This window comes from Eretmochelys imbricata, chromosome 1 (assembly GCF_965152235.1).
Source record: "Eretmochelys imbricata isolate rEreImb1 chromosome 1, rEreImb1.hap1, whole genome shotgun sequence".
Classification (NCBI taxonomy): Eukaryota; Metazoa; Chordata; order Testudines; family Cheloniidae; genus Eretmochelys; species Eretmochelys imbricata.
The window spans coordinates 66,901,779-67,045,957 of NC_135572.1; positions in this window are offsets into that span (position 1 = coordinate 66,901,779).

Genomic DNA, 144,179 nt, shown 5'->3' on the forward strand with positions numbered 1-144,179 from the left:
CATATTATTGTATGAGCAAATTATAGTCATTTGCATTCTCAGTGAGCAGTGGTGTTAATTGACGTGAATTAGCAACAACAACAAAAAAAGTCGGTTCCATGGAGATTGTTTTTATGACACATCCCCCTCCTTTTGCTTTTCAGACATGCTGTACTCTGAACAGGACTCCTTGCATGTGACAGTCAAAATCATACCAAAAAGTTCAGGATTCTGTTTTATTAGTGATGGGCTAATGATTGTTAAAATTCTGGTACTGTATGCTTTTCTGGAATAAAATGACATACGCAGAATGGAACCCTCTTTCATTTCTGCATAGCTCATAGTAAGCCAATGTATAATTATTGTCATGGATTTTAGTTTGTCTGGAACATGGTTTCTTTTGTAGTCATTCAACTCTACATAGTCAAGAACAGCATCTTTCTCAGCAGCGTGAAGCCTGATTCATAACTCTAACTCATATAGTCATTTATACCTGTGTAGAGTGAGTGCTAAATGGGTGTAAAATGCCACCAAATCAAAATACACCCACTTTGCACTGATGGAAATTACTATACAGGGGCAAGGCAAAAAACAGACTTAAGGTCACCAGTCAAAATTTCATTTGATCAAATGTCAGCCTCCAGCCCAGTGTTTGGGTCAAGTACTGCAAGCTGCGCTGATCAAAACTTTTTTTTCTGATTCCTTTGGCCAGTGGCTGTTATCAGAAGCATTGCCAAATTACTGTATCTACAAAGCACTGGACTAACTGGGCATGATTATTTTTGGCGTATGACTTCATAGAATGTAACTTAATATCATGAATCCTAGCAGCCTGAACTGCACTGTTTACAGAGGTGATAATCTCTTGAGAAATGTTTTAGGCTCTGAATGCATGTAATTTACCATGAAAGTAAACTAGTAGCTCAGACTAATGCAGCCTCTCTCTTCTTCTTCTTCTTCTTCTTCTTCTTCTTCTTCTTCTTCTTCTTCTTCAGAAGCTAGTCCTGGTCTCTTAGCTTTTTATTTTTCCTCATCACACTTTGCTGCACAACTTAATAAGAAAGAATCAGATGAGTGTGCCCCTGCTAAGCTCCTAAACACTCCTAAGAACTCTGAAAAGAGTGTGAGGTAGCAACTGTGTAATAAGCATGAGTGACTGGGAAATTCACCAATCTCCTTTTATTGTATAGTTCTTTGATGGCACTCAAAAGAATATCTATTTTTTTCCCCACAAGGCATAGCAGACATGTCTATCTCACAGTGATTTTTATGAAATAGATGGCAGAGTGTGCATAATGATCATATAAAAGAATGAAATTAGTTTGCTCCACAGCACAGTTCTACAGTGTTACCAATTTGCTAACTCAAGACAGTAATTTCAACAATGTCAAACCTCTAATTTTGAGAACTCATTTAGAAACTGATGGGCAACTCTAGGCTATGACCCCATGATCTTTCCTATAACATCAGTGCAGAATTTATGAAAGAATTTCATTTCACACCAATTGCTATGTAAAATTCTAGCTAAAAGACGCATTTTGGATATTCATTCTTGTTAGGCCTTTGTATTTAGGTACTGTGCTCAAGTATGTCAAGGACAAGAGTTCTAGGCTGATGGATTTATCCAAATTGATCTTATTAATGCTTGGATTGTTTTTTCTGCATAGCAGAGCTGGTCAATTTTTTTTCAGCATAACAGTTCTCCACTGGAAAATGCAGTTTTGTCACAATCCAAATCATTGAAACATGTCAACTTGACTAGATTTTTGACAGAAATGTGTCAGAATGAATTGTTTCAACATTCTCATTTCATTTTGATAATGTCATAATGATTCATTTTGATAACGTAAAATATGTTTTGACTATGATTTCATTTTATTAAGAGTATTATATTGTATTATATTAACATGGAAATGAACCACTTTTTATTCCAATTTGGAACTAAAACAAATTTTGAAGTGTCAGAATTTCCCAAAGAACAGAAATTCCATTTTCCAACTAGGGCTACCTGATAGATACTAGAGCTTCTTCTCAATAAATATAGATATGACATAACTGTTAATTACAACTGGAAAATCATATTTTTATTTTATATAATGAATACCATGGGACAATGCACCAAATTCTTTTTTTTTTTGGTGTATTATTATTCCTTAGTATTTGTACTGCAGTACCACCTAGGAGCTCCTGTCATGGACCAGGGCCCCATTGTGTTAGACATTGTACAAACATAGAACAAGTACCTAGGATAATTTTGGGGTTTTACACAGAAATTTCCTCCCATGCATGAGAGAGGGTAGCATTGGAGAAACGTGAAAGTGTTTGTTTGAAAATTTAATAAGTGGGCAATGAATCTTGATGTCATTGGCAGAGTGGAGACAGCAGCCAACTTCTTAATATAATGTGAGATGATAGGTAAGCGGGAACGAGCCATGAAAGACCTGAAAAGTGAAAACAAAACATTTGTAGTTGACGTAATGGAGAAGAGGAAGCCAGTGGAGGGATGCAAACATTGGCGTGACATGGTCAAATTGATGAGTTAGGAAAATTATCTTTGCTGCAGTATTTTGAATGGATATAAGTGGGGCAAGTTTGCTTTTTTCTCCCAAGGTCAGAAATAGGATGTAGCAGTAGTTGAGATGTGAGATGAAGGACTCAATGAGAGTTTTAGGTGAGTGAATGCACAGGAAAGGCCATATTTTAGAGATGATATGCAGGTAGAATAAGCAAGATTTAGACACAGCCTGAATGTGAAGATCTAGAGAGAGGGCCTAGTGAATTGGCACCCAGATAACAGGACTGATTGGCAGGGATGATGGTGGTATAACTCCATTAAAGTTCTTAGAATTTAACCAGCGATTAATTTGGCCAACTATATCTACATATGTTTGCATTAATCTGTAATATGTGGCTCTGGATCCTGTAAACTTATATGCTTGTTTGGGGTCCCATTTGAGTCAACAGAGAATAAGGGAATGCCTGAAAACACGAGAATACACATGCAGGTCTAATTGCAGACTTGGAAAATTTGAAAATTGCAGGTCTAATTTCAGACTGGAAATCTGAAAATCTGTTTGCCCGGGATTATTACAACATAGAACACCTTTAAAACAAATATGCTGATCAAATTATCACAGACTCTTGAACACTTTAGGGTTATTTTCCTACTGTCCTGTTGACCAGCATTGAATCTGTTTGGCTCAGTCCATACTTGGTATAAATCTACTGCTTGACCTTGGAATAGAAGGCAAAAGCAAATAGTGATAGTATTTGAAGGAGGAAAAAGGTATGAATTGTGAGCAAGTAAGATGTTTTTAGCCACAGTTGTGAATGGACTGGAGGGGAGTAAGATGAGAATGGAGCAGCCACTCTTATGGAAATGACACATAGAACTGAACAGGGATTTAACCAATAGGATTCTTTAGACAGTCTGAAAACCTATAGTGTTTCATAAAAGTGTATATCCTCCCAACATTTTTGGCCATTTCATAATATGAACCATCAGAGAATTATTATTCTATTAAATGCTATAGGGATAGGGTTTTTTTAAAGCTCTACTGAATACACATAGTTTTTTATTAATTTCTCTAGGTCTTTCTGATAGGACAAGAAAGAAAGTTGCAGTAGTCAAGAAGTGAGATAACCAAGCTATAGCTTAGCATTTTACCTGTAAGCACATAGAAGGAGGGGTAGATTTCAATGTGTTGTGGAGAAAGAGCCAGTAAGATTTCATGATTCCCTAATTGTGCAAGGAGAAGAGTAGGGTAAAGTGGACAATAATCAGGCTAACATTGTGAGCCTTAGTGACAGGAAGAATGGTAGCTTGTTAACATCAGTAGAGCTGGAAGGAAAAAGAGAAGACTTGGGAGGAAAGAGAAGGAGCTTGGTTTTTTGCATATTGAGCTTTGGCTGATGGTAGTACATTCAAGATAATATGTCAGAAAGCAGTGGATGGAAGAGAAGTCATCAAGGTTGGAGAAGTAGATATATGAGTCATCATCACAAAAATGGTAGTTGAAACCAAATGAGTGAATCTGGTGATAAGCTGTACAGAGAAAAGGAGAAGGTAACATAGGATAGAGCTGTTAGCCACAAACACAGGCAAGTAGGAGAGAAAAGGAACTGCTAACGCATATTCTGAAGGAGCAGTTGGAGAAGTAGGTGGGAAAATCACAAGAGTATAAGGCAACAGAAGCCAATTAATCAATTCAGTGCTTTGCTAGAATTCTTGTGTTGGCTGGTTCATGATATTTCAGTGCAATCTGGCTCTAACAGCCTGGAAACAGAAGGCTTATCCAATTAATGGGTATTAATATTGACATAAATCTGGACAAGAAAAAACTATTGTCAAGGAAAGTTGAGTTGGCAAGCAGATAATAGCGGCTGCTTCTGCCCACTGACAAGGAATCTTTAGAATACTTGTTTTCCTTGGGTGTTTTGGTTTTTGTCCTCTCTCCCCACCCTCTGTTGCTGTTATCTGTTACTTTGACATATTCCTGTTCTTTGCTTGGTACATTTTCGAAGGATTGTTTACACAGACTCTTTTTTGTAGTTTAATGCCCAATGTTCTAGATTAGGACTCGAGAGACATGGGTTCTAGTGCTAGCTGGGCCACTAACTTGCTGTGTGAGCTTAGAAACTCACTTCACATTTCTTTTTCCTCCCCCACCCTTTATCTATTTTGTTTATTTAGAACATAAGCTCTTCAGGGAAGGGACTGTCTCACACTGAGTTTGCATTGTGTGTAGCACAATAGGGCCCCAAGCTTGTCCTTGTCCTTGTCTTGTCTTGTTAGGTGCTACTGTAACACAGACATAAAATAATAATAATGAGGTGACCTTGAAAAATAGCTGCCTAAGGAAAAGAAAGGCTGGTATTGCAAGCTGGGGCCAATCCACCATTCCCAAGTCACAGCCTCCAGGATTCTATAAACTTTGCATCACAGTAACAGAAACCATCCACAAGTGCCTGGAAAAACTCTCTCTCCCTTTTTTAGTGTAATTTGGGTGCATGGCTATTAGCAGTTGCGGGTCAGATTTAAGCTGCAACAAATTAGCTCTGCACCTATAAAATTCTGTTATAATCTGGGGCCCATTGAAACCTCTAGAATGAATTAGAGCAGCATGCAATCTATTGTCTAAAAGAGTTGCAGCAAAAAGGAGGGAAAATGGTCAGAGTGAGCACAAAACACTCACATAAAGAAAGGGATGTCAGTGTTGCAAATGGTACTGGGTGGTAGTAATCATCGGTTCACCTCACCTTCTCCACACCCACTCATTTGTAAGATTGGTCACAAATACAGACAATTATTGAAATAGAGGACAGGTGATAGGGCTGGTAGGGAAATATAAAGCATAGGAGCAGGTGTGAGAGTCACTATGGCTCAATAAAAAAAATGAGGAGTACTTCTGGCACCTTAGAGACTAACAAATTTATTTGGGCATAAGCTTTCGTGGGCTAAAACCCACTTTATCGGATGCATGCAGTGGGAAATACAGTAGGAAGATATATATCTTATATATACACAGTTTATATGAAAGTAGGAAAATATATATATATAGATATATATATACACACAGATTATATGAAAAAAAGGGATGGCCCATTTCAAACAGTTGACAAGAAGGTGTGAGTAATAGTAGTAAAATTAGCATGGGGAAATAGTTTTTACTTTGTGTAATGATCCATCCACTCCCAGTCTTTATTCAAGCCTAATTTAATGATGTCCAGTTTGCAAATTAATTCCAATTCTGCAGTTTCTCATTGGAGTCTGTTTTTGAAGTTTTTTTGTTGGAGAATTGCCACTTTTAGGTCTGAAATTGAGTGACCAGGGATGTTGAAGTGTACTCCGACTGGTTTTTGAATGTTATAATTCTTGATGTCTGATTTGTGTCCATTTATTCTTTTGCATAGAGATTGTCCGGTTTGGTCAATGTACATGGCAGAGGGGTATTGTTGGCACATGATGGCATATATCACATTGGTAGATATGCAAGTGAACGAGCCTCTTATGGTGTGGCTGATATGATTAGGTCCCATGATGGTGTCCCTTGAATAGATATTTTCCCCCTACTGTTACTCACACCTTCTTTGTCAACTGTTTGAAATGGGCCGTCCTGATTATCACTACAAAAGGTATTTTTTCTCCTGCCTGGCCCACCTTAATTAATTGGTCTTGTTACAGTTGGTCTGGCAACACACATTTTTTCATGTTCTTTGTGCATATATTTTCCTACTGTATTTTCCACTGCATGCATCCAATGAAGTGGGTTTTAGCCCACGGAAGTTTATGCCCAAATAAATTTGTTAGTCTCTAAGGTGCCACAAGCACTCCTCATTTTTTTTTAACTGATACAGACTAACACGGCTGCTACTCTGAAACCTATGGCTTAATAATTTAAAGTGAGATTTGGGGAGCTTTTAAAAAAATCTTAGATTTTAGAGTAGGGGGTTTGCCTTGAGAGACTATCACTTGTATGACTGGAATTGATTCTCTAAGGGCCAGGATGGCTGCTTATTGCCTCTTTTATGGGATACACCTAGGAAGCCCAGATGTCCATGCTGATAGGGGTGACACTATACAAATGAAGCCTGTGAGTGTGCTTGAGGAAGTTCTTATTCAAACAGGCACAGCTCTGTGTTAAGTGGCAGTTATAAGGAAAGATCAGATAGAGAAAAGCTTTGTTTTTGTGTGTGTGTATATGTGTGTGAGTGTGTATTTATACTTTCTTTAAAGTTCCCTTTATACTCTTGCTAAGTCTGTTTAAAGTTTAGATTATGCCCTTCTAAGATTTTTTTCCCCTTGCTGGAAAACTAAGGGGGATTTCTAAGATATTTCAGCCCTGTCTAATTCTGTTCTTCCTAAATTCAATGGGAACAGAGCTAAGCTAACAGTGAGCACTTCTAAAAATCTTCACATAAATTCCCATTTAAATTTAAAGTTATGTAGAGAAAGAGTTATCAGTGGACCTTAATGCCAACCATAAGAAGTACCATAGAACACATAGAAGAGGCTTGTGAAGATTACACAGAAGAACAGGGCTAAAGGCACAACACAGTGACCAGGGTTAAGCTAAAAAATGTTGTATCCTGTTGGATGGCCACTAACCCTTCTCTCTTTTTTTAGCCCTGCTCGCTTCTCTGCCACATCGACTTTTTCAATGTGATGTTGATTAGTACAGTCATTCCCTATATTCACCTGTGCATGCTTCACAGAGGCGGGGAGGTTTATTGCCACTTAGCAAGCTGCTTTACAAGACACTTATCTGAGAGACAAGGTGGGTGAGGAACCAACGTAAGTTGGTCCGATAAAATATATTACCTCACTCACCATGTCTCTCTAATACCCTGGGACCGACATGGCTACAACAACACTGCTTTACGCTTATCTGTCAGCCTAGGCAAGACATGAGCCAAGGGTGCTGAGGTGTAACCAAAACTCCTTCTCACTCCAGGCCACACAATTTTTGTTTATAATGCTTCCTTTTCAGTGTGCGCTCCTGTACAGAAAGAAGTAATAAACCATTGCCTGTACCTCACGTTTCCTTGGGAGAAGGTAACAGTTTGCCAGCATTGGGGTTTGGGTTTGGAAGATGCTCTACACTCTGAAGCCAATGGCACTACTTGTGTGTTTAAAGTTAAGCATGCACTTAAATCCATAGTCGATTTCAGGATTGAGCCCTTAATGCGAATTGCAACCTAAGAATGCACTTGCTCTCTACACTTTTTTTGTGAGTCACCATGGTTCACAACTAGAGGGACAGGAGGACCCAGGGCCGGGGCTGCATATTTTATTCTCCCAAAGTTTTAAAAGTTTTAATATCAGCTCAACTGAATTCAATACTTACACTGTTAATGGACACAAAAGGAAATAACTCATCTACTGTTTCATTAAAGAATTAACGTTTCCAATTAAAGTTTAGCTTTTTTAGTCAATTTACTTAGACATAATCCTAAAACAAATAGAAATACAGTTTCTCACCATTACAGCTTTCTGAATCATAATCATGATGAGCTTATCCAGTGTCATAGTTACTGAAGTATAGCTGGGAAAAAAAAACTTGATTAGACAGATTTAAGGGGAAAAAAAGGCCAACAATATTTATGTAACTCTAAATGACAGAACAATACCAATAATTGGAATTTTCCCCTTGTTGATAGCAGAAGTTGTGTATGTATAAATTATTTGACTTCTCCTAGACAGCGGCTCTCCCTCTCTCTCTCTTTAATAAACACACACTATATTCACTGTCTGGGAGAAGTCCTATCATATGTATCATCTTCACCTTGTCCCAGCACTTAAGGTCGGTGGCTCTTGTTCTTCATCTCCAAGCATTCGAGTCAAATATTCAAAGCTGACATCTGTCTTCTTCATATCCTCCTTCAGCATCTCAAACCACCTTTTCTAGGTCTTCCACATGGTCATAGTCCCGTGACTACTATTCTTGTACTCTTTGGCCAACATATCCCACATTTCCTTGTCTCACATGACTCAGTCATCTCAATCAGTATTTGTTTTTATATATTGTTTTGTGTATAGCTTTTACAAAAACAATATATATAATATATTATACTGAGGACTTGTACACTGTCAGTTCTGCTGATGAAACTAGCAGTGTGGGTGAAATGGATATATTTTCATATTTTTCCAATCATTTTATGAATGATTTATTTTTCTGCCACAAAACTTCACAGCATGATATCTTTACCTTACATAATCAATAATGCTAATAATGGATAAATGACTATAATCTGAACTATGGAGTTTTGACCAGTACCTCTCTAATAAACCACTAAATAAACAGGAGAAGTTAAATGCCACTTTAACTGACAGGCAATGGTGTAGATATGTACAATCTCATAAAACCGCAAAAAAAATCATTGTTTTTGGCACACGAGTAGAAGACAGTGTGACAGCAGATAATGCTGCTTTTGGAGAATCCTTGTAGGAACACCGAAAAGTTATTGCAGAAGTGCCCTATTATACAGCCCTTATAAATATAGATGACTAAATATAGATTTAGGAGCCTTACTGTAGGGACCCAAGTTTGAAGATATTGGCCCCAGATTATATAAATGCTGAATAATATATCAGGAATGTCAATCCCACAATTCTCTATGTTTATATTATTCTACAACTTTGTATAAATTGTAGGTCTGCAACATTTTGGGGGAAAGTAGCTAGCAATTGTGGTAATGAGGGTCAAGCATATATATATATATATATATATATATATATATATATATACACACTGTGGCTGAATGATGCAACAATTTGCTACCAGCATTGACAGATAGATGAATGTGGCAGATCTATTGAATCCTTATTTATGGGATTAATTGAAGGTGCTCTTGAATTATATAGGATGATGTTTGCAGTATCCAAGATAATGATTTAATATTTTGCTCAGTATGAAATTTTTAATTTGTTGGAAAAAGTTGAGTGACTGTCATTAAAGTCTCTGCAGATTATGTACCAAAGACTTGTTTTTCAGTTGTGACATTTTCCTTCCAGGTTCCATTCTAATATGCATTTGAAATTCCAGGCCATACTGTGTAAAAACACCAGAAGGTAGCATGATAGGTACAGTCCCTCAGTTCCTTCACTTTCTTGAGCTTCCACTATGTTCCTTTGAAGTCAGCACTTCAGAAGCCAAACACAGTAGATGAATGGCCTCCGTCACTCCCCTCTTCCCCCTAGGACACAACAGCTTGCCAAGCTCTGGACACTTTCTGCCTGATGACTCAGAACATACTCTGGATACTTCTGCAGCCCTTTCTCTCACTCTGCACATGAGCTACCATACAAATTCCTTTCAAAAGTCTGCTTTGTACTCAGAGGTTTTAGCAAGCATTACTACTAACTGGGCTTCAGTGCCCTCTGAGTGATTCAATACTCAAAATGAAAAACATAATAGCCCTCTCACAGCACATTTCATAAAGTTATTCCTCACCCTAGGACCAGCTGGATTTGGAGCAGACAGTGTTCTACTGTGTCTTTTACATTTTAATTGTTGTTTCAATATCTCATTTTCCCCCCACAACCACCTATGCATGCTATTGGCTTTGCAGGTTCTGTAGGTGTTTGGGACTTCATCGCAGGAGGTGGGAATTCAAACATAGTGGATCAATAGGAAGGCATTATTGCCTACTTTTCAGCTTGCACAAGGGAGGCAATTTGCATAGAGTAAACCTTTGTTGCCTTTCTCCCTAACCTCTTCCTCTACTTTGGAACATCTGAAAGTAGTCAATAGATCTGCAGTTACTTGGGCCTGGCAAGAAGTTTCAGTGGCTCATCTGCATACCACAAACACAGGTGAAATAGAAACTGTAGACTATATTCTTTTAATCTGGTGTTGGATTCAGCCTAGCTCTTATATCAGTATTCAGTGGAAGAGGGAGTTAGAATACCTCTCACATAGCCCATACAAGTGCTAAGCAAAATTCCAGCTCTTGTGATCAAGGAAGGGAATCTATGGTTTTAGTTCAAGTCTCAAACACAAAGTTCAGGTCTTGATCCGATCTTTCTTAAAGTTCAAGGAATTCAGACTCAAGGGTTTGTGATCTGTCTGATGTTGAATTATAATAATTTTGGGGAGTGAATAATTGTCTGTGCTGCATTACTAATTTAAATAATGTCCTTTTCTAGAATCTTCTGTAGTGTTGGGGCCAGATTCTCAGCTGGTGTGAAAATAGTGTCATTCCATGAACTTAACTTTCCAGGGGGTAAAAAGACATGGTATATGGGAAGGGGGACAGATGCTAGAAAGAGTCACAAGTGCAAACTCCCCCTCAGAGGGCAAAAATGGGCAAGACAAATCTTGTATATTATCTTCAGTTATGGAAAAGGGAATAACAAGAAATACCATTATGAAAGAGATTCAGGGAAGAAACTATTTAAATATTAGCTCAGCTTTGCCATTGTCCAGAGAGTTGGCAACACCTCCACACTAAGTTAATGGGATATTAGCACAAATACTCTACAGTGAGTGAATTCATTCCTTTATAAGCACTCAGATGTCAATGTGAGGGACACAGTATAAAAACCAGAATAGGATAAAATAGAAGCTCTTGAACTGTAGAGGGGTGGAGTACACAAAAAACCTCCCAACATAAAGCCCTGGTAACTGTCAGTTGTTACCATGACCAGTCAGCTGTGGATGATTCCCTCATTAGGAAAGAGCCTTGTGGAATGGTGTCTCATATTGGCAGCCCATTGAGTGTTGCTGCCAGCAGTCAATGTGCAACTATTTCCCAGAACATCTCTGTGATTTAAAGGGAAATAAAGTGAGTGGATGAAATCCTATTACTGACCTTTGCAGCTACAGGTGACATTAGCTTTATCAAGTAGTAGGCAAACTGCAGCAATTTGGATCAGCACCTCATAGATAATAAAAATAAAGCATTTCATTCAAGTTTCAAGCTTTCTCTCGTCTTCAATGACTTCCATAAATCTGTGCCCCCCCAAAAGTTGTTCAAGTATACCCTAACATTCCTGGGTAGCCCACTGCTTGTAGTCCCGTCTACACATTGTTAACTTAGGAGTTGAAGGTTTCAGGATAGATAGATAGATGATAGATATTATTTTATTAGGAGTAAAAAATGTCTTCACACTTTCTGTTAGGCTTTTGAGCCAGCTTTTCTGAAAATCCTGGTCTTTGAAACTTTCCTGGCAATGACCCAGTTGTGGCAGTTCACTGGTCCTATAAAATGATCACATTTGTGTTCATATTGCATCTATGAATTTAAGTTTATAATAGCAAGGAATAGATGCATACAGAGAATGAGAAAACTTCAGTTCTTCCAGCCACAATGGGACCCTGCAACAGTGGAGAGCACATGACTTAGAATACCTTTCTTACTGCATACTTTAAAGAGATTTTGGTGCAGGAATATGAGAAATAAAATGACCCTTAACTGACCCTTAACTAAATATCTTTGTGGGACTATCTATATATCTATTGTAGGTACTTATATGTCCCCCTTTCCTAAAGTATCTGAGCACCTCATAATCTTTAATGTATTTATCCTCAGAACACCTGGGTAAGGCAGGGAAGTGTTATTATTCCCAGTTAATAGATGGGTAAAGGAAGTGCAAAGAAACTAAATTACTTGTCCAAGGTCACTGAGAAATACTGTAACAGAGCAGAATATGGAATGCAAGATTTCTCAGTCTTAGCTAAGCACCTTCTCCATTGAGCCATTCTTCCTTCCAGGGAATAGTCCTGGTTTGTGAGAGCTCCTGCCACAATGACTTTCTTGGATTCTCAGTCCCATGGGATAAAAATAGCTGATACACATTTCCTGCAGACACATTGTGCAAGAAATTGTTTCATCTCAAGATCCACTGTTAAAACTACATGGCAAGTATATAATTCAATCAAAAAGGAAAATCTACCTGAATAATCAAAGCTAGTCACTAAAGTACTGTATTGTGGGATACTTTTGGCAGACTCCAAGAGCACCAGTGCAGTGGGACTTTGTCTATACTGCAAAGCAATAGGGCTTGAATGATGGGTCCTGCTTGGACCTTCCACCGCAGGGTGTGCTGGGACCGTGGGTTAGCTTTTAGTTAGCATGGTTTGTGTGTCGTCAAAAGGGGGGTTAGGCTTGAGCCTGAGTTTGAACACTGGGCTTACATTGGTGTGTAGACATAGCCTATGGCTTGTTTCAGTGCCCTCTGAAATCAATGGAAAGCCTCCCATTGACGTCAATGGGGTTTGAATCAGGACTCATGGTACTGGAACTACGGTGCATGCTCATTACTGGTACTGACACACTCACAACTGTTCAGGAGGTGCACAGAGTGATCAAGCACTTGATTACTACCTAGAAACTATTAGTGAACTTCAAACAGCTTGCAGCATCCAAACCATCAAAACTGGGTAACTTTAGCAACTTCAATGTGGATCTTATTGTATTTTTAATATTAGCCATTTTAAACCAAATATTAAAGGAATAATAATTCACAAATTGTTAAAGTGTTGATGTTGTTAGTTACCAGAAAGAAGCTGAGGGAATATATGTATGGTGTACTATGTGGGGAATGAGAAAAGAAATGAATAGAGCTGGTTGGGATTTTTTCAATGCTACTTTTTTGCAGAAAATTCTGATTCTCAAAAACTAAAAAATGTGTGGAAATATATTGGTTTCAAAGAACTTTCTATTAGGAAGGTTTCTTAGATCGAGGATGGAATTTCTGGTCTTAACCTTCTCTGATCATAACCTCCTCTTCCTACTTTGGTCAGGAATATAAGTAAATATGAGAGAGACGAGAGGCAGGAAATACTTGAAATCACAAAAGGAAGCCTCTGCTCTCAGTATTTGTGGGCCTCTTATATAAATAGAAGCAATTTGGATATGTTTCAGATAAGCAGACATATTTTGGGTGCTCATTAGAGCTTAGTGAATAATTTATAAATAATAATTTAGTTGATGAAATTCAACTCTCTTCGGCTCACAAATTGTCTATGAACAGATTGTGATTTTCGTAAATTAGTTCATTATTCACAATCATTCACTGAATAATTTCTGTGAATAATGCTAGCTCTGTAGCTTGTTTGTGGGAAATTGTTGTGAACATTTAAACTTTCAAGTTGTTTTGGTTTGCACATAAATCCCATAGAATATTTCTATTCCCTGAGTATAACTCTTGGAATCAAGTTTCCAGTAAAAACATCCCTGATATTTAATTATACATTCATTTACTATCTTAGGCTTCTCTATAGTATCTTATAAGGCTCCTATCCTGCAAACACAATTTGATTCCAATGGCATTAGGCATGGGTGAATGTTTATAGGATACCTGAGGTTTTTTTCTGTTAATATTCTTTAATAACTTGCTTTATGTTGTGAATATTTCTTTCATTATATTCACTTGCCAGCAAGAATATTCATGGGAAGTGAAAACCAAGAGAACTTGCCAGCAAGAATATTCATGCAAATTGGAAACAAAGAGAGTTTTAATAGAGTTGAAGTGAATTCTGCTGTGTTTTAAGCAGGCTGCAAGAATTTGATTTTTATTTTGTTATAGTTTCATGGATAATATTGATGTTTATTTTATTTTTTTTTATTGATTTAAATTTTCACAGTTGTGGGAGATTATGGGATGGGTCAAAAAAGGGGAGGGAGGGGTCTGTGGCACTCTGTACCTCAAAGCAGCACCCTGGTACCCCTATATCCACCCTGTCACATTCATAATTGATATGTGGGTGTGATATTTCATACAAAGCATGCCATGCAAGATATCATATGAAAGGTCATGATCTGCTGAAACCCGTTGTTCTGTCCAAATATGTATATCATTAATGTGCATAAAATTATGAGATTTTGCTATATGGTTGTTACTGAAATATGTCATAAGTTTGACAGTCTCTACTGCTAGGTGATGAACCACTCCCAGGAGGGTGGAAAATGACTCTTAATCAACTGGGGAGTTACAATTAAGGGATTTACAGTTCAATGACTGTTGCGCAAGCACCACACAATGGGGGCTGCTCAACTCTATGACTCAGTTGCACATGATCATCAGGGGGATTGCTCAACCCTGTGACTCAGCAAAGCCCACCAGGACATGTCTGGGCAAATGTATCCTCTGGCCTGAGGATATAAAATAGGAGACAGTGGCATCATGCTTTTGCCTTTCTCTTCCTCCACCTACCCTGGAAGCAACAAGAACACTGGAAAGATAGAAGACTTCAACTGATAAGCCTGTGTATTATGAACTGTAACATGCAGTGGGGTGAAAAAATTGCTTTCTAAATACTGCCTAGTGTAATAAGGTTTAAGGTTTAGATTGTGTGCTTATATTTTTATTTTCTTTGGTAACTATCTCTGACCTTCTATGCCTACCACTTATAATCACTTAAAATCTATCTTTGTGTAGTTAATATACTTGTGTTATATTTAACCTAAAACGGTGTATTTTGCTTGATATGCTCGAGAAATCTCAGCTCAGGTTACAAAATCTAGTGCATGTCCTCTCCACATTGAAAGAGAGGCAGACTGGATAATAAACGTACACTGGTCAGGCTTTTAACCAGGGCAAGACGGTACAGCTCTGGGGTGTAAAGCTGGGTAGCTGGACAGAATTGACTGGTGCCTTTCTCTGTGTGATTCGTGAGAGGCTCTGGGAGCATTCATCCAATCTTGCTGGATGTGGGGCTCCACATGTTTCATAGTTTCATAGATATTTAGGTCAGAAGGGACCATTATGACCATCTAGTCTGACCTCCTGCACAACGCAGGCCACAGAATTTCACCCACCACTCCTGCAAAAAACCTCACACCTATATCTGTGCTATTGAAGTCCTCAAATCGTAGTTTAAAGACTTCAAAGGAGCAGAGAATCCTCCAGCAAGTGACCCGTGCCCCATGCTACAGAGGAAGGCGAAAAACCTCCAAGGCCTCTTCCAATCTACCCTAGAGGAAAATTCCTTCCCGAGCCCAAATATAGCGATCAGCTAAACCCTGAGCATATGGGCAAGATTCATCAGCCAGATACTACAGAAAACATGCTGTTGTGCTTAGTGATAACAGCAACTGGAGGGATTTGCTGCTTGTCACTAGCAAAGCATTGTGAGAGACAGTCTAAGCTGGAGAGTTAAGGGGGCACAGTGGTACACTCCAGCAATCCCATCACAGGGTCAGACAATAATTATTTAGTGATAGTAGCTGCTGAGATTCAACAAGTTAAAACTTTATAACAATTAAAACATAAATTGTCAACATCACATGCCAAAATATACAATGTAAATATAGTTAAATCAAGCAGTAAGATATTATCAAGAAGTATTTTTCTTTGCCTATCTGAATATTTTTATTATCAATGGAAGTAGTGTTTCATCAGTTTGTGAGTGTATACTCAAATCAACATTTACCAACTTTTACTGATAAAAATCCAATTCTTTCAAGCTTACTTTTAAGGGATTATGGTGGATTTTTTTGGTGAGGGAGTGGGAAGGAGTGGTAGTATTTTCCAATCCCTGGGGCTAACATGAACAAAAGATTTTGAGGGTCACTTTTAATTTTATGGTTTATTATATAATGTGAGTAATTCATGATTAGCCCCTTTTTAGTCTTGAAATAAGGTTAATTATTTTGACTCAGGATGTAAATCGTCTTCTTTGGGCACAAAAAGAGGTGAGGCAGCTGTATATTTCAAAAGGGAAAATAGTGGCTCGATATGCACTCTTGCATTTAATAAATCTTAAGAATTTATTTAATTAAGTAATCTGACTTTCCAGAAACATTGCCATAGATATTTTATTATTTATTTAACAGAGGCATCTAAAAAACATTTTTGATTTTTTTTTTTTTCATTTTTGTAAACATTTTATAATATTTTGTATTTTCCAAGGGCCAAATCTTGCAGTTCATTGAAGTCAGTTGAAGTTTTGTCTGAATTATGGTTTGCAGGATTAAGTCCCAAGTTGCAGAAGCACATAAACAATCAACATTGTCAAGAAAACAATGTTTGATTTTTAATTTGCACAAATTCATTATTAACAGCTTCAAAGTTCATTGTGTGCATCAGCTCATGCTCAGTAGCCATCAGCTATAGAGAATTCAAGCAGTGCTGTGATATATACTGTCACTTCTTATTACCTCAAAGTAATAACTCGGTTTTCAGTGCAGAGCTTTTGCTATGTATAGTTTTCAGCATCTGACACTTCTACTGCTAGGGAGAATGTTCTAGAATGCATTATCACTTAGAAACTTTTACAAAGTTCTTGTAAAGTCTCATATAGCTTTAAAGAGGAAGTATTAGAAAAAGCATAAGGTATTCCAGTAAATCTAATTCAGAAAGGTTGTAAACTTTTAAGCCAACATTATGAATTTTCATACATTTCTGTGTTCAATTACCTTTGAAACAAGAGGCCTGAAAGACGAAGAACTGGGGATTTTTTTTTGTTTCTAATTATCTGTAATGTTTTCCATCCTACATATAACCCCGAGCTTTCTAAACCAAGCAAAAATATCCCAATCTCATTTATTTTCCAGTGGTGAGCTGAAGAACATACTGCAAACAGATCAGAAATCTTGGCCCAATCTTACAAATAATTACATATATATGGACCCCTAAAGCTGTGTGGAGGCCAGAAGAAGACAGTGGGCTTTTGCATGTTCCCATCAGTACATAGTAAAGAGAAGTACCAGGGCCTGAGGCCATGTCTACACGAGCACTTATGTCGGCAAAACTTGTCACTCACAGGTATGAAAAAAACTGTTTTGAGCTCTCTCCTGTTGGCATAACACAGCTACACAAACACTCTTAAAGTGGCATAGCTGTAATGGTACAACTGTGCCACTGTAAGCTTGTAAGTGTAGACATGACCTAAGTCTCCAGTTCTTCAACAGCAAACTCCTTTTAAAGGAAGACTTAAAAGAATCACCAAAGGACATCGAGGCATTATAGGTCTATTAATTAAAAAAAAATAATTATGTCTAGGATACTACCATCAGGCATTCCGACCATGTTTCCACCTTTCATATATTCTTTAATGGGCAACAAAATTATTTTAAAATATATATGAGAAAGAGGGAAGGATTGTGTTACTCAATATTATAACAATGCTCTTTAATGGCAATATGCATGTTATAAAAGATGTGGGTGTTTCCCTCACAACTAAGGATTATTATGCAAAAGAGCTTCCTGGTACATTTTCCCCATTTTAGCATCTATTTCTTTATGTTCTCTAAAAAACTTAGACATTATTTTTTTTTTTTATTTAGTTCTACTTTTGCCATAGGTCACAAGCTGCTGGCAGGGAGAGACTGAAATGATCTACACAGGGAGGTTATACCAGTGCAGTTTAATCTAGTATGTTATTTTAGTTAATCACAATAGTTCAAGCCCCACTTTACATTTGCAATGTTAGGGAAATGTCAGAAACCAGAATTTCTATTCTACAAGGAATTTGAAATTTCAAACTTTGTTTTCATTTTGAATCAGAATGAAAGTGTGAAATTTTGTATGAAAAGAAAATCCCCAAATTTCTATTTGGAATTAATGAATCATTTTGTTTTGATAATGTTATTATGCTTTAATGTAATATAAAACATAAAATATTATATTTAACATAAGCATAAATATAACAGAAAACCTTAAGCAAAATGAATTGAAACAATAAAGTAGGAATGAAACATTTCAACATTATAGAAATAAAACGGTTCGTCGGTATTGAAATGAAACCTGAAATTCAAAACTATTTGTTTAAACTTTTCCCCCTCAAACACTTAGCCAAACATGTTGAAAAATGTTCAAAAATTTCAACAAAACTGCATTTTCCAATGGAAAACTGTTCTACTGACAATTTTTTTTATAAGTTCTGTATATCTTAGGGATTTGCACCAGTGTAACTAACTCGAAGTAATTACACCAATGCAAATTTCTTTAATGACAATAAGGTCTTAAAGAGAATACAACATCATGTATTTAAATGCTCAAATATATAAGTTTATAGTGTTCTGCTGTTCTGTTTAGTTTATAAAACTGTGTCCACAGCTTCAGTAAAGATATAGTTTTTTATTATTTGTTTGTTTTTAATGCATTGAAAGGATGACAGAAAGTCAACGAGTTTTTAAGTAGTGTAGTTAAATAAGAATCTACACTCCCTGAAGTCAACAAATATTTCAACAATGAATGAGTGCGTATTCTTCTCTTGCCTCCTTGAGACAGGGAGAAAAAAAGGACCAAATAAGAAGAGGAAGAAAAATTAGTTGTTAGGTTAGCTCTCAGGGCATGGAAATCAATGATTTGTTTTGTGCCTCTGCCTTGAATCTTTTAACAGAAGTGCTTGAGTTCTCTCCATTTATCTGAGCTACCTAGTGTTATTGACACAGCCACACAAAGGCTGTAATTTGAAAATTGTATAATTCTTGGCAATGGGTTTATTTTGGGGATTTTTTAAATCTCAAGAAGGACATTTACATATTTTTGGGTTCAGACAGTTGATCAAGAAGTAAAAGGTTAGGAATTAGTTAATATACATATTTTATGACTGGACAGAATACTCAGGAACACACTATCTGCCTGTATTAGGTATGTGTATGGTTCACATTTTGGTAATATGAGAATCTCTCACATCTTCGACATATTTATCTTCATAAGACCCCTGTGAGTTTGGGAAGTGCTATTATCCCAGTTTCACTGATGGAACAAGTCTACCAGGTCCTAAGCTACTGCCCTAACAACTTAGGCCATCCTTCCTAGGAACGTTCTACTTTAGCAGCAGCCTAAGCAAGAAGCCAATTCAGTTTTCATCTACACGTTATATCTCCAAAACAACAGGCCTTTCCCTAATACCTGTGGACTACCCCCTGCCCCTTTTTTCCCTTGTGTTTGGGAGAAGACATCTCTTTTTTCATTAAAGGCCTGATTTAAAGCCCATTGAAGTAAATAGAAAGATTCCTGTTGATTTCTATAAGCATTGTTTCAAGCCCTAATGCAAAACAAGAGCTTTCCTTAGTGCTCCAGAAGGCATAGGACCTAGGGAAAGAATACCATCTTGGGCATCAGAGCCTCAAACAGGTGGCTTTCTGACTAGGTGGTATGGTGTCCAGCCAGTCTTTCTTTCCTTCTCCTCTACACTGCTAGCATACTTATTGCAGCCTGGAGGTATAGGGTACCTGGGTTGCTGGGTTTGCATGATTTTCAGGGCAGCAGAAAAGTGTGCCCAGCCACATGTCTCCTGGGCCTGCTCTTTGAAACTGTTCCCTGTCTGGCATGATTCCTGTATGACGGGCTGTATCTGCCAGAATCCCTGTTCCCCTAGCAGCACTATCCAGATCAGATGAAGTTCTGTTAACCTTCGATGATAACAGACCTACATTAATAAAGTATTTTAATTAGTTTGAGTGAAATGTTTTATTGACTACAATACTGCTTAGAAAGCTTGATAAAAGAAGAACTTGGTTTTCTATTCATCACATGAATGAATATGTTCTTAAAATTTGGTCGAAATACCTATTATTAGTGACCTACAAGTATTGAAAAGGGTGTCACTAAAGCTGAAGTAAGTCCACTGCTAATAGGGAATGACACCCCCTTTTGATTTTTGTTGTTCTATAAATCCACACATTAAGAAACCAAAAGGGAATTTTGTCCAGATGAGCCCCTAATTCATTCAACTAATGTAGCAAAAGATTGCTAGCCAGCTTGTAGCTATTTTAGAAATTCAGAAGTCTCCATAGGATTTACACGTCATTACTTAGTATGTTCTTCATATCTCTTCATTATGCAAAAATGCATGCTTGATTAGCTTCAGACAGTTGCAAAGCAGGGGGCATGTTTGGTTGCCATCAGGCACTGCAGGTACCAACATAATTGTCATCTACTGTGAAGCTAGAAGAAAGGTTTTATCACAGTACATTTCTCATGTGTTTGTTCGCTCTATTAAATTGTTGTCCCCTGTGATGTTTATCAAAACCTAAACACAAAGAGAGCATGCTAGTTGGGTGCAGAGGGGGGGGGGGGAAGGACAGAAGGGGAGGGATATGCATTTTTCATTCACTCTGCTCATGGAGGGTACATTGTCATGTAGACCCATACCACTGGGCTACTGTCTGAGTTGCACAACCTCATTATGAAGGTTACGTTGTGAACACTGCCAACAAGTGTCAGAAATTACAAGAAGTTATGGACAGGATAGAACCACAGAATAATCATATTGTCAGAGACAATAAGTTGTTGCACCATATAATTTCAGTTTTAATTCTTTTGGTTTGGTTTACAGTGTTGAGAGTACCCTACTCTTAAATAGATGTGGAACTTCATTAATCAGCAAAGACCAAAATTGTTGTTAGGATCTTTTTTTAAATCAAGGTCTACAATTTTAACAAGGGTCTTTACAATATGGGGAAGGGACACAGGACCCATTTTCCTGGAGATCCATTGGGCTTTAGTGTCATCCAAGAAAACTGTGGGACTGTTATAAAAGAAGAAGGCTCCAGTTCTAAGAAAAGTCTAAGAAGAGGCCAGGATCCTTGGGGAGGAAGAGGCGTCATCAGATTGCTGTAAACCTCAAAGAAAGAAGGGGATTAAAGAGCAATAGGTATCAACAAGACATCTAATCCTTTTGGAATTTATCCATCAAGGATACTCATCACCCATCTATATTTGTTTGATTTCTTTACTTAACTGTAGATGAACTGCATGTGTTTTCCTTTCATTTTCATGTTATCTTTCTACTATAGACACAGGACAAAAACTTGGAAGGTATTTTTTGTGGTGCTTATCAGCAGATACCACCATTTGCTGACCTTAAAATCTGTGATGTTTAAACACATTCTGGCTTTGTAATACAAAAATTCTGGAGTTGGCTGAAACTTCTTTTTTAACAAAGAAAAGTGTGTGAGTTGTGTTTGTTTTTCCCCATCAAAACAGATATGTCCATGGGAAATATCTATTTTCAACAATTCATTTCATGTTTTTGTTGGAAAAAAAATCAACCAAAAATTGAAACAGGCAGGCTCTTATTGGCTACATGGCTGCTTTGAATCAGCCTATGACCCCCTGCTGCAGTGTATTCTACAAGTTGAATACATGCTTTGTAAGAAAGCACAATGGAACTAATTTATACAGAACTCACTTGTAAAAAAAAGTCCCAGTTAGTTTCAGTGTATGCCTATAGCAGTGGTTCCCAAACTTGTTCCACCGCTTGTGCAGGGAAAGCCCCTGCCGGCCAGGCCAATTTGTTTACCTGCCAGGTCCGCAGGTTCGGCCGATCGCGGCTCCCAGTGGCCGCGGTTCGCTGCTCCAGGCCAATGGGAGCTGCTGGAAGCAGCGGCCAGTAAGTCCCTTGGCCCGCACCATTTCCAGCAGCTCCCATTGGCCTGGAGCAGCGAACCGTGGCCACTGGGAGCTGCGATTGGCCGAACCTGTTGACGTGGCAGATAAACAAACCACCCCAGCTTGCCAGAGGCTTTCCCTGCACAAGTGGCAGAACAAGTTTTGCAACCACTGGCCTATGGTGTTTGGCCCCATTTGTAATGAAGAATATCTCTGGATGTGATTCATTTGGGGTAGCTAATACATCAATTTTATTTTTGGGTCCTTCAATGACTGAAGAGAGAATGGAACCAAACCGCCTCTCTGCTGGTGCTGGTCCCTTAGTTCCTGGAGAGTAAAGATGATCAATACATTCTAGTTGCCATGGTTTTAGCTAATGATTTTTAACTTTAATGGAATCACCTTGCAACATTCAAATAAGCAAACAATTTAGGACTCAAGTGCGAGCCAGTGAACATGCCCACACGGGGTAGAAAGTAGTTTAAATTGCCCCCTAGCTGACCTGCACAGGCTACCATCATTGCTAGTCTGTGCTCAGGAAAAAAGGCAGCCTCTAGGGAACTGTTAATCCCACCCCCATGGAGGTGGGTGTGAAGTGGGCAGAGCCTTCATCCCACAAAGCCCCAGGCAGCACAATTGAACGGGCCTGGAGGGGAAAATAAGTTGTGTAAGGTTTAGAATTGGCATAGCTTAATTCTTCACAACCCCCTCTGTAGTTACACTTGCTTGGTTCCTGGTCTACTCCTGGGACAGCACAGCTACACACCATCCCTTACTGAGGGCTCATGGTGATTCTACAATCTATCCCTTTATGATTTCTGATGCCTCAGTGATTGTATCCTTCTGTAAAGGCCAGAGATGTACTGAAATTATCTAATTATGTATCTAAGTAAGGAAAGAATAAGGACTTCTGGATTTGACCCATAGCGAATTCAACATGTGAAAAAAATGTCTTTTTTTATGTCACAGTTCCACTATTTTTATTTTCATTTTTTTCCTAAATTAATCTGCCACCATTGTTATCCTTTATTTTTGTGTCCACCCGTGTTCTTGTTCTTCATCTTGTTACAAACAAGTTAAAAGCCAATCTATTGCTGAGTTAATTTTTGTACAAGTTCAGGAATAATAGGGGTTTCCTGTTACTAGGAAATGGAGTTCAAAAAATTAGAATTTCTTCTTCCTTTTTTTGACGAGAAAAATCATTTTATTTTAATGCTTTGGGTTTTTTTAAAAGCCATTTTATTAAAAAATGTTTCAGTTAAAACCTTTTTGATAAGCTCTGCATTCATATTCTTAATTGGAGTACTCCACATAGGCCCCTTCTAACCCTTTCCCCCTCTATAATAACTAATCCTAATTATTATAACCTCTCTCCTCATACCTCTAGTCCTTCTCCAGTGGATAGTAATTTTTCTAATGACCATTAGTTTTGGAGTGAGACCATCACTCATTTTGCATAGGTCAGTGAAAAATCATCAAACAATAAAAATTTTCAATCATTGCAGACCTGGGCAAGGTTCATACCTGCTAACCCAGAAATGAAAGTCCCTGTATCCGATTAACAAATCCCTGAAACATTCAGTCCCTATTAAATAAATGCAAATGTATTTGTCAATTGGACTCCCATCTTCCAATTCTAATTTTCCATATTGGAAGCTTCTGGACCAAAAATAAGAAAGTATTTACATCTATCAGCTATTTCCCCCCTCCAGCTGCAAAATTATACTAATATGTCCACAGTTAATGGTCAGTTAAGTTTTCTACTGCAAACGAATGTTTACAGGATTCATATCTTCCTTATTTTATTGTTTTAAAATTTCAAATTATTTCCAGGTTTGATATTTATTTTATAAGAAAACATTTGTTTGTTACAAAAACAAAGCAAAAAACAGACAAAAAAATTGACATCATCTAGCGAGAATCAATAGTAATACTGATCCAAACTAATTACAGTTAAGGGTCATCTGAGCTTTCTTTTGTAAATTTCCTATTTCAAGAATATAACTCAGCTGTTCTAATTAGTATTAGGCTGAAATTTGGCAGAGAAGTTGTTAGCTAGATGTGTTCGCTTTTCTTAGCGAACAACAAAAAAGGCTTAAATTATTTAAGCCATTGTTTAATGCCTATATAACCGCAAAATAATTATCTAGTTATTTTTCCATCTAAATTAAAAGGCTTATTACAGGATATGAAAGCAAGTTATAAGGTAATTACTTTTGAACTATAGTACTTGGTAACGTCAAGTATAATTACTAAGTAATTTTCAAAATATGTAATTACAATGGGCCACATATTCCCATGGCTTGTGAGCTGCACAATGAGGAAGTGTGTCACAAAAGAGACTCAGAATGCCTTAAACGGGATATAAGTGTCTCAGGATTCATGCTATAACAATTCAGACATCTTAAATGTAACAGCACACATAATTCTCAATACTTCTGTTGAAGAGTGAAGTGAGAGCGTGGTTATGGGAAGATGGGAGGAGTCAGCTGAGAAATACTTTGTACCATATGTCTGCCTCACCAATGAAACATCAGGAAAGCATTGCAAGTTAACACGGCCTGAGACAGTACAATGCACTGACAACACAGATTGCAGATGGCCAAATTACCACTACAAACACCTTCTGGCATCTGACAGCTTACCAGATGCTAGGGAATGTCATTTGCGACTTAATCATTTACCTGAACAGAGATTAGGGAGTTCCTATCCTGGATTCCACAATGTTCATATTAGTACATTGTCTACATCTCTACTGAAGGAATTGTGAGGAAGGCCAGGTCCAGTAGTGTAATGGATGTATCTAGACATTATGATGGAGATGGTACAGTCTTACTACAGTAGAGATGGTATACTTCCTTGGATAGATTCACTAGTAAACTGTGGCTACTTTGTACCACTATGACAGCACAAAGACCATGTGTATACGAGGAGCAGTAGAATACTGATATACTATAACGGTAAAGCACTCCTAGTGTGGATACAGCTATACCAGCAAAGCTGCGCTTTATATCAGTATAGTAAAACTAGCCTTCATGAGCAAAACAAGTTATACCTGCAAAAGGGCATCTTTTGCTACTACAGCTGTTTCTACACTAGGGGCTTTCGGTGACACAGCTTTTTCAATCAGGGATCACACCCAACATAGCCAAAACTGTTGTAAAACTAACTTACATGACTAGGTTAAGATGAGTTAATGGCTGCCTTGAGAGACTGGAAAGATGTAGAGCTGCTGGAGAATTCTCCCTCTTTTTTATGACACATGGTTACTTGCATATAAATAATAGTATGCCCGATTAACAGATGCTGCCCCAGCTTCCTGTGCAAGCTTTGTCATGCTTTACACACTTTTTTTCCTTTTACCAGAAGTCCCTATGTATTTGCATAAGACTTTCCATTTAATTAGAATTGTTTGTTGATAAAATTCTGTCTACTGAGTTATTCTTCTTCTAGAAAAATGATAATCAAAATATGCCAAAGCAGCTTGGAAATTATATTAATTCATTTCTCCCCAATTTTAAAAAATTGTCCAGCCTTTTAAAAGGGCTTAATCCTGTCTCCCAGTTGTGATCTTAATCAGGGTTTTATTTGCCTTTTGCCATAAGAAAAAGAAGAAGAAAAAAAAGCTGCAGACATCACAGAAACCAAATTGCAGAGCAACAGGCTTTCCATAGGCCTAAAAACTTCAATATGTTTTCTGTACTCACTTTATTTCATAGATATTTGCATGGAAAATTTTAATACATGACTTCAGAAGTGTTCTCCAGTTTTCTGCATTAAGTACTAAACAAATAAGCATGTGCACTTAAGAATATGGATTTTATATTTCAACCCACAGGTCTGTTGGTTTGTTTTTCTTTTCCTGGTATTCAAAGCACTTAAGCAGGTTCTATCCTGGTTGCATTTATTAAACACTGGATGTTGCTAAGAAAACAGTGCACCTAACTTAACAGCAGAGTAAATTACATGAGGGGAGTAAATTTGGCTTAATTATAGGTGGCTGGTGATGGTAGGCAAGTTATTTAAACCATCATTTTCACAGGTAGTCACTAATTATATTTTTCATATTACTGGGTGTCAGACTTGATATCCTAGGGTCTGATTTGCAGGCCTTGTCTAGAATACAGGCTAAATCGGTGCCACTGTGATTGATGTAGCATCATTGATTTAGCTGGTCTAGTGAAAATACGGTAAGTCGACGGGAGAGCTCTTTCCCATTGACTTAATTAATCCACCTCAATGAGAGGCGGAAGCCATGTCTATGTAAACTATGTCAATTTCAGTTATGTTACTTACATAAAGTAACTTACATAACATAGCTTACGCCCAAATATATCTGTTAGTCTTTAAGGTACCACCAGACTCCTCGTTGTTTTTACTTACATAACGTAACTAGCGTAACTTACATCTACTTAGAGCGCTAATGTAGACTAGGCCGCAGAAGTGCAGAGCACTCATAGCTCCAACTGAAGTCGAGGAGAGCTATGCTTTGAACATATAAAGTTCTATATAATGCTAAATACCATGAAAGATCATGTCCTAGATGTTTCAAACCGGGTACTCAAAATTAGTGGAAGCTTTTTGACCTTAATCTCTTTGGGTCTCAACTTGCACAGGCAATTTTAATTCTGGTATTTCCTAACTTGTGAGTACTTGACTTTGCAACTTTAAAGATGCTCTTTTATTGTAGTATATTTGTGTATAATAGGAATAAGAAGGTGTAAGACAAAGTGTGTGGAAGGAAAAGGTGACTTCTTAACCTGCAATCACTTAAACCCTAGTGTTAGTTGTTTTTCCTGCTACTCCCTGCCTGCCTCTTCACACTATAAATTATTCATTTTGCAGAGTCGCTGAATAGCAATTTGCTACACGTTACACAACTTTACCACTTATATCTCTTTTAATACCAGTTCATGGGATGTTCAGTTCAAATGTTTGCTCTTCATTGTTTGTGGTGTATGACTGGATTATTAAAGTCACATGGTAATATTTCTTCTTCTTGAAGGATGTCTGAAATGTTTTAAAGAGGAGAACACTTAATAAAGACTATAAAATAATGTGTCCTCTTGTTCATAATGAATGCCCTCATTGATATTTGTATATTGGCAGTCAAACAAAGAACAGCCATTCCCTAAATATTCACGTGAACAAAAATACGTTCACATGAACGCTGATAAATAGTTAATAACAAAGGAGCATATACATGGGAGAACTGAACAATGTCCAGTTTGTAGATTGATAAATATCAAGGCCCAAAGGATCATTTGATAATGAACTCTGATATCCTGTAAAACACAAGCCACAGTTACCTCTTCACCTTCTTGTTAAACAAAATGACTGAGCTCCTGGAGTCTCTCACTTTAAGGCATATTTTCCATGTTTTCTTTCTAGTTTGGACACAAGAAAAGGAGGCGGTATTCCAGCAGCAGTTGCACAGTGTCAAAGACAGAGGTAATATAACTGCCCTACTCCTACTTAACTCAGTCCAAGAAACAGCTGGCTTGGAGATTCTATGGACACTCCACTCTGTCAGGTGATCTCTTATCTAGGTCTTGTGAAGGCAGAGTAAAAAAGTTCCCGTTCCCCTGAAGGACAAATCTGGCAAGAGCCTCAGCCCTGCACTGAATCTTAAGAGACTTTAGCTTTCCTGCTCTATTGACATCAGAGCCTTTGTTCTATCATGTCAACAGAATTCTAGAGAACACTGGACTAACTCCCTCAGCAACAGCCAGCAACCAGTGGACTTTGACCCCCACCATTCTCCTTGGCCTTACCATACCTTTCACCCTTATTTTATACTTACCTGTTCCTTCTGCCCTGTCCATCCCCTTCCTCTCCTTTCCCTCTACATCGGCTTATCCCCATCTCCTTATTCGCCTCTTCTAGCTACCTCATTTCCACTCCCTGCCAAAAAAGTATTTGTGTATACTTATCAGTGTGACTTTGAGATGTGCACATGAAACAACTAGGTAACCACATAACTGTATTCAGAGTAGCAGCTGTGTTAGTCTGCATCTGCAAAAAGAACAGGAGGACTTGTGGCACCTCAGAGACTAACAAAGTTATTTGAGCATAAGCTTTCATGAGCTACAGCTCACTTCATCGGATGCATACAGTGGAAAATACAGTAGAGGGATTTTATCGACACAGAGAACATGAAACAACGGGTGTTACCATACACACTGTAATGAGAGTGATCAGGTAAGGTGAGCTATTGCCAGCAGGAGAGAAAAAAAACCTTTTGTAGTGATAATCAAGGTGGGCCATTTCCAGCAGTTGACAAGAACATGTGAGGAACAGTGGGGGGGGGGGAGGGGGAATAAACATGGGGAAATAGTTTAGATTCATAACCCTTGGGCTCATTCCCCCCACCTCATACTATTTTTTCTGTCACTGTTTTTTGTGGGTTTTTTTAATGTTTTAATCTCTCAGTGAGGAATGTGGTTTTTTTTTTTTTTTTAATTAGGGAAGCTTTTGTTACAATATAAGGATGAATAGACACTCAAAATAAAGGACTGAGAGTAGCAGAGTACTGTATCTGATCTGAATACAAATGATGAGTTATATAGTATAGGTACCCTTAGATCTTACCATTTCAATGAGCTAGCTAAAGATTCTAATAATGGTTCTTCTCACACCGGCTTCTCACTTTCTGTCTCAGAATGTGCATGTCCAAAACTCTCACTTTTAGGTGGTGAGGTCCAGTGTCTTACTGGAAGTCACCAACGCACAGAAGGAAGATGAGAAAAAGCCATACAAATCAGCAAATACTGTAGATGACACAGGGGCAAAAAGGTCTGAGGTTAGGAGCGGGTTGGAGAGAGAGAAAGTACTGGGGAGGTCTGAATGAATAGCTGGAAGGACAGACAGGCTATGAAAGAGATCTCTGAATTCAGAATCAAAACCAAATAGAAAGAGTTCCATTTGGAAGCCTTGGGCCTTTGAATACCTCTGGTACCCAAAATCTGACCTGCTGTGACTCTTACTATTTACCTGTCACAAATAAGTCAATTTAAGTTATCAGTGGGCATAAGTTGTCACAGTTTAAGTGTTAACTGAACCTTTGACCTCCCTCCTGGTCATCCTCAAAGGTCTTCCAGTTTCTCGCTCCCAACCATCACCTCTCTCAGGCAGAGACCCCCATCTTTCTCTCTCCAGACCAGGGGTTTATGCTGACAGTCACTCTGCATCTCAGTGTGGTTTCCTCAGCAAGTCTGACCAGGGTCCAGTACCAGTGGTTTATCTCTCTCCAGGGGCTTTAATTGTGTACAACCAACAAGCCTTCACAAAGCAATCTGCATTTATTCTTCAGTTAAAAGAATTACAGAGAAAATATATAAAAACAATAAAAGATCGTACATGAAAGCTAAAAGCTTACAGAGGTCATCCCAACAGCAGCCTATGGCTCTTGTATGTGTCAGTTTTTCAAACCCCACAACTGGGTTTGTCCACTTAGTTACAAGTCCATGTCAGTTTTTAAATCAGGAACAAGAACCCTAACAGACAGTTCAGCTGTTTCTTTATACATCTTGGGTCTTTGATGTCTAGGAACAGGTCTATGGCCCGCTCCTCAGGGCATAGTTTCAAAAGGCTGGGTTTTTTTGGTTGTTTGTTTTGCATCAACCAATCCGCAGGGATTGCCTCACTTATCCCTTATTGTCAGAAAAGTCCGTTCTTATCTGGCACATTTCAATATGGTCTTTTGGACTCCGTCCACATCCCAGGACTCACATCTGACACACAGTAATATGGCAGGTGTTTAATTCACTACACCTCTCTTGTCAGTAACTGATTAATTCTCCTTTTCTGATTGTAAGAATATGATGCTTTTACTTTTACTCAAAGCTTCACTATTTGTATTTCTTCCATGGAAAAATTAGTATGCTTCTTTTTTCTCTCACGAAAGAGTTTGCATTTGATAAGACATAACCTCTGGTTTTGTTTCTGGACAGTTTGCCTCTTTTGGCAATGTCAACCTTCTTAACTTGTACTTGTGATTAGGATAGAAGTCTTACATTGTGCTCCAATTAAGCATATCTCATGAGAGTTATGTAGTGCATTAGTGGTCATCCCTCACCCTGTGACTTGGAGGGAGGCCATTCTGCCTCACTGCATCACTGTGGGGTCAACCCACTTGCAGGGGGAATTAGCGAATCAAAAGCTACAGTCTATGGGACCCTGGACCTCAAGCAGGGCAGAGCAGCAAAGAGCCTGTTCAGCCTAAGGTGGGGAGGCTGCCATCCTAGGGGTGGGGTTGGCGGTAGAGGGTACGGGGATCCTACTCCACCAGATCCTAGCCAACGGCCCTGAAAGTAGTCCACTACTGGGTCAGCGGGGATCCCACTAAAACGTTCCAACTTGAGCACTGACAGCAAAACTGGATTAAAGTCTGGTTTCCCTGGGCTACTTCCTACCATTATCCAGGGAGAGTCTCCAGCATCCAGGGGCCCTCCATCTCCTCAGGGTATTCAGCCACTGGCAATCCCAGGTGCTCCTTTCTGGGCTTGGTCTCCTCTGGATGGATAGTCATGGCCCAGTTCAGCTGCAAGGCCAGAGGCCTGAGTCAAGTAAGCAGCATCTGCCTCCTTCCTTGGCTCCTCACCAACTGAGCTGGAGGCCTCACCTCTGATACTTCCTGTCCCACCTCTCAATTTCCAGCATGAGGGCCAGGATGAGCCTGGCTCTGCCTACCCAGCCACAGAGAGTGCCCCCACCCTTCTGGCTCAGAGGGAGGCCACTCTGCCTCACTAGAGGTTATGCATTTTAATATATGTTTCCATCTCATTTTAATTGCTTTAGAGAATTACTGTGATTTTTTGCTGGTTGATTTTTCTGTATAGCTTTTGTCCTGAGTCAATTTCACAAGCAACAAGTGACATAGAGAACCTCCTCCACGAAATATATATATATATATATATATATATATATATATATATATATATATATATTCTACCATAGTATGATGTAATCTAGTGTTGTGTAAGATTTGCACTATTATCTATTGCAGTCCAATATTTAAAGAGTACTTATGGTGAGAAAAATGAATTTAAAATTATGCTTTCAAAATCTGCTCCCTGAGTGTATTCTGCATCACACCTGCTTACTTTACTGAGAAAACTACAATTTTGCTACCTTTATCCCCCTGTTAGCTCTGCAAGCCAGCATAAATAAAAGGGCACGAGCTAGATTCTGTGAGTATTATTTACCATCGCCTTAAGCCTGAAGTTCTAACTGCAGAATCTTTATTACTGGTGATAATGCACAAGCCAAAAAGGAAGCACCTTGGCACTTGTATGCCAAGTTGAGTTTGTAAATCTTGTAGTTTTCATTTGTAAACAAAGTAAATTTTTATCTGGAAGATAAAAATACAATAAACAATGACAGTCAAATTTTCAAACGTGGTCAGCACCAATTTAGAGACCAAAAATGAAGGTTCATGTAAGTGCTGAACTGACACTTCAATCTGATACCTAAAGGGAGGCTGAGGTCTTATGAAAAATCTAGTCCTGAACCCTGTTTTGCCATTTCAGAGTCAGTTTTCTGAGAAGAACCTCACTTTAAGACAGATTCTTTGGACATGATTTATGGGAAGGTGTGATGACAGAAGCTTGACAGAAAGATGAGCTGTGAAGTTAAACCATTAGTCTCAAATTTCATCCTTGTCACTCCTCACTCTAAAGAGCAATTTTCACTCTTCAAATAATATTTTTCAAAGATAATTCCATTTAGGTTTTCTTTGGTTTGGCATTTCAAACCAATAGCATGAAAATATTAATTTTGAAACATCATCTTTCTCCACTATGACTTATATCATTTTTCTTTATAAATATATATACACAAAATTATAATAAGCCTTGGAAATCAGAGACTCTTCCAGCAATAAAGGAATGGCTTATGTCTCTGACAGAGGCTGCCTCCTTTGAAAATATCTGCATACTTCAACATAAAGAGAGTCAGATTGTGAGCATCTGCAGTCCATTTTTAACACACATTAACAGCTAATCCTTGTTTGGTCTTTACACATTTCTCTATCTGTATTTCTCCCTTACTTAGACAAACCTCAAGGGTTTTAAAAACCTGAATTGTACTAATAATTGTTTGGCCTTACTTTTCTTTTTAGCAATGATATGGTCTTTTATTTACCCTTTAGCTCTCATGAATGAGCTAAGGACATTTTATACCTTTTAAAAATTCATTGACAAAAATTGTCATACTTTAATGGCTAAAGTTGGGTATTTCAATCCATATTTTGACACCATGTCAAGCTATATGGAGTGACTCAAGACCACGAGTGCCAACTTCAAGGCAGACTGTCAAGAAACAGGGCACAGACCCCAAACTGGTTGTGAGTTCTATACGTTGATTTCACCAACCAATACTACTCAAACTATATAACTGTTGGAAATGGGCCATCCTGATTATCACTATAAAAGTTTTTTTTTCTCCTGTTGATAATAGCTCATCTTAACTGATTACTCTCGTTATAGTTGGTATGGCAACACCCATTTTTTCATGTTCTCTGTGTATATATATATATATATCTTCCTACTGTATTTTCCACTGAATGAATCCAGTGAAGTGGGTTTTAGCCCACAAAAGCTTATGCTCAGAGAAATTTGTTAGTCTCTAAGGTGCCAGAAGTACGCCTCATTCTTTTTGCTGATACAGACTAACACGACTACCACTCTGAAACCTTAACATGGAGTCACAGACCATCCCCTTGAGTCCTCTGGTCTACCTTGCCTCCCAGACAAGCCTGCCTTTGTGATAAATGGTCCCTTATGCTAAAAATCACATCAGTATTTAGATTATTCTTTGTCCCATAGGACCAGTCACTTACCCCAGGTCAAGTGCACCCTAGATCTTTCACGAAAGACAATGCTTATAGCCAATCCTATAAAAAACCATCTTAAAGAACATTAATTAAGAAAAAGAATTAAGAGAGTTATTTACAAGGTTAAAGCAGGCAAACATTCACAAATGAAATAGTCTTAGGTCCAAAATCTAATAGTAGCTGCTATAATATGCAAGCCCTATATGTCCTTTATGGCTAACCCAAGCCAAGCAGCTAGGGATCCCTTGCCTATGCTTAGAAATATTGCCCTCTCTGAATTCCAAGCAGCATAGTGATGATAATTCCTCCTTGACAGAGATTTTTATGCCCTGGCCCCAGCGTTCAACCTGTGAGGGGATGAGGGCTTGTGCATGCACCCTCTTCATCGGTGTGGAAGCAATTAACAGAGTCTTTTTTTCCACTCATGGTCAACAATGGCTTGTCTGGTGTCTATAGGCCTTCTTTTGTAGGAAAGAAGATAACATTTCTTATGCTAAACTAGCATTTCATATTTAGTAATGCTTTTCTCCTGACTGTGGGGTTTTACAGTTTTAGCAAATACTTTTATAGTTACAGAACAAATACTTAAATATTATCTTATAAAATGGGATACCAATGTTACAAGTAAGTTTAATACATGCAGCAGCCTACAAACATTTAATACATTCTTATAACTCTAATATCTGTTTTAATGATACTAACACACAGGTGAGTCAAACTGGTTTCCAGCTATCCATTTGTCCGTGTTCAGTGAAGCCTAGGAACCTTGGCATAGGCTGGCACCTGGTCTGCCTAAATAAAAAAGGCCTGAATTTTTCAGACCTAAATTTAGGGATCCAAATATGAAAATGTTGGAATCTATACAGCACTTTGTGAAAATCAGCGGAGATCAGTAACAATCAATGAGACCCAATGCAGGACCACAAACCCCAGAAAATATAGAGTAAGATCATATTTCTAGATATATAACCTTCTTACACATATACTGACGGTCCTTAAACAATATTTTTCACTGTCCTGTCAACAACACTATAAGAGTGATGTTATCAATACAGACTGCTATTTTTAAAGCCTGAATAAACAATGAAAGAAAAGAGTTAAATCATATTTAGGCCATATCTTCTCACATCCAATTCCTCTTTGGTATTCATTAATCCTAAGCAATCCATTGCCTGGCAGCTGCTCTACATGGACTAGAGATGAAGGGTTGTCCAGGAGTTAGGACAATTGCCTAGGACACAGGAGATATTACTCCACCGCAGGTTTCCTGTGTGAATTTAGGCAAGTCACTTAGGTTGTAGAGTGATTCTCATTCTATTATTGATCCATTTAATACTCAATTATTTAATTAAATTGTCATAACTTCAATAGGAGAGATTGAGGGAGCCCCACATCAGAATATTCCATTGTCCAGTGCTTAGGACACTCACCTGAGAAATGGCAGATCCCTATTCAAATCCCTTCCCATCAAGCAGAAAGGGGGACTTAAATTGGTGGAGGGTCTCCCATACCCTGTGTTAGTACCCTAACCAAATGTTAAATGGGCTAAATGTTATAAGGGAATACTGCTATGTGTAGTTAAGTAGCCTCTGATTCAGATAGGTGCCTAACGGGCTTTTCAAAAGGGTCTATGGGTAATGGGAGTTAGATACCAAGGCACTATTGAAAATACCACTAGGTGCATCTCTCCATGTCTAAATACCTTTAAAAATCTGGACTCTAGTTTCTGCATCTCAGTTCCTCATCTGTACAATGGGGATAATAATACTTTCCTATCTCTCCAGTGGTGCTGTGAGGATAAATACTTTAAATTTTGTGAAGTGCTCAGATATTATGGTAATACGAGCCATAAATAAATTCACTGTCACCTGTTGTTTTGACCATATAGAATGAAGTAGTATGGTTCACTAATATGAGGGGGGATGAGTATATGATAATAGGTTTGTTTCTCATTTTGTCATTCTTTATGAATGCCTGTCATTTAGGAGACCTAAACAGCTTCTTCATGTTGGCCACTTTTCTTCTTGATAAAGTAGTAAGATCTGAGCTTGGAGAATACCCACAAAAAATCACTAGTTATTAATTTAAAATTGTAAATACATTTATTTGGCCTGATTTTGCACTTCTTAGGTGTTTGCTTACCACAGATATTTTAGCAAATAAACTAACTGGCAGAAATCTTCACTAAAACATTTAATTTTCAGGAAATACTTCTGACTGTCCATAGAAAATGAATATCAAACTCCAATATTCATGAGACTCTTAAATGTTCCAGTCAGGAACAAAACCCCCACTATGTGACACATTGGCATGATCCTGTTAGGCCTTGAGTACTTCCTGAAAGGTGCTGGTTATTCTCAGTTCCCAGGAGTTCAGTACCTGACAGGATTTGGGAAGGCTGACAAGAAATGATGTATGAAATTTACTTCTCCTGTAATAAAAACACATATAGGACCTGATTCTCATTTACAGCAAGGCCTCTTACACTGCCCTTAAAGAACATAAATTACTGTTATGTTCACTTTAAGGCTTGTTTACACTTCTAGACTCATGTAAAGGGACCTCAGTGTAAATGAGAGTCTGGTCACAATGTATACAATTTGAGGGAGTTCCTGAATTCTGCAAGGATGTGTGCTTGTGTGATGGAGGGAAGGAGGGGAAGGCGGTAAATGTTGGGGCTGTGCTTTCAAAAGCGTATCTCGAATATAAATTTTTTGGCACTCTCAGTCCTAGCAGCCAAATTATTTCCAGTGTATTCAAACTATGCTTTTCTGTTTTTGCTTACCCTGAGTGTGTTTAGTAAACAAGAGTCACTTGTGAATGATATGTATGGAAATCAAATTTAAGGGTAAACTTAATTATGTCCACAGATGGTGAAGCATAACTGATAACAGTAAGTCACTATAAACTGAAAGTAGCTGTGTCTAAAAACATATTATCACTAGCATCAACATAATGTTATAAATAGTCTAGGTAACTATTTTGTAAAAATGAGGCACTGGTTAATGTCAGTTCTTTACTGAATGTACTACTGTATGTCAACCATATTTGTTTATTCGAGTTTCTTTTCCAGTACATGTTACACATTCTGCCTTTATTACTGCTGCAAAGAATCAACAGGGGAACTATTTTCTTATGAATAGGAGAATATATAGACTATTCTTTTCATGAAAAAAATAATTGGGGCACAGCCACCTGAATTTCATGGGAATTAAGCAAGAAAAATAAGAGAACATGGATGATTTACTATTTCCAGCAATGAAAGTCCTTGCTGTTGTTGTTTCATTTGACATTTACATAAGACTGTAACTACAGAAAGATACCGTCCCCTCCAAAGGGGCAGGCAGCGTTTATTCATCATATGATCACAGCCCTTATGGAGGAAAGTAGCATTTCAAGGCTTTACAGAGTCTACATAATTACAAGGCTTGTGAATGTTTAAAGATGTCCCAGTATTTTTCTCTGCTGCAAGAGCAATAATTCTACTTTGCTACATTGACCAGCTAAGTCTATGCAAAACTGTAGCATTTCATGCCTCCAGTGATCAGCACTTGACTACCCGGAAATCTGTGGGAGGGGAGGATCTTGAGCAGCAGCTCTTCTTTCAACTCCACATGGTTAGTGATGTTGTGCTGGGCAGGGATCTTAACTTCTACTTTGGGTCAGATCTTCAGGAGCCACTTGAAGTTGGCTTAAGTGGTCAGCGTTACCCCCAAATTACTTCTCTCCACGCAAGAGGTGGCTCTTAAACATTGCTGGAAGGAAATAACCTCTCTCTTCTGCTTTCATGCCCTGATCTCAGCCTTGTACAGTGTTTGTACAAATTTAGCTGAAATGTAGAGAAAACACAGAGAAAATCTAATCCGCTCACATACACTGTTTCAGACTGATGCCCCTTATTCACATCTTCCCATCTGAATACCTAAACATGGAAGAGACCTCAGCTGTAATGAAGCCACACTAGGCAGGAAGCACAGCACCACTCATGTGGCATTGACTAGAGCACAAGAGGGGGGAAGCGGTGGCCTAGGGAAATACAAAGAAGGATGCTAGATGCTTGAATCTGTTAGATTCAACAAAGAAACTTAGGTATGGTGATGCTGAGCATTGCCACACCTAACTTGTAGGTGTTTAGAAAATCAGCACAGTAGGTGGCTCCCTGCCTATTGACTAATATATATTGGGCTAGCATATATAGCTAGATAAATCACACTACTCAATATATATTATCTGCATCATACACATATCAGTATGTATTAAGCATTATAGCAGCAATATAATAGCAGTAATATACTCTAAATTGGCCTATGATTTATATATAACCCTGCTCACTTATGCTAAGTAACCCATATCTCCTTGCATTCATTTATGCTTTGGCGTAAGCAACTAGGGAAGCTGTCAAGACCAGAGCAGGAGAGTGTTTCCCCAAAGCAACAGGAAGCAGACCAGCACTGAACTGTCCCAAGGAAAAGGGTAAGATATATGAATATTCTACCCTGATACAAACATAGGAGGTGCCTTCATGGCCCTTGGTACCTGGAATGCCTTTGTTTAGAACAAAGAGATAAGGGATATACCATGGTACCAGAACAAAAGCGTAGAAAGCTGAGTGGTTAAATCTAGTTTCAGATGATGTAAACAGTACCTTTTACTATTAAACAGATATGAAATAAAAATATGGCTTTAGGGGTAACTTTGGGAGCACATCTTCTGCGTAAGGTAAATGTAAAAAATATTGCATGAGACAGCTTCCCAGAGTCTGGTATCTTATCAAATCTTTTTCCTTTACTATATTATTATTGGCTTATAAAAATAAAACTGACTGATATTGGATATCTAGTCCCCTGAATATATTTCATAATAAACCAAAGTGTGGTCAAGCAATTGACTATACAATTTATCAACATGCCAAAGCTAGCCAGTGGGAAAGACCAAGACCAGGGATGTGTACTGAGCCCTGATCCTCTCAGGGAGTTCAACACATAGATACAAGCTGCAGGGAACCATCTCCTCTTGCTTGGGAATCTCAGCTGCAAACTAACTTTTAACCCAGTGGTTAGGGTACTCACCCGAGATGTGGGAGACACCCAGTTCAAGTCTCCCACCCCACTGCCTGACAGTGCTGCCAACTCTCAGGTGAGTGCTATAACATGGGGCTAAAAATTATGAAGGGGGTCCTCTTCCTCTCCATCCCCATGAGCCATTTTCTCTGAGCTCGTTCAGGGGTCCCCATTCTGGTAAGCAAGCTCTGAGCCCTCTTCATAGGATCAGGCCCTGCAAGCAAATTAGACAGAGGAATGCCTATCTTCCCCCAATTCATATCTCATCTGGGGTCATAGGTGTCTGGATGCTTAGGGAAAGGTTGCAGTATGCATGCACAAAGGTAGAAACATAGTCACCAAGAGAACTTTTACTGCAAAAATTTAACTATCAAGTGAGTCTGGGCGCCTACAGGGTTTGACCACAGCTGAGCGGGGGGTATTTGAATCCCAGGAGGCCCTGACTCTAGGATTTGGGACTTAAAAAGTCAATTAGACATCTTACCCTTTTCTGAATCTTTCCCCAAGCGTTTCCAGCACCCCACCCAATGCAGTCAGCCTGTGTACAGGAGAATGTGTGTCTTGAGCTTAATTTGCCTTTTCTGCATTTGGACCTCCTGCCAATGCTAGCATCCCTCCAACCCTTGTCCTTCAGGGGCTCATTTTAGTCCACTCATGAGTGAAGTAGAAAGGGATAGAATCATAGAATCATAGAAGATTAGGGTTGGAAGAGATCTCAGGAGGTCATCTAGTCCAATCCCCTGCTCAAAGCAGGACCAACCCCAACTAAATCATCCCAGCCAGGGCTTTGTCAAGCCGGGCCTTAAAAACCTCTAAGAATGGAGATTCCACCACCTCCCTAGGTAACCTAGTCCAAGGCTTCACCACCCTCCTAGTGAAAGAGTGTTTTCTAATATCCAACCTAGACCTCCCCCACTGCAACTTGAGATCATTGCTCCTTGTTCTGTCATCTGCCACCACTGAGAACAGCCTAGCTCCATCCTCTTTGGAACACCACTTCAGGTAGTTGAAGGCTGCTATCAAATCCCCGCTCACTCTTCTCTTCTGCAGACTAAATAAGCCCAGTTCTGTCAGCCTCTCCTCATAAGTCATGTGCCCCAAAACCCTGATCATTTTTCTTGCCCTCTGCTAGACTCTCTCCAATTTGTCACATCCTTTCTGTAGTGGGGGGCCCAAAACTGGACGAAATACTCCAGATGTAGCCTCAGCAGTGCCAATTAAAGGGGAATAATCACTTCCCTCGATCTGCTGGCGATCTCCTACTAATGCAGCCCAATATGCCGTTAGCCTTCTTGGCAACAAGGGCACACTGTTGACTCATAACCAGCTTCTCCTCCACTGTAATCTCCAGGTTCTTTTCTGCAGAACTGCTGCTTAGTCAGTCAGTCCCCAGCTTGTAGCAGTTCATGGGATTGTTCCATCCTAAGTGCAGGACTCTGCACTTGTCCTTGTTGAACCTCATTAGATTTCTTTTGGCCCAATCCTACAATTTGTCTAGGACCCTCTGTATCCTATCCCTACCCTCCAGTGTATATACCTCTCCCCCCAGCTTAGTGTCATCTGCGAACTTGCTGAGGGTGCAATCCATCCCATCATCAAGATCATTAATGAAGATGTTGAACAAAACCGGCCCGAGGACCGACCCTTGGGGCACTGCGCTTGATACCAGCTGCCAACTAGACATCGAGCCGTTGATCACTAGCCATTGAGCCCGACAATCTAGCCAGCTTTCTATCCAACTTATAGTCCATTCATCCAATCCCTACTTTTTTAACTTGCTGGCAAGGATACTATGGGAGACCGGATCGAAAGCTTTGCTAAACTCAAGATATATCACGTCCACTGCTTTCCCCATATCCACAGAGCCAGTTATCTCATCATAGAAGGTAATCACATTGATCAGGCATGACTTGCCCTTGGTGAATCCATGTTGACTTCCTGATCACCCTCCTCTCCTCCAAGTGCTTCAAAATGGTTTCCTTGAGGACCTGCTCCATGATTTTTCCAGGGACTGAGGTGAGGCTGACCGGTCTGTAGTTCCCTGGGTTCTCCTTCTTCCCTTTTTTAAAGATGGGCGCTATATTTGCCTTATTCCAATTGTCTGAGACCTCTCCCGATCACCATGAGTTTTCAAAGATAATGGCCAATGGCTCTGTGCCTCACGAGGTGAGACATGCATAATTTAGCTCTCTCTGTACAGCTGTAAAACTAATGTTGCTATACATTGCCTGTGCAGAAGTACAGAGAAGATTCAAAATTAAATATACTTTATGCAGCCTTTCATTAATAGTTTACCCTCATTTAACGTGTGCTTGTTACCTAGAAAAGGAAAATTAAACTGCGTGAAGCAATTACAAGGAACATTCAAGCAGAAATATATTAATGGCGAATAAATCTGCAAGGTGAAACAACTCTACAATTTCAAGTATCCATATAATTTCAAAAACAAAGGAAAAGAGAAACAGTATATGCACAATTAACATGCAGAAGCATTGGAAAAACCATCACAGAAAACACAGTGGAGCCAAGAGACAACCATAAGAAGGAATGCAATAGGTTAGTCCTGGATCCCTCTGGAGAGAAGCGTGTCCAATGGATGCTATAGGCATATCCCAGCTGTTCCTCTGACTCTAAGTTTATGCATCCTTGTTAAAGTGGATTTGCTATGGAGCTGTAAAATTACATCAGATCAGGCCCAGATATTTGATATGCTTTTATTTAAGTACTCCATATATTGTGTTGACTGGAATTCAAACTAAATACATTGATCCAGATTATACAATTTATAAAATTAAGAGTAATCCTTAAATCTGTGTTAAAAGTGCAAGAGTACAAAGTGTATCATATCAAACCACACACATTTCCCTTTTCATCTGTTCCCTGTTTAAAAGGTGTGGTGAGAGGATGCCACCCTGCAGGTGAGTCATAACATCTGATGCAGTGTCCATTTTAGTCAATGGAATTATTCCAATTGATTTCAGTGGGTGCTGGATCAGAACCACAGAAAAGAATATTGACTTCCTGGTCTGAGTCATAGTTCCTTTTTGTAGCCCAAAAATGTGTTGGGCTGTTTGTTCACGTGTCTCATAATAAACTTATATCTAATTTCTTGCTCACTACCAACCCAGAACTCATTGAGTATTATTGCTGTCCAGTATATGCACTGTATGTTTCTGTTTCTGTGCATTGGCCCATATTCATTGCTAGCTTAAACTGTTGCTGGCCCAATGACTCCTATGGAGCTTCAGTGCATTACACCAGCTGTTTTAGATGTATTAGCTTTCATTTTCCCAGCTTGTTATTTCCCATCCATTCCCAAAGCTCCCTTTGCATCATTTCTCTTCACTCACTGTTTCTGCAACACCTCCCAACAAGCTTCCACCTGTGAATTTCATTAATGTGCTACTTTCTTCCACTTCCAACACATTACTGAAGATGTGAAATAAGACACTTTCTAATATTTCCTAATATTGATCCTGGCAGCACCTTACATTAGATACACCCTTTTTTCCACCACCAAATAATACAGACTATATATCATCACACTGTACTGGAAACCCTTCAGACAGTTTTCAATCCAAACAATTGACAGTGTTCGTATCTAAGATAATTTATTATAAGCAGGATTTTATGTTACACTATAATTTATGTTTTCCTGAAAGTTAAGTATGGGATATTTTCTTTATCTACTAAAAACTAATGAGATGTTTGGGATTTTTTTTTATATATCCAAGCTTATTGTTGATCATAGTACAGAAATAGATACTTAAGGGCAGTCCCTCAGCCTCCTCCCACCAGGCTGAGACACGTGGAGGGGAGGGGGGACTGTAAGGTATATTTTGTTGTGTATTTGGTTGTCATGGTAATATAATCTTGTGTTGCTATGGCAACTGAGTTAGATTATTAGGGGATAGCCCAGCCAGTTTTGGCTGGGTTTTGGTTAGTTCAGTGTGTGGCAATAAATGGCTGCTTTCAAGGTTTACAGCTCTCTGTGTCTCCAGTGATTTCTTCCTAAAACTGTTGCCCCAAGGATAAAACAACGTGGCAACGAGGATGGGATGTCTATGCTGCCCCAGCAACAGAAGGAAGTAGAAGTTAAGGTACAAAAAAACCCACCCTTTTTGCTGCTGGAATGGGGTGAGAACCGGCTTGTTTGCACTGGCTTGCAAACTGAAACTAAAATCATGGCTACACTTACAGGGCCACTGGGACCTTTTGAGGAGACTATACTGCAATGGCATGTATATACTGGGCGTTTTGAGCTTTTTGTTATTGTAAATGACATTACAGAAGAGAAGAAGGTGCCAATATTCTTAAGTGTTGTAGGGGCTAAGACCTACTCCCTGCTACTCAGCATACTACACCCTGTTAAGGTAGAGACTAAATCTTACAGTGACATTGTGGAAATCCTGGGGTCCCATTTTTCTCCAAAACCATTGGTAATTGCTGAAAGATATAGGTTCCACAAAAGAGACCAGAAAGAAGACAAAACAGTTGTACAATTTGTAGCAACTATGAGAAAGCTTGCAGAACACTGTGAATTTAAGGAGATACTAAATGATGCCCTACGTGACAGTGGCCTGCACAGTGAAGCATACAGAAGCACCTCTTGACAAAGGCTCAGCTTACCTTACAGACGGCTGTTGACATTGCGGTCTCTATGGAACTGGCAACAAAGGAGGCGCAATCCATCGGTTCATCCCCTAGGGTGCATAAGGTGTCACAAGAACCTACCCACAAAACTGTGGGGAATCAGGAATGTTACCACTGTGGTAAGCCGGGTCACCATGCATCGGAATGCTGGTGTAAGGACCTGGTGTGTCCACACTGTCGCAAAAAGGGACACATTGAATGTGCCTATAAACAAAGGAAAAAGAGGCCTGTGGTCTGGCCGACCAAAAAGGGAAATCTGCATACCCTAGAGCAGACCCAGGATGAACAAGGAGACACCTCATCACAAGAAGAAGTGCCACTCCACGTTTTGTCTTTGGCAGTGGGCTCACATGAATACTGGGCAACCCTGTTGTTGGACGGCAAACCTATATGCATGGAACTGGACACCGGTACAGCCATCTCGCTGGTCTCGGAGACTGTGTATGAAGAAAAGCTACAGCATCTTCCACTTAAAGCAACAAAAACAGTTCTGAAGACATATACAGGAGAAGCTGTGCCCAAGTTGGGCACCACTGATGTTAAGGTGGAGCTCAATGGACAGGCTGCTAAATTGCCACTGTTTGTGGTGAGAGGTAATTACCCAGCCTTAATGGGTAGGTCATGGCTTAGGAAGATCCAGCTGAACTGGGCAGAAGTTCACCGAATGACTAAAGAAGAAACCAGTCGGCCCGCTATACTAAGCAAACATGCTGCTGTTTTTGGAGAGGATCTGGGAAGTATGAAGGGAATCACTGTGACATTGAACATTAAACCTGACAGTCAACCAAAATATCTGAAAGCCAGAACTGTGGCACATGCCATCAGGCCAAAGGTTGAAGTGGACCTGGAGCACCTGGTCACAAATGGAGTCCTAATATCAGTTACCCATAGCCCATGGGCAACTCCTGTTGTTCCAATAGTGAAGAAAGATGGCTTCCTCTGGATTTGTGGTGATTTTAAAGTCACTGTCAACCCAGTGTTGTGTGCAGCACAATACCCGCATCCCCGCATCGATGACCTCGTCGCAGGCCTGGCTGGGGGACAAAAGTTCAGTAAGTTCATCTCACAGTTAGCCACACTGCTAAAACCATTTCACGAACTCCTTGGGCAGAACAAGGCCTGGAAGTGGACTGAAGCCTGCAATGTTGCATTTAACAAAGCTAAGGATGCATTGCTAAATTCTGAAGTTCTGACGCACTTTGATCCATCCTTGCCCCTACAGTTGGCCTGCGATGCATCCCCTTATGGAGTGGGAGCAGTCGTGTCACACATTATGCCTTCGGGAGAAGAGAGACATATTGCTTTTGCTTCACACACTCTAAGCAAAGCAGAAACTAACTATACCAAAATTGAACATGAGGCATTGGGAATCGTTTTCAGAATTCAGAAGTTTCATCAGTACCTGTTCAGACAGAAGATTACTCTTCTCACAGACCATCAACCTCTGACTTCAGTTTTTGGACCCCACAAAGGCATTCCCCCCTTTAGCTGCTAGTCGTATGCAAGGTTGGGCATTGTTGCTTTCCACACACACATATGAAATCAAATATCGGAAATCCACTCTGCACAGCAATGCAGATAGTCTCTCAAGGCTGTCTTTGCCAGTCAAACATCAAGATATTGCCCAGAAGGAAATATTTTACTTTGAACAGATAGAGAATACATCCATCACCGCTACTCAGGTAAAGAAGGCAACTTGAGTTGACACAGTATAGTCCCAAGTTATGGACCTGGTGATGCATGGAACATCTCGACGAACCTCTCCAGTCTCACCCAACCTTGTTACCTACATGTCCATGAGGACGGAGTTATCAATCCAATCTGGTTGTTTGTTGTGGGGGAGACGTGTCATTATTCCACCACCACTGAGATCAGAGAGGTTAGAACAGCTACATTCCGGTCACTGTGGAATAGTGCACATGAAGGAAATTGCATGAAGCTATTTTTGGTGGCCTGGATTGGACAGTGCTATTGAAGAGAAGGCAAGAGCACCCAGTGGGCACCCCTGCACCCATGGGACTGGCCTGAAAACCCATGGCAACGTATTCACGTTGACTTTGCTGGCCCCCTTGAAGGAAGCATGTTCTTGGTGGTGGTAGATGCCCTTTCGAAATGGCCAGTAGTCTCTATAATGCAGTCCACTATTGCAGAGAGTACTATCCAAAAACTATGAGGACTCTTTAGTCATTTCGGTCTGCCAGAACAACTTGTGAGTGACAACGACTGCAGTTCGTCTCTAAGGAGTTTCAAAATTTTATAAAGGCAAATGGGATACACCACATCACTTCAGTATCAAATCATCCATCCACCAACAGATTAGCTGAAAGGTTTGTGCAGACAATGAAACAAGCTTTGATATCGGCAAGGGGACAATTATCCATTCAAAAGCATCTGGACACCTTCTTACTATCCTACAGAAACACATCTCATGCTACGAGCAAGGCATCCCCAGCCTTTCTAATGATTGGACAACAGCTGTGCACTTGATTTGATCGGCTGAAACCTTCTGAACCCCGACAAATTGTGCAACGTCAGCAGCAAGATCAAGCTATCAGGCATGCACCCAGAGCAAAAGACCGAACCTTTAGCCCGTGACAGCCGGTTTTGGCTCAGAATTATACTTCTGGAGCTAAATGGGTCCCTGCCACTGTCATCACTCAAACAGGTCCTGTTCCCTACACAGTCCAGACTGCAGAGGATCTCAAGAGGTGGTGACATGTAGATCAACTGCTGCCAGGTCATACCAGTCCTCAGGACACATCTTCAGTTGAGTTGCCTGACTTCACCACTTCCAGCGAGACACCGAATCAAGAGTCACCTGTTCCTGACTTTTCCCTTCCATTACTGCTGATGGCAGATACCCCTCTGCCCGGCACAAGCTGATACCACATCCTTACTCATTCGCCCTATGAACCCTGAGCCCATTGTCAGGCCTTCGCCCAAGACACTTTCGCATGCAACAACACCAGAAGTCCGCTGTAATCCACCTAGAGACAAAAGGCCTCCTCAATGGCTGGATCTTTGGCTAGGGTGAACCCACGGTTATGGGGCAAAATAATCCCCGGGGTTTAGCCGGGAACCTAGGCAGTCTACCCTCCTTCTCTAGTTTAGTGTTTGTTTTATTTAGGGGTTGTTCTTATTAAGGGGGGAGGAATATGTTGTGTATTTGGTTGTCGTACTAATCTTGTGTTGCTATGGCAACTGAGCTAGATTATTAGGGGATAGCCCAGCCAGGTTTAGCTGGCTTTTAGTTAGTTCAGTGTGTGGCAATAAATGGCTGCTTTCAAGGTTTACAGCTCTCTGTGTCTCCAGTGATTTCTTCCTAAAACTGTTGCCCCAAGGATAGATCATATTTCACTCCCCCACATGGGCTCTCCATATTGTGATTCACAGTGAGGAAGGGTAGTGCTGGTTTTGAGAGGACGCTGCTACTTTTTCCACTCAGTTGTGTGGGCAGAAGAAGGGAATGTATGGGTGGAACCTTGGCTCTGCCCTACCAATATTCTGGCCACAACAGCATAAAGGAAGACACTATCTGTTTCTATTGTGGACCAACAGCAGACAACTTCCCCTTACTGAAAGGGACCAAGAATGGAACTGTCACATTTCTGTCCCTGATCTGCTCAGCTATGTACTACCACTAAGCCAGGAAAGATTTAAATCTAGGCTTTAGTGATTTATTGCTTTCAATATTTGTTCCATTATTTTATTAAAGATAGACAATATTGCTAGAGTTAGTTTTATTTCTAAAAAAAAAAGGTACCATATTTGTTTTTCTTCAATCAGTGCCTCCCACTTCTCCAACACTAGTAAGAAGACTTGTCATTGCTTCAGTATATTAGTTTGATTACTCCTTTAGCAACTTACAGAGCCTGTAATATGGACCTGAGAGTTTGTACATAGTCATATTTTCCTAGTAAGATTCCCAAAGAAAGTGTATTGACATGGTTTTGGTGAAATGGCGCTCATGTTATTAATTCTTCAGATTTTCCTTCCCCGCTTTTGGTCTGTTTTTAGATATGGCTATGGAATGAACGCTACATGAATCTCAGTGGCCTTGGTGATGTACAAAGATCAGTTGGCTGTGATAATACCTTAAAATCTATTTCCTTTTAGTGGCAGGAGGGAAGGGGGGAGGTGGTACAGAAGCAGCAATTTTGGCATTGGTCAATAACTGTCCAGCAAAGTTGCATTTATCTTACCAAATGAATATGGTTGTCATCTTAACATCCAGGAACAGACCCGCTAGACAGACCTAATGAGATCTCTGTACTGTAAACCTGCATCATGAATTGGGTGGGATTGCTCTTGCATGTCTCCCATCCTTCCTTTATGAGAGATCCCAGAAGGTAATTTTGGGCAAGTGCTCATTTTCCCTAAGGAATACCTCTTGTAGGGTGCAATAGTATTTTATTCTGTCACCATTTCTGGTGAGCTGACTGCAGCCATAGACTGGATAAGCTGTGCTCCTGAGTTTGGATTTAGATGAGGGCTAACTGACTGATGAACAGTCCAGATGCAAGTTTAGGGAAGCAACTTGAACAGTTGTCAATGATTATATTGATACTTATATTTGAGGAAGTGCAGCACTATTCATGATGCAGGTTTACAGCTTAGGGATCTGGTTAGGTCTGTCTAGTGGGTCTGTTTCTGGATGTTAAGATGACAACTGTATTCATCTGGTAAGATAAATGCAACTTTGCTACAGTTATCCAATCACTACTAAATACTCTGCACATAAAATATACCTTGGTGTGCCTCAAGACCTGCAAGAGAGTCAGTGAGGCTCAGTGGTATGAGTATAGGGCTAGCGGCTAGTAACTTTGATTTGTAATTCCAGATTTATTACTGGCTCAATCTATGTCCTTAGGCAAATTACTTAACATACCAGTGTTTCAGTTTCTCCTTTTGCATAACAGGGTGTCTATACATTTTTTATTTCCCAAATGTGAGATTATATTAGATACTGTTTGCACAGAATTCAGAATGTTAAAGAGGTGTAATTATTTACTAAGTAGTATTATTGGTTGTATTAGTAATATTTAATGTTTACTGATATTAAGAAACCATATGCATCAAATTCAAATGGATCATTCAGATATTCATCTCAAAATCTGTGATTTTGCCAAGATCATATATGCCCAATTTCAAAAAACTTCTGATAATTTATTACTCTGAGGTCAATTCTGGGATGCTGAAGGATTTTTCATTACTAGACTGTCACACCTGGCTAAATTCAGTCTGTTCTAGGGATAGGTCTGAGGAAATTGCAGCTGAATAGGATAAATGTACCAAGAGGGTTCTTGATAAATGGCTATTTATGACACCATTTGTAGTAGAAAGAGGTACTAGCAGTGTGGGACCATAAACGCATCTATGTTAAAAACTTCCTTCTGCTTGAAAATCCTGTCTTAGCAAAATTTCATGTTCTGAAATGCATTTTTCCTGTCTTTATCTTTGACATCTAGTAAACTCAAGACTGAAGTTTCATATTAGCATTTGCATATGAATTTTCAGTTTTATTTACAGCCCTGTCATAAATATAAAGGGAAGGGTAACCACCTTTCTGTATACAGTGCTATAAAATCCCTCCTGGCCAGAGGCAAAATCGTTTCACCTGTAAAAGGTTAAGAAGCTAAGGTAACCTCGCTGGCACCTGACCCAAAATGACGAATGAGGGGACAAGATACTTTCAAATCTGGAGAGGGGACAAAGGGTTTGGTCTGTCTGTGTGATACCTTTGCCAGGAACAGATCAAGGATGCAAGCCTTCCAACTCCTGTAAAGTTAGTAAGTAATCTAGCTAGAAAATGCGTTAGATTTTCTTTTGTTTAATGGCTTGTAAAATTTTGCTGTGCTCGAGGGAATGTATATTCCTGTTTTTGTGTCTTTTTGTAACTTAAGGTTTTGCTTAGAGGGATTCAGTACAATACTTAATACAAGTACTGTATCAGGTTACAGCAAAGCAAAATTTTAAAAGCCATTAAACAATCTGTTCCCGGCAAAGGTATCACACAGACAGACCAAACCCTTTGTCCCCCACTCCAGATTTGAAAGTATCTTGTCCCCTCATTGGTCATTTTGGGTCAGATGCCAGCGAGGTTACCTTAGCTTCTTAACCCTTTACAGGTGAAAGGATTTTGCCTCTGGCCAGGAGGGATTTTATAGCACTGTATACAGAAAGGTGGTTGCCCTTCCCTCGATATTTATGACAAGCCCATTATGTAAGATTTGGGTTCTGATACAGTGTCACTTCCTGGAATTATGGCTATTTTGATTTGATTTGAGAATTAATATTGCAACAAAATATGAACAAAAATAAGATTTGATAATTGACATAGAAAGAGAGGACACTGAATCATGTTCTATGAACATAGTCTCATTGTACTTACACACTCACTATTTTTTCCACAAGCATAGAAAAAGAATGAAAAAAACCTAGGGCTGTCAAGTGATTAAAAAAATTCATCACGATTAACCACGCAGAGAAAAAAATAATCGTGATTAATTGCGTGATTAACTGTGCTGTTAAATAAAAATAGAATACTATTTATATAAATATTTTGGATGTTTTCCACATTTTCAAATATATTGATTTCAATTACAGAATTCAAAGTGTACAGTGCTCACTTTATATTTATTTTTATTATAAATGTATGCACTGTAAAAATAAAAGAAATCACTTAATACAAGTACTGTAGTGCAATCTCTTTATCATGAAAGTTAAATGTTCAAATTAAGAACTATATACAAAAAAAACTGCATTCAAAAATAAAACAATGTAAAACTTTAGTACCTATAAGTCCACTCAGACCTACTTCTTGTTCAGCCAATCACTCAGACAAACATATTTGTTTACATTTGCAGAAGATAATGCTGCCCACTTCTTGTTTACAATGTCACCTGAAAGCGAGAACAGATGTTCGCATGGCACTGTTGTAGCCGGCGTTGCAAGATATTTACATGCCAGATGAACTAAAGATTTGTATGTCTCTTCATGCTTCAGCCACCATTCCAGAGGACATGTCCATGATGATAATGGGTTCTTCTCAATAACGATCCAAAGCAGTGCAGACCAATGCATATTCATTTTCATCACTAGAGTCAGATGCCATCAACGGAAGGTGGTTTTCTTTTTTGGTGGTTCAGGTTCTGTAGTTTCCGCATAGAAGTGTTACTCTTTTAAGACTTCTGAAAGCATGCTCCACGTGACGCCCCGATCAGATTTTGGATGGCACTTCAGATTCTTAAATCTTGGGTAGAGTGCTGTAACTATCTTTAGAAATCTCGCATTGGTACCTTTTTTGTGTTTTGTCAAATCTGCAGTGAAAGTGTTATTAAAAGGAGCAACATGCTAGGTCATCATCCAATATTGCTATAACATGAAATATATGGCAGAATATGGGTAAATCACAGAGCGGGAGACATACAATTCTCCCCCAAGGAGTTCAGTCACAAATTTATTAACACATTATTTTTTTTAACAAGCATCATCAGGATGGAAGCATGTCTTCTGGAATGGTGGCCGAAGCATGAAGGGGCATACGAATGTTTAGCATATCTGACATGTAAATACCTTGCAATGCCAGCTACAGAAGTGCCATGTGAACGTCTGTTTTAACTTTCAGGTGACATTGTAAATAAGAAGCGGACAGCATTATCTCCTGTAAATGTAAAGAAACTTCTTTCTCAAAGTGATTGGCTCAATAAGAAGTAGGACATTGTGGACTTGTAGACTCTAAAGTTTTACATTGTTTTGTTTTTGAGTGCAATTATGTAACAAAAACCCTCTACATTTGTAAGTTGCGCTTTCACAATAAAGAGACTGCACTACAGTACTTGTATGAGGTGAACTGAAAAATACTATTTCTTTTGTTTATCATTTTTACAGTGCAAATATTTGTAATAAAAATAATACAAAGTGAGCACCATACACTTTGCATTCTGTGTTGTAACTGAAATCAATATATTTGAAAATGTAGAAAAACATCCAAAATATTTAATAAATTTCTATTGGTAGTCTAATGTTTAACAGTGTGATTAAAACTGTGAATAATCATAATTGTTTTTAATTGAGATTAATTTTTGAGTTAATTAATAACTGTGATTTATCGGCAGCCCTAAAAAAAATAATTCATTCTCCCTAAGCCCAATAATTTGAATATTTATTTTTTTCAGAATCCTGCAACTGGGTTTAATACTGAAATATTGAGTGCAAAATGTTTACAAAATTTACAAAATGTTGTGAGGCAACAATGGCTTTTTTTAATCCATCTGATTTTCCTCTCCTTTTGAGGCAGTGCATCTGGAGCCCTGGAAATTGTCACTTGCTGGGCTAGCTTTCTTAGAACAAAATACATTTTACATTTCTACCCTAGAGAAGTTCCTTACAAATGTAATGAAGAAATAATTGAGGACCCTTGCTGTTTAAAGTCCAGAAATTCTTTTAAGCACACTTCTAATATCCCATCGAAGAAATAAACAAAAATTGCACAGTTTATCTTGGGTGGCCTGAGGCCAGTGTAGTTGCATGCATCCAGGGGAAAATGGCCAGTATTTTAAACAATTGTACTGTCTCATTTTTCTGGCAGCTGTATTCTGTTTTTCTGGTTCATCTATTACTGTTCTATTCTGGGCTCATGTTTGCCCTTAATGTTCAGTACAAAAGCTAATTGTTCTACTAAGCAGCTTTTCTAAGGGTCTTGCTTTTGTAACTTTGATGCTTCATGAACTGAATGGTAAATTAGAACATAGATAAATTATCCAAATTTGCAAACAGTAGTTCTCCTTATCATGTAATGTTAAAAACAAGGCATTTTAAGACAACATATATATCCAAAGACATTTACAATTCTGTTATCCGACAACTCATGTATCACCTCCATATGGACTTTTGCTGTACTAACCATCCAATGAGTCTGTTCTGGATACATTCTACTAAATTGTTCTATCTTATTCTATAGAGGTTCTTATACTGCACTTATCATGGTAATATCTGAGTGCCTTCCAGTGGTGCATTAAGCAATGTCACATGTTTGTTCTCTCTCTCCAGGGGGAGAAAATTGTGTGCAGTGGATTGTGTTGTTTTGGAATGTATCTTTTGCAATAGTGTTCAGTGTGGGTTACTATGATTATTGTCAGTCACTCAGCTAGTATACAGATGAGTGAGGGTGGGTGGGAAGTGAAGGGTCTACCATGGGGTGGACTGAGGCCAGAGGCCCCCTGCTGGAGATCTCAGTGTCCTGCCACACCCTGTCCCAAAGAGGAACAGAAGAGAAGACCTCCAAGTGTCCTAGAGTGGCCACAGGGGAGGTAGCCAATTAGAGGGGTACAGGAGTGGCCAATCAGAGCCCAGTAGATCCATATACAAGGAGCTGCAAAACAGAGCACTAGTCAGTTACTGCCTGGAGCTGTAAGGGAGAGGGCAGGCAGGCAGGCAGGCAGGCCGGCCGGCCGGCCGGCCGGACGGACGGACGGACGGACGGGCGGGCGGGCGGGCGGGCGGGCGGGCGGACGGACGGACGGACGGATGGTCGACCTATGCTACGCAAATCCAGCTACGTGAATAACATAGCTGGAGTTGACGTACCTAAGATCAAGTTACCACGGAGTCTACATCAGGTGTGTCAATGGGAGAAACTCTCCCGTTGACTTACCTTACTCTTCTCATCTGGGGTAGAGTACAGGAGTTGACTGGAGAGCTATCTGCTGTCGATTGGTGGGTCTTCACTAGACTCGCTAAATCGACCACTGGTGGATTGATCTCAGGGCATCGATCCCGGCTGTAGTGTAGATGTAGCCTAAGACAGTTGCCGGCAGGGACCTGGGGAGCAATGAAGAAGTTCCTGGCTGGTTGCTGGGACTGAGTAAGGACTGAGCCACAGGAGGGTCACAGGAAGATAGTGTATTCAGGGAGGAAGCCGTGGGCATACAGCCCCATACCAGGCCTGGGCCTGCTTAAAGACTGAGCCTGTGGAGGGCTAAAGAGACAGCAACCGAGGAGTACAGAGACAGGCCCCTTGTGGACTGTGTAAACTGGAACGGGTCTGTTCTGATTCATATACAGACAGTGTGTGTGACTCAGCCAGAGGGCTGAGTCACTGAAAAAATGCCTGACAAAACGACTGACAGGGGTCACCATAAACTGAAAGACTGCAGACTCACCTGACCAGAAAGGGGCACTTGCAAGTGGTGGGTGCCACCCCATTACAGGGTCTTGGATGAGTAGAAAGATGGATGAAACACTGGCTTTGTACCTGATTATTGAAATCCAAGATTGAAAAACCAAGCTGCATAGAAATGTGTCCAGTGTTGCCTGCACCGATCCCCTCGGCACTTTTTCCAATAGTCCAGCTTTTAAAAATTATTTCAGGTTCTGATTTTGTCAGATGTGCAGGAAACAATGTCCTGAATTAAACACAATCAATTTGTAGACTTACGGCCTTTGTAATCACCATACTAGAACTTGTCTATTTCGGCTTCACACTCCTGATCTAAAACCAGCTTCAAACGTGTTCAACTGAAGTCCGTCCAAATGGCTACTGGAGAGTTGTAGTGACAGTCATACAAAGTTAGGACGTGATTCAGGGCTGCTAACAAGGTGACTTGCCCCATGATCTGCAGAGCCTGGCGTTAAGCCAACCTTGATTACAGGTTGAGCCCCATCTGAGTGGGATTAGGACATTCCCTATGAAGGGCAGTAGGTGCTGGAGTAAACTGGGAGATTTTGATAGGGCAGAGAAAAAGTGTATAGGCCTAGCTAGACCTGCAGCCAGTGTCAGGCCTGGAAGGGGAAGAAAGGAGAGAAATGGGCTCAGTTCACAGTTGACTGGGAAAGAAGCAGGAGGTTGCTCTCCCTGTCGCCATGAGGGGACCGTCTCTATGAGCCTGACAGCTGGGACAGCAGCACTATATCCCTGAATGAGAGACTGTTGAGGAGGCTGGGGAACACCCAGCAGCCAGTGAACTGTACTATTTGACTGTCAAGACATTGTGTAGCTAGGCTACCTCCAACCTTATATGTGACCCCCCCACCCCCACCCTCACCCCCTGCGGGACTCAGGCTATGGCAGGATGCTGAAAAAAGTCCACAAGAGGGGTGCTACTCCAGGTGATACGCTACAGACTGTTTGGACTACAGGGACCACGTCCCAAGCTGACATAGATAGGAAATAGCTCAGGGAAGTGGACTTAGACTGTCCACTTGGAGGACCCTGCTGGTGTTGTTTCATACAGGGCCCTGGGCTGGGATCCAGTAGAGAGAGATGGCCTGGGTCCCTCTATCCCACCTCCTTAAGGGCTGCGGCCCAGATGCGAGCGGAGGCCATAAGGTTCCTGGCCTAAGGTTAGGAGTCAGACACCTTTGTCAGGGAAGCAAGGGGCTGCTAAGAAAGGTTCACTAACCACTAAGCTGACCAGCCCTCGTAGTACCCTGTTTCTGGGACGCTTCAGAAACAGAAGCCTGAGAAGCTGTAGCTGGCAAGAAGAAGCAGGAGAAGAAAAGCTGCTGCTGCTGCTGCTGTGAGCAAAATTAGCTCCGCAATAGACTTTGAACTGTGCCCAGTTCTGGGAAAGACAGCCGGCAGCCCCCATCGAGGGATAGAGAGAGCTGTTGAACTGGTGTTGGGGCCTGTATGTACTCAGAAGACTAAATACATGTGATCCTTTCTGGAAATTTTTTGAACGTATTTTTGAAATGGGTGAGTTCTTAAAAGAAAAGAGAGAGAAACAGAGGTGGGGTGCTGCACCGCATCCTCTGGCCACGAGGGGGCGCTCAGGATGCAGCCACCCCAGCTATATTCCCCTATGCTACGTGAAGGAAATTCCTTATACAATAGAGGTTTAAAAAAATATTTGGATATGTGTAAGTCTGTGAGGTGTAATTAGGACACCAGGTGATATCATGGGTTAAGAGGTACTCCTTAAATACATAAATCAGGTACAAGATACACTATGGAATCTGTTTGTTTCTCCATTTTGAACTCTGGAAGCATCTGAAGTCTGGGAATCTTACCAGCCTTAGCAGCTTCCATTTTATTTCTGTATGAAGCGATGTTTATTTCATCTCCACCCAAACCCCACCCCAGGCCACCCAGAACTATCCTACACCAGGAAGAGGATTAGATCATTAGGAATGAATGACACATGTTGAAAATGCATTAGATTTGGTCCATGGACATAAAAGGGAAAATCTGCATGTTTTCCCTCCATGAATATAGGGGTGTTTTTCTCCAACGACATATTTGGAATTTCTGTTAGGCTAGATATTTGATTCCTGAACATTCTGTCTCCAAATGTTAGGCTGTGTCTATGCCTTTTAAAAGTGGAAGGGCAGAACATGGGCTGAGTTTGTCTCTGATGAGCTGCATATACTAGAAGATATTGGCATATTCCTGGACATGCATACGGTAAATTAGAAGAGATGAGAAAATAGAGTCCTTTGAATCAAATGATTATTTAAGATGTGCTCCATTGTACATACTAATAAAGCATTATTGTTTGTATTAATTTAAGTGAAATTTATGGCATAGTTGATGATATTTATCAGCATGATACTCATATGGAAATTTAGCTAATAAGAAAAATAATGAACCCCTGTGCAGTTTCAAATTGCTTAGTAGTGAGGATTTAATGTAAAATTTGCAATGTGTTTTCATGCAAGATAATGCAAAATGCGCAAATACTTTTTATACTGGCTCACATTTATAAGCCTTATCTACACACAATGGAAAGTCCATGCTCATTAAAGCTTCATTTAAAGGTGCAGAAAAGCACATACTATAATAGACTTCTTAGATATCATTAGTCAAAGTAAACAGGATAATTAGAGGTGTTTAAACAGGTTATCAGTTAAAAAAAAAGTTGGATAAATGAAGAAATCATGTGGTGAACCTACACATCCATATTCTTTCTTTAAAAAAGCAGGAGAAAGGTGATTAAATCTGACATCTCTTCTTTATTATTTTCACAAATCAGCAAACATGTATGTGTCATTGTTTTCTATTACATATGTCTTCAAATGAAACTTATTTTAATCAGAGATATTCAGAATTGTAGCTAGTCGGACTCCAAAGGACTTAAAAAGACATCAGCCTTAAAGAAGATGCCCTGGGATGTCTCACAAGCACATCTGGAGGTAGGGGACTGCCAAAGGGCAGTGTTTGTATGGGTAGGGTGACCACCTTTTCAAAAGGCAAAAATTGGACACACGCAGGAGCCCTGCCCCCCCTGTGGCCCCACCCTGCTCCTCCTCTTCCCCTGAGACCCCACCCTCTGGCCCTCCCACAAACTCCCTGCTTTTCCTCTTTCCCCTGAGGCCCCACCCCTGGGCCAGGCTAGAAGCTGGAGCTGGGCCGGGGTAAGACCCTCCCAGGGAGCATGGACCACTGTTTATATATCAGGCTGCTAGCAGAAATAGTGAAATGGTGTGGGCTGCTGTGCCTCTGGAATGCAGGTAACACACCCAACATTTTAACTCTGTTTCATCAGACCTAATGCAGATGATTAACCTACCCACCGGCTGGCTTGGATGACAAACAGCTAGCTGAGATTCAACCCAGATAAGACTGGATTTTTGTTTGTATGGTGGGAGAAGGAGCAGAAAGAAATGTCAAGAGTTTATGGGCTGCTTCTTTCATCTGTCCTTGGTTGGAAGGTAGCAACATCTATTTATTTTTATGAGGGTGATATGATGAGTGCACAAGAATTTTGCAATACATACTAAAGGCTTTCTTTGAGACGATCCAAAGGTAAATGGAACGAAAGTGAGCAAAGAAAAATCTAGTCTGAACATTTGGGAATCTCATATTTGAGACCTATTCACTTGTTGATTAGCCTCTGAAGGCAAGTGGTTGAATCACCATCTCTTGAGTCTTTTAATATTATTAGATTGGCCAAGAAAATTAATACTAAACAGCTGGATTCTCTGCTGGTGTAAATTGGTCAACATAGGCATTATGGTGCATTAAATGGACTTGATAACCTGAGTAGTCTTTTCCATCTCTAGTTTCTCTGATTGAAATTGTCATGTGCACCTCCTCAAGTCAATACAAATGTAGATCAGCATAATTATAAACAATGCCACTAACATCAATTCTTTCCTTCGTCTTTCTTGTCCATTTACATTATAAACATTTCAGGCCAAGTACTATCTTATACTATATGTTTGTAGCACACATAGCACAATGAGGCCCCAGATCTCAGTTGGTGCTTCTAGATCAGGGATCTCAAACACAAATCGCCACGAGGGCCACATGAGCACTAGTGAATTGGCCCAAGGGGAGCATCACAGACACCTTTTCAAACAAAGATACAAAAGCCCCCTGCTCTAACCCCGGTCCTGCCCCCACTCCACCCTTTCCATGAGGCCCCACCCCTGCCTCTTCCCACCTATTCCCCACCCCCATTCCAACCCCTTCCCCAAAGTCCCTGCCCCAACTGTTCCCCCTCCCTTCCCGTATTCCAACTGCTTCCCCCAATCCCCGCCCTGGCCCCGCCTCTTCTCCTCCTCCTCCCCTGAGCTCGCTGCATCCCAGCCCCTCCCCCCTCCCTCCTGGAAAGTCCTAAGTGCTGCCAAACAGCTGTTTGCCAATGGGAAGTGCTGGGAGGTAGGTGGAAGAGCGGGAATGTGGTGTGCTTGGGGGGTAGGGGAGCTATGGCGGGCCGCAGGAAATAACTCTGTGGGTCCCATGCAGGCCGCGTGTTTGAGACTTCTGTTCTAGATGCTAATATAATGCAAATGCATTTAGTGTCGTCATCATCATTAGTGGACAGATATTAGCCCTGATAAAAGAAAATGGACACTGTTGAAAATGTTAGCTGTCGTCCAGGAGATCTGTAGTAACTTTGGGCCATTGTGTACACTTGCACTCAGTGTGCTACTAAATAAGTAGTCCCATTGATTTCAATAAGAGCATTCAAGGTGTAAGATACTGTTTGCTGTGAGTAAGGATATCACACTTTGGCCTCCTGTTTATTATGGTCCTGATTTAAAGCTCCGTGAATTCAAAGGAAAGAGATTTCCTTTGACTTTGATGGGCTTAGGATCAGAACCAAAGTGAAAAACAGAAAAAAAATGTCCATCCTTCAGGGGGGAGAAAAATAACAAAACCATTTGCTAGAATTTTAGATCAAGTTAGAGCCACTAGTTCACTGCAACATCATATTCTACACATTTCAGAATTATCTAAAACTTCCAAACCTTATAACCATGTTGATATGTTGTACAGTTTTCTACAGTTCCAAAACTTTTCACAGACTTAAAACCCAGGAAATTTCAACAAACAAAATTTCATTGTAAATATTTTCCCCGGTGCAAAGATTTTGACAAAACACTATAAGGAAGCATGCCCTGCTGCTGACAGCAATACACCTGTTCTGTGGATAAAGCAATGCTATATTAGATGTTTGTTGTTTTCATCTCCACTCGCTGAAATATGCATCCGATGAAGTGAGCTGTAGCTCACGAAAGCTTATGCTCAAATAAATTGGTTAGTCTCTAAGGTGCCACAAGTACTCCTTTTCTTTTTGCGAATACAGACTAACACGGCTGTTATTCTGAAACCTGAAATATTGTTGTCACTATAGTTAGCATTGTCTGTCAATTTGAATAGACCACTTGTGAACATAGCGTTGAAAATAAGGGCATGAATCATCATGGGCTGTCATTTATTTCAGCTCTCACTGAAAGCCAAAAGAGACTCCCACAGTTATACACTGCTAGACTTTGCTTTTAAGTTAAATCACAAAATGAGTGGAAATATTTAAAAATCTGTTGGAAAATCTGCTCACATCACTTGAGTGAAACTAACCTTACTACCAAGCACTGAATGCCCTTAATTGTAGATCCAAATTTACCAATATTCCACACAAATCTGAATATTTATGACTCTGGCATTCTGAGATATGAGTCAAGGCTGCGGCCTCATTATGCTAAGCACTGTACAAATACTTATAAAGAAACTATCTTTGCTCCAGTGATCTTACATTTTAGGCACTGGTCCTGGAAAGAATTAAGTATGCATTTAATTTCACACACAATGTGTAAAATTAAGCTCATGCTTTAGCTGGGCAGTTTTGAGGTTATAGTTCCACTGCTTATTTTCTGCAAACTGCACAGCACAAATGCTGTCTCATGAAAGAAAACTTTCTATATGTTAAAGAAATTATTCCTTATTTCCAAGGTAATATATCACAATGCAGATCTGGAAAAAAGAGGTGTTCTACAATTCTGCATTCTCTCAGACTGCAAGATACACAGAACCCCAGGATACCGGCTCTGAAATGGTAGCACTAATGTTGCGTAACAAAAGGGCAGTGTCAACACAGGTATATGTACATAGTGCCACACCCTGCCCCACACAGTATATGTGGACACTCAGCAGGGGTGAAAGTAACAGAGACAACTTACCCGTACGGGGGCCCGGCATCGGGCAGAAGGGGCAGGGCTGGGGGTCAGCTTCCCACAGCCGGCCCATCTGCGCTGCCTGGCCTGCGCCGCCTGGGGTGATTTAAAAGGGTGGCAATTTAAAACGGGTGGCCAGAGCCCCAAGCGACAGGGGGAGGGCAAAAGGGGCAGTGATGTTAAAGCGCTGCCAAAGCGAGGCTTTAACATCGGCTGCGTACGGGCCGGTAGCGGTGACCGCTATGCTGTACCAGTCTGTACCATCCCACTTTCATTTATGACACTCAGTGACAATATGGGCAACATGTGTGAGCATGTACATGGTCAAGTAGCCGAGTATGTGTGCTAGTGTAGATCTAGCCTTTGGCGTTGGTGCCATCTTTGACATACAAAAGGGCCTTTCTTAGTGCAAGTAACTTCACTTTAGAGAGGATTCTGGAACCTTCCAATTTAGAATATATATCTGCTATATTTTACACCTCAAAAGAGTGAGGCTGACAAGGAATGCTAATTAAGAATGATTAAGTAATTTTATACTGGTGGTGGTTTACCATACTTTCTCCGTGCAAAGAAAGAAAGAAAGAAACAAAACACCAAGGAGAAATGTTGAACATGTGTCTCTCCTTTGAAAATATCTGGATGTTAGGTTGCTAACTGTAAAGAGAAGCTAAAATATTTATGTATTACTATGCATCCCTGTGCTATATGCATATTGCTTGTAGTTATTTAGGGCCAGATTCTGCTTGCTCCATATGTGGGTATGAAATAAAGGCAGGGGGTGCTTTCATCCCCTCACAGCCCACATAAAGACCAGAGAGAATGGCTGAAGAACTGCTCCCTCCCTATTCCCCCTCTGGTATCAGGGCCTGAAAAAGGTGGAGAGGGGCAGGGATGAAACAGCTTTATGCCCCCTTCCCTAATCTGTACCAGTTTGCAAAACTAAGATGGAGGTGATAGATGCACTACACAAAGAGATGCAGTAGCAAATGCTTTCAGCCTGCATACTGAGAGCAAAGGGTGGTATTCTATATCCCTGAGTCAGTATATCTACCAGTGTTCCTCATGGGAAATGCAGTTCTGCTTAAATGCTGTGATCTAGCTTTTACAGATTATGCAGATTACCAATCACATGTTTCAGAGAAAGCCCAAGTAGCATATTGAAGAAGCCTTTTTTCAATCTCATCACTATTCTTTATCCTCACCCCCTTCTTATCTTTAGTATTATTTCTTAATATTTCTTCTTCATAAACTTCTCTAGTCTCTCTGTAATCCATGTCAGAGGCAAAACTTTGTGAAATTTCAAGGAATCCTTCAGTTGGTAGTTCCATCCAGTATGAACTACCTCTTTAATGTGTTTTGGATGGACCAGGCACGTTGAATAATCGGATTACTTATGCAAATATTTGCTTAGTATTTAACGATACCAGAAACATTATCTACTTCAGTATGGATCTAGCCATCACCACTGGATAGATGCATAAATAATAATATCCATCTGACTAACTGGCGTGGGACGTCAACTTGGCCATAGCAGATGAGGCAACTCCTCTCCTCCTTTTCAGATATAATCTTAGCTCTGTGTGTGAGTGGATGGAGGCTTCCTGTCTGGCACCAGATTCCTTTGTGGTCTTTGGAGGTGTGCATTCTGCTGGTGCCCTTTCCCCCTTGCTTGGCTGTTGTTTATTGTGTTTTTAAGTTACCCATCACTGTATGTAAACGCCAGACAACTGTTGGAGATTATCTTGTGTGCACACTGACATCAGTGGAGTTATAATGATTTTCCAAGAGAGGATCTGTCCCATTCACTCTTAAATGCTCACAGGACCCTCTCCCAGTATGTCTGGTCATGGGAAGAGGAGGGAGAAAGGGTGTCTCCTCCTACTGGCTTTGTCTGTTTCTTCCTCAGCTTCTCCCACTCCACCAGCTTCCTGGTGGTTCTTTATTTTCCTGTAGAACTACCTTTTTAGTAATGGTAATAATACATTTTGTATAGCATTACTGACCAAAGGCAATTTTGTGTGTGTAAATGCTGGTATTTCATCAAACTCCACCTAACTTTCCCCCACCCCATCCTATTAATTTGAAATAGTCCACAGCTTTCAACAGCAGAGTATTGTCTTTAACGTAAATGCCATGGGGTAAGTCTTTTACTTATTGATCCTTCATGAAATCATAGAAATTAGAGCTGATAAAAGACATAGGAGGTGATCTAGTTCCTCTCACTGCCAATGCAAGCTTACTTCTACAGTGTGTGTTCTAGTGCAGTGGTCCTCCAACTGCAGCCCTTGGAGCTGCTTCTGTCACGATGGTGAAGCCTCAGTTAGTCTTCAAGCAGTGACACTTCCTGCTACTTGTAGGGATTCAGGGACCTGGATTGCTTCTAACCATCCTCCTTCTTTGTAGTTTGTGTTTGGATGCTTTAGTTTGGTGCCAGACTTCCTGGACTGCTGAGGAATTTTGCTTTGTGGGGTCAAGGAGGCATATTTCCCAAAGTGTTAAATTGGCTTGTGCAGCATTGGGTTTTTGACATCCCCTCAGGCAATCAGGAGGTCTGATTTTCAGAAGTTTCATATTAAATGTTCATGATGCAACTTTGGCAGAAGTCCAGCATGGATGCTGAAGTTTGCAAGGGCCATGTGGCAAGTGGACATGCCAATTGCCAATTGCTGTGTCCACTCGAGAGGTTGGTGCATTAAGCAGGGTAGGGATTATGGGTCTAAGGATTTGTACATCCTTCATTTTTTCATCTAAGATTTCCATAAGGAACTCAACAGGGAAATTTGAGTGAAGGACAGGAGCTGCACCTGGATAGCCTCCTCTTTCATGGTTGAAGGAGTTCACACATTGGGATAGGTCTTGACTAGGGTAGAAAGGTGGTTTTCTAGAACCAGTTAGCTACATGTTCTCACAAACATGTTTTAAAACTTTAATTTTGACAAGACAAGTTGTACTTTACCATACATTATCTAGATGGGCTCCAACAACTAACTGCTTTGTTGACACTATAGTTTTAGAACATCTCCATTAGACCATGCTATCTAATATGTTCTAGAAAAACACCTTGTCATCCTTTGTGTGTGATCCAATAATAGAGCCTGCACTGAACAGGTATCAGCTGGGCACTTTCAGGGTTGATTTAATCTTTTGATTCTAATTAGCTATTTAAAAATCAATAAAGCTGCAGCCTTATTTCAAAAATGTATTCTTGTTCTGTATCTTGTTCCACGTGTATCACAGCCTAATAAATTCCTTAAACGTATTGACAGAATTTGATAGCAAAATGCACTACATCTTTTTCGTCCAACATATGGCTAACTTTTTTAAGCCTTTTAACCTCTTTATTTTATAGAGCATCTTCCTACCAGTATTGTGTATATATAGAGATGAGAAATATATTTATTTTGCTTTTATCAATGCAACACTGTCTTCAAAAAAAAGATCAGGTAATGCCACACTCTGGGTTTTGCTCTCAAGAATGAGCAACTCTTATTCCTCTTCTCCTTAATTGTACCTTGCATGGATCTGTAACAATGTACTATTTCTTTGAAGACAGGTCAGCTTCCTGGAGTTAGAATGACTGTTTATGTCTGTTCTTAGGGAAGAATTGAAATAGAGATATTTTCATTTGTATGGTAAGTGCTGTTATGTTGAGTTAGATATGCATGGCTTTTATGTAGGAAGTAATTGGTGGTAAAACTCATAGATGAGGGCATTGAGGATCCGAGATTTGAAAAACTTTAAAAGAAATTGCAGAATAATTTTCTGTGTGTTGAGTGGTAGCCCTGCTAGCTGGCTTGTTAGCTGGTCTGTTGGCTGATTCAGTGTTCATTTATTAGATGCTAAAACTTGTTTGACTCAGGATTAATAGATTTCCTCCAGAGGAGCACCGAGGAACCACCCTGTGAGGGACTTTCTGAGGTCAGACAGTCAAGTCTTTGAAGAGGATGTCTTGAATCACAAAAAGCGCCACCTGCACAACTAAATCAAAAAAGATATAGTGAATGGTGGGAACAGAACTGTTTTATTGAATGAAAATAATTTATGGAACAGAGGATTGGTGACATGTTAACCTATTTGCTAATGGGCCAAAGCCCAGTTCAGAAGAAACGGGATGCACATATATCTGATCTAAGGACTTGATTGTCATATTTTTAATCAGCAAAGCAAAGTGCGGGAAAGTTTTCTGTTTTATTCCCTTGCTTAGCTCTGCAAACACTGTGACTACACCTCTGTGGGATGCTGGCTACCTGCCTTATAGTCCACTGAGTGAGCAAGTGGGTGAAGAGGAATCACAGAGGGACACAGCATAGGATAATTCTTGACTGAGTGGTTGGCTGGGTACACTGGAAGTGAGGTGGGGGGTAGGATGTTCCATAGACAGGGTGAAGTAACTTTCTCTTTCCTCATAGTAAAAGAGGATTAGGTGAGGAAGTCAGGAATTCTGACTCCCTAAATTGCATCTCAGTCTCCGATATGATCCTGAGGCACTGCTGCCTCTGAATCAGTGCAGATTGTAAACTGACACTTCATCCTTCAGTGTTTCAATCTTTCTGTTAATTTGCCATGGTTTTGGTGAAAAAAAAACAGTTTCAATCATTCAAGAGTCTTGGGGGGACACCTGCAAAGATCAGATAACTGGAGAAGCTGGCTCAACAGACTGAATTCTGTATTCAGCTTCTTCCAACTTTGAAAGACTTTGCAGTCTGCTGATTGGCGTTCACAATCATAGCCACTGTCTCAAAAGCACTCATTTTGTGAGAGTAATTGATCCAGAATGAAGTCACTTATATTCTGAAATAGAGTAGCCACACTGGGAGCTATTCTGGAATAGCTATTGCAGAATACCTTACTCCAGAATACCTATGCTGATCAATTTATTGAAGAAGACAAGACTCAAGATTAAGGCACTTCATCCATAGAAAATACTTCTGCCAACACTCTTGATTAGTGCCCTTCATGGAAAGCCTTTATTCCTTCTGAGCCCATCTATGCTGAAAAGTCTGCAGGAAGCCAGTTTATCTCCATTATACAAAGCTCACTTACATGAATCTCTACTGACTGAAACTGAATGAAGTCCTGGAACACAAACCAGTTTTGATCTGCAAGGGATTTCCACATAATAAAGGTTTTGTTGTATTTCTTTATGCCCCACTGAACAGTTCTCTGGCCACATGGAAATGCCATCCAATTCCTTCTCCTGTATCTGTGACGTTTTATCAGTTTGCTGAATTCTGGGCCATACCCTAAGTACATTTTGTGGCAACTGCTTTCAAGTTGACCTGAATTTGATGAGTCAGTTATGGCTCACCACTGATCACATCCAACCAGAAGATTTATAGGTTATTGTCCAATTCAGACTACAGGGTACGAGAACTCAGAGAGTTCTATATCGGGAGAGGACTCTCGGGGTGCCTGGCAACAACACTTACACTGAGGACAATACCAAACTGATAACAACTTTATTGAGATTAACAAAAGAATAATAAATGCTATGAAACTTATAACTGCAAAACAGTAAAAGAATCCCCAAACTCCTGGTGGTAGCATTTAAATTATAACTACCTTAACCTAACATCCTCTCACCCTTCCTTGAGGACCCGGTAATAGGAGGTGAAGGACCAGCCTTACTCCTGGCATGCAATAACACAATGGTTCTGGCTTCCCCAATAGTTAGGAATCTTGAGTAGTTATATTACACTACACAAGATGATCTGATAGCATGATAGAGGATAGAATGATAGGTAGATAAAAAGATAGACTATAGAATATAGGAGAACAAAGAAAAGAAAGAGCTAAAGACTAAAAGAACACTAGAAGAAAGCGAAAAGAGAGCTAATAAAAAAAAAGCTTAAGGAGCTAAAAGAGCGCTCTCAACTTCTTCCGTACAAGGTATTTTATAAAAAGAAAAGGAGTACTTGTGGCACCGTAGAGACTAACATATTTATTTGAGCATAAGCTTTTGTGAGCTACAGTTCACTTCATCGGATGCATTCAGTGGAAAATACAGTGGGGAGATTTATATACACAGAGAACATGAAACAATGGGTGTTACCATACACACTCTAACGACAGTGATCAGGTAAGGTGAGCTACTACCAGCAGGAGAGCAGTGGGGAGCGGGGAACCTTTTGTAGTGATAATCAAGGTGGGCCATTTCCAGCAGTTGACAAGAGCGTGGGAGGAACGGGGGGGGGGGGAGAATAAACATGGGGAAATAGTTTTACTTTGTATAATGACCCATCCACTCCAATTTATGTGAGCATAAGCTTTCGTGAGCTACAGCTCACTTCATCGTATGCATATTGTGGAAAATACAGTGCGGAGTTTTATATACATAGAGAACATGAAACAATGGTTACACTCTGTAAGGAGAGTGATCACATAAGATGAGCTATTACCAGCAGGAGAGCAGGGGGGAAGGGGGGGAGGGGGAACGTTTTGTAGTGATAATCAAGGTGGGCCATTTCCAGCAGTTGACAAGAGCGTCTGAGGAACAGTGGGTGGTGGGGGGCAAATAAACATGGGGAAATAGTTTTACTTTGTGTAATGACCCATCCACTCCCAGTCTCTATTCAAGCCTAAGTTAATTGTATCCAGTTTGCAAATTAATTCCAATTCAACAGTCTCTCGTTGGAGTCTGCTTTTGAAGATTTTTGTTGAAGAATTGCCACTTTTAGGTCTCTAATCGAGTGACCAGAGAGATTGAAGTGTTCTCCGACTGGTATATATGCCATCATGGGCCAGCAATGCCCCTCTGCATGTACATTGGTCAAACTGGACAGTATCTACGTAAAAGAATAAATGGACACAAATCAGACGTCAAGAATTATAACATTCAAAAACCAGTCGGAGAACACTTCAATCTCTTTGGTCACTCGATTAGAGACCTAAAAGTGGCTATTCTTCAACAAAAAAACTTCAAAAACTGACTCCAACGAGAGACTGCTGAATTGCAATTAATTTGCAAACTGGATACAATTAACTTAGGCTTGAATAAAGACTGGGAGTGGATGGGTCATTACACAAAGTAAAACTATTTCCCCATGTTTATTTGCCCCCCACCACCCACTGTTCCTCAGACGCTCTTGTCAACTGCTGGAAATGGCCCACCTTGATTATCACTACAAAAGGTTCCCCCTCCCCCCCTTCCCCCCTGCTCTCCTGCTGGTAATAGCTCATCTTATGTGATCACTCTCCTTACAGAGTGTAATCATTGTTTCATGTTCTCTATGTATATAAAACTCCCCACTGTATTTTCCACAATATGCATATGATGAAGTGAGCTGTAGCTCACGAAAGCTTATGCTCACATAAATTGGTTAGTCTCTAAGGTGCCACAAGTCCTCCTTTTCTTTTTGCGAACACAGACGAACACGGCTGCTACTCTGAAACAAGATATTTTATAGGATCCTGACACTATGTAATTCAGGCCCAACCTACTATACACAAATCTTATTTCTGGACCCTAAGAAATTTATAGGTATCCTTATCCTATAGCAGTGGTCTCCAAACTTTTTGGTTCGCACACCCCCAGGGCCAGCTCTAGGGAAAAGCAAAAAAAAAAAAAAAAAAAAGAAGAGCTGCCGCCGGTGTGCCTCCAGACAATCAAGGGTTCCAGCAGTGCTCCTTCTGCGGTGCTCCTCCGGCCGCGCACCCCCAGGGATGGTCTTGCGCTCACCCCACTTTGGAGACCACTGTCCTATAGGTTAGTGGATTATGAGACTTACTCTCTCTATATAAATAAGGATTATTTCACTCCCAAAACTGCCAACCTATGTTCTCTTGCTGACTTCCAAGTTGTGGTATACCCTGGGGTTACCAACCGGTTTCCCAAAGTTCAGGGACCATTCTTATCTGTGCCAAAGGTTACCAGCTTTTATGCTGACTTACTCTTAACTGATTATACTTTTAGCTATATAGCGGATCTTACCGGATCTTACAAGGCCAGTAGGCTTCTTGCATTTCAGCAAAATTTATTCTACGTATATTAGGAAACACATATCGTATGCTTCAACACATCCTAAATTCATAGGATTTAACACTGATAAAATACAAGAATGAAATGGATTAATTCAGAAAAGAAACATATTATTTGATACGACTGGCTGGATTAGTAAGATAGCTAGCAAAGTAATTCTATGGGCTACACAGTCAGTTTTTTACTTTTGGCCATGGAGTGGGCCAGGGGGCTATAGTTCTAGTTTAAAGCACAGGCCAACACAAAAAGCCTACTTTGTCAGTGGAGAAAATTTATTAGTCCATTTATGCAAAAACAATGGTACGTTAGAACAACTGCTTGATAGGTCTTTTCTCAAACTAACTGTGATATTTGAAAGGGCACTGTGAAGCTAAAATATCCAAAACATTTCCTTGAATAACAAGATCTAATATCTGTAAGAGTTTTAATTTTTTGACTGAAATAGCATCCATGTTTTAAGATCAACTTGACTAAAATAATCATGTAACCCTGGCAGAATCAAGAACACAATCACTAGGAGGTTCAAGAGTTTTAAAATTAATTTTATGGGGAGGAGGGAGGAAATAGCCTACAGTAGACATTGCATGCCATTACCCAGTACTTAGTAATGAGTAGGTACGCAGCCTGCTTTGTATTAGGATTTAAATTCGTTTTGATCTGTAGCAGGCACTTGTTGATAGCTATCACTGTTGTGAGTTTCATTCAAATATCTGCAAGTAGCACATCTCTTGCAGTGTTCTGAATGCAGGCATTAAACTACCTATAAAACATACCCTTGTATGATGAGTGCTGACTTTTTAAAATTGGCATGTTTAAGGGATTTGCATGACGATATGAGCTAAACTAGAAGTCTGACCAGCTTTCTCACTTTTCGAATGAATGCATTGTAGTTTATTTTTCATTTTTTAAACAGGCATCTGTATGTATAAACAGCCTCTGCTTTCAAATGCCACTGCTATATTTGTAGTCAATTTGGACAAAACATTTCAAACATGCTCCTTAAACATAACTACAAAAAAATGAGGGCACATCATTTGCACAGAAAAAAAAAAATAAATGAGTTGCATAATCAAAATGGGTAATTTCAGGCCCAAATGATGATTTATTTGTTTAGTTATTTCTCAGGATTTTTGTTTGTTTTGTTTTGTTTTAAATCTGCCTCCACAAGCCGAGGGGTTCATATGTTAAAAAAAAGTATAATTTCCAGACAGAATGTTTGTTAAACTGAAGTAAAGACGAATAAAACAGACTGCTGGCTCCTCCTTCTTTATCATATCAACATAATCTGGCTTGTATTCGCTTTTCAAGACCGTTCACAATCAATCCCTGCCATATCTATTATTTCCTCACTCACCATCAAGCTCTCTATGCTCACTTCCAATTGGCCCATGATGCCTTGCTAAATTTTCAAACAAACACCTTTGTGCTGCCCTACCCTGTTGGGAGATGCTCCTTGTAAGCATCTGCAAAGCCACCTCATCATCCATCCACAAATCCCTCCTAAAACCCCTTTTTTCATGATATATCTACAGAAAACTTGACAATGGTTAGGGTGCTAGCATGCAGAGACCACTGCCTATCATGCTGACCAATACTGTCTGTGTTTCTTTGTACTCCCCCACCTGTCTGCTTGTGTCCAGGTGTTGACTCTTGACTTATACTTAGATTGCAAGCTCCTTGGAGTTACACTTAGATTGCAAGCTCTGTGTTTGTATAGCACCTAGCACAATGGGATCCTGGTTTATAACTAGGGACCATAAGTGCTATGGAAATACAGATGAAGAATAATAATAAAGAGCAGTAACTTAATGGTTAAAAAAACACTTAAGAAAATTTTATTTATAAAACAAAACCAAGGATTAGAAACAAAGGACATTTAGTATTAATGTTAGACTAAAGAGTCACCCTATATATCTGAGAGTATAGAAATGTACAATAAGACATGCAAATGCCCTGAACTCTGCCCTTCGGTGATTCCCGAGATTGGGGATGTGGGGAGAGAAAGAAACTCAAACCAAGCATTACTTATCCAAATCAAAGAGTTTTATCTCAGCAGTGACCACAAACATGGCAATGCCTTACTCACACAAACAGCCTTCTCTACAACCATATATAATCCACACAGGGAAAAAAAAAAACATACTTCACAAAATCCTGATTTGAGAAATTCTTTGTTTTCTTCCAGATTCAGTTATCTGGCCTTTTTCTCAAAGCAGCATGTGGTTTAGGCCCATTGACTTAATTGGGACTTAAGCATATGTTTATAGTTAAGCATGTGTGTAAATGCTTTATTTAATTGGGGCCTAAGACTTTATGGTTATTCCTAATTCATGGTACCTCTATCGGGTACAACTCTCCTTAATCTATAGGAGTTGCACCTCTTAAGATAAAGACAGAATTGGGCCCATGTCTACAACTATCTGAGACCTTTCTGTTGTGTTTATTAAAGTGGTATCTAAATGTCAACATAATGGATGTGTCTCCAGTGATAAAAGTATCTGTAAATACAGGGCTTGCACAACTAAGAAAATTTATAGGCCCAGATTATGAATTTAGCAAAAAGAGCTAAGGTTAATTTGGTGTCTAAGCAAGTCCCTTACAATTGACATCAAACATACAAATCTATACAAGTTGTACAAGTGCAATCTCTTTCCCACATTTGATTTTTCTGCTTCCATAAACTGCAGACTTCTTAAAGGCTTAGGAAAAAAGATGAAGATGGGAGAATGGCAGGGATGTACCCACAAGACCAATACAGTGATTTTTCAACATTTAATAAGTCCACAGTCATAGCTTGTGATTTTCACATATCTTGAGAAAAAAAATCACAAAATCTCAAAATAACACCTTTTATAATACAGAGGCTTGATCTATAAATCTTTAATTGTGTAAATTAGGATTTGCAAAAACAAATCCTTCCTAGGAAAGAATTAAAAGATAGAATGGAGAGTGGTATTATTACAAGGACAGAATTAAAGTTGTTTAGATGGCTGAATCATTTTTTTGGCATATCTGAGTTTCTTTTACATTTTACCTACACAATGATTTTCCAGTTCTTTCTTTTCTTTCTTTCTTTTTCAAAAAGCCACAATGTCCTTGTAAGGATGGGGGGGGGGGTTACCCTTAAATTACTGGTCTGTATTGCAGCCTTAAATTCAGCTTAATGAATAATCTTGTATGAGAATTTCCTTCGGTTTGGGGTGGAGGGTGAGAGTTAAACTAAAAGTTAATCTATTTTTTTTCAAATATAGCCTAATCAAGAATTTTCAAGACTTAGCTGCAGGAAAAGTTAGAATTGAGACTTCATCTCTCATGATGCACCATCGTTTCTCTCATTTCCTCTCAATTGTACAACATCTTGGTTTCTACTACAACCAGTAAACTCCCCAGAAACATTTTCTCTCCCCAAACCTCCCTTTAATTTGCTTTTCTTTAATGGCAAATATGTTAAAGCCATTGTCATTTTTTGTTGTTCTCCCTATTTCTCTTCCGCTTCTCCCACACGTCTACTCATCTCCCTGCATTCTGTCTTCATTCTTCCCCAATCTGTTCTCTCTTCTTTGCCCCCTGCACTTTCTTTTTTTGCCTTTATGCCCATTTTAGCTCTCTCCCTCCCCTCCCCCCGACTTGTTTCTATGGTTGCTTCATGTTCTCTCCTCTGTGGGGCTGTACAGAGCTGTCCTTAAAAGTTTGGCAACTTCCATGTATATGATCAGAGCTCAGGTTATTTCTCAGGCTAACAGAAGCTGCCAAATCAATTAATTTCCCACTGAACCAGTGGTAAATACACAAGTTGTTAATAACTACTTTATTTCAAAAGCAAATGTAATCAAAAGCTCCTAATATTTGTAAGATTAAGAGTCTCTGCACAGGCGTAACTTGGTGAGTTTTGAATGTAGGCTGGGTGAATTTAATATTTTTTTTTCCTGATAGGAAGGCAGAAGTGGTGAAAGAAAGTTTGAAAATGGATCATTTGTGAGGGATTGTCATTTCCCAGACTTATGCATTGCTATATTATAAACAATCTCCAATCATAAACAAACTAGGGAAATGCAACCTAGATTGAGATACTATAAGGTCAGTGCAAAACTGGTTGGAAAACTGTTCCCAGAGAGTAGTTATCAGTGGTTCACTGTCATGCTGGAAGGGCATAACGAGTGGGGTCCCACAGAGATCAGTTGTCAGTTCTGTTCTGTTCAATTATTTAGATAATGGCATAGAGAGTACACTTATAAGGTTTGTGGATGATACCAAACTGGGAGGGGTTGCAAGTGCTTTGGAGGATAGGATTAAAATTCAAAATGATCTGGACAAACTAGAGAAATGGTCTGAAGTAAATAGGATAAAATTCAACAAGGACAAATGTAAAGTACTCCATTTAGGAAGGAACAATCGGTTGCACACATACAAAATGGGAAATGACTGCCTAGGAAGGAGTACTATGGAAAGGGATTTGGGGATCATAGTGGACCACAAGCTAAATAGGAGTCAACAGTGTAACGCTGTTACAAAAAAAGTGCACTGCCTTCTGGGAGGTATTAGCAGGAATGTTGTAAGCAAGACACGAGAAGTAATTCTTCCTCTCTGCTCTGATTAGGCCTCAACTGGAGTATTGTGTCCTGTTCTGGGTGCCACATTTCAGGAAGGATGTGGACAAATTGGAGAGACTCCAGAGAAGAGAAACAAAAAATATGACCTATGAGGGAAGATTGAAAAAAATGGGTATGTTTAGTCTGGAAAAGAGAAGACTGAGAAGGGACATGATAACAGTTTTCAAGTATGTAAAAGGTTGTTCCAAGGAGGAGGAAGAAAAAATGTTTTTCTTAACCTCTGAGGGTAGAACAAGAAGCAATGGGCCTAAATTGCAGCAAGGGAGGTTTAGGTTGGACATTAGGAAAAAATTCCTAACTGTCAGGGTGGTTAAACCCTGGAATACATTACGTAAGGAGTTTGTGGAATCTCTGTCATTGGAGATTTTTAAGAGCAGGTTAGACAAACACATGTCAGGAATTGTCTAGATCCGGGATCAGCAACCTTTGGCATGCTGCCCACCAGAGTGAGCCCCCTGGTAGGCCAGGCCACTTTGTTTACCTGCAGCATCTGCAGGTTCGGCCGATCTCAGCTCTCACTGGCCAGGGTTCACTGCTCCAGGCAAATGGGGGCTGCGGGAAGCAGCAGCCAGCACATCCCTTGGCCCACGCCATTTCCCACAGCCCCCATTTGCCTGGAGCAGTGAACCGCGGCCAGTGGGAGCTGCGATCGGCTGAACCTGCGGACACGGCAGGTAAACAAACCGGCCCGGCCTGCAGGGGGGCTTACCTTGGCGTCCCGCATGCCAAAGGTTGCCGATCCCTGATCTAGATAATACTTAGTCCTACCACAAGTGCAAGGGGCTGGACTAGATGACCTCTTGAAGTCCCTTCCAGTTCTATGATTCTATGATTTACTGACTGCACCCCACCAAAAAAAATCAATAATTTGTTCCTATTAAAAGTTAGATTGAGGGATGGAGGTGTAAAATAAGGCTTATAATTGCACTATGGATTCAGCTTTAATTATGGCATCATGACCAACAGCCCCATGATAAATATTTACTAAATGTATTTACCTAGTAAATTGTAGAATACACATATTAGTTCCTATCCTTCAGGCAAAAACCTGAAGAAACAGATGGGCTTTCACTATGCACTGAACATTAATGAACTCAGATTCCATAATTGCTGCTCCAGAATAATATATGAAACATTGAAAGTTTAATAAGTCCCTTTGCCTTACTCTTTTGTATTCACAAGGAGCTTAATTTTTGGTGAATCAGAAATGGTTCCTTGAAAGTCAAGAATTAGTATGAGTACAGATGGAAGACCAGTTTCTAGGAAGAATAGGATGCAAACAGGTAATTTACTGAAGCTTCATGCCTATAAAAGAGAATGGAACTTTTGAGAGAGGTAATATATTTTGGGTGTGACCACCTGGTTAGACTGGCAGTAAATTCTCTTCAGAAAACTTTCAAATATCCCAAAGTACTAGAGGCCAGACTGTTAAGGGTGTTTTTATATATGGAAATGGAATATATATATATATATATATATATATATATATATACAAATGGAATTTTCAAAAGCTAGATCTTGGTGCCTAACTCCTATAGAAATGAATTTTCAAGATTTGGCTGCATGTTAAGTAAGAAGTGAGACGGTGTCTTTCATGATGTAGTCTCATAGAATCATAGAATATCAGGGTTGGAAGGGACCTCAGGAGGTCATCTAGTCCAAACCCCTGCTCAAAGCAGGACAAATCCCTAATTAAATCATCCCAGCCAGGGCTTTATCAAGCCTGACCTTAAAAACTTCTAAGGAAGGAGATTCTACCACCTCCCTAGGTAACGCATTCCAGTGTTTCACCACCCTCCTAGTGAAAAAGTTTTTCCTAATATCCAACCTAAACCTCCCCCACTGCAACTTGAGACCATTACTCCTTGTCCTGTCCTCTTCTACCACTGAGAATAGTCTAGAACCATCTCTCTGGAACCACCTCTCAGGTAGTTGAAAGCAGCTATCAAATCCCCCCTCATTCTTCTCTTCTGCAGACTAAACAATCCCAGTTCCCTCAGCCTCTCCTCATAAGTCATGTGTTCCAGATCCCTAATCATTTTTGTTGCCCTTCGCTGGACTCTCTCCAATTTATCCACATCCTTCTTGTAGTGTGGGGCCCAAAATTGGACACAGTACTCCAGATGAAGCCTCACCAATGTCGAATAGAGGGGGACAATCACGTCTCTCAATCTGCTCGCTATGCCCCTACTTATACATCCCAAAATGCCATTGGCCTTCTTGGCAACAAGGGCACACTTCTGACTCATATCCAGCTTCTCGTCCACTGTCACCCCTAGGTCCTTTTCCGCAGAACTGCTGCCTAGCCATTCGGTCCCTAGTCTGTAGCTGTGCATTGGGTTCTTCCGTCCTAAGTGCAGGACCCTGCACTTATCCTTATTGAACCTCATCAGATTTCTTTTGGCCCAATCCTCCAATTTTTCTAGGTCCCTCTGTATCCTATCCCTGCCCTCCAGCATATCTACCACTCCTCCCCATTTAGTATCTTCCGCAAATTTGCTGAGAGTGCAATCCACACCATCCTCCAGATCATTTATGAAGATATTGAACAAAACCGGCCCCAGGACCGACCCCTGGGGCACTCCACTTGACACTGTCTGCCAACTAGACATGGAGCCATTGATCACTACCCGTTGAGCCCGACAATCTAGAATCATAGAATCATAGAATCATAGAATCATAGACTCATAGTCATAGAATATCAGGGTTGGAAGGGACCCCTGAAGGTCATCTAGTCCAACCCCCTGCTCGAAGCAGGACCAATTCCCAGTTAAATCATCCCAGCCAGGGCTTTGTCAAGCCTGACCTTAAAAACTTCCAAGGAAGGAGATTCCACCACCTCCCTAGGCAACGCATTCCAGTGTTTCACCACCCTCTTAGTGAAAAAGTTTTTCCTAATATCCAATCTAAACCTCCCCCACTGCAACTTGAGGCCATTACTCCTCGTTCTGTCATCTGCTACCATTGAGAACAGTCTAGAGCCATCCTCTTTGGAACCCCCTTTCAGGTAGTTGAAAGCAGCTATCAAATCCCCCCTCATTCTTCTCTTCTGCAGGCTAAACAATCCCAGCTCCCTCAGCCTCTCCTCATAAGTCATGTGTTCTAGACCCCTAATCATTTTTGTTGCCCTTCCCTGGACTCTCTCCAATTTATCCACATCCTTCTTGTAGTGTGGGGCCCAAAACTGGACACAGTACTCCAGATGAGGCCTCACCAATGTCGAATAGAGGGGGACGATCACGTCCCTCGATCTGCTCGCTATGCCCCTACGTATACATCCCAAAATGCCATTGGCCTTCTTGGCAACAAGGGCACACTGCTGACTCATATCCAGCTTCTCGTCCACTGTCACCCCTAGGTCCTTTTCCGCAGAACTGCTGCCTAGCCATTCGGTCCCTAGTCTGTAGCGGTGCATTGGATTCTTCCGTCCTAAGTGCAGGACCCTGCACTTATCCTTATTGAACCTCATCAGATTTCTTTTGGCCCAATCCTCCAATTTGTCTAGGTCCTTCTGTATCCTATCCCTCCCCTCCAGCGTATCTACCACTCCTCCCAGTTTAGTATTGTCCGCAAATTTGCTGAGAGTGCAATCCACACCATCCTCCAGATCATTTATGAAGATATTGAACAAAACCGGCCCCAGGACCGACCCCTGGGGCACTCCACTTGACACCGGCTGCCAACTAGACATGGAGCCATTGATCACTACCCGTTGAGCCCGACAATCTAGCCAGCTTTCTACCCACCCTATAGTGCATTCATCCAGCCCATACTTCCTTAACTTGCTGACAAGAATACTGTGGGAGACCGTGTCAAAAGCTTTGCTAAAGTCAAGAAACAATACATCCACTGCTTTCCCTTCATCCACAGAACCAGTAATCTCATGATAAAAGGCGATTAGATTAGTCAGGCATGACCTTCCCTTGGTGAATCCATGCTGGCTGTTCCTGATCACTTTCCTTTCATGCAAGTACTTCAAGATTGATTCTTTGAGGACCTGCTCCATGATTTTTCCAGGGACTGAGGTGAGGCTGACTGGCCTGTAGTTCCCAGGATCCTCCTTCTTCCCTTTTTTAAAGATTGGCACTACATTAGCCTTTTTCCAGTCATCCGGGACTTCCCCGGTTCGCCACGAGTTTTCAAAGATAATGGCCAATGGCTCTGCAATCACAGCCGCCAATTCTTCAGCACTCTCGGATGCAACTCGTCCGGCCCCATGGACTTGTGCACGTCCAGCTTTTCTAAATAGTCCCTAACCACCTCTATCTCCACAGAGGGCTGGCCATCTCTTCCCCATTTTGTGATGCCCAGCGTAGCAGTCTGGGAGCTGACCTTGTTAGTGAAAACAGAAGCAAAAAAAGCATTGAGTACATCTAGCCAACTTTCTACCCACCTTATAGTGCATTCATCCAGCCCATACTTCTTTAACTTGCTGACAAGAATACTGTGGGAGACCGTGTCAAAAGCTTTGCTAAAGTCAAGAAACAATACATCCACTGCTTTCCCTTCATCCACAGAACCAGTAATCTCATCATAGAAGGCGATTAGATTAGTCAGGCATGACCTTCCCTTGGTGAATCCATGCTGACTGTTCCTGATCACTTTCCTCTCATGTAAGTGCTTCAGGATTGATTCTTTGAGGACCTGCTCCATGATATTTCCGGGGAATGAGGTGAGGCTGACTGGCCTGTAGTTCCCAGTATCCTCCTTCTTCCCTTTTTTAAAGATTGGCACTACATTAGCCTTTTTCCAGTCATCCGGGACTTCCCCCGTTCTCCACGAGTTTTCAAAGATAATGGCCAATGGCTCTGCAATCACAGCCGCCAATTCCTTTAGCACTCTTGGATTCAACTCGTCCGGCCCCATAGACTTGTGCACATCCAGCTTTTCTAACTAGTCCCTAACCACCTCTTTCTCCACAGAGGGCTGGCCATCTATTCTCCATGTTGTGATGCTCAGCGCAGCAGTCTGGAAGCCGACCTTGTTCGTGAAGACAGAGGCAAAAAAAGCATTGAGTACATTAGCTTTTTCCACATCTTCTGTCACTAGGTTCGGATGAACAGGGATGAACAGACCCCACTCTCTGGAACTGATTCCAGTAGCGACAGTGTTGTGGGGCCTGATTCACTATAAAATACTCAGGTTTGACACCAATGTGACTCCAATACATCTAAAACCGGAATAAAAGAAATTTCTGTATTAGATCAAAACTAGAGAAGTGTTCCTGTTCACTCGCTGTCTTAAATAGATGCTGATTCTATGAGCTGCTATGAAAAGCTGGGAGAAATTTTTATTCAAAACTTTTTTTGTTTGAAAAATGCAGATTTGGCAATATCAGAGCTCTTTGAAAATTCATGTCAGCTTTGTTAAATAACTTTGGTAGAAAATAAAAACTCTAACAAAAAAATCCAAAAAAAGTTTCAATTATGTGGTTTGAAATTACTTTTCATTATCAAATTTCCTTCAATTTTATGTTAAAAAACCAATGTAAAAACATTTTAAAATGTTCAAAGTAATATAATTTTTAAAAGTTTCATTTGACTCTAAATCAGTTTTCTCTTAACTTTTTGCTTCTCTGACGTTCTGGGGAAAAATCATGTTTGGGTAGATTTGAAACATTCCCTGCCATTGCACACACACACACACATTTTGGAATTGCCATCAAACCAAGAATACTGTTATTTACATAGTTCCACTGCTGAGCACCCTAAACTCCATGGAGTTATCAGCAAAGCAGTAGAATAATGCCATGGTGAATTAGTCAGCACTAATAAAAATAATAAAAAATAAAAAATGTTTAAAGTCTGAATGTGCCACAGATCTACATATTGTTAGCAAAAACAATATTGTTAGCAGTCTGTTTTCATGGTCACTCCCACTTTTTCAATATTTGATAGAAATTCAGGACATATTTTTCTTACAAGCTAGACTGTGTCTTGATCCTGCACAGAGACTGGATCATTATCACTGTTCTTGAGCTCCCATGACCCCTCCTTCTTTGCCCTGGCCTGGAGAAATTCCCAGGTGCAGAGAGGAGTCTGTATTTAGCCCTCCCAGAGGATAGTGCAGTAGCCATGATCTCCTGCAAGATGGAGAACACAGAGAGACTTTTTCACTTAGTGCAGTATAATGCCTGCTGGGGCTCCTTCCAGGGCAGATCAACTCTGTACTATGCCCACAAGGTACAATCTAGTTGATATCCTTTTCCCCAGTGCAAAAGCTATTTAAATAAAAAAAGTTTTAAAATTTTCTCTTTCTTTCTTTCTTTCTTTCTTTCTTTCTTTCTTTCTTTCTTTCTTTCTTTCTTTTTCTCCCCCAAGAAACAGATTACTGTACATTTCCTGTGCTGGCTTTTCATTGTTGTGAAGCATCATGCCAGGTAAAGTATATAAGGTGACTGTAAGCAGCACAACAATTCATGCGTCAGGTCAGGAAATTCCACACTGAATAAAATCCCAGTTCAGTCACAAATATTAACTAGAGTTTTAAATACTGAAGATGTGGAATCCAATAGCAGTGTTTGTCTCTGTCTGAGGGGTTGGAGCAAATGCGGTTGTATTGTAGAGCTTGTCTATAGACAACGGATCATTTGGTGTGGTCTGGATGAAAGCTGGCAGCATGTAGGTAAGTATAGCGATCAGTAGGTTTCTGGTATAGGGTAGTGTTTATGTGACCATCGCTTATTAGCACTGTAGTGTCCAGGAAGTGGATCTCTTGTGTGGACTGGTCCAGGCTGAGGTTGATGGTGGGATGGAAATTGTTGAAATCATGGTGGAATTCCTCAAGGGCTTCTTTTCCATGGGTCCAGATGATGAAGATGTCACCAGTGTAGCGCAAGTAGAATAGGGGCATTAGGGGACAAGAGCTGAGGAAGCGTTGTTCTAAGTCAGCCATAAAAATGTTGGCATACTGTGGGGCCATGCGGATACCCATAGAAGTGCCGCTGATTGGAAGGTATACATTGTCCCCAAATGTGAAATAGTTATGGGTGAGGACAAGCTCTATGACACAACCGCATTGGCTCCATTTTTTCCCTCTCTCCCCTGCTGGTAATAGCTCACTTTACCTGATCACTCTTGTTTCAGTGTGTATAGTAACACTCATTGTTTCATGTTCTCTGTGTATATAAAATCCCCCCACTGTATTTTCCACTCAATACATCCAATGAAGTGAGCTGTAACTCACAAAAGCTTATGCTCAAATAAATTTGTTATTCTCTAAGGTGCCACAAGTACTCCTTTTCTTAAAACAAGTAAGAAAGATATTTTATTTTCACTTTTTACCTTTGTTTTGTCTCTTTCCTAGTCTGCTAGGTGGAGGGTGGAAGGTGAAGGTTCTGCTTCATAAAATGGTGCAGTAGTCCGATACGACAACATTTGATTAAATCCCAGCCTGACATTTTTAAATAGTTGATGTAATTGAAGTGCTGTGCACGCAAATCAATTTATTTTTTCCTGGAAAACTGACTGGTGAGTTTAATAAATTGATTTAAATAGAAGCTATTTGCCAACTTTAATGAAATATAGTGTCTCTTTCCAGAAAAATACACATTTGTTGAAATGAAATACAATAAATTAATGTTTTCAAAATAAGTATAAATTTTATCTGTCATCACTCAAAATTGGAAACACACACACTTAATCTTTGACCCACAAAGCTTAGCTACTAGGAAACATAGCACTTTATTTGTCAGATAAAAGTCCCTAACACATATCTACAACATGTAGTTCATCATAGGTCTCAAAATGTATTTTTAAAGAGGAAATCAACATTGTGTGAATGTGTTTCTATTGGGGTCCCACATGATTCAGTTCTTGGCCTTATGCTATTTAGCATTTTTAACAATGGCCTGGAAGAAAGCATAAAATCATCACTGGTAATAGTTGCAGATGTGTGGAGTGGTAAATAATGAAGAGGACAAGTCCCTGTTACAGAGAAATCTAGATCACCTGGTAAACTGGGTGCAAGCAAACAATACATATTTTAATACAGCTAAATTGTAAATGTATACATCTAGGGACAAAGAATATAAGCCATACTTACAGGACTGGGGCTCTATCCTGAAAAAGATTTGGGGGTCATGGTGGATAATCATTTGAACATGAACTCCCAGTGCAATGCTGTGGCCAAAAGAACTAATGTGAACGTTGAATGCATAAACAGGAGCATCTTAAGCAGGAGCACAGAGATTATTTTACCTCTGTTGTTCCCACTGCTGTGACCACTCCTGGAGTGCTGTGTCCAGTTCCGGTGTCCTCAGTTCACAAAGGATGTTGATAAATTGGAGAGGGTTCAGAGGAGAGCCATGAAAATGATTGAAGGATTCAAAAACATACCTTATAGTGACAGGCACAAGGAGCTCAATTTATTTATCCTAAGAAAGAGAAAGTTAAGGAATGACTTGCTTACAGCCTGTAAAGGAAGCGGCAGGCTTCAGGGATGTGCTGGCCCCTGCTTCCCGCATCTCCCATTGGCTGAGAATGGTGAACTGTGGCCACTAGGTGCTGCGGGGGGCCGTGCCCTCAGACGGTCAAGGTCAGCAAAATGTCTTGCGGCCACAATCAAATTATCCTGATCGGCTGCAGGTTGCCCACCACTGGTATAACATGAGTCAATGGCTGGAAGTTGAAGCAAGACAAATTCAGACTGGAAATAGGGTATACATTTTTAACTATGAGGGTAGTTAAATTTTGGAATAATTTACCAAAGGTCATGGTGCATTCCCCATCAATGGCAATTTTATAATGAAGATTGGATGTATTTTCTAAAAGGTATATGCTAGAAATTATTTTGGGAAATGTCTATGGCATGTGTTATACATGAGGTCAGACTAGATGATCACAATTGTGTCTTCTGGTCTTGGAATCTATGAATCTATAATATCTGCAGTAATTTTAACTGTCTTGCCTTACAGAATCTTGAACACAGACACTGTCAAGTATATGGAAAATAAGGAGAGTAGAGAGGGACACTGAGGACCATATTCTTGGTGTAAATAAAAACTCTAACAAAAAATTCCAAAAAAAATGTTTCAATTATGTGGCTTGAAATTACTTTTCTTTGTCAAATTTCCTTCAATTTTATGTAAAAAAAATGTAAAAACATTTTAAAATATTCAAAGTAAAATAATTTTTAAAAGTTTCATTTGACTCTAAATCAATATTCTTGGTGTAAATCCGGTGGAACAATGCCAGTCTAAACTAGTTTAGAATAGGGGAAACAGGCAGAAAAAGAACGAAGCTGACAAGCCATCTGGTTTATATGCAATGTCCATAATATATCAGAATACTCAGTTAAAATCAGTTCATTTCTTCTACTAGATACAATTGTGTGTTAATAAGAGGATATTGTCCTTGGCTGTGACTCTTAGCATCTTGATGACATTACTACCATATAACCCTCTAGGAGAAAAATGGCCTATTTGAATGCTAGTTTATTTGGAACTACAAAAGAGAAGAAAGTATCCTTTTATTTCCCTCTAGACATGCAATACTGCACTTATTTCCCAGTTATGTGTTTGGTTTGGAGTTACAAGCAGTTCTATTCATACACATATGTATTTTATCAACATATATTTCAAAGGTACTATATTTTCCCTTCGATGCCACTTAGAGATGTTTCTGTCTCTTGAAATCTTCATGATGGTTGAAGCATTCATTAAGCAGACACATATCCATGGAAAATAATATAGTTAAACTTGAGGCATAGTCATGGCTCTTTTTTTCTATTAACTATATTAGTATGAAAACTTGACAGGTAATTTATGCCTCTTAAAAACAATTAGCAGAACTATATTATTGTATTTATACTTCTGATTTGGTAATGAGTTAATCCGTCCATAATTCATATTTGATACATTCTCAAGGTAAACTAGAATTAGTTTAAGAATGAATTACTGAACTATAGAAGCCCTGCATCTTTGAAAACAGACCTGATTTTAGGATTACATTAGTTGAAATGCCACAGTTGGGTCTGTTCAGGCCAATACAAGAGGTGAACTCCAAGGAGAGACTCCAAGGAGAGTCTCCAAGGAGAGAGAGAGGCTCTTTGGGGATGTAAGGTGCAAGGTAGGAAAAGAAAAAAAAGGAACAAACTTTTTAGCACCATATTGAATAGATTCCTGAAATAGTCCAGGTACAAACCTTGTAGACCATCAGTTAGGGAGAGCAGCAGAAAGGGATATATAGTACGATAAGAACCAAGTAAGGGCAGCAAAAATATAATTGCAGCAGGATATTACCCTGAGAGGCCAAAAGGATGAGAGGAGAGAAAAGGATAAATCCCTCTCTCGAAATTCAGTTCAGTTTCTTTACTACAACTAATTCAATATGTGACTACTTTATTTAACTCTTGAGACCAAGACTAGATATGGAATGAATACATTTTCTTTTGTTTCAATCTGATCTTTTCTGACTATTCTTAATCAATTTTGTTTTTACTTAGACTGTTTGATTCTTAAATTGGCCTAAAGTGACTGTGCTATGTTTTTGAAAGGAAGAACATTTTCCCATGCATCCAAGAAGAAAATAGGACCTATTAGGGAGTACTCATCCAACATGATCCCCTAACATGTGCCACTAACATATTGTTTGCCAGTAGTAGGGCATAGGGAGAGTTGGTAGAACATGAACTGTACCAGAAATGGAGGATTCAGGTACACAACAAATTTATATCCTTAAAGAGTAATAATCTTATTCTGATTCAGAGTTTTCTTTCTGAAAACAGAACAAAACAAAACGAAGTTATAATATCATAGAGATACACTGAAAATTTTAGTTGAGAAAGTCAAGTTTACAGTGTGACTGTGAGTGAAGATCAAAGGAAAGATTGATGGGAAATTAGTGGCCTTTGTTTCTCACCTATGGCAAAAGATTAAGTGCAGCCTGAAGTTTTAAAGGCATCATCCAGTTGTCACTGAAGTCAGTAGAGTCTTTCCAATGATTTCAATAATGGATGAAATGGGTCCTAAATGCATAGAGTTGAATGACTTCTATTTAATCTATATTATGCATGAATCCACATCATTAATGTACCTCACTTACAGACCTATCCAACATGCCTCTTTTTGCTTCATTTCAACAGGTCAAATAAAATTGTTTTACAATTGACTTAAACCAAAATATAAAGATATTTATTAAACAGACACTTTAGAAAGCGACTCAGAAGTCTGCACAGCATTATCCATGAATTACACAAAATATTCCAGTAAATATTTGATAAAGCAAGTTACACTAAATTCACTTCTTGGTTTGTAAAGGCACTTGATCTTTGGCCTTTTCACGAGGGCTATGTCTTTGGCTATGGTCTGGATAAGCAAAGTAAAAGTAAAACTTCTGATGCAAATTTCTGAAGTCAGCCTCCAAATATCTATGACCTCCCTCTTCCCATTAGGTAATCTTGAGACCTCCCTATCAATCCACCAAAGACTGAGTCTTCCATGTCATTACCTTTTCCAGGAGGGAGATCCTACTTTATCGGACTTGGTGAACACAGCAACTGTAATATACAAATGTGACCTGCATCAAAATGTACCTCACTGCCATCTTAACTTCTCTCAATTTAATGTATAGTTCCACGGTTTCACAGATATGGTAGGCCCATCAAAATGAGCCTAACCCCACACTTTTCATCCCAGGCACTGAAGGAGGCACATTTTGACAGGTAAGGGAAGCTCTCCCAAAATATCTCCACTCTTGTTTTCATTCTCCAGACTTGTCAAAGTGTTAGGGCTGGGGTGAAATATGGGTCAGTGGGCACATTTGAAAGTTAAAGAGTAAGTGACTTTTTTTGGGGGGGGTACCCTGTATTCTTCATATATAACATAGTGGCTGAATACCTGTTTTAAGTATAAAACTGAATTCAATCTTAACTATGGACCTGAGAGCAGCACTTCCACAATGTGAGTTACCAATAAAATAAAATCACAGAAAGAACGTACGTTTGTGCTATATGCCATGGAAACTTTGGGTCGGTGACTTTAACTACTCTTCATGTTGGAAGAGTTTGTGCGGGTAGGCAGGCCATTTGTTGGTTTTAAGTTAGACCATCCTGCTTTTATTTGATGTGTCTCCTGTCTAGTACTGATGCAAAACAAAGCATGGTTTTGTCCAGTATCACGCACTAAGGATGCCATTTTGAAGAGCACACTGTTCTACACACACTATGACATGACCTTGAATGCACAGTGTGTGTGAGTTCATGGTGGCAGGGGGCTCTTAAAAATTGCATCCTTCATGCAGCATGACCACTCATACACAATGTAAGTGAGATCATGCAGTTGGGGTGGGACCACACAGATCCTGTAAGTACTAGAATGTCCAGTATTCTGAGGGTGCTTTGGTGGCCACCTTCTTTGGGGGTTGTATGTCCTTCCCCCATTGGTTATAGAATATAAGGTTAAATCTAAGGTCAGGTGTCGATAACAATGAATCCTTTCACCCTGTCTTAATCATACATGCAACTGAAGTTCTTCAAGGATTGTGGTATGATTGTTGATAGGACCAAGGGACACGTCAGGAAGAAATCTAGGGTTCTGGATTTGTCCGTCCCTATTGTGATGAACATGGGGAGTTCAGAAAGAGAAGAGACCATTTTCTGGACATAAACCTGATAATTGATATTTAATATCAGCTTTCCTAGGGGCTCAACTATGGAGCACAGAGCTGATGTGGACACTAATCAATAAGGTTTATTCTTTTCACTGCAATTTCAGTAACTAGTTAGATTACTACTACTCATATTTCATTGATGCACAAGACCACTGGTTTAACTTGTGTTATTAAGAACTAGCTGAATGAGTAAGCTGGGCCTTTCTTCACCTGAATCTCTCCAGATGGGAACTTTGCTCATAATGACCACAAAACAAGTAGGTATGTGATGTTGCCTTGCTATTTACCTCTGACCTTAGATGCCAGATATGTCACGTGCCAAAATTGAGCTCATATGAGTGTGTCCATTTTATATGTGAGTCCTGCAAACACCCAACTACATTCCTGATTTCCTATATAAAGTAACTAAGGTTTTGCCCATCAAATGGTATCAAATCATTTAGGTTTATTGCCAAAAGTAATTTTTACATCTACGTGAAAAAAGTGCTTATTAATTAGCTCAGGAAGGGAAAGAAGGTCTAGTTCTGCAGGCATGGGAGATTTTCATTTTTAGGTTCTAGTTAATTGAACCCACATCTCTAACTCAAGCTTGATCACTGACAACTAATGTTAACCCAACTGCCATTTTTAGATCAGTAGCCTCACATGAGGCTCACTCATTCCATAGAATCCTAGAAATGTAGGTTTAAGGCACGACCAAGTAAATCTAGACCATCTGTGACAGGTGTTTTTACAACCTGTTCTTAAAAAAACCTCTAATGATGAAGATTCCACAAATTCCCTTGGAAGGCTATTCCAGAATTAACTACCCTTTATAGTTAGAACTTTTTTCCTAATATCTAACCTAAATCTTCCTCGTGGCAGATTAAACTGACTACTTCTTGTCCTACCTTCAGTGGGCATGGAGAATAATTGATTACCTCTTTATAATAGTTCTTAACATATTAGAAGACTGTTATCAGACCCCACGCCCCCCGCAGTATGCTTTTCTCAAGACTAAACATGCCTAGTTTTTTAAAGAAATTCCTTATGCTCTCCTCTGGACTCCGTATGCAATTTATCCACACCTTTCCTAAAGTGTGGCACCCAGAACTTAACACGCTACTCCAGTTGAGGCCTCACCGGTGCTGAGCAGAGCAAGACAACTACCTCCCGTGTCTTACATATAACATCTGTTAACACACCACAGAATGTTATTCGCGTTTTACACTTTGTGATACATATTCAATATGTGATCCACTAAAACCTCCAGATGCTTTTCAGCAGCACTACTGCATAGCCAGTTATTCCTGATTTTGTAGCTGTGCATTTGATTTTTTTTCCTGCCAAGTGAAACACTTTGTTCTTGTTCTTACTGAATTTCATCATGCTGATTTCAGACCAATTCTCCAGTTTTTCAAGGTTGTTTTGAATTCTAATCCTGTCCTCCAAAGTGCTTGCAACTCCTCCCAATTTGGTGTCATCTGCAACTGTTATAATCAAACTCTCCACTCCATTATCCAAGTCATTAATGAAAATACTGAACAGCACCAGCACCAGACCCAGGACTAACCCCTGTGGGATCCCTCGAGATCAGAGGTTCCCAGACTTGTTCTACTGCTTGTGCAGGGAAAGCCCCTGGCAGGCCGGGCCAGTTTGTTTACTTGATGCATCCGCAGGTTCAGCCGATCGCGGCTCCCAGTGGCCGCGGTTCGCTGCTCCAGGCCAATGGGAGCTGCTGGAAGTGGCACTGGCTGAGGGACGTACTGGCCACTGCTTCCAGCAGCTCCCATTGGCCTGGAGCAGAGAACCATGGCTAGTGGGAGCTGAAATCGGCCAAACCTGCGGACATGGTAGGTCAACAAACCAGCCCGGCCCGCTAGGGGCTTTCCCTCCACAAGCGGCGGAACAAGTCTGGGAACCACTGTGCTAGATGCACCTTTCCATTTTGACAGTGAACTTTTGATAATTACTTGATGAAAATGGTCTTTCAACGAGTTGTGCACCCACATTATAGTAATTTCATCTAGACTGATTTTCCCTAGTTTGCTTGAGAGAATGTTATGTAGAACTGTTCCAAAAGCCTTACTAAAATCAAGATGTATCACATCTACCATTTCTTCCATATTCACTAAGTCAATAAGATAGTCAAAGAAGGAAATTAGGTTGGTTTGGCATGATTTGCTCTTGACAAATCAGTGCTGGCTATCCTTAAAATCCTGTTGTCTTCTAGGCGCCAACAAATTGATTGTTAAATAATTTAGTCAAGTAATTTTACAGGTTTCAAAGTTAGGCAGACTGTTGTATAATTCCGTGGGTCCTCTTTGTAAAGACGGATACTTTGTTTGTCCTTCTCCAATCCTCTGGGACCTCACCCATCCCACAGAAGTTCTCAAAGATAATCTGAGATGATTTCAGTTAGTTACTTGATAACTTGAATATATCTGACTCATCTAAATATTCTGAATTTCCTGTTCTTTCGCTATTTCTTTCTTTCTTCCCCCTTGTTGTTAATATAAATTGTGTTAAGAATTTAATCACCATTTACTTTTTTAGTTTCAGAGTAACAGCCGTGTTAGACTGTATTCGCAAAAAGAAAAGGAGTACCTGTGGCACCTTAGAGACTAACCAATTTATTTGAGCATAAGCTTCCGATGAAATGAGCTGTAGCTCACGAAAGCTTATGCTCAAATAAATTGGTTAGTCTCTAAGGTGCCACAAGTCCTCCTTTTCTTTTTACTTTTTTAGTGAAGACTGAAGGATGTGTGTCTGCCCAAGACCCCAGTGGTGCAGTCAAAGGAAGAGCTAGCAATGGTGTTGGTAAAATGCATTTTTCCTCCCATTGAGGTTCTTCCTTGTAGAGTATCTGCACATTAAGGATAGGAAAGGGCAAAAAAAAAACCACCCCAAAAACCTACCACCTTACCTTCTTCCTCCGGCAAACTCAGCAGGCTACCTCCCTTAGTCTCCCAGCTGCCTTTGTCTAACCAGCCACAAATACACAACTCTTTACACACATCCTAATGCAATGCTTATATGTTAATGTAACTCTCAGCCAGCCTTAAATCTGTGCTGGCCTATATCTGAATTATCAAAGATAAATTCTCATGGACACATGGAAGTAAAATACACCTTCAAATAAATGATTTCAACTCTAATTTTCTGCATACAGCATACTTTCTCCAAGTACCTTAAATTTTCTGCAAATTTCCACTTACTTTACATGGAAATGATTTAATCCGCAATGAACATTTCTGGTAGTATAACATTCCACTTAACTTTGTAGCCATTCCCTGAGGCATAACAGATCCAAAAATGTTGGAAGTCCCTCAAATATTCTGTCTTCTGTTCTTGTAAAGGTCTTTTTTTAAAATTAAATTTACAGTATAGATCCTTCTTCTTTAAAGTGTGTTTTGATCTAACCTTTTAATTTGGTTCTCCTGTTACCCTTAATAGCTCCATCCATGATTTATTTCCCTTTTGAGTCCTCCTTTCTCTGTTTTCCCCCTTTTTCTGTTTTCTTCAACATGTCCTCAGTCCTCTTGAAGTCTGTGAAAAATTGCAGCACAATTCAACTGCAATATTGAACAAAATTATTTAAATTATTATATTGAACAAAATTATTTAAATAACGGCTGCTTGCATTGTACCTAGGTTCACAATCCCTGCCATAATAATAAGCACTGTGCTAAGACACCCTGGGGTCTGTAGAACTTTGAATTCAAGAAAGATATTTATCCTTCATTGAATGGTAGGGTACATCAGAGGGGAAAGTTCCATCATTTTTAATTGTGATAATTTCCTTGCCTGTATTAAATAATGTTTCATACACACTGTGGTTTTCCTTTTTCTTTTTTTATTATGTTTTTCAATTTCTATTTATATAAGAGGAGAAAGATTCAAGGCGTGAAAGACCCCACAATCAGGAGAACAGAAACAAAGACCTTTTTTTTTTTAATAACTGTCAATCCATCTGGCCCTCTTGTTTTTCATGATAGAAGAGCCTTTACTGGTTTATTGTACTTCTTGTGATCTCAGAAGAAACAAACTTCATCTTATTTCTTTTCTTAATCCGTGGCAATTGAATTTCAGATAAGAAGGAGACTATCTCTTTGTGACCCACATTTAGCTAGGATAAATTTGTTTTATAAAAACATGCAAAAATCTCATTACAGTTTTTGATTTCAGAGCTGTTGCAATGTCTCTTGTGCCAATAACTGGAAAAAGTTTTCCTTTCTCCTCTCTTTCCAATCATATGCAAATAATTTGTCAGATTTATTCCCCTTTTCATAGTACATTTGTTCATTAGGCTTTAACACATTGTCTGTGTTATTCACCACAAAGCGTTTAGTTTCCCTCTGTTTAATCAAAAGTTGGAGGGTCCTAGGGTACCTGCTTTTTATGTTGCTTTTTTTCATCTCATTAACTTCCTTTTCTAATTTACACTGGTACTCAAGATATACTTTCTGTGCTGCTGCTTCAGCTAGGCAAATTATTCTACCCCTCATGACTGCTTTGGCAGCTTCCCACAAAACACTCAGGCTAGTTTCTTGGTTTTTATTGATATTAATTTATTCTGAAATAGTCTTCATCTGTTGCACAAATGCTGCAGCTTTAATTAGAGAGTTGTTAAATCTCCATACTTCAGATCTTCTATAATTCAGTATACCATCCAGAGACATAGACACCAGGAAATTGTCAGGCAAAGCTGGATTTCCATTACCAGATGGTTACATGCTACAGTGTATCCTCATAAATAAATAAAAAAAAGAATCGTGGTTCAAATGTAGTGGAACTAATATATAAAAGGTATTGTATTGCCTGTTTTGGTGTAGCTGTCGGTATGGATCAATGAGAAACAAATCTTTGCAATACTCTTGCTCACTTCACTTTTTAATTGTTATTTACTTACAAAGGCCAAATCACATATCCTATCTCAGTCCAGAGAATAACTAAAATCTCCTTCAGCTGTTACAGCTCCTGGAAACATCTGCCATTAGGTAAAAAGGGAAGAAAACCAAGAAAGAATTTTCTCTGTTAGGATATACAGATTTGCAGCCGTAACAGGGCTATCTGCCATAATCCCTTGAATAATTCTCTTTTTAATCATCGTCTCACTGATCAAAGGGAAAGGAGCCCCCCTGCCCCCTTTTAAATGAGGAGTAGTACTAAAAGTCACAGACCTTTTGCAAAAAAACGGTTTGCCAAAAGTAAACAAGAGACAAAAGAACAATCAAAGCAGATATAAACCTTATTTCATCAAAATTCATAGAGTATAGTTTTACTATTAGATGTTTTGTTTTGCCACATGCTATATTGTTACTTTTTCTGTTTTAAGGTTTCTGAATACTTAGCACATAGTATAGTCTTAATGGAGTCTCATACACTGACTAAAACAAATGAGGACAAACCGTAAGTGTTGTTGGAACAAATATAAAAATTGAACTAGGAGCCCAAATATACAATATGCACATAAAATTAACTAACAATTGGTAACTGTACAGAAGCCAAAAAAAAAATGTGGACTGCACCCTCAAATGCTGTAAATTACTTGTAAGAAATCTACAAATTCTAGCTCCAAAACAATATTCTGTGAACCATAAATGCAGTAACTTAAGAGACAGTAATATGTATTACTTGCAATTGCAGTTAGGCTCATATGTGAACAGTGTACATATATCATATGTTGTTATTTTTTTAAGCTTTTACAGACACATCTAACTGCCTGTAGATAAGGGAGAGAGAGAAGTGTCAATACGATTTTCAAAAGATGCAGTTTGCCATGCACGGACCTTGTGTGTGCTGCAGGATGGGTGTGAACTAACTGGCTAGGCTGGATGTGGGAACCCATCAAGGCCTTCATTGGCTGGTTGGCCATCTATCAAATGAGTCAGAAGCTGACGCATATTGATAAATACAGCAGTTTAGATTTTTCAGCAAAACATTCACAACAATGGGGAAAAATCATTTTCACTGAAATTTTCTGTGGAAATATTTGAGGTTTTGGTAAAAAATTAAAAACCAAAATATTTCAATTCTGAAAGGCAGCACCTCATGGGAGTTGTATTTGAGGTGCCTACAGCTCCCATTCCCATGTGTAAATTGGGCACTCTGGTTAGACTACATCTCCCAGGATGCACCACAGGTTTCCCTCGTGATGAAGAGAGGGGGTGCTTTATGAAAATCACATATCTGAGGCTGATTTCAGAATCAAAATGTTTCATTTTTCTTCCAAAAGTGTTTTGATGTTGGCAGAAATATGTTCATTTTTAACATTTTTTTCTTTTCAGATGTTCAGGTTTCCAACAATTTTTTTTTCCACAGAAAACACTTCTAATAAAAAAACAACATTTAATTGAAAACCCAGTTTTCCACAGAAATTTTTTTGACAAATTTCTTTTGTCAGTCCTACTGATGAATATATTGTTTATTTATATGTATGACTTTTAGTTGTTCATCAATGCAGTGTTCAGCCCTCTGGTCCCATTAATTGCTTCAGGCATAGATGATCTGGTACAACTTTGTCTCATGCTCAATCAACCATGGCTCTGCCTCCTCTGAGCTAGATGGTCCTTTTTAAGTGTTCTTTGGGGTAGACAGCTAGCTCTTATCATTCATATGGAGGTATCTCAATGGAATTATGGGGAAGCAGGGAAGAGATAATTGGAGATTAACTCCACCAACAAAATTCTGTTATGGCAGTCTGGAGAAAGACAGGAAGGACTTGGCCAAATGTTGCTAGGAACCTGAAGAATGCCAAAGCAAAATGACCAACACCAGAACAAATAGTGGGGAACACACTGACGGGGTATATGGGGATTTAGATTATCAAGAGCTTAATGTGTGTGTGTGGGGGGGGGGGCTTCTGATATTTTAGGGAGGGGAATTTTTTGTTCCTCCAACTTTGTAGGCAATGTTAGACATAGTTGGAAAATTAAGGGGTTTATTCCCCATAGACAAATTTGACATTTCAAAGAAAAACCAATGCTAAAACCAACTTTTTTTTTTTGGTGCTGAAAACTGTTAAAATCTGAAAAAGTTTGTGTTTTGTTTCTCACAAACAAATGACAATATTCGAAGAAAGCAAATGCTTTTCATGAAATTGTTTGTTTAATCAAAAACCAAATAATGTTGCAAAAAAATGAAGGCAAAATTTTTACAAGCTCTGGACAGGATTACTCCACTGACAACCTTGAAGGAGAAGAAGTTGGGCAGCTCTGAATAATTCAACCTCAAAATATTGGATTAATTTTTCTATTCAAAGTTTGCAAAGGAGAAAAATTATCTGTCATCTATCCTCTATCTAAATATTCATTCAAAGAAGGGAAAATTATCAATATGGTGGTGATGTCTATTAAATTTAAATTTCTGAATAAACTCATCATTAGTGAAGGCTCATAAGAATTTGTATCAAAATAAAAATCAATATGAAATCATTGAATCTGCAGTCAGTATTGATAACACACATTTCAAATATTAAAATAAAATATTTTATTCCTTTGTTAAAATCCATTTTAATTAGGAAGGGTCTTAAACTGTTTTCTCTGTCTTGTTCTTTTAAAAAGAATATTTCTGGGTCAGGTTAACTACTCTGAGGAGATTTCTGTGGATGACAACAGGCTATTTTGTAATTCACAAGCTCCTCAAGGATCTTGTTCTTCCTATCAGTCCACAAGTTCTTTGTTATATATTCTCTCCACAGTTGTTTACTAGCATGGACATGATATATAATAGAATCCTGTCCTTCCAGTTCTTTCCTAATGAATTATACTCTGGCTGCTTCTGTTGCTGCCTTCATCTCTTTCAGTGTGATGGGCTTAATGGATCAAGAACTTGGGAAAGTAGGTCTTACATACAAACTCTTTTCCCAATTACTTGTAGACTCCTCTTCTAGACTTTACCATCTTCGGAGAAGAAGATGGCTTTCTGGTCACCAGCCCTCAGTCTCATCATTTTCTAGTTAACTTGAAACAATCCCTAAACAAACAAAACTAAAACAAAACAGAACAAAATCCTTTCAATCCAGCAAGGACTTTGAGTTAACCTGAGCATCTCATCATACATTTTATCAGTGTGCCAGACCTCACTTTCAGGCACTTTGACTGATATGGCTAATAGGTTATTTTATTTATTAACAGACCCATTCCTCTATAAAAAATCTTATAAATCTTGTTTACAGCTTAAATGGAGATAAACTCTAAATGTACAAATACACAATTATAGATTAGCCTATGGAAGTTCTTAAACTGTACTGATGTAATTGTTCAAATAAACACCAGACTGTCAGGAAGAGAGAAGAGAGAGAGAGAGAGAGAGAGAGAGAGAGAGAATTGTCTACATTGTCTCCAGTTCCTCGTCAGAGATGAATTTCCAGATCAAAGGAATTTTTTCTTTTATTTTGTGACAAAAGTAAGACTGGTCTTCTACGTGTTTTTTTTTTTGTTTGTTTGTTTGTTTGTTTGCTTGTTTTTCAAAAGCTGGGTGATGGCTGGAAGAATTTACAGTCAACTGATTTGAACGTGATGCTTTTTGTTCTACAATATCAGAACACTATTTCAGTTTTTGAACCCTATTTGCTGAAGTATAAATTTAGTAAAATAGTTAAATATTGACCTTCAACATCATGTACTAAGTTAGAGGTTCAAATCATACTTGGACAAATGAAATTCACTCTCTTCTGGGGCAGAATACAACCTCTGGAGCAGTGCCACAGAATAGTTCAGACAAGAAGTGAAGAATAATTTCATACTCAATTGCTGCTTCAAGGAAAATTCAGAATATAACTACATAAACTGGAATTTGAATGGACTATATTGACAGATATATACTTAGAAAAAGTGCCATGGAGTTTTTAATTATTCCTCATGTTGTCATGAACGTAACATCTATCATACACATATATATAGTACATGACTATTTAAAGTTTCTCCTCAGAACCTGAAAATATGAGTAGCCATTTACAACCGTAAACCTCCTTAGGAATAGTCTGACTCTGACAACCACTTAAAAGACAGCAGTCTTAGATGCTGCTCACGTCTACCACCAATTTTCAATATAAACCTTATACTGTAACTTGCAAATGCGTCACAGAGGATACTGAAATTCAAGAAACAATTTGTCCTGCATATATTCTTACATATAAGTACTCCGGTTCTGCATTTACCTATTTTGTTGCTATTCATTCCTATTTTTGCTTCAGATATTACTGTTCCAAAATTGCAAAAGTGAGTGCTGACCTTAAACCAAAAAAAGTTTGTTTCCCTGGTAGCTTTTCTTCAAGGAGTGAACCACTGGCCATAGGAGGCAAGCTTAAATTAGCGCATATCCTTAGGGCAAACCTCCTGTTCTCTGCACTTGCCTGAAGCCAGCACAGTTCTACTGCTTTACTTAGTGTTGAAAAATAACCCGATTTCAGTACTTACATATCTGTGGAGGGTACTTTCCCAAGGTTAATATTTTTAAATAAGCTGAACTTAGGCTGACATATCTGACCACTCCAGTACCACCAAATTGCTTTGGCTAGAGCTGGCAGCATAATTTTCTCTTACTAATATACATTGTGAGTTTTAGCACATTTTACATCAAATATTTATTTGTGAATATATGTTTCTATTATTTAGCTAGTTGTACTTATGGGTTATTGAATAACCTGACCTTCCTACTATGGAAAGAAGTGTGGGTCAAGAGCTAAATATGATTTGTCTCTCCAGAATAGAGAGAGTTGCACTAAGTTGCACTTTTGGTTGCACTAAGTATTGTTACAGCATTAATTAGCACCTCCAAAGAAGAATAAAGGAATTAAATGCTAATTCATTATAGGTTTGTTCCAAATCAGACTATAACGGATTAGTATGTGTAATGCTCCCCCACCCTCAATGTAAGGAATAAATAGCAGTTCTATTTGTTAATGATCTAAAGTTGAAAAACTAGATAATTCTGATAATTACTATGTCTCTATTTCTAGAAAAATAACACTTCATAGATCTTAAACTGAGCAGTTATGTACTGTATGTATGGACTTACTTTTTGAAAAAATATACATTAAAATAAATGGAGTGTCCCTGAAAGCTGGTGCACCAATAGCTTTGTAAATGCAAGTTTTCTTTTGCTCCCCAGAATCAGTGCAGCACAGGAAACAGTAGTGCAACTTTCTCCACACAGTCCCTCCCACGTTCTTCAGCGTTGACCTGGACACTCCAAGTGACTTTCAGTTCTTAGGTCACTTCTGAAAATGTGACTTAGACTTACAAGTCACTTAGGCCCAGATCCTTAAAGGTATTTAGGTAAATACATAACTTTCATTGAAATCAGGAGGCACCTACATACCTTCAAGGATCTAGGCCTGGAGAACTTTTGAATTGTTTTCCTATGTGGTCAGCTTATGCTTTATACCAACCCATGCTTGGTCACTGCTGATGACAAAAACGATGATGTCTTTTGTGATATGGGCACTTGTCCATGAGGGATAGAGAGAACAACTCAAATCAGCATATTGTGAGTCATCAAATAGCGAGCAGCAGGTGATCTCTTTTGGATTCAAGCAAGTGACCTTGAGATAAAAGTTTTCTAATTCCTCAGGTTTCCCTCACCCACCTGCATTAATTAGGAAAGTTTACTCTGCTTGTCCCAAAGGCAAAGCTCATGTGAGTAGAATAGCAGTAGACAGCTTTCTTTTCTGATTTTTTTCTTGTAAATATTCTGAGCCAGAATATGGCCTCATAGATAATGTATTGCAAGATGTGTCTCTTGATGCAGACTTTCCACTAACTAGATTCCAAAATCTTCAGTTATTTAACTTACTGACTAGATTCTTCTCCAGCTGTGTCCTGTACAGTATTAGCGGTCACAGTGCACTTGACCATTATAGTTGCTTAATTTTAATTATTTCCCATTTAAACCGTGTAAGAGCACCCAGTTGCCATGGCAAGGGACACTGTACATATGCAGGTAATAATAACAAAGATGATAACAATAATAATATGAGTTTTCTCTAACAAATACAATGTAGGTAACAGATAGCTATGAACTTATAAATTTGATAACAATCATTACAATGGTTTATGCTATAATTGCATTTGAGGCTCAGAGCAGTTCCATTTATTCCTTGAAGGAAAACAGAAATATATCTATCCATTTTCATTTTGATTAATTTGGCCAAAAGAAACCCAAGGAAAGAAGATATCATAGAAAGAAAGAAAGAAAGAAAGAAAGAAAGAAAGAAAGAAAGAAAGAAAGAAAGAAAGAAAGAAAGAAAGAAAATGATCACTTTTTAATTTATTTTAGTGTTCTTCTCTCTTATGGACTGACTCCCAAAACACTTCAGGAAAGATATGCCCCACTAGTCAAATAATGTGCCAAACTGGAAAAATCATACTAAAGTCAATGTAATTGCTCCCATTTATACCAGCAAAGAATTTGGCCCAATATTTGTATAATCAAAAAGCTCAAAAGTACCTGACATTCGGGCGTTAGATTTTTTTCTTCCCAACCAACCAGCCAGAGGCAGTCAAATTTCTATGGAAGTGGACAATCTCACAGAGTCATTACATGAGGAAACACAACCATCCAGTATCTCCCTTCCTCAAAGTTCAGCTTTGTCAGCTGTAGTTACACAATCGAGAAGAGGCAGTTTTATTCTGGGAAGTAGTCCAGATTCCTTTATGAGGAAGTGACTAGTGCTATGTCCAGCAGCTACTACACATTGCATTCCTTATGCAGTGGGCAAGGATTTTTTTTTCCATTTCTTACATTATTTCATAACCCCAAATGAATTAATTGCACATCATCTACACAGCAAATAGCACAGCACAGAACTGAAGGTGCACTTTGAGTAAGTAACTCAAGTTGAGAACAGCAGTTTTTGCCAGAGGTGGTCACGGTGGACTCCTAAGTTACCAATATATTAAAAGGTTTTCCCTGACATCACTCATCCTTTCATCAAGAGTATAGTAGTGAAGTAGAGTGAGTTTGTCTGAATAATAAATCCATCTTTCTCCTAATGATAGAAGATGCAAGCTATTCATATGCTCAATTGCACTTGCAAATGATACACTAATATGCTTTAACCATACTGCTGTGAGGGTCACTAGAGCTATTTAGCTGTATAGCTTTGGCTTCTTTTGTACTCCAATAATTTCCAGGAACCTCTTATTAATAACCTGTTATGTTATTCATGTCAAAATCATGCTGTTCATTCTTAATAATAAAAAGCAAATATTCTATTTAAAAATCATCATCTGATTGATGTCTCCCAACTCAGATCTATCCCAATAGATGTGTCCTGTCCCACTCTAAACAAACTTATCCACAAGGGCACTAAAAATTACTATAGACAGGAAGGCTAAATTCCACTTCTGGATGGAGAAAACTGAGTTCCACCACGCCATTATTCCAGAACAATGACGCTGATTGTAATTTTGCAGATCTGACAATGGCATTAGAGGAAGAGGTTTATAAGAAAAAACTAAATAATACAATGAAACATCAAAAATGTGATCTATTCATGTAGTATTCTGAAGGGTTTTATACCCTTTTGACTGAAAGGTTTTATACTGCCACTCATCACCAAAGTAGCTGGATGACTTCCAGGCTAATAAATTGGCAAAGAAGACTAGTTCCTTAATGGATTTGATTGGCTTTCTAGCTCCTCCCGCTTTCTGGGTTTGTGATGAAGCAGAGAAACTGCCCACCAGCATGGCAGGGGTTAAAGAGAGCCTTTGGGCCTAGCTAACCCCACCCTGTTATACCTGCAACCAATGCCACACCTAGTGGAGGGATAAAATGAGAGTGCTTGGCTCAGCTGGGGGCTGACTGGCAAAGAGGCAAGAGCTAGCTGCCTTCCTACCTGAGAGGGAGGGTCACTAGCTTGCCAGTCACCAGAGAGTAAGTAGTGTTTCCCTGTCCAAGGTACAGTGTAGAGGATACTTAGGAGTCTCCAACAAGTGAGGTAACTGGGTGACTGAAACCTAGAGACATTGTGGAGTTCAGCCTCACCAAACTTACAGCTACTCCACCCAAAGGAGACTGGGACCATGGCAGGACACTACCCAAGGTTCATGAGGGTGTGCTACTGGAGGCAAGCCACCCCAGTGCATTAGACTATAGGGTCCATGCCCCAAACTGAAGGGACACTGGTAGGAAGTAGCTCCGGGCAGTGGATTTAGACTCCACACTGGGAAGGCCCCATTTTCAGGGGTCAACTCACAAAGGGCCCTGGCCTGGGACCTGTTGGAAAGGGAGGGCCAGGGTCTCCCCACCCCACCACCTAAAATACTGAGGTACCTCAACCAAAGAAACAAGGGGCTGGAGGTCAGGTGTGGCAACCAGGCCCTCCAAGCACCTTGTTACAGGCTTATAGAAAGTTTTGTTTGGGGTAGCATTTGTGGGGAACAGAGATGCTGGAGAAGGACAGGTGAACTTAATATCACTTTGCTTATGAAGGAAAAACTTTGTCAAAGAAGGATGCATTGAAACAATTCCCATAAAAGGACTTCTCCACTCTCCTCTGGAGGTTCATTTCACAGCTAGACCCCTTTGATATAGAAGGCTTCATTTTTGACTCTTGCATGCCAAACCACATTATGTTGTTAGTATTCTACAAAAAGACAAAAAAACAAATCCATCATGTCAATGGCAAAGATGCACCCTGACTTCCCATTGAAGGAAAGTATAGTCTATCTATGGGCAGTTTTGTACCCAGCTATCATGCTCACCTCCCATATCCTCCCTAAAACCAAAATCCAAAATGTTACCAAATCCATATGTTAAAACAGAAATCACCATAACAGGGTTTAATACTATCAAGTATGCTGCGAATTAATTGTATATTTGATCATACTGTATAGGAAACCTAATGGATAGCAATAGGATGTACTTTTATCTGCAATGGTTCACCAGCGCGGAGAGGGAGCATACCATAAGATAGAAAAGTTAAGATAGAGCTTGTGATGGTACTTGTCAAAATGTCAGTCATAACCTGAAAACTTCCTGCCAGCAGTCCCCAAAGGTCATTGAGTTGCACATCACAAAAGGAGACAGTTCTGAAGACAGGAGGAACCTTTAATTTAGATGGAGGTGGGATCCGAGTGCAGGACTGGGAGCAAAAAGCTCCTGAGTTTCACTGCTGGCTTTGACGCTCACTAACTCATTGGATAGGATATTTAAACTCCCCATCTCAGTTTTCCCAACACAATATGGTAAAAGGAATAGCTACATCAAGGTGTAGTGATGATCATTCAGCTGGTGAGACAGACTAATTGCTGGTGTAAGCAGGTATAGTTCCACTGAAGTTAGTATAATTGTACCTGCTTGCAACAGTGGTGAGTTTGAGCAAATATTTGTAAAATACATTAGAGTAGAATCATAGTAATTATGCGTTCAGATTAATACAGTTAAAAAAAACAAATGTAGTCACAATGGCTATATGAGATATAGGGCTAAAATAAGAGGAAAATAATTTAATCAACAAATGTTGCTTCTGTTTCTTTTTTCAAATTGTTTTCAAATAGACCCTAATTTTCTTGTATTTATTATGTATCTGCAAGTTTTTTATGATATTCCTTTGTAGATTCTTTTCAAGTAGTGGATTGTGAATATTCTCAAGTCTACATTTGAGGCATTTACCTTGGACACATTTTTCTCACTGTATTTCTGCTCCTTGATTGGATTAGCATAACTTTTAGGATCCAGTTCAAAGGAACATGATTATCAGTTTAAAATGGGCTTCTTTGGAGAACAGACCTGCCAGTAAACGCATGTATAGAATATTCATGGAAAGCAAATACAAACAATGTGTGAACATGTCTGAAGCAAAAATTATTTAAAAAATTGTACTCTGTAGAGTTTGCCAGAAAGGTTGTGGGGGGAGAATTGAAAATGTTTCCTCCAAAATATTGCCACATTTTTGTCTAAATTCAAAAATGTCAAGAGACTATGAATCAAAATCTTAGAAAAAAATGGTCAGTTCTAATATTCATAGAATCATAGAAATATAGGGTTGGGAGGGATCTCCAGAGATCATCTTGTCCATCCTGCTGTGCTGAAACAAGACCAAGTATATGTAGACCATCTCTGACAGGTGTTTGTCTAACCTGTGCTTAAAAACCTCCAATGATTAAAAACCTCCAATTCACATTCTCCCTTGGAAACGTGTTCCAGTTCTTAACTATCCTTATAGCTAGAAAGTGTTTCCTAATATCTAACCTAAATTTCCCAGGGTGCAGATTAAGCCCATTACTTCTTGTCCTACCCTAGTGGACAGAGAAGAAGAAAAAATCTGATCACTGTCCTCTTTATGACAACATTTTACATCCTGCTATAGGGAAAATATCAGTTATGGACAGATACACCAACAATATTCTGTGTTTGTTGATATGGCATGTTATGTGAGGTTCACTAAAATAACTTGGCCTGACTGTTTTCTTGTATCAGCTCTGAAAATCATAATATTCCCCCAAACCACTGGATTAAAAGCTCACTGAAAACTTTCAGTAGCACCTTGAAGAATATACACTCCTTTAGGGTCTCTGTAATGTCCTCAGAATCTTGGCTGAAAATGGCAAATAGCAATATGATGATAGCCCTACATAAGGCAAACCAAAAAGCCCTTCTCACAGTTATGTGTAAGTTTCACAGGACTCTGAAATTGATCTGAGAAATTACATACTGCTACTTAGAAAGGTAAGATGAAGTAATGATCACTGAGAGGCTCACACCTTCTTCATTTGAAATACTGTAAATTATTTGAGATGATCTTTGTGGAAATGGTTGTGCATTTTGTATTCCATTCTTCTCTGTGAAAACAGCACATTCTCATATTCCTTTCATTAGTCTCTGTGTTTAATATATTCCTGGCAGTGAAATGCTGTAATAAAGTATGTCTCCCTCTGGTGCTAGTAGTCTATGGAGAAGTGAGAAGAGACATCAGCCTGCTCTGTTTTTCCAGATCAGAGAATAAAACCTGGACCACTGGAGGTAAGTCAAAGCATCAGTGACATCATTTACTTTCTCTTTTTTATGAATGCCACCTCAATGTGAAATTAAAGATCCTATACTCTTTGAAATAAATATGGGAAAAGCCTAAAGCAGGCTAATTTCTGCTTCTAATTTTGCTAAGTGCTTATTAACAATTGTAATTATACAAGGGTATTTGAGTAGAAATCGACCCATGTGTTCTTTTAGCACTGTCCCCACACTGATAAGCAATGCCTGAATCTAGGTTATTTCCTTAACAACACTGGACTGAAGTCATGATGGGGACTAGTTGACAGCACAGCAGGGACACTTATAATCAGATTCATAAAGCCTGGAGGGATGGCTTGGGCGCTCAAGCCCCTCCAATATTTATGTTTGGTATTAAACACTCCAAGTGAAGATAATGATTTTGGCTCCTTGCCCTTTCTCGGCATTTTAACAAAGCCATACACCCATGCTCATAATAAAAATAAAATTAACTCCTCTGCAAGTAGCTGAGAACAGTTGCAATTTGAAAAGTTGCACATTGCAATGGGTATGTTGACACTTTATTAAATTGTTTAAGAAACATTTTCCAGACTTTCAAATCCATGTTATGCTCAAAGGATAAACATATAAATCAATGTGGTCTTTTTGATCTTACAAAAGCAGCTTCCAAGCCCTGGCAAAAGGCCCTCACTGGTGTAAATACCTGGGTTTAAATTCTCACAGAGTATTTCCCAGAGCCCTGGGGATCAGGTCTTCTGCCCTGCGGGAGGCGCCAGAAACTCGGGGCTTCAGCCCCATAGGAGGCAGCGGGGCTCGGGGCTTCTGCCCCACGGGTTTGAAAATATTTACCAGGGCTCTGCTCTGGGCAGCTCTGGCTGAATTTAAGCCTTGGTTATTACCCTAAACACAGGAGGCAAGTGCCATCATAAGAGCTAGAGAAATCATAGTTCACGATTTTGGTGCTTCCACCCTACCGATTAATGAACAAAAGTGCTTCAGTTTATCCTGGAGAAGTGGGGATTTCATTGTTAAAGTTATAATTTGATACTCAAAAATGATGAGAAGCGGTTTGGTCATTCCTTTTTTTCCATCTGCTGATGCTAACTAGTGTAGAGACAACCCACCACCTCATAAAAGCTATTAAATAAATACCTATATAGATCAAACATATCTTAGGCCAACAGATATGAAGTAAGGGCCATGAAGGACTTGTGTAGAAACTGAAGTATTGTCTGTGTAAACAGGCTCTGAATGAGTTCTCCCCTGACAGCTAGCTGGGAGGGGGAGAGACTTCAGGAGTAAACTGTATTTACATGAACACACCTACTCTGCCTAGATATCCAGTAGATAAAGTGGCGTTGCTCAAAGTGATCAACTTTGGCTGGTGTTGGGTACTGAATGCAGGGGTAGTGAAATGTTGTTATCCTTGTTGTTGTATGAGTAAAGGAGAGCAGAACTGTGCTTAACTTGTCCCAAATGAGGGGGTCAACCTCAGCTGAAAGGACCTCATTAAGCCAGGGGCTCAAATGCCAGACCCCTGTGAAAGTAAGAGAGGTGGGGGCAGATATCCCAGACAGGAGGTGTGGGCTCTCCCTAGTTTGGTTTAACCTGTTCCTCCCCACTGTTCAGAGATAGAGCTAAATAGGCTCCATTAGGAGTGTTTTGTTATTTTAAGTGCTCAAAAGAGCTGACAATCACTAAGATGAAAATTACTAAGCTGAAAGCACTAAGAGCTGGGTGGAACCTCAAGAGACTGACCTGCAGAGGTCACATCAGAGAGGCAGGTGGCGGAAGGTGATTGGTGAGTGGAAGAGCAGCTGGCGAGATAGCAAGCGGAGCAGAGCAAGGGGCTGGCAAGGTGGCCAGTGGAGAGGAACCGCAGCTGGCAGGGTGGCCAGCAGAGAGAAACTGTGTCTGGTGTGGCAGCCAGCCAGAGCAAGTGCTCAGATGGCAAAGCAAACAAGATTCCTTCTTCCCTGGGTGGGAGGTGAACTCACACAGGTGCACCTCTGAACCCTGAGTCCTCAATGACCAAGCACAACCACTGTAATGGGGTATGGTGTGGGAACAGAGAGGGGCACAGAAAAGGAAATTTTGGTTGTAGAACTCAAGAACATGAGGCAGAAGGCACTGCCCCACACACTCTGGGTGAGTGTCCGGATCACAGTTTTATGATTATAAATCCTGCTCATGGCATTTTCCCTAATTAATGTTGGGTGACTTCCCTCCTTTCATTAAAATTTTCTTTTCTATACTCAGACTCTGTGCTTGTGAGTTGGAAAGTATTGCCTCTCAGAGGCACTTGGGGGTGGTATGTAATTTTCCCAGGTTACTGGGTGGGAGCTTGAGCCGGTTCTGTGTTGTATTTTTGAAAAGGAAACCCTAGATATTGAACCCAGCCCTGGTTGTTGCCAGTCCCACCTGGCAGAAGGGTTACATCTCTATAAAAAAATACATTAAACATCTAACAGGCTTAACATGATATGGAGCTACCCAGGGACATAGCCTTGTCAAAGTAATGATGTCCTTTGCATCAGAATCTTACTTAATTAGGATTTATCAAGAAAGGAGTTTAGCTTGTTTTTCTAGGCAGAAGTGAAAAGTGACTTTACCCACAAAATGCTCCCAACTCCTTCTGCAGAGCACTAGAATAACTCAAATTGCAGGGCAGACATGACTGTAGAAAAATGGAAGAGACATTGAAATCACTGAGCTATTCGGCCTCTAGATGACACAAACTGTCTCAAAGCCTGCATTCCCTGGTCAGATCTTGGAAACCACCCCTCAAAATTAGATTACCTGATTCAGGTTTCCCAATTCAGATTTCTGAAGTATAATAAATACAGAGCAAAAATAACTTGTGTGAAAAAAATAATAAATCCTGAAACTAAATGCAAACCCATAGGGCTTGATTTTCTTCTCACATAGTGGAACAGCAACATAATTCTACTGACATAATTTTTACTTCTGATTTATAGCATCTAAAGTAGCTGAAAGATAGCTGGTTCAAAACTGACGAAAGGAAATATTTTATCACACAATGCCCAATTAGCTTGTAGAAATAATTGCTACAACATATCATTGTGACAAGAGCATTACAAGGATTCCAAAAAGGATTAGATATTTACCTAGATGGCAAGAATATCTAGTTTTGAAAGTTTTGAATGAGACATGAACCCGCATGCTTCTTCAGACCACAAGCCAACTTGTGATCTTCTTTTGCTTCTTCGAAGGGCTGATGTAAATGTAGAGCAACAAGTATAATATTGCATTTAGATGGTTAAGCTAGATAATTGCATCTGCAGTAGCAGAATGTATTGCTGCAATGCCTCCTTCATATTTGTTAATCGGGCATTGAGTTGTAATATATTCCATAGTCTGTTCTGGGTGGCCAGTCACACACTGGAGAGTCTTTAATCTTCCATTTGTGCAGCAAGTATCTACATCTGCCATGGTTTGTGAGGCCATGTTGTATTTTGGGTGGTAGTGCCTAGGTGTGAGGTTGTAACCAAGGATACACAGAATCATAGAATGTCAGGGTTGGAAGGGACCTCAGGAGGTCATTTAGTCCAACCCCCTGCTGAAAGCAGGGCCAATCCCCAACTAAACCATACCAGACAGGACTTCGTCAAGCCTGACCTTAAAAACCTCTAAGGAAGGAGATTCCACCACCTCCCTAGGTAACCCAGTGCTTCACCACCCTCCTAGTGAAAAAGTTTTTCCTAATATCCAACCTAAACCTCCCACACTGCAACTTGAGACCATTACAACTTGAGACCATTACTGATATGGTAGCAGCTAGCCTATTGTTCATTGGAGACATGGGTTTTTTTGAGCTTAAGGACATTGATATAATGTGTCTTCAACACGATTGCAAGATATTTACACTTTGCATGGAAAAGTCCCTCAATATTAAGTTGGAGGATCCTTGTTCCAGAATCTGTCTGGCATGTTACTTGACCCTGAAGAGGGCTGTTATGGGGATTGAGTTGTTGCTCTGAAGACCATAGATCATTGATTGATGTTTGGTCACTGGGTTGATGGCATTAGTCGTGATTTCTAACTTAACAGAGTGGGGAGTGGGAAGGCTGCCATCTTCCATCCCAACTTCTGCTGCCTGAGGATTAAAAATTAGTGGTAAGGATCCCACAGCTGCCTCCTACAGGGTATATTGCACCTTCCTCTAAGCCACTCTGAGACATAAGGTACTGGACTAGATGGACAACTGATGTAATCAAGTATGCCAATTTCTATGTTGCATGATACTGGTGTTACAGAGTGGAGAATCAGACCTATTATGCAAAAAGAAAAGGAGTACTTGTGGCACCTTAGAGACTAACCAATTTATTTGAGCATGAGCTTTCGTGAGCTACAGCTCACTTCATCAGATGCATACCGTGGAAACTGCAGCAGACTTTATATATACACAGAGAATATGAAACAATACCTCCTCCCACCCCACTGTCCTGCTGGTAATAGCTTATCTAAAGTAATCATCAGGTTAGGCCATTTCCAGCACAAATCCAGGTTTTCTCACCCTCCACCCCCCCACACAAATTCACTCTCCTGCTGGTGATAGCCCATCCAAAGTGACAACTCTTTACACAATGTGCATGATAATCAAGTTAGGTCATTTCCTGCACAAATCCAGGTTCTCTCACTCCCTCACCCCCCTCCAAAAACCCACCCCCATACACACACAAACTCACTCTCCTGCTGGTAATAGCTCATCCAAACTGACCACTCTCCAAGTTTAAATCCAAGTTAAACCAGAACATCTGGGGGGGGGGGGGGGAGGAAAAAACAAGAGGAAATAGGCTACCTTGCATAATGACTTAGCCACTCCCAGTCTCTATTTAAGCCTAAATTAATAGTATCCAATTTGCAAATGAATTCCAATTCAGCAGTTTCTCGCTGGAGTCTGGATTTGAAGTTTTTTTGTTTTAAGATAGCGACCTTCATGTCTGTGATTGCGTGACCAGAGAGATTGAAGTGTTCTCCGACTGGTTTATGAATGTTATAATTCTTGACATCTGATTTGTGTCCATTTATTCTTTTACGTAGAGACTGTCCAGTTTGACCAATGTACATGGCAGAGGGGCATTGCTGGCACATGATGGCATAAATCACATTGGTGGATGTGCAGATGAACGAGCCTCTGATAGTGTGGCTGATGTTATTAGGCCCTGTGATGGTGTCCCCTGAATAGATATGTGGGCACAATTGGCAACGGGCTTTGTTGCAAGGATAAGTTCCTGGGTTAGTGGTTCTGTTGTGTGGTATGTGGTCCCTACCAACACTACAGAAAGAAGGATTCTAGGTGGACTCCTCCTGAAGGTCGAAACAGCAGACTGGACATCTTCATCATCTGGACCCATGGAAAAGAAGCCCTTGAGGAATTCCACCATGATTTCAACAATTTCCATCCCACCACCAACCTCAGCCTGGTCCAGTCCACACAAGAGATCCACTTCCTGGACACTACAGTGCTAATAAACAATGGTCACATAAACACCACCCTATACCGGAAACCTACTGACCGCTATTCCTACCTGCATGCCTCCAGCTTTCACCCTGACCACACCACACGATCCATTGTCTACAGCCAAGCTCTGCGATACAACCGCATTTGCTCCAACCCCTCAGACAGAGACAAACACCTACAAGATCTCTGTCAAGCTTTCTTACAACTACAATACCCACCTGCGGAAGTAAAGAAACAGATTGATAGAGCCAGAAGAGTTCCCAGAAGTTACCTACTACAGGACAGGCCTAACAAAGAAAATAACAGAACGTCACTAGCCGTCACCTTCAGCCCCCAACTAAAACCCCTCCAACGCATTATTAAGGATCTACAACCTATCCTAAAGGATGACCCAACACTCTCACAAATCTTGGGAGACAAGCCAGTCCTTGCCTACAGACAGCCCCGCAACCTGAAGCAAATACTCACCAACAACCACATACCACACAACAGAACCACTAACCCAGGAACTTATCCTTGCAACAAAGCCCGTTGCCAATTGTGCCCACATATCTATTCAGGGGACACCATCACAGGGCCTAATAACATCAGCCACACTATCAGAGGCTCGTTCATCTGCACATCCACCAATGTGATTTATGCCATCATGTGCCAGCAATGCCCCTCTGCCATGTACATTGGTCAAACTGGACAGTCTCTACGTAAAAGAATAAATGGACACAAATCAGATGTCAAGAATTATAACATTCATAAACCAGTCGGAGAACACTTCAATCTCTCTGGTCACGCAATCACAGACATGAAGGTCGCTATCTTAAAACAAAAAAACTTCAAATCCAGACTCCAGCGAGAAACTGCTGAATTGGAATTCATTTGCAAATTGGATACTATTAATTTAGGCTTAAATAGAGACTGGGAGTGGCTAAGTCATTATGCAAGGTAGCCTATTTCCTCTTGTTTTTTTTCTCCCCCCCCCCCAGATGTTCTGGTTTAACTTGGATTTAAACTTGGAGAGTGGTCAGTTTGGATGAGCTATTACCAGCAGGAGAGTGAGTTTGTGTGTGTATGGGGGTGGGTTTTTGGAGTGGGGTGAGGGAGTGAGAGAACCTGGATTTGTGCAGGAAATGGCCTAACTTGATTATCATGCACATTGTGTAAAGAGTTGTCACTTTGGATGGGCTATCACCAGCAGGAGAGTGAATTTGTGTGGGGGGGTGGAGGGTGAGAAAACCTGGATTTGTGCTGGAAATGGCCTAACCTGATGATTACTTTAGATAAGCTATTACCAGCAGGACAGTGGGGTGGGAGGAGGTATTGTTTCATATTCTCTGTGTATATATAAAGTCTGCTGCAGTTTCCACGGTATGCATCTGATGAAGTGAGCTGTAGCTCACGAAAGCTCATGCTCAAATAAATTGGTTAGTCTCTGAGGTGCCACAAGTACTCCTTTTCTTTTTGCGAATACAGACTAACACGGCTGTTACTCTGAGACCTATTATGCACACCCTTAGAGCCACATAATTGCTTCTTTGCTGGATTCATGTGATATATGTATATACACACACACACGGGGTAAATGGGCAGGTTCGACTCCTACATTTAACTCCCTGTTTTAATCAGAACTAAGGCCCTGATCCTGCTAATACCAGTAGACAGTGGATTAAATCTTCATTCTACTGAAGTCAATGGCAAAACTCCTTTTGACTTCAACTAAAATTAATAGTCCCATTCACAAAAACATGACAGTGGGACTAGTCACATATAAATACTACATCTTTTAGTAATATATGGTTGCAAGATCAGGCAAAAAAGATGGATAGATAGAATAGTTCTGTAGAAAAGAGGACAAACTGATCTCAGTATTGAGCTACTTACTGTATTGTGCATAAAATGGAAGATCATTTTCTGAGCTGCTGGTAAGCTACTTTTCTGGTGTTTCAGCCAGCTGGGTGCGGGATTAAAAATCATAAACTTAAATATGGGAAAGAAATGATATTTTACAAGTCAATTACATATTATTTTAATAGAAAATATCAGTCAAAGTTCTGAATCAATTGCAAGTTGGTGGAAAGCCAAAGTGTGCCTGACTGCCTAGGTCACATTGGTAGAAATGTTTAGGTTGCAGTAAAGTCAAAATGACTGCTGCATATCTGGGCTTTTAGCAGAGTCCATTTTCAAACTTTGCAAAAGGAGTTATTTCAGCATCACCAGCTGAAAAGAAACAAAGGGCTTGTCCACAACAGAAGCAGAGCATAGCCACTTTAATGTTCAAAAACAGTTCTCAAGCTTGTCACAGGGCCTTGTCACAGGGCCTAATAGCATCAGCCACACTATCAGAGGCTCGTTCACTTGCACATCTTCCAATGCGATATATGCCATCATGTGCCAGCAATGCCCCTCTGCCATGTACATTGGTCAAACTGGACAGTCTCTACGTAAAAGAATAAATGGACACAAATCAGATGTCAAGAATTATAACATTCATAAACCAGTCGAAGAACACTTCAACCTCTCTGGTCACTCGATTTCTGATCTTAAAGTGACTATCCTTCAATAAAAAAACTTCGAAAACAGACTCCAACGAGAGACTGCTGAATTGGAATTCATTTGCAAATTGGATACAATTAACTTAGGCTTGAATAGTGACTGGGAATGGTTGATTCATTATAAAAAGTAACCTATTTCCCCTTATTTATTCCTTTCCCCCCCAGCACTGTTCCTCGGACGTTCTTGTTAAACCCTGGATTTGTGCTGGAAATGGCCCACCTTGATTATCATACACATTGTAAGGAGAGTGATCACTTTAGATAAGCTATTACCAGCAGGAGAGTGGGGTGGGGGGACAGAAAACTTTTTGTAGTGATAAACACCCATTTTTTCATGGTCTGTATGTATAAAAAGATCTTCTACACTTTCCACAGTATTCATCCGATGAAGTGAGTTGTAGCTCACGAAAGCTTATGCTCAAATAAATTGGTTAGTCTCTAAGGTGCCACAAGTACTCCTTTTCTTCTTACCAAACTGGTTAGTCACTTTGTGACATGAGCAAGGAGAGACCACCCAACTCCGTTTTATTTATAATACAAGCCAAAATTTGAAACAAGGTTTTCAGAGAAGAAAAGCTGGTACAATATTACGCTTTTGTCTCTTTACTCAAATTAATGATTTAACCAGTGTCAAATGTATCGGACATGTGCAGCAGAATATGCAGAGTCATGCAGCTACGTGTTCCATTGATTTCAATGGAATAGTGGATAGGACCAGCCAGCACAGAGTTCCAGTGGAGAGTAATAGTTAATTAGTTAATCATGGACAAACAGCCCAGTCTACATCTTATTTTAGCCTTTGTTTCCTTATATTTTTTTTAAAAAAAACAATTATATTAAATCTTTGACTTTACATCTTTCCATGTGTCTTCATATTAGGCACCTTTCTTCCCAAGCATTTAGTGCTAGATTCACAAAGGGACATAGACTTTTTGAGTCTGAGCATCGTAATGCCTAACTTTTAGGCACCTGGAAAATCACAGGAATGACACTGAGGTTCAAAGCACCTCAGATAGGTGCCTGGGCTCCTGTGCAATGAATAGAGACTTTAGACTGCAGTTCACAAAAGTCAGCGTGCTCGGCAGGGAGCCACTCAGTCTAGCCAATTGAAGATGCCAATGGCATGGGTTTGTCCTAAATCTTGGCCCTCTCACAGAGATAGGTGCCTAAGTCTAGGCAGAGTCGATGGGGGAGAGGCAGCAGTCGATTCACCATAGTGAAGATACCGCGGTGAGTAGATCTAAGTACGTCGACTTCACCTACGTTATTCACATAGCTGAAGTTGCGTAACTTAGATCGACACCCCCCCCCCCCCCAGTGTAGACCAGGCCTTAGATGCTTAAGGCATTTCATTAGCTATGGGACATTCTGATGTCATGCTCCCTCAATCTCTCTTGTTGAATATCCCATAGTCCCATGGCTAAAGCACTCTCTTGAGAAGTAGTAGATTCCTGTTCAAATCCTTTCTTCTCACCAGGTGGAAGGAGGACTTGAACTGGGATTCTCCCACTTCCCAGATGAGTGCCCTGAGCACTGGCTAAAAATTGTAAGTGGCATCTTTCCCACCACTGTGTTGTGTGGACTTTGGCAGCCTCTGCACATGCTTATCACATGTGAGGTAGGTGGATTAGGGTGCAGCTTCATGGATCACTCTGGGACATAGATGGGAGACAGGCATCCGGAAGCCTAGAGTGAGGCGGCAGTGTGCATATCCAGAGGAAGAACCATAAGCACCCAGGAAGCTTTTTACTACAAAAATTTAGGCACCAAGCAAGGTTAGGTGCTCGTGGGCATAGGCAGCAGCCGAGTGGGAATTTTGTGAATTGCAGGGGCTGCTAAAAATGGGGCTTATGCACAAAAAAACTTTAGGGGTTAGGTGCCTAAGTACCGTGGTGAATCCTGCCCTTACTCCTCATATCAGTCTCTGGGGTCCCCTTCTGTTACAAGTAGCCAAAGGGGGTATGTCTGCACTGCAATTAAAAACCTGTGGCTGGAGCATGCCAGCTGTCTCTGGCTAAGGGGCTTTTTAATGGTTGTGTAGATATTCAGGCTCAGGCTGGAGCCCCAGCCCTGGGACCCTGTGAAGTGGGATTGTCCCATAGCTCAGGCACCGGCCTGAGCCCAGATAGCTACACCTCAGTTAAACAGCCCCTTGGCTTGAGACCTGCTAGCCTGAGTCAGCTGGCACGGGCCAGCCACAGGTATCTAATGGCACCTTATCCCTGATCCTGAGTTTTCTGGAAAGGACACATGGCAGCATGAATATATTTGGATTGTGTATGTTTTCTGTCGAGTGAGGAATATTTGCTGCTTTATCTTCATTCTCTCTGCTTTAAAATAGCCCACATGATCACCTGTTTTCTAGCTCATATCGTACTTCAAGGCCCATAACATTATCATGGTGTTGATCAGTGGTTTTAGGCAAGGTTTTCCTCCCTCCCCTCCTTTCAGGCCTGTCTGTAAAGGCCTGTACTCTAAGAATTTAGGTGTATTCTTATCACTTGGCTAGTTATAGAGGTATAAAAGAAAGAATCAAAATCACTGTCTGCAAGTGTAAGGGCCTTCTCTTACTGTGACAGTCTGAGGCCCTGTGCTTAGGCTAAGGCCTTTGGCTAAGCTGCAGAGGCAGCCATAAGCTGGGAAGCGACCAGTCACCTCCTCACATTCCAAACTAGTCACATTGAAATAAGGTGCTATTGGGCTGTTAGGAATACAATCCTGTATTGTGATGCCTATCACCTCCAGAGAAAGGGAAGTGCCTAGAAAATGTAAAAGAAAACTTAGTTCGATAGCATCCTGTCTGGCAAGAACTCACTTATCAATAGCTGGGATGTGAAATCCTCATTTCTGTGTTTGTTCTATCACTGTAGTCCCCATTTCCCCATTGTTTGTCTGTATAATCTCTGTCTGGTTCTGTGATTGTTCCTGTCTGCTGTATAATTAATTTTGCTGGGTGTAAACTAATTAAGGTGGTGGGATATAATTGGTTACATAATCATGTTACAATATGTTAGGATTGGTTAGTTAAATTTCAGGAAAATGATTGGTTAAGGAATAGCTAAGCAGAACTCAAGTTTTACTATATAGTCTACAGTCAATCAGGAAGTGGGTGGATGTGTGGGGGTGGGGAGGGAAATGGGAACAGGGAATGGGGGTGGAGAAATTGGAATCATGTTTTGCTAAAGGGGGAAATGGGAACTGGGAATGGGGGTGGGGAAATTTGAATCATGTTTGGCTAAGGGCAGAAATGGGAACAGGGAATGGGGGTGGGGAAAGAGGAATCATGTTTGGCTAAGGGCAGGATTGGGAACAGGGACACAGGTGTAAGGCTCTATGGTGTCAGAACTGGGAAGGGGGATACTAAGAAAGGAAACTGGAATCATGCTTACTGGAAGTTCACCCCAATAAACATCGAATTATTTGCACCTTTGGACTTTGGGTATTGTTGCTCTCTGTTCATGCGAGAAGGATCAGGGAAGTAACAAAGTTCATGGTTTTTCACACTGGTCCTCAGGTCCCACCCAAAGATCTCCCACATGCTAAGGAAATACACTGCTTTGAGTCACCTCACCACTCCGTAGGGGAAAGTTGACAGTCATAAAATAAACTGTGGGATTTACCTGTCATTAATATCCCCTCCACAACCCCAGTACTTATCCATAATCATCATACATTTTCACCTTAGTTCTTAGTTATATAGTGACAGGAACAGCTTGTGTGTGCTTTCTTTTAACAGTGTTTATTTTTCCACACCAAAAAAGAGCAAAGCGTTATGGAGAACAAATGATTTTGGATCCACCCTAGCAGCAGTCCACCAGCTGTCATTGTAGTGTGAATTCCAATCCACAGTTCTGAATTGTGTTTATTAGTTAATTAAAAAGGGAATTAAACCTTGCCTCCTTCCCAGATTGTGGTGAATAACAGGGTTTGGGTTTTTTTGTGGGGGTGTTTTTGGCAAAGCAATGAGTTTGGCTTTTGAATGAGTAGGACATCACCTTGCCCAACCAATTTGTGTTGTATCATTCAAGTCCTGAAAAAAGTAAAACAATAGCAGAAGGCGAATGGGAAGAAATAATTTGCATTATTTAAAAGAGTTAAAGATTCTAAATTAATAAAACAATCATCTACCACAAATTAATACCAGTGCCAAATAAAAATGCAAACAAATAGTGTAGTTGTTAAAGTTCAAGCCCGGATAGTGCTCTGAGTATGGGAGGTTCTTGGAATAATACCACATTTTCTATCCTCTTTGGGCATATGGCAGCAACAGCTGAATGGCTGCAACATGCTGCTTTTGGACTGCTGAGCACAAGTGGTTAGAACAAGAAGCTGGTGGTTCTATGCTGTACGTGGCAAGCTGGCAAAATCCTTCCTATTAAAGTTTGAAGTGAAGATAGATTTTGACGATGGGATCATGTGTGTCATATTGTCTCTTTCTGTTGGTTTTCAGAAGGGTTTTATTAGCTACCAGTTTGGGTAAAAGAGATGGCATTTGGTTCGAGTACTTCCTATGGATCAGCTACAAAACTTATCTCCCTTAGAATTTCATTCTGCATTCTTTATGTTCTATTATGGTTCCTAAGAACATAAGCCATGATGAGGATGAGAGCAAGAGCACAGCGGTGCCCAAAGAAAATATGCATCTGGAATATATCCAAAGGCTGTGGGGAAAGGGAATGTGAGACACCTCTTACACCTCCCTCTGCAGTAACTGCATACCAGGGCATGACCCTCCCTCTGCACTCCCTTCTGGCAGTGCTGGTGTCTCCACACCTGTGCCAGGGAATGAGAGCGCTTTGTGAAACCTTCTTTGTGGTCCACACAATTGAGCTGAGAAACCATAATTTTTGCCACTATATCTTATAACCCAAACTGTGTTTTAATGACTCAATAGAATCACATTAAACATTTTTTTTAAAAGAGAGGAGAAAACTCTTGTAAGTTATTCTCTAAAACTCTGATCCTGCAACTCATTCTACCAGAACAGAGTCCTGCTCTCATGTGGAGAGCCAGTATAGATCCCAAGACACAGGAACAGGGCCCAAGTTCCTTCTTCTGTGTCATTCTCCCCTAAGTACAATCCCACAGCTTTCCCAGAACGGCCTATCTTGTTGGTCACCAGGTATTAGAACGAAGGCTTGTCTTGGTAGGAAGTGTCTCAGATTTGTCCAAAGCCACGCACATTGTTGGGGCATAGATGATTATATTAATTAATTATATTATTTTATATTATATTTTATAAACAAAAATTGCACTAAACAAAAATAACAAATGTCACTGAAACTCTCATCCACAGGCCAGAGATTTGCATAGCCAGCTTGCTAACAGTGCTGTACTTACTAGCAAAGGTGTGTCAGTCAGAACATAAACAGCAAGTTTATAATTTAGCCAGGAATGTAAAGTAACACATCACCACTATATTAACAAGACACCACAGAACAACCAGGAGGAAAATTGGGGGCCAATTCATAGATGATATAAATAAGGCTATAAATTACACTTTGATAAATCAGTCTAAGAATAAACTGCTATGAGTTACCTGCTTAGGGAATAGGGCATCCAAAGTCCATTGAAGTCATTGAGGTCTTTCTGTTATCAATGGGCTTTGGATCAGAGCCTTAAAGGGCAGGAAAAGCAAACAACAGCAGGCTATAAGAAGACATAGCAGAATTAGGCCCTGTTTTACCTATACTTTCTTACATCCTTCCATCACTTGTATTTTATGCTACGGTCTTGTTCCTCTGTTTTTTACCTGTGTGTGAATTATACCACCCTACACTCACATTGACTTACAACACCTTATTCTCCATCCTGGAATTTGACCCATGGAACTTTAGTAGTCTTCCAACAAAACTGTAAGGCCTCTTCTTTCCAAGGTTGTAGAAGATCTGTATCATCACTAATATGGAATAAAAGTGATTGATTGAGCTACAAAAATCAATGAAGATCATGTTTTCCTGTGCAAAATATTTATTAGGCTTTTCTTCCTGCATCTGATCTTTATTAAAAGCTCAAAGTTTGGAAAGCTTTTTTAAAGTTGCATTTAAAGTTTATTACTGACAGCACTTAGGACAAAGATTCAGCTCTGCCTGTGGGCTTTTCAGACCTCAGTAACAGAAAAACCTGGAGAGTCCTAGATGATAAACACACAAAGTAAAAGCAGAAGACAACAGAGGTTCATTAAAGCTATCCATGGTGGTAAACTAGAACAAAATGTGCTTTTTTGTAATATGAAAGAAAAAAGGGGCTTTTTTTTCCACTAAGGAAAAAATGAACATCACAACTGTGAGATTTGAGAAGTACTGTAAATGTCTGTCTAACTACAAAAGAGAACACACACAGTTCTGTTTCAGTTGGTTTAACCACCTACTGTGTCAGTGACTTAAAATAAAAGGAAAGGGGAAACGTACAAAAAAAGATGGTGTTAGCCAACAAAGAGAGAGGTTTTTTTTCTAACTGAAATACTAGAAGTACCCATGTGTGCAGAGTGTAAGTCACAGTTGTAGACTGTCACCAGCACTCACTGCTGGTACCCAGCGTGTCGATAGCCACATCGTAATTTGATCGTCACAAAGAACTTTGGGTTTTTTTTTTCTTACTGTAGCTATTTCTGAATATTCCTAAAAAAGGGGAGAATGAGTCCTTTCTCTGTTTAATGTTCACTTTTTTTTTTGAAGGATGTACTTAACAGCTTTTGAAAAAATGGTGCATTTTATTTCCAAATATCAGTAACTAGATCAGAACTGTGCTTTCAATTCAATTGCCGTTCTTTCAGACCATAGTGAAATAGGGATGGAATTTGAGATGTTAAACGAACTCTGACTATAATCTGAGAACAGCAAAACTAAAAATACTGGTATAAACTGTATTCCAGCCACTTGGCAGCAATATGAGAAAACAGCTAATTGAAATGTAAAAGTTTTATTATTCAGTGAGTTTACTTTCTATTACCTTCTCTCTTCTGCTTTTAGCCGTTCTGTAAACATCCCAGGTGAGAATCCTAGCCACTGGTCTAAAAGTTATGAGGGATATCCTCCTCTCCAGCATCTTTATAAGGGCCTGGTCTGGTAGATGAACTTGGGGGCTATTCACTAGATTGGACCCTGCCGGCATATTAAGTGGAGTAACTCCTATCTTCTCCCAGTTTGTGCATTGCTCTGGGGTTTAGGAGTCTGGATGCCTGACGTGGGACTGCAGTGCATTTGCTCAGAAGCAGAAATATAGGCACTTCGGGAATTTTATTGAAAAAATTAAGCACTGAGCTTAGACACCTTAGACAGTCATCGTGGGAAGCTGAGCAAAAGTTTTGTGAATTCCAAAGGGATTGATTTTGGGATTTAGGCACCTACGATTGCAGTTAAAAGAACCACCTAAATCTGTTTGTGAATCTAGCGTGAGTGACAAAAATAATCCAGCTATCCTCAGTCATACCTCACACATTCTACAGAATGTATTTAATTATAGATTTCTTACTTTTCTTGTGGTTACTTATATTTCACTCTTTTCCCTGGTAAGTCATTATGTCATTCACTCCTTTCCCTAAGGACACATATTTCCATTAGTAACTAGAGTTGGAATGAGGAAAGGAAAGGTGGGTATGATTTTGTCATGTTCTGATTTTGCAAACACAAAACTACCCCAAGCTTCGGATTTTGGATTCATGATCTCTTGGAGGCAGAGAAAAGTCCTAAACCTTTTTTATGCAGAAACATATGGTAGAAATCAGATTTGTGGATTTCAATAGATATATAAATGGGATTAAATGAAGGGTATACAATGTGATCAAAAGTGTAAATTAACTGCAACCAGAAAAGAGGAGACAAGAAATAGTTCTAAATTTGACTCTCATAAAGGACCCTAATGAAGTAAAGGCAAATACACATATGAGTAGCCAGGCTATGCATAGTGTTTAGCCAGCACACCTCTGAAAAGTCTGTGGGACCAGAGTGTTCAATAATAAAGAAAGGAATGATGCTGAAGGGACCATATTCAAACCGGACATGCCAAACCCATGAAAAAAACAGACATTGGGCTTGTTTTTGCTTAATTGGCTTGTGAGCTGCTTGTTGGCTAGTTTTTGGCTTGTAGCTTGTTGCTTATTGTAGCTTGTTGTTCTTTTTTTTTTTTTTTGATCGGCTCCTGGCAAGCAGGGGCAAGGGGGTGGGTAAACAGGGGCAAGCTGGAATGCATTATAACACTGGAATGCATTACCTAGGGAGATGGTGGAATCGCCTTCCTTAGAAGTTTTTAAGGTTAGGCTTGACAAAACCCTGGCTGGGATGATTTAGTTGGGGATTGATCTTGCTTTAAGCAGGGGGTTGGACTAGATGACCTCCTGAGGTCCCTTCCAACCCAGATATTCTATGATTCTATGAAGTCAATGGGACTACTCATGATTAACTGCTCATCAATGATATTTCTTCCTAGTTGTCATCATGTATCTGTTTGTCCTTTTAGATTGCTTTGGGGCAAAACTACAGTATTAACAATAATAATATGAATGGAAGGGAAAAGTCTTCTGTCTCCACTTCACTTGACTAGCCAATATTGCTGTCTTGTTAGGGCCTGATGAGGGGAGCGGGGAGAAAGCTTCTTTTGGCTATGCTAACTATGTATTTAAATAGGCCTCAGTTGAGGAAAACAGCCCTATTCATGACAGCACTAAAGCATGTGCTTAACTTTAAGTACATGCTTAAGTCCCATTGAACTCAAGAGACTTAACATGTGCTCAAAGTTTAGATTTACAGATTCTAAGGCCAGAAAGGACAACTGGGATCATCTAGTCCAACCTCCTGTATAACATAGGCTGTAAAACTTCCCCAAAATAATTCCTAGAACATATCTTTTAGAAAAAAACAAAAAAACAAACAAACCCACCCCTTTAATCTTGACTTAAGAGTTGTCAGTGATGGAGAATCCACCAAGACCCTTGATAAATTGTTCCAATGGTTAATCACTCTTTGTTAAAAATTGAACATGTGGTTAGGCACTATCCTGAAAATAGATGGGCTTCAGTATGTGCTTATGAGCTTTCCTGAATCAGGGCCTTACATCTGGACAGCATCAGGCCATCCAAGTTCTTTCTTTCATTTTGACTAATTTGAATCATCAGAGGTTAATAGGGCAAAAGGGAATGGAGAATACATGCTCTGATGTCTATGGCCATATTATTTGTAATAATTTATAATGGCATGAAATGCTTTGCATTTATAAGTATTATTTATTTTGTATTACCATAGCACCTTGAAGTCTCAGTCGTGATAGATGCTTACAAACACAGAACAAAAAGACAGTTGTCCCAAAAGAGTTTTCAATCTAATTCTAAAATAAGAGACAGCAGATGGATAAGGACTGGTGGGAGTGTTCAAAGAAACAATGAGACAACATTGGTCAACATGATAGGCAAGGTCTCAGCAGACTGTTTTCAAATTCTTTAGGCTTCATAGCAAAGAAGAATTCAAAGGAGGGTTTAGAACAGTGATATTCAGACTGAGGATCAGGAGCTGCAAGTGGCTCTTTACTGTGTTTCCTGCGGCTCTGTGTAGTAGATTTTAAAACATGGTGTGATTCAATTATTAACCAATCAGGATGTTTTCACTATGTTATTAACCAATTGTAGAACACTTGGTCAGTCATTTTGTTGTGAGAATTATATATTTGTAGTAAATGAAACATCAAATTCACACTACTGTCGCTTTTTTGGGCAACATTGATTGCTAATTTGGCTTCTGAACCACTGAGGTATAATAAAAGGTTTAGAAAAACAAACATGTGAGGACATAAAAAAAAGAATACAACAACATCTGGGAATGTTTAGTCTTGAGAAAAGGAGACTGAGGGGGACCTGATAACAGTCTTCAAATATGTTAAGGGCTGTTACAATAAGGACAGTGATCAATTGTTAATCAGTGAAGATAGGACAAAAATTAATCAGCTTAATCTGCATCAAGGGAGATACAGGACTTTCTAGCTATAAGGATAGTTAAGCACTGGAACAGGTTTCCAAGGGAGGCTGTGAAATCTCCATCATTGGAGGTTTTCTAAGTACTGGTTAGACAAACACTTATCAGGGGTGGTCTAAATATACTTTGTCTTGCCTCAGCCTAGGAGGCCAGAGTAGATGACTTCTTGAAGTCTTTTCTAGACCCACATTTCTGTGATTAAAAGATTCAATTAGATCTTGGAAGGACAAGCATTATTTTTGTAGTCATAAATGAAAATTAAAACGTATGTTTCTGTTCATTTCTATTAACAATAAGGTTGGAACGAAATTTTATTCTCAAAAATATTACAAAAATGACAATTAAGAGAATATATTTATAGTCTATTAAATGTATTTACTATTAGCATTAAAATTAGATTCTACACTTACTTAACCTTCCTACTTTCCTTGTAGAAAATATGATAGGCACAGAATTAGTGTTAAAATATATTAAGTTATGATTGCTTAAGTAAGAATAAGCTATATATTTACCTAAACTGTCTCTGAAAAGAGTTGCTAGATTCAATTTAATTCAGCATGCTGTACACTACACTTGGGGACTTTCTGAATCTTACTACAAGGCTCTGAAAGATCAAATCAAAGCTTCATTTAAGTCACCTTGATAGTGCAGCTGGTAAAAGTAATGCTGAATTGCAATGGAATCCTGTCTACAGTGTTCAGACTAGCTGCCCATGTTTTTACTTACAAAATTATACTCTCTGGTTAGAAATCAGCCTCCTTCTCTACTGGGCTTACTACAATATTCAGCACTTCACAAAATTTGCTGTTAGATTTCCTGAAGCCAATTAAAGTTTTTAATTGTGTCTTGAAGCTATATGGCTAAAATATTCAGGCCCCTCACCTCGTCCTTTCAAAAATAAGAGAAAACCTGGACACTTTTTCTGATTTTACATTATGTATAAATTGTACACAGTTGCATACAATGTATGTGTATGCTTCTATAGAGTGAGAAAGAGAGAGAGAACACTCCACTGTTTTGAATTATTCCTTGATTGGGTAAGTTACATTAAATATATATTTTCTGAACTCTGAAATAACATCTTTGACTTTAGGTCATAATTAAGTTCAGCCTGAGGCTCTAAGTGAAATCGCTCACCACTCAGTAGATGGTAAGACCATGTTATGAATTAACAATAACAGCACATTTGGTTATGGCTAACAGGAAATAAAAGTGATTTACCAGCAGTGGTGCTGACTAACCTATGTGCCTTCTTGAGAAAGGACAGTCCTTTTAAGTCAAATATAAGGTCAGTAAATGAAAGTTGCGGGTCCCCTGTGTTTAACAGAGCTACTAGGTATCCAAAATAGTGCAAAATTCTATACTTTGAATTATCGAACTAAACTCCAATTTATTGTCAGTTTTACCATTAATAATGTTCTAAATGTTATAAACCCAGGTACCATATTGTGACTGAATGTATCCCTTTATTCATATCCTACACACAAAGTAATACTCTTTGTACAACATATTACTTGTGAGGTTGTTACACTTCTGGTGTGGCTCACAACTGAGAGTGCCAATCTCAGGTCAGGCTGTCAGAAAACAGGGCAGACACCCCAAACAAGTGGGGTGTCTGCCTTGATTTCACCAAGCCAATAACAACTGTGCGCTTCTGAATTATAATATTAGTCTTACCAGAGAGCCACAGTCAGTTCCTTTAGGCTCTCTAGCTCCTCTTTACCACCCAGACAAACTGGACTTTTGATGAAAGGTTATTAAAGCCAAATATCACCTCATATTAGGTTACTCCCAACTGCAAGAGGTCAGTCACTTACCCCAGGTCAATGGATACTCTGGAACTCACAACAAAGACAAAGCTGACAGCCAATTTCTCTAGTAAACTAAATCAAGGTTTATTAGCTAAGTAAAAGAAATGAGAGTTATTGAGAGATCAAAGCAGGTAAATCAGGTTAACAGGTGGTCAGAGTTTGTAAGTCCAATGTGATAGCAGAGATGTAGTGATCTGTTAGTTTCCATAAATCTTTCAGGGTTACCCAAAACATCTTTGGAGATCTCTGTCTTCTGTCTAGTGTGCCCCCTGAAAGTGTTCCAAAAGCTCAGAGATACTGGATCGCTTCCATGATTCAATATTTATAGATTATGTTCACAGAAGACAAGCAGACAGGCATCTCCATTATAGCATGGGATTTTCGGATGCAGACTCAGTTTATGGATTCCGTGGGAAGCAGCGCGGACCGAGGGATGTGCTGGCCACCCTTCCTTCAGACCCCATTGGCCTGGAGCGGCAAACCGCTGCCAGTGGGAGCCGCGATCGGCCGAACCTGCGGACACGGCATTAAACAAACTGCCCGGCCTCCCAGGGCTTTCCCTGAAGTGGTGGCCATAGTTTGAGAACCACTGATCTATAGTCTATAGTACATTTTAATTCAATAACATTCAACAGGTTACAGATAAATGAAGACAATACCATCACACTTCCTTGGAAGTATGCCAACACACAAGTGAATTGGCCTGATAACATTACAATGCCTTTTGGCACTCCTTTGATTTTTATTAACATGAAAGTGAATTAACCTGCTGTCTTTGTTTGAGCTGAAAACCTGATAGCATCACAGAGCTGTCATTTGAAAACTAATAACTTGCTGATCAATACTATCATGATGAAATGTATGTAGCAAGAGTGGACTTTGGGGCAGATCCAGACTTGAAAATTTGGTCAACTATATTGCTGGGAACACGTGGAACCAAGTCTAACATGTTAAGTTTCAGTTAGTAGAAAGCATTTTATCTTTATTTCTCTTGTAACCATTTCTAACTTTAATGCCTTATGCTCACACTCACTTAAAATCTCTCTTTGTAGTTAAATAAACTTGTTTTATTCTTTAATCAAAACTAATCCAGTGTTGTGTTTAAACTGAATTGTTTGGTAACTCCAGTTAAAGTAGCAAATTGTTGTATATTGACCCCTTATAGAGTCAACAGACCTATAATATCTGAACTGTCCAGGAGAGTGTGCAGAACACACATTTTTAGGGAAAATCTAGGACAGGGAGTGTGTTGGGGTCACCCTGAAAATGATAACTAAGGCTGATGGAAGTCAGAATGTTGACTGGAGGGTGGCTAGCAGGCTGTAACTATATACAAACACTCAGGGTATGACCTGCATTCTGTTTGTGAGGGTCCCAGGTTGGGAGCTGTAGCAGCAATGGATTGTAAGACACCCAAGGTTTCAGGGCAGGTGGTAACACAACCGTTCATTGGTCTGGATTGCACCCTGGAATATGATACATACATATTTGTTTACAAGACACATTGTTTTCTTTTATTTATTTACGTATTTTTACTTCCATGCAACAGCACAAATGGCAACTAGTAACTGTGAATAACTGCAACTGCCTCCAACTTTTCTCCCCTTCTAAACAACATCATGCCCTGGAGCAGAAGCAGAATGGAAAATCCTGCCTACACCCAACTAGCCCCTGGAGCAACAACAAGAGAACTGTGTGGCAGTACAGATGTGAATGAGACAAATTCTAAGAAGTGAGATATATGACTGTGTACATTATACATCGGTAAGTGGGCAATGTAGTGGTGCCTTTCAAAAGCAGACATGGTAGAAGTTACTTAAAATCACTGTTCCAGTTTCTGCTTTAAATGAACGCTAAGATAAAGAAGGAAGTTCAGCTAAGCATCCTTCTTATTTTAATACCAAGCTAGTGTTCCTGTGTCATACCTAGGGATGTCCGACCTGTATTGTAAAAAAACTAAAGCCTCTAGAGCGCTAAAAATAACTTTTAGAACTTTTAATGCTGCATTTTCCCCATTTTTGGCAGTCACCTTTCGAAGCATCGAGTAAATCTTTTTTACATTTCCACAGGTTTAAGACATTAATCAACTGGAATTTTTTCTTCCATTACAGTTTAGCATTCTTGGTATAATTTAGTGACTGTATAGCAGTTTCATGGTTTATTATTATTATTATTACAAATCCCTGATTATTATTTGAGGCTATTTAATCAGATATGCTTTGATGTATTTCTTTTCATCTACTTTCAGCATGTACTATGTGAAGATGAGTAAGAAAGAGTTGCAGTACCTACTCAAAAAGAAAAGGTGTACTTGTGGCACCTTAGAGACTAACCAATTTATTTGATCATAAGCTTTCGTGAGCTACAGCTCACTTCATCGGATGTCAGTATCTACTCACACACATATGCAAGTGCTCTTTTATGAGTGTCAAAAATACCTTTTAAAGCACTCTTATAGAAGCCAGATATCAACTGAATGATGTCTCTAACAAAGTTAAACATTTGTAAGCATTGGATTGTTTCCAGAAAACAAGCTTGGTAATCTAAGAAACTTTACTTTGATAGATTATGGGAATGATTCTCATTTACACTAAGGTCCTTTTTCTTTTCTTGGGAGGTGTTAAGGGGGCTAATAGTGAGAGTAAGTTACCGTTCTAATGTCAATCCCTCAGACTGTCAGAACAGTGTGAAGGTGTTTTAATGTAAATGAAAATTCCAAACTCTTCCTGCAATTCAAGAAGAAATTCATAATTAAGATTTCCAATACTTATGACAATATTTCTATGTCTATTAAGTTATGTCTATGTGCTCTGGTTTCTGAGATGAACGTTCTCTGTCTTTTTGTACAAAGAGGCAGTTAATAAAGTGGGAGTGGTACATGTTACAAGTTGTTGTAGCAATTCTGGGCATGACAAATTTTGTGGTTGTGGCCTTGAAGAAGTGTTGTACCGAGGCCCTAAAGGATATATGTTTTGCCCATATGCAATGAAAAATTGACCTGAAAATATTTCCTTTTGTTATTCTTGTTGTGGTTGTTGTTTCTTAGTGGAATGAAACCACACATTGGAACATAAGCAGATTACTGACTGCTGTTCAGTATGCCACATGTAGACAAGATGCCTATAGAATTCCCTTTAACTAGTGACAAAGCAAGCCCATGCAGTCACGAAGCAGTGGTTTAATATTTCCCATTAAAACTCTTTATGAACACTTCTTATCTTGTAAAGGCAGAATGCAAATACTGCTGTTCTCACTCAGGAAAAACTCAACTTGAATTCAATGAGAGTTTTGTCTGAGGAAGGACTACATAATTTGATCAACAGTGTTCAAAAGCGTAAGCAGAAAGTGAAGGTAGATTCACTTAAAGATTATTGTTTTTCAGAGTAAACATACAGAATGTATGGCAGACAGAAACTTATATCTGCAAGGCAGGCCAGCAGTTAACCTTGCAGATTAAAAAGAAAGAAAAAAGCTACAGCGGAGTAGTTGATCCATTCTGTCAAAATGCCAGATGGCTTTAACTCTTTGCTTCCGTATTCTGTTAAAACTTGATTCAAGGCTTCTGTATTTTTCTCTCTCTCTTTCTCCTTCTCAAAATCAACATGCTGTATCCATTGCTGGACAAATGCAACTCCCTATGCTCTTCTGAAAAACAACAACAATGAACAATAGCTTTTATAGTAGAACTAAGACTAACAGCTGCTATTAATAAGATCTCCAAGAGAAAAATCACCATCTAAGCACATTTCTCCACCTATCCTTTGCAGTTTTATTTGAAATATAGCACATCTGCTTTAAATCTCTTTAAATTGTCAGAATCTTTTTAACCTTCCCTTTACGTTTCTCTATATAAAAAGTAATAGAAAGAGGAACACAAAGTTCATCAGTATAAACTGCACATGATAGTTTTGATGCTACAAAAGCGAGAGACATTGGATAACATTTTCATAGGTAGCCAGGGGATTTTTAGATACCCACATCCCATTCATTTTGGTGGGAGCTATGCGTGTCCTAATGCCCTAGTCAGCTTTGAAAATCTTAACCAGCACTGACTATGGTATTTAATCTCTATTGCCTCCACTTTTGTATATCATGCCACATGGAACATAAGAAGATGCATATTGGGTAAGACCAATGGTCTATATAGCTATGTATCTGGTCTTCCAATTGTGGCTGATGCCAGATACTTCAGAATGAATGAACAGAACAGGGCAATTATCAAGTGATCCCACCCCTATCATCCAGTCCCAGCTCCAGGCAATTCAGAGGTTTACAGACAGCAAGAATAAGGGGTTGGGTCCCTGAGCATCTTGGTTAATAACCTCTGATGGGCCTATCCTCCGTTAAATTATCTAATTCTTTTTGAACCCAGTTATATTTTGGCCTTCACAACATCCCTTGGCAATGAGTTCCAAAGGTTGACTTTACCTTGTGTGAAGAAGTACTTCCTTATATTTCTTTTAAACCTACTGCCTATTAATATAATTGGATGACCCCTGGTTCTTGTGTTATGTGAAGGGGTAAATAACACTTCCTTAATCACCTTCTCCAAACCATTCATGATTTTATAGACCTCTATTATATCCCCCCTACGTAGTCGTCACTTTTCCACGATGAACAGTCCCAACCTTTTTAATCTCTCCTTATATGGAAGCTATTGCATACCGCAGTTGTATTTGTTGCACTTCTCTGTACTTTTTCCAATCCTAATATATCTTTTTTGAGATGACCCTTAGTTATCTGAAAGTAATTGCTCTATTGCAAACATTTTCATCTGGGGAAGTCCTTATTTTGCTAGAAAATTAAAATTTTGCATATGTTTTAGAATTATATCTGACTAATTGAATAAAGTTATGTTAATATAACATTATGATTGCATAGTTAAGTAGTCAAAAGTTGGCAGGAAGATGAAGGCTAGACACTTTTGTTACCTATGCTGACTAGCAGTAGTCTACCCAGCTGAACAGGGTTGTAAGCCCCTTTAGTTGGACATTCTGCCAATGGGATCACTTAGCCTAGATCCCACTGGCTTCTGCTGGTGGAAAGCAAGCAGTATATCACATTTATTTCAAATTTTAAAAAAAAATACAAAACACATAATGGGCTAAATATTCTGGACTGACCATTCTGAATTTTTTAGAGAGCTTTATGAAAATAGTTTTGGTCTGGTCCTCCATGAAATGTAAGGCTGTTTCCATTGGATTCTCCCGTGTCAGAGAGTTATATGGTTAAGTCAGCTTTGCACTGCTCTGCCCAAAGAGTGTGGACACTAAGGTTTCTTGGTGGTAAATCACAAAATAAGAAAGAGCTACTTAACAGATATATCATTTTGAAAAATATATCCTTTGCAAATGGTACAAGAGAACTTCAGATCTCATTGGAAGGACTGTAAAATGCTTGAGAAAACCATCCTAAAAATGTCAACAAAGAAGAAAAATCTTAATCTCACACTGGGTTAGGTTATACTATCTGATTCATTTCCAAACCGTCTTGAAACTACTGAATTATAATCTCTATATTGTGTATCCTTGGACATCAGATGAAAAACATGAATGATACCAGCTCTGTTGTGAATGTAACCTGAGTTTTTCAAAACTTTTCAGGTGATTGAATGGGTCTTCCTTCATGCAACTCAATGAAATGAAATTGAATTTTGTATAAACATTTATTTAATCTATATACTTCATGTCACACATTCCCCCATTTATTCCTTCCTTTCTTGGTATTTTGGGCAGGGAGGATGAACTCTGTTCATCATTGATCACTTTTTTAAAAATTTGGGATTATTATCAGTTGTAGTTTCAGGTGCTAAAGGAGTATAAATAGCAACAGTACTAGTGACATTAAGTATCTCCTTGCCCTTCATCATATATGCTGTTATATAACGTCTTTCTATTTCTTTTTCGTACCCCAATCTGAAGTACCCCTGGCTGATCTTATTAGCCTCTTGGAGTTGTTCTAAAACCAGGCTAGCATGTTACCTAAATAAACTAATAAACAAAGGAATTCCTATAAACCACACAGTAAAGTGGAAAGGTAAATAAATCTCTTTAATGCCAAGTCTAGACTGACTGATAAAAATCATACTATTACTACTTAAGGGAATTTCAGAGGAACAGTAACCGAATGAGACCTGTTTTAAGAGGTGTTATTACAGACACAGCAACGAGGTCCTTGTAAATTTTTCACTGTCTGTACTTTTTCAGTCTTGAAGATAGTTTGCAATATGTACCTTGCTGTATCCATAATAATTTACACATACTGAACCTTAGTATTAAGAGAGATATGTTTATTTTTCCACTTTTCAATATTACTTAGATTAGGTTACAAGTTTTCCTTCTATAGAGGTAGATTATTTGTTGCCCTATGCTGCAGCATAGGGGAATAAATGGCACATGGGGCCCATCATGAGTAGCAATGCAGAGAAGAAGAAGAACCGCTTCCCTGGGGAACCAGTCCTCATCTTATACATGTTGACAGTGAACAGGCAGGTAGCTGTGGGAATTGGTGGAACCTTGACTCCAATCCACCCCACAATGTGATGACCAGTTCACCAGCACAGCTGATTTTACACATCATTAAAAGTAATCTATACTAAGTGTAGGGGTGGTGCAGATTATCTCCCTCCACCCAGGTAAGAATGGGGGGTTAGTTGGAGCTAGTTTTATGTCTTTGAATCACAATCTAGTTCCAGGAATATCATCAATACGGGGGCAGCATATCATTGCACAACTCCTTACCTGGGTCTTGCGGAAGAGCCTCAGCTTAGCCCTGTAACAGCCACCTACTACTCACCACTCAGCAGCAACTCCTCATGGCTCATCTGGGGAATTAGCTCTATGCTCTGTCCAGGGGTCATTCAGCCCATTGCCTCAGTTACTTGCTGTGCAGCCCCTTTCTCACTGGTCAGGAGCTTCAACACCTCTCCTTTGTGTCTTAGTCCTCTGGCCAAGTCACAGTCATCCTCCCCTTCCAGGGGGGTCTCACCAGGCTGTCTCTCCACCCAGTCACAGGCAGTCTCCATATCCACTCCTCTTCCAAGTGGCTTGTAGGGGAACCTGGGCCCACCCTCTACACCAGGATCCAATCCAGGGGCCCTCAAACCAGCAGTTCAGGTCTATTCTCTAAGCCCTTACTGCTCCTTCCCTGAGCTGCTTCCTACACTCCTATTACAGGTTCCTACTCTCCCCCACCTTGTATCTGGGAGTGTGACTGTAGGCTTCCTCACTGCAGCCCTTCCTCTATATTGTCAGGTCTCTAGCTTCATAGGAGCCCCACCTGTTTTTTCCCAAGTGAGCTTCATCCCCAATAAAGCCTCATTGCATCCTAGCTCACCTCCATATGCAGTTTATGGTTAACTGGGCTCTCTTGCTTCTATTCACACTTTCAACCCCATCACAAGCCCTTATTGAGTGATTGTGATTTCTTGAAAATATATTTTATAAACTGATATATTGGATTTAGATTAGGTGTGTGTGAGGCTTGACGTTAGGATTACACTTGAAATTAGGAATAGATGAACTGTGTGGAATAAAATATGAATCCACCCAATCTTACCCAGTTGAAAAAATATATATTTTTTTTCTTTTACAATGTTCATCCCCCTCTGAAACTCAAGTCTCTTGATTAGGAAATACTGTACTGAGAGGCAAAGTCCATTCTTATGGAATAATATTTCCAATCAGAACAAAACTATAAATCTAGCGAGAGATGCCTTTTTCTTATGAGAATTCTATTTCAATACCTTGACCAACCAGGTTTCGATAAGTTCATATAAGTTACAGAAGTTTTTAGATTCTTATTCCAACTTGAAGTTCTGAGCTAGAGTCAAACCTCAACCACTGAATTCACTGTTACGAAATGGCAGGAGAATGCACACCCATGGCTTCTTTCTGTGACAAAGCACACATTTCTATTATTCAGTCTCTAATGCTATATATAGTACCTTTACATTATGTAGGATAGATTTCATATTTAAACTATCTGAGAGACAAAACTGCTTACAAAGATCACTTTGAGTGTTGTCCAAATAATAAGAAATTTGTCCTGATTGAATACAAAGTCAGCAGTACAATTGTGGCTATTCATCAACCAGAAGCTGAGCCCACTGACTAAAATATATTGTAAGTGCTTTGCTCAATAGCTGCGTATCAGTTGTTCAGCACATTGTCCCATTTGCTCTTCTGTGGGACCGGAAGTGAGAAAGAGCAAGAAACAGAATTTACATGAAAACACAAATAATAGTTGTTTTTATTCTTTAAAGGCTCAGTGTTCCAAGGTATTGAGCACTTCTGGGAGCATCGTCAATGCTTATTGAAGTCAGTGGGAATAGAAAGTGCTCAGCATCTTTCTGGTTCAAGCCCTAATTCTCCAATCCCACAAAGACTGTATACAGTACCTAGCACACTGTGAGTGCTACCATAACACAAATCAGAATAATAAATAACAAACAGACAGGCCATTCATCTGTGAAGCTTCTGGAGGCGACATCAGGCCATCAGTAAGGCTGATATAGTGATAAATCAAGAATCTAAGAGGCTGCAGCAATACCCTAAGCTCAATATCTATACAGTGTTCTGCTGTATGTCTTCACTGTAATTCCTAGAGGTCCCCTATTGACATGTTTTATTCTCTCAGCTGGTTGTCTCTTTTATCTACTTATTTTTATCTTGATGCTCTTATCCGTGATGCCACCATAGTCTCCAATGTTGAAATATTTAGGTTAGCCTTGCTAAGTTTGTCAATAAGACTTAAGAACGAGACACTTTTGGAATGTTTCCAGTGAAGAGAGCACTGTTTTGTCTAACTGCTGTTTTCACAGGCAGCTTTCTAATCCTTCAGTCTCAGATGTGCGTTTCTCTACTAGTTATTGAGAGAGGGATGTTAAGAATAGTGGTTTCCACTAGTGTATCTCATAGCACACAAATATCTTGCTTGCCTTCAGAGCAAACCCCTTGTTCCACTACCGCTGGACAGCTCCAAATTATATGTAAATAGCCCTACCAAAAAGTCAATTGCAACAGGAAAAATCCTTTTATTTTATTAGGGTAGAGAAAATCCTTTATTACATCATTTGTTTCATTTGTCTCTCTTCAAAGTTCCATTTTCAATATAACTTGATCTCATGCACTAGTAATGTTGCAGCTGAGACTTTGAAGGGAAAGAAAATGCACAGCAAACTTAGTTATCAGTTAACAAAATGAATTCCTATACTTTTATGACTGAATCCAACTAGCAGCAAACATTTCTTTTTGTTGTAACAGTTGAACTGTCCTTTATGGGCCTATGTCTTGAAAACACACAGGTGCTGTAAGAGACATTTGTATTCTTTGAGTAATGAATCACATTCACCACATTAGCTTGTTGTTCTACCAATAAACACCAGATGGTGATATGGAGAAAATGATTTTCTCTGCAGTTCCCAAACAGGAAGCAAGGTGGTGTAAGCAGGACTGATATTTACCCAGGTATCAGCTCATACTACCCACCTCTCTGCCTGTCTGAGTTCCTAGACCCTTGACTTACTAGGATTCTATTATCAAAATATTTTAAAATGCTTCAATGTTTATTTTAGGAATTGTCATTTCAGGTGAAAATCAACATAAATATATTTTAAATATCACTTCAGGATATTATTTGTTAATTTTCATATAATCTGAACTGCTAAAGTGGAGAACACTTATGACAATGTAGTATTTGCCAACATATTTTATTGCTGTAAATATGTCGTCCTTAGATTGGTTTTGCACAGAATCTAAGCTTTCATTAATAAGATTCTATCTTTCCCACTGGAAAGAGCCTGACAATGCAAATCAATACACAGCTCCCTGTTAACTCATCCATGCAGAAAACTGTCTCCAACCAAATGATAGCTAAGGTGTGCATTTGCTCATCTCACATCACATTAACTTTTTAGTGATGTGAGAATCTTCTCTTCTGATGTGAGACATAAACAAAAAAGATTGAAGATATAGCAATGACTTAGATGTTAATTAGAATGTTGAATTGTTTAGATGCCCTCTTCCTTGGTGATTACTGGGAAATAAGGGAAGATACTTTGTTTTTCTTTTGGCTAATATATTAATCTTTCAAAGAGCTCAAAAGCTTTGCACTGTTTTATGCGTAATATGGTCTATTCATCCCTCTGCAGAGAACTAGTGTAAAGACTAAATAATGCTTAACTTCCACTTAAACAGTCAAAACAGGGCTTAACATATAGACTTTATACTAGCCCTCTGCAGATAAGTGAATTTCAGCCTATGTTATTCTTTCAATTCTTCCCATTAACAATGGATTCCCACCAAGGATTAGGCAAATAAACTTGAAGAACACAATGGGAGCAATGCTGCTATGACAGGAAACAGTATACTGTCTCCTGCATGGGGCAGCTCTGCTAGCCTGATACAAATAATATAGCCATCTGCCTACTGTATAAAATGTGAGAGTTTATTTTAGTGACATTTTTTGTTTGCTTTGTCTGCATGCAAACCTGACAACAAGGCATGTTTTGTTCTATTTTCCAATTCCAATAAAAGAATCCTCTACTAAAAAGAAGCTGTCATATCATATATGTCACACTGCCAACCCATTCACCTCAACAAGGAGTTAACTTCAAATACTGGTTGACAATACTAAGCATTAGACTGCTCAAATATAGGGAAAAAAGAGGCAAAATGTAATATACTGAAAAGACAATTCTCAAGTAAATATTCAAATCTTTAGTCAAACAGTGAAAAATCACTTTTCTAAAAGAAGACAAAAGGAATCCAAGTTGTGTATCTGTAAAACTATAACTCTGTAGAATTCTTTGTGGCTTTGTTTTCAGTATTACACATGCAAAAGTTCACATGTTTGTCCGTTCCTAATTTGCATGTGTGAAATACTACAGTTCCATATTCAATTACAACCATAGGTGATCACTTATGACCAACTTGTCACTTGTTTCTCCAATTTCTTTGACTGCTCATTCATTTGAGAAAACTGCACATGCAAACCAGACACACCAATGTATAGACTTTCTTGCAGTTTTAGGAAAAGATGAATTGTAATATACAGTGTTTGACCATTTGGATGAATACATTGTAGACAAATTGCATACTCAAAAATAGTAGAATCTGCAGGCTGTGAATAAAGAATCTAGAAAACCACAAAATGTATTTTTCCAGTGCTTTTGGGAAAGTATGTAGTGTATGCATAATAGCTTTGTTATTTTTATCCCAAATGTCTTCAGACATGCATAATAGAAGAAAAATCCATGTCAAGTTGATTAAAGAAAGGGAGCCTACTTTTCCCATGGTCGTGGCTCAAGTCCCCCACCTCTCTCTAGTCAGCACCACCATGCTCTGAACTCCATACTACATCTGACCATTGGGACCCCTTATGGTTTAATTGTCCCCTAGGATTTTATCCTTAAATCCCTGCCATTTCTCTATTGTATTCCCTGCTGCAGTCAGGTGATTACATATGTAAAGGAACTGTGACTTCTCTCCCATTGACGATACTTCACTGATGCACAATATGCATACTTCTCATGTGTGATCAAATATATATGTTTGAGCCAAAGGACGTGTGGAGCAAAACTACTGGCTGATTAGTCATCAGAAGACATGAGCACCACCTTATGTTGCCTAGCTGTCCACATGTTTGCACTGATGTACTGCACTTCAGCCAAAATGCATATCCTGACAACAAAGCAAAAGAAAAAGGACAAAGGAAAAATGTGTCAGGAAAGTAGAACTATCTTTGGCTGACATCGCTGCATGCTTCCATGATTATCAAATCTTCTATGTTATATTTCACAATCAGATTTAGAGCCAAACTCCACATTTTTGCTGCAAATGAAAATTACACAGCCTGAAAATTCCCTCTGGTTATTTTGCATATAGTCTCCTCTTCAGAAGAATATTAGTCTCCTGTTTTATTTGTCAGCAGAGTATTTGTAGACAATTCATTACATTTAGAAGTAATGAATTTCATGGACACCTAAAACCAATTTTGTATAGAACTGTATCATTATGAAAACTATGTCTGTTGAATATTTTGAGTGTCTGATCCTGGCTAACATTAGTGGCATGGCTGATTGCATTAAATTTTAAATCCTGGAAGCTAACTTCTGCATCTACAAAATCTAAAGGACAATATGTGCAGAAATGTGTCAAAAGAAACAGTGTAATTTATCCAAGACACTGAGATTTGTCTCTTTTCTTATCTCTAGTATCATAAAGGATACAATTATCTTTTATAAACTGCTCTTTGCCTGCATGGTGCCTTTCCAACACATCATTTGCTCCATGTTCATGTCTGCTGCCGGTTTTAAATCATCCTGAATTCAAGACAACAATAAAATTATTTGTGACAGCAGATTATTGGATTACATAGAGTTCTTGCTCTCACACTGATCCTCCTTCAGAATAAGGGTCATGCCTCTTTTGATATCCCACCCTGGGATCCAATCTTTTGGATGAATCTTGCATCCACATATATTGTAATAGGGTATCAATCAATCATTCTCTCTTTTCCTCTGATACTTCCACATGCTATAATTGTGTACCTGCAAGATAACGTGCTTCCTAAAAGCATCTGTCAAAAATTTCCACAACAGTTTACAAGGATGCCTAGAAGAGTGGAGAAGGATGATTGCTTTTTAAATTCTGGTTTATTTGGTTCAATCCATAATTTATTTCAGATCTACTGTGAAGAAGTTTTAGTTATAAATGTACGGGTCAAATCTTCCTCTGGTTCAAGGGACTATGTCAATTTACATCAGCTGAAGATCTGGCCCCTTGTTATTAATATACCCCTGGCATGCAAATTTTGTTCCTATCTGTCTTTATTCTTACAATTTGATAGAATAGACATTTTCTGTTTCATTGTCTCAACTTTTTCTTTTTTGTAATGGGTTTGCAACCTATAGACATAGCTATGTTTGTACTAAAGGTGTTTTTTTTTCCTTTTGTAATTAATATCTTTATTTTAGTTATTATTTATTGTGGATGGGATTTTTACAGGAATGGTATTACATCTCCACATCTCACTATCATTGAATGGAAGCTGGATGCTTGACTCCCTTGAAAATCCCAGCTATGTAAACTGTGGTGCAACTGAGATTGGAGCCCATTGTCCTAGGCAATGGGCAAACACATAGTGAGAAACAGTCCCGACTCTGAAAAGTGTACAGTCTAAATAGACAAGACCAAAAAAAGGTGGGAAGGGGATGAGAGACACAGAAACTGAAATGACTTGTCCAGTTTAGTGACAGAGTTGGGAACCCAGGTCTCTTCACTCTCAGATCAGTGTCCCAGCCACAAGATACACCATCTCCCATATTAGTACAGTATTTTAGAGGAGTTAGATTTCAGTGTTGTTGGCATAAATTGTCAAAATGAAAAAAAGGCGGGTGGGTAAAAAGATCTTTTGTTGAGAAAGGCCAATAGTAACAATGGTAAATAATAATATCCAAAATACTGATATGAAAATACATATTTCAACATTGTTGCTTAACACAATTTAAATAATAGCAGTTGCAAATAGAACAAGAGGAAAGAAATATACAATACTATATTATGGTCAGGGCAAGTTTTGGAAGATTTAGCGTCATGTACCTCTTGCGGTACAATAACTGTTAAAGTGAATAGTAGGTATGGTTTAAAGCAGTGGTTCTCAAACTAGGGACACTTGTTCAGCCGATTGCGGTGCACTGTGCTTGGACAATGGGGGCTGCAGGAAGTGGTGCGGGCCGAGGAATGTACTGACTGCCGCTTCCTGCAGCCCCCATTGACCTGGAGCAGCAAACCATGGCCAGTGGGAGCTGCGATCGGCCGAACCTGTGGACACAGCAGGTAAACAAACTGGCCCGGCCCACCAGGGGCTTTCCCTGAACAAGCGGCGGCCCTAGTTTGAGAATCACCGTTCTAAAGAACTACTGGAAAAGTCAGAAAAATAAGCAAAGTAGTCAGGTATAGAAAGAAAATCTTTTTATGGTGAGCATTGTTCAGCCAGTAAACACATTGAACCATTGTAAAGTTACTGGTGCTGAGGTACATCACTTTTTCATTGATTACTGCACTTACTGTTCACATTTATCCATATACAATTTCCTTTGCAATGAGTCATGACTGTCACCAAAGTCCTGGATCCTTTGTAAATGAAATTTAACTGTGACATTCTGTACCTTGAGGGAACACCCAGCACCCCTCCTCTCCCCCCTCCCCCAATATGATTGTGTGGTATCTAATTCAAAGTTTGTCATGCCAGATGTCTTCGGAAGGCTCATGATGTTTCGAGCATTTTTGTTATGTTAATTTTATAGTAATAATTGTTATACTAATGTTACAGTAATGTTATAGGTTGTAATTTCATGTATATAGTTATGAGGCTGAAAATGTGTCCTCATGGCTTAAAGCAAGCCCAGGCAAAAACACTCCAGAAGCAGAGGGGCAGTTCACAACTCATCAGGGCATGTATGGAACAAACCCAGCCCAGCCTCACAGGAACAAAGGACACTGGCCTAGGCAACAACAAAGGATCTATTGGACTCTTCAGTGAGTCACTCCCCTCCTTTTGGTCAGTTTGGGACTGTGATGAGGTAATGCTCACCTGACTCTTACCACGGGTCGGGGAGAAAAGCCAACAGGGAAGAAAGAACATGATAAAAGGGAGAGACTTTGGCATGCTCTTCCTCTCTCTCCACCTCCATCTACAGACATCACCACAAAGCGACTGAAGTGTTGATCAAAGGGGAGAGCCTGGCTGAAGGGCAACCAGCCAGCCTGTAGCGAGAAGCATCTAAGTTTAGAAGGGCATTGAAAGTGTTAAGATCAGCTTAGAATGCATTTTCCTTTTATTTCATTTGACCAAACCTGACTTGTTATGCTTTGACTTATAATCACTTAAAATCTATCTTTTTAGTTAATAAATTTGTTTCTTTATTCTACCTGAAGCAGTGTGTTTGGTTTGAAGCGTGTCAGAGACTCCCCTTGGGATAACAAGCCTGGTACATATCAATTTTTTTGTTAAATTGATGAACTCATATAAGTCTGCAGCATCTAGCAGGCATAACTGGACACTGCAAGATGGAGGTTCCTAAGGTTGTGTCTGGGACCAGATATATTGGCATCATTTGGTTGCACAATCCAAGGAGCAGCTTACAAGCCAAAGGCTGTGCGTGAACAGCCCAGGAGTGGGGGTTCTCACAACAGAGCAGGGTAGGCTGGCTCCCACAGTCAAAGATTGGAATGACCTTTATAAAGATTGGAATGGTCTATATAACACCAGGGGAACATCACAGTATCTTTGCATCATTATTTTGTTACTTCATATGCATCAAATAAATGTCACAAAGGGATGGTTCAGCTAGAGCAGTGTTTCCCAAACTTGGAATGCCACTGGTTCAGGGAAAGCCCCTGGTGGGCCTGGCTGGTTTGTTTACCTGCTGTGTCCACAGGTTCAGCTGATCATGGCTCCCACTGGCCGTGGTTCGCTGTGCCCGGCCAATGGGGGCTGCGGAAAACGGCAGCCAGTATGTTCCTCGGCCCGCACCACTTCCTGCAGCCCCCATTGGCCAGGCACAGCACACCGTGGCCAGTGGGAGCCACAATCGGCCGAACCTGTGAACGTGGCAGGTAAACAAATCGGCCTGGCCCATCAGGGGCTTTCCTTGAACAAGTGGCATCCCAAGTTTGGGAAACACTGAGCTAGAGGAATAATAGGAGACCAGAGAAGACTTTTGGCTTTTTATTTTATTATTTTATTTTATTTCAAAAGGATCATCATGATCAAACCATTGAAGCTATTTTAGGCATAGTTGTAGTTGATATCAACGGTTCTCCACTTAATGATTGGAGCACAGCTATGTTGTGTAAATAATGCTTCCATTAATTTTTGAAAACATTATAACTATACAAGATATGCCAGCCAAAGACTTCAAAATGAGTAAATGCACTTTCTTTCTTCATGATTTAGGTTGTTTCCTGATTCTGGTATTATAAACTACACTTTTAAACAGGTACCTCCTCTTTGACAGTGTGGAACAATCATGTTATAATAAGCACTGGATTTATCTTTTTACTTTATAATCGTCCTAACCTGTTGTTTTGTGTGCTCAATTACTGAATATTTATGGTCTGATTTTGATTGGCTTTTACACTGGTGTAACTCTATTAATTTCAGTGGAGTCACTCCTGATTCACACTGAAATAAGTAAAAAGACAATCAGGCACAGAATATTAAAAACTAGTATTTAAAACAAAAATTCCAGTAAAAATAATTTTGACAGTAAAATTGTTTGTCTTCATTATATTACTCATGTAATAATGTGCTTCAGTCATAAATGAAATTATAACTGTGACAAACACTTAAATGGAAACATCTTTTCATTACCAGAATGTTTCCTGGAGTGAGCTCTGAATTTATATGGACACATTGTTTCTGTTTCATGTTACACTAAGGTAAGCAATTCTGCCATCCCATCTACCTAACTTCTTCCATGAGGAGTGAGGGTACTGGCAGTGTAGTGGTCCTGGCCACATGGCAGAGACACAATGCCTTTCAAGGCAGGATGGCACAGGTTGTGCTGGGCATACTTGGCTATTCTAAAAAGAAACATTATGTCCCCAGAGCCAATACATATGTCCACTGGACATGCTCCCCACTCAGAAGATCATATCAGTCTAGTACATAATGCAATGGTCACAGTGGTAACCATTCCCAAACCTTATCATTCTCTCGCATGCTAGAGAAAGAACTTGCATGTCGGTTGCTCAAAGACAAGGAATTCTCTTTATGACCTTCCCCCCCCCGCCCCCATTACCACACTCAAGCAGCTTAAGGCAGGATTATGTCCTTATTATGGTATTGCTTTCTTTGACTGAAATGAAAAGGCCCTAGGGGTAGCCTTTTCGGTAGAGCTGAAGGATGCAGAAAGATCATCAAAGAGGTTAATTTTGTTATCTTTGTTGTTTCTACCAATGTGATTGAATATTTTCATTAAATTGATAGACCTAATGACTAACATAACATAAACATAAATATATAATACCAGCCATATTGGGTCAGACCAAATGTCCATCTAGCCCAGTATCCTGTCTTCCAATAGTGGCCAATGCCAGGTGCTTCCGAGGGAATGAACAGAACATGTAATCATCAAGTGATCCACCCCTGTCACCCATTCCCAGCTTCTGGCAAAGAGGCCAGAGACACCATTCTTGCCCATACTGACTAATAGCCCTTGATGGACCTATCCTCCATGAACTTATCTAGTTCTTTTTGAACCCTGTTATAGTCTTGGCTTTCACAACATCCTCTGACAAAGCGTTCCACAGGTTGATGGTGTGTTGTGTGAAGAAATACTTCCTTTTATTTGTTTTAAACCTGCTGCCTATTAATTTCATTTGTTGATCCCTAGTTCTTGTGTTAAGAGAAAGAGTAAATAACACTTCCTTATTTACTTTCTCCATACCAGTCATGATTTTGTACACCTTTGTCATATCTGCCCTTACTCATCTCTTTTCTAAACTCAAAAGTTCCAGTCTTATTAATCTCTCCTCATATAGAAGCTGTTCCGTATCCCTAATAATTTTTGTTGCCATTTTCTGTACCTTTTCCAATTCCTTTATATCTTTTCTGAGAGATGGGGCGACCAGATCTGCACACAGTATATAATATGTGGGCATACCATGGATTTATATAGAGGCAATATGATATTATTTATCCCTTTCCTAATGATTCCTAATATTACATTAGCTTTTTTGACTACCACTGGACATTGAGTGGATATTTTCAGAGAATGGTCCACAATGATTCTAAGATCTCTTTATTGTGTGGCAACAGCTAATTTAGTCACCATCATCTTATATATTATATATATAGTTGATATATTTTCCAATGTGCATTTCTTTGCATTTATCAACACTGAATTTCATCTGCCGTTTTGTTGCAAAGTCACTGAGTTTTGTAAGGTCCCTTTTTAACTCTTCACAATCTGCTTTTGACTAAACACTATTATATGCAGGTTCAGGCAGTGGGCAAACCTGACAGGTCTGTACAGGGACAATGAGACATTCTCACACTCCACTAGTTTTGGAGTCACACCTTGGGCAAGTGTGAGTAACCCTAAACCTCCTTGCCAGGGTCACAGTAAAGTATTCATCAGCAGACAATGCAGAAGAACATGTTAGTGTCAACACAGAGGATGACGATGAAGCACAACACTTGCAATGGCATATAAGGGCAACCTGTATTCTATACGCAGTCATTGGCCAGTCACTGTACCCATGGGCAGATGAGGCTCTTTAGCTCACGTTGGCCACTCATCTAGGAGAAGGACAACTCTGAATACAAATCCTGCACCCACCTCATCTGCTATCTTTGTAGCATTTATTGCACCAGTGTCACAACAGCTGCTTGGGTGAGAGAGTGTGAAAGGCTGTGCACAAACCTCTCTCACTTAAATCCATTCATAGTTCAGGTTGTTCAGCCAACTCTCAACTTATTTAACTCATTTAATCTAATACCAGAATCCTCTGGTGATGGGGAAGTGGTAACAAGGATGAGCAGAGGATGCTCCTGGTAGCCCTTGGTCACAACTCTGCTCACAGCGGCCTTATGAAGGTCTTCTCCATAGACTAGGACAGATATGGAGCTCTGTCCTGAGGTGACAGAGCAGCCTTTTTTAGACACAGCACTCTTCTCTACAATCTGGGGAAAGGGAATTGAAAAGGAACCCTAAACACAGCCTGTCCCTGTCAGGCTACCGTTCCTGGCTGGTGATCCAATTCAGTGATGAAAATAAAACAAAGGTTAACAGACTGACATTTGGGTCACGGAATGTCAGAACTCTTCTTAACAATGACCAAAGACCGGTACAAAGAACAGCCCTTCTTGCCAGAATATTGAAGAGGTATAACATAGACATCACTGTCCCCCGTGAAACCAGGCTCCCTGGTGAGCTCCACCTTGAGGAGATGAGAGCAGGCTACGCCTACTACTGGATTGGCAAGGCCAACGATGAACCAAGTCACTGGGATTAGGGTTTGGCATACAGTTTGATGTTGCCCAAAAGCTTGAGACAGTCCCCAAGTATGGTAATGACTGACTTATGGTGCTCCACATAATTATCCCAGAGACCAGTATTCCACTATTATCTGTGCCTATGCACCATCAATGACTCCTACAGATGAGGTCAAAGAGGAGTTTTATGAAGATCTCAGCAGGGTCTTCAGAAGGGTGCCACACTAGGACAAACTCATTGTACTTGGAAACTTCCTTGCTTGTGTGGAAGCTGACTCTGACACATAGAGCAGGGTGCTAGGTCATCATGGCACTGAAAGGTCAAAATTCATGTCACCATTTACTTCTTCCCAAGTGTGCCAAACTCCATGTCACCATTACCAACACAGTCTTCTATCAGGCCAATAAATATGCACATGGATGCATCTGATGTCAAAACCATGGCACATGTTTGACTATGTAATTGTATGGTCTAAAGACATTAAAGAGTTGCACATTACCTGCTCTTTGAAAGGAGCTGAATGCTGGTCAGACCATTGACTTGTGAGAAGCATCATGTTGCTACACTTCTCACCAAAGCACCCCAGAAGATGCCTCAAACCACCAAAGAAGATCAGTGTGGCTGCCATGAAAGACCCCAAAGAACAAGCAAAGTTGGAACAGACTCTGGAAAGTGCATTACCTGAGGTCCCAGAATACTCCACACACATTAAGGAAACCTGGCAGAAGCTCAGAAATGTCACATATAATATGGCATCCAAGGTTCTTGGCTATGTAATCTGGAAACATCAAGACTGGTTTGATGAGAATGAACCTGGGATAGACTTGCTACTTGAAAGTATGCATATCACACACAAGTCTTACATCTTGGAGAAAAAGTCAGCAGTGATACCATCAGGCCAAACAAACAGTACAAATCTGATTAAAGCTAATATAGAACCACTGGTGGAAGTAGAAGAGTGTGGAACTGACAAGTGTAGAACTGACAAGAGGCAGCTGACAAGCATGACATGAAGGCCTTCTGCAAGTTCTCCATGCTGTGTAAGGCCTAAAATCCAGCAGTACATCCCCAGTCCTCACTGCAGATGGTAACTGGCTGCCCACAGGCAAAGGTGATATTCACTCTCTCTGAGCAGAGAACTTTGATAGTCTCCTGAATTGTCAATTCACTATGTCTGACAAAGCCATCAACTCACTCCCACAGTATCCTGTCCTGGAGGAGCTGTCCGTAGACTCTTCTTTAGACAAGATTACCAAAGCCATCAAACAGCTGTCCGCAGGCAAGTCTCCAGGCCCTGATTTCATTCCACCTGAAGTGTACAAATGTGAGGTACCCACCTGATCAGGAAACTCACCAGCTTTTTCAATACTATATAGAAACAGGGTACCATATCCCAGTATTATAAGGGTGCTTTCATAGTCCAGCTATAAAAAAGGAAGGGAAGAATATTTAGCTGTGACAACCATTGTGGAATTTCACTGCTGTCTCTAACAGGGAAGATCTTTGCACAAATTTTCCTCAACAGGCTGGTCTCTCTTACCTCATGAACAGAACAAAAATCTGTTCATGGAGTATGTTGGCATGACCAAGACCTTTGACACAATGAATTCCAGGGGCCTATGGGAATGCCTTCATAAATTTGGCTGCCCAGACTAGATGATTGCTGTAATCCACTCATTTCTCAATGGCATGATGGTCAGTGTGATGGAGTGTGGTGACTCAGAAGCTTTCCCTGTCATCAACAGCTCCAAACAAGGATGCATAATGGCTCCAGTACTCTTTGCCATTGTCTTCAGCCATTTCAGGACTTTGACAGACGTGTACACATCTGTTTTAGATTTGATGGGGATCTATTCAATCTACAGTAACTCATGACCCACATTTATGTAGCTGAACAGCTAGTAAGAGAGTTCCTGTTTGCTGATAACAGTACCCTCATTTGCACACACGCTTGAGGACATTCAACTTATCATGGATCTCTTTGCCTATGCCTCATAAATGCTTCAGTTTCACAATCACCCTGAAAAAGATGGAGAGTATATACTAGCCAGCACCATACCTCTAGCATCACAAGCACCATGATCCACTTGTCACAGTTGACAGCATATCCCTCAATTCAGTTAGGAAATTCTACTACCTGGGTTGCATACTTTACAGCAACACTATAAGATGATGAGATCATTCAGCACCTGGCAAAGGCCAACTTGCCATTTGGCAGACTCAGCCACAGGCCCTGGAGGGACTGTTGAATCTGCCTCAGAACCAAGAGAAAAACCTACCACGCTGTTGTACTCACCCACGCCTGTATAGATGCAAGACATGGTTGGTCTACCAATACCACATCAAACAGCTGGAGAGATTCCACCTTCACTGCCCCAGATCCATCTGCAACATCAGGTGGCAGGACAGGGTCCCCAAAACTGAAGTCCTTGAGAGGTACCAAATCTCTGGCATCAAAAGCATGCCCATTACAGCCCGACTTCTCCAGCTTGGACACATGGTCCTCATGGAAGTTTCTGATATAACAAAAGTGGTGTTCTAAAGCCAATTTAGCATGGTAATCCTTAGATATAAAGGTATCTCGAAGGACAAAGCATACAAGCTAGACATTAAAACCTGGGAACTCATTGCGCTGGACAAACCTAGATGAAGAGGTCTGTGCCAGAAGGTTGTGTCCACCTCTGAGGAGTGGCATGTGAGGTCTCTGCAGAAGAGAGCATGTCGTAAGGCCAAGGTTTCAAACCTTCCCCCCAATAACAACTACATTTGCAAGACATGCAACTGCATTTGCAAATACAGGATTAGATTTGCTTCCTATGTGAGAAGTCATAAAAATAGATAAACCCAGAACTTAAGTCAACATCAGCTGAACTCTCATTCATAGAAGTGATAGGAGAATTCAAAATTATATGAAGGTGGACTCAGTAAATATTGCTTTGAAAACAAAATTGAATTACAATTACTTGCTTATTTGGCAATAATAATAATAATAATAACAATATCAAAACTATGGATATCAAAATACATATTTTATCATTGCTGCTTAACACAATTCAAATAATAGAGGAGGCAGCTATAAACTGAAAACTTCAGGCTATCAGCTTTATTAAATCCATGCATTCCACTGATAGAGGGATATATCTCACTTTTGCATATATTTTATTGTGTACAATTACATTAGTGTTGCATCATTATAAATTACTTTGTAAAAATACAGTACATTTATAGCATTCACATTAATTATTTCTTCTTTCATAGGAAACTCTGAATATTTAATAGTTGTATTAAACCATGGGTGTGGATTCAAAGGAGCCTTACTACAGAAGGGATAGAAAGCCTAGGTGGTTCAGTTTCGCTGCAGATTGTGGCAGCAACTGTAAAATGGAAGGTTGTTTGCTAAAGAGCATAACCACCATTTTCCAGCAAGGAGTCACAGACATATAATAAGAGAACTGGTCTTCATGCATTGTGGTTTATTTTATTCCTATCACAAACCTACACACAATAAAAGTTGTTGAAAGCTACTGAGTTTGTGAATCTTTATTGCCAGTGAAAATAATGGCTTCCAGTGTCAGAACCTGCTGTCTCACAAAGGATTTGAAAGCAACTTCTGTCACTTACCAAGGTGAGTGCATTGCAAATAAAATTGAATTACAGTAGATCCAGCACTCATTGAAGAGTCAACAAGAGTGTTCCTGTTGTCTTCAGTGGGCACTGGATCAATAGTGAGGAATGTATTTATGAATGTTTTAATCATTTCTGAATTACATTTTGATTTGGACATGTTCTCATACTATTTTGCTCAATTTAGGACAGCATTTGTACAGCAAAAATAACAAGGAGTCCTTGTGGCACCTTAGAGACTAACAAATTTATTTGGGCATAAGCTTTCATGGGTTAGAACCCACTACATCAGATGCATGGAGTGAAAATACAGGAGCAGGTATAAATAAGTGAAAGGATGGGGATTGTTTACCAAGGGTGAGGTCAGTCTAACAAGATAAATCAATTAACAGCAGGATATCAAGAAAGGAAAAATAACTTTTGAAATGGTAACACAGTGGCCCATTACAGATAGTTGACAAGAAGGTGTGAGTAACAGTAGGGAGAAATTAGTATTGGGGAAATTAAGTTTAGATTTTGTAATGACCCAACCACTCCCAGTCTCTATTCAGGCCTAATCTGATGGTATCCAGTTTGCAAATTAATTCCAGTTCTGCAGCTTCACATTGGAGTCTGTTTCTGAAGTTTTTTTCTTTTGAAGAATTGACACTTTTAGGTCTGTTATTAAGTGACCAGAGAGATTGAAGTATTCTCCTACTAGTTTTTGAATGTTATGGTTTCTGATGTCAGATTTGTGTCCATTTATTTTTTTGCTTAGAGACTGTCCGGTTTGGCCAATGTACATGGCAGAAGGGCCATGTACCTCCCTTGATATCCTGCTGTTAATTGATTTATCTCATTAGACTAACCTCACACTTGGTAAAGCAACCCCCATCCTTTCATGTATTTATACCTACTCCTGTATTTTCACTCCATGCAGCTGATGAAGTGGGTTCCAACCCACAAAAGCTTGTGCCCAAATAAATTTGTTTGTCTCCAAGGTGCCACAAAGACTCCTCCTTATTTTTGCTGATACAGACTAACACGGCTACCACTCTGAAATTTGTACAGCAGGTTTTGTGAATTTCAGGCTCAAAGCTGATATTTATTTAACTTAAACATAAATGTAACACAATGACATTTGTTTGGGAAAGAAGGGAAAATAGTTAATAAAGTTTAGGTCATCAAATCAGAGAACAGAAACAATACCATGTGACTTTGGTGACCAGTTGCAAAGCTCAAGTAGTGAATTTCGAATATCTAATAATACATGTGAGGCACACCTTACAAATAATTCATGGTTCAAATCTGTTAAAAAACCCTATTCACTGTATAACAAATGAGTTTTATCAGTTCAGTCAGTATGACAATAGTTGGATTTCTTCACAATATACCAGATGCATAACTGTTAGATACTTGACTGATGATATGAACTGTGAAAAAAGCTCTTCAGATGGCTTACTGAATGGGTTTTTTTTCCTTTCATTCCTCATGTTAAAAATTCTCAGTTTCAAATGTAAGTATAAGATTATGCTTCTTCACAGGACATTGTTCAGTGAAACTGAGTTAAATGGAGAGAGCCTACATTTGCACCTTTTAAGCTCCATTTAAGTCCCAGGTGCCAAAGAGAACACAGAGCCTTTTGCAGGACCTCAATATTGGAATGAGTTTCATCCTTGGCAAATGTGAATGTCTTCTTTCTCTTTGTTTAGCTTCTATATGGCACCCATTATTATGTTACCTAAGCAATCTCTCGAGTTGCTCTTAAAACCCACTATCCAGTATGTAAAGTAAACAAGAATATTTTTTCAAGTATTTTATTTTAAACCCCTCCCCAATTGTCTTTTTGTGCCTCCTATTCCATTGGCTACCTGGATATGAATAAGAGCTGACAATCTTTTGTAAATTCATAGT